Consider the following 144,179-nt stretch of genomic DNA (forward strand, 5'->3'; position numbering starts at 1 on the left):
CCACCCAAATTCTCCAGCAACACAGGAACACTCCCCTGAGCTTCAATATACAGGCAGCTCAAAATTATCCCAAAACCTTTGATGTCTCATAACCCATTACAGGTCACTCCACTGCACTCCAGAGAGAAGAAACCCAGCTCCACCCACCAGAACTCCAACACAAGCCTCCCTAACCAGGAAACCTTGACAAGCCACTGATAGAACCCCACCCAAAGTGAGGAAGCTCCATAATAAAGAGAACACCACAAATTACCAGAATATAAAAAGGCCACCCCAAACGCAGCAATATAACCAAGATGAAGAGACAGAGGAATACTCAGCAGGTAAAGGAACAGGAGAGTTGCCCACCAAACCAAACAAAAGAGGAAGAAGTAGGGAATCTACCTGAGAAGGAATTCCGAATATTGATAGTGAAAATGATCCAAAATCTTGAAATCAAAATGGAATCCCAGATAAATAGCCTAGAGACAAGGATTGAGAAGATGCAAAAAGGTTTAACAAGGACCTAGAAGAAATAAAAAAGAGTCAAAATATAATGAATAACGCAATAAATGAGATCAGAAACACTCTGGAGGCAACAAATAGTAGAATAACGGAGGCAGAAGATAGGATTAGTGAAATAGAAGATAGAATGGTGGAAATAAATGAATCAGAGAGGAAACAAGAAAAACGAATTAAAAGAAACGAGGACAATCTCAGAGACCTCCAGGACAATATGTAATGCTCCAACATTCGAATTATAGGAGTCCCAGAAGAAGAAGACAGAAAGAAAGATCATGAGAAAATCCTTGAGGAGATAATAGCTGAAAACTTCCCTAAAATGGGGAAGGAAATAATCACCCAAGTCCAAGAAACACAGAGAGTTCCAAATAGGATAAACCCAAGGCGAAACACCCCAAGACACATATTAATCAAATTAACAAAGATCAAACATAAAGAACAAATATTAAAAGCAGCAAGGGAAAAACAACAAATAACACACAAGGGGATTCCCATAAGGATAACAGCTGATCTTTCAATAGAAACTCTTCAGGCCAGGAGGGAATGGCAAGACATACTTAAAGTGATGAAAGACAATAACCTACAGCCCAGATTACTGTACCCAGCAAGGATCTCATTCAAATACGAAGGAGAAATCAAAAGCTTTACAGACAAGCAAAAGCTGAGATAATTCAGCACCACCAAACCAGCTCTCCAACAAATGCTAAAGGATATTCTCTAGACAGGAAACACGAAAAGGGTATATAAACCCGAACCCAAAACAATAAAGTAAATGGTAACGGGATCATACTTATCAATAATTACCTTAAACGTAAATGGGTTGAACGCCCCAACCAAAAGACAAAGACTGGCCGAATGGATACAAAAACAAGACCCCTCTATATGCTGCTTACAAGAGACCCACCTCAAAACAAGGGACACATACAGACTGAAAGTGAAAGGCTGGAAAAAGATATACCACGCAAATAGAGACCAAAAGAAAGCAGGAGTGGCAATACTCATCTCCGATAAAATAGACTTTAAAACAAAGGCTGTGAAAAGAGACAAGAAGGCCACTACATCATGATCAAAGGATCAACCCAAGAAGAAGATATAACAATTATAAATATATATGCACCCAATATCGGAGCACCGCAATATGTAAGACAAATGCTAATAAGTATGAAAGGGGAAATCAACAATAACACAATAATAGTGGGAGACTTTAATACCCCACTCACACCTATGGACAGATCAACTAAACAGAAAATTAACAAAGAAACGCAAACTTTAAATGATACATTAGATCAGTTAGACCTAATTGATATCTATAGGACATTTCACCCCAAAACAATGAATTTCACCTTTTTTTCAAGTGCTCATGGAACCTTCTCCAGGATAGATCACATCCTGGGCCATAAATCTAAACTTGATAAATTCAAAAAAACCGAAATCATTCCAAGCATCTTTTCTGACCATAATGCATTAAGATTAGATCTCAATTACAGGAGAAAAACTATTAAAAATTCCAACATATGGAGGTTGAACAACACACTTCTGAATAACCAACAAATCACAGAAGAAATCAAAAAAGAAATCAAAATATGCATAGAAACTAATGAAAATGAAAACACAACAACCCCAAACCTGTGGGACACTATAAAAGCAGTGCTAAGAGGAAAGTTCATAGCAATACAGGCATACCTCAAGAAACAAGAAAAAAGTCAAATAAATAACCTAACTCTACACCTAAAGCAACTAGAAAAGGAAGAGTTGGAGAACCCCAGAGTTAGTAGAAGGAAAGAAATCTTAAAAATTAGGGCAGAAATAAATGCAAAAGAAACAAAAGAGACCATAGCAAAAATCAACAAAGCCAAAAGCTGGTTCTTCGAAAGGATAAATAAAATTGACAAACCATTAGCCAGACTCATCAAGAAGCAAAGAGAGAAAAATCAAATCAATAAAATTAGAAATGAAAATGGAAAGATCACAACAGACAACACAGAAATACAAAGGATCATAAGAGACTACTATCAGCAGTTATATGCCAATAAAATAGACAACGTGGAAGAAATGGACAAATTCTTAGAAAAGTACAATTTTCCAAAACTGAACCAGGAAGAAATAGAAAATCTTAACAGACCCATCACAAGCACGGAAATTAAAACTGTAATCAGAAATCTTCCAGCAAACAAAAGCCCAGGTCCAGACGGCTTCACAGCTGAATTCTACCAAAAATTTCAAGAAGAGCTAACACCTATCCTACTCAAACTCTTCCAGAAAATTGCAGAGGAAGGTAAACTTCCAAACTCATTCTATGAGTCCACCATCACCCTAATACCAAAACCTGACAAAGATGTCACAAAAAAAGAAAACTACAGGCCAATATCACTGATGAACATAGATGCAAAAATCCTCAACAAAATTCAAGCAATCAGAATCCAACAACACATTAAAAAGATCATACACCATGACCAAGTGGGCTTTATCCCAGGGATGCAAGGATTCTTCAATATCCGCAAATCAATCAATGTAATTCACCACATTAACAAATTGAAAAATAAAAACCATATGATTATCTCAATAGATGCAGAGAAGGCCTTTGACAAAATTCAACATCCATTTATGATAAAAACTCTCCAGAAAGCAGGAATAGAAGGAACATACCTCAACATAATAAAAGCTATATATGACAAACCCACAGCAAACATTATCCTCAATGGTGAAAAATGGAAAGCATTTCCCCTAAAGTCAGGAACAAGACAAGGGTGCCCACTTTCACCGCTACTATTCAACATAGTTCTGGAAGTTTTGGCCACAGCAATCAGAGCAGAAAAAGAAATAAAAGGAATCCAAATTGGAAAAGAAGAAGTAAAACTCTCACTGTTTGCAGATGACATGATCCTCTACATGGAAAACCCTAAAGACTCCACCAGAAAATTACCAGAGCTAATCAATGAATATAGTAAAGTTGCAGGATATAAAATCAACACACAGAAATCCCTTGCATTCCTATACACGAATAATGAGAAAGTAAAAAAAGAAATTAAGGAAACAATTCCATTCACCATTGCCACAGAAAGAATAAAATACTTAGGTATATATCTACCTAAAGAAACTAAAGACCTATATATAGAAAACTATAAAACACTGATGAAAGAAATCAAAGAGGACACGAATAGATGGAGAAATATACCATGTTCATGGATCAGAAGAATCAATATAGTGAAAATGAGTATACTACCCAAAGCAATTTACAAATTCAATGCAATCCCTATCAAGCTACCAGCAATATTTTTCACAGAACTAGAACAAATAATTTCAAGATTTGTATGGAAATACAAAAAACCTCGAATAGCCAAAGCAATCTTGAGAAAGAAGAATGGAACTGGAGGAATCAACTTGCCTGACTTCAGGCTCTACTACAAAGCCACAGTCATCAAGACAGTATGGTACTGGCACAAAGACAGACATATAGATCAATGGAACAAAATAGAAAGCCCAGAGATAAATCCACACACATATGGACACCTTATCTTTGACAAAGGAGGCAAGAATATACAATGGAGTAAAGACAATCTCTTTAACAAGTGGTGCTGGGAAAACTGGTCAACCACTTGTAAAAGAATGAAACTAGATCACTTTCTAACACCGCACACAAAAATAAACTCAAAATGGATTAAAGATCTAAATGTAAGATCAGAAACTATAAAACTCCTAGAGGAGAACATAGGCAAAACACTCTCAGACATAAATCACAGCAGGATCCTCTATGATCCACCTCCCAGAATACTGGAAATAAAAGCAAAAATAAACAAATGGGATCTAATTAAAATTAAAAGCTTCTGCACAACAAAGGAAAATATAAGCAAGGTGAAAAGACAGCTTTCTGAATGGGAGAAAATAATAGCAAATGAAGCAACTGACAAACAACTAATCTCAAAAATATACAAGCAATTTATGCAGCTCAATTCCAGAAAAATAAACGACCCAATCAAAAAATGGGCCAAAGAACTAAATAGACATTTCTCCAAAGAAGACATATGGATGGCTAACAAACACATGAAAAGATGCTCAACATCACTCATTATTAGAGAAATGCAAATCAAAACCACAATGAGGTACCACTTCACACCAGTCAGAATGGCTGCGATCCAAAAATCTGCAAGCAATAAATGCTGGAGAGGGTGTGGAGAAAAGGGAACCCTCCCTACACTGTTGGTGGGAATGCAAACTAGTACAGCCACTATGGAGAACAGTGTGGCGATTCCTTAAAAAATTGCAAATAGAACTACCTTATGACCCAGCAATCCCACTCCTGGGCATACACACTGAGGAAACTAGAATTGAAAGAGACGCATGTACCCCAATGTTCATCGCAGCACTGTTTATAATAGCCAGGACATGGAAACAACCTAGATGTCCATCAGCAGATGAATGGATAAGAAAGCTGTGGTACATATACACAACGGAGTATTACTCAGCCGTTAAAAAGAATTCATTTGAATCAGTTCTGATGAGATGGATGAAACTGGAGCCAATTATACAGAGTGAAGTAAGCCAGAAAGAAAAACAGCAATACAGTATACTAACACATATATATGGAATTTAGAAAGATGGCAATGACGACCCTGTATGCAAGACAGCAAAAAAGACACAGATGTGTATAACGGACTTTTGGACTCAGAGGGAGAGGGAGAGGGTGGGATGATTTGGGAGAATGGCATTCTAACATGTATACTATCATGTAAGAATTGAATCGCCAGTCTATGTCTGACGCAGGATACAGCATGCTTGGGGCTGGTGCATGGGGATGACCCAGAGAGATGTTATGGGGAGGGAGGTGGAGGGGGGTTCATGTGTGGGAACGCATGTAAGAATTAAAGATTTTAAAATTAAAAAGAAAAGAAAGTAAGACCAAAATCTTTGTCATGATCTCTCTAGCCTCTCACAAAATGCTTGGCATACATACTAGGTAGTCAATAAATACATTCTGAACTGACAGAAGTTCACAGGTCAACAAAGAATATGTCAACAAAGAGCTTTTAAAATTCATTGAGTTTATTGTAGAGAGACACGAATGAGTTTTCCAGTTACTAAAGAATGTTCTTTAAAAAGGTAATTATTGCTATCATAAACATCCTTCACTCAACAGTAAGCTTTTTTAAGTCAGAAAAGAGTTTCTATTTTCATATTTCCAGAACTCTAAAAGTGACTGATACATAGCTGTTATCCAATAACTTTTTAATAACTTAATGTATATCAAAATTAGATACAATACTCTAGAATCTTCATGATATAAATTAATGTGACTTGATTTTTTAGACACTATTTGTATCTTACTCTGCTGCTGCTGCTGCTGCTAAGTTGCTTTAGTCGTGTCCGACTCTTCGCGACCCCATGGACTGCAGCCTACCAGGCTCCTCCGTCCATGGGATTTTCCAGGCAAGAGTACTAGAGTGGGTTGCCATTGCCTTCTCCAATCTTACTCTAGTTTATACCTAATATTCTGCCCAAACTATCCGTATTACTCTCACAAAATTCTCCTTAAAGCTATCATGAGTGTCATGGAGTAGCACCAGTTCTTCCAATTATCTAACAATAGATAGGTTTGTTGAGGTCTGAAAGCACTGACTTATTAAATTAATTAGTAGCACTTATTTCTGTCAGAAGTACTGCCATTATCAACATCTTTATTAAGATGGTCTCATTCCTTTTTGCTGAACCAAAACTTCTGTGACCTAGGTTACTCTTTCACAGAGCTTTAAGAACCAGCTAGCCTTACACTTATCTGTAATCCATCTGTTTCTCACTATTCTGATCCAAATGGGCCACTTTGATGAGATGCTCCACAGAATGGAGACTTGGTCTTTTATATGTTCCACTTAAAAATGGATGTTGGTATCACTAATTATTAGAGAAAACAAATCAAAACTACAATGATTTATCACCTTAAACTGGTCAGGATGGCCATCATCAAAAAATCTACAAAAATAAATGCTGGAGAGGGTGAAGAGAAAAGAGAACCCTCATCAACTTTTGGTTGGAATGTAAATTAGCACAGCCCCTAAGCAGAGTAGTATGAAGCTTCCTTAAAAAATTAAAAATAGAGTCACTATATGATCCAGTGATTCCACTCCTGGGCCTATCTCTGGAAAAAAAAAAACTATAATTGGAAAAGACACATGCACCCCAATGTATATTGTAGCACTATTTACATTAGTTAAGACTTGGAAGCAACCCAAGTATCCCTTGACAGAGGTATGGATAAAGAAGGTGTGGTACACATATACAATTAAATATTACTCAGCCATTAAAAAAAAAAGAAGGAAATAAAGTCATTTGCAGCAACATGGATGGACCTAGAGATTATCATACTGAGTGAAGTAAGCCAGAAAGAGAAAGATAAATATCAGATGAAATTGCTTATATGTGGGATCTAAAAAATTGATACAAATGGACTTATTTACAAAGCAGAAATAGACTCACAGACATAGAAAACAAATTTATGGTTACCAAAGGGTAAAGGGGTGGAGGTGCTTTCACATATTAGGAGCTCAATATATGAATTAATGAATGGATAGATGGATGGATGAAAAAATAACATTGTTCTAATACTGGTGGCTTTTTAATGATTAAACAGCATATATGGTAGATATTATTATACAGATATAAAAACCTCTGGAATAACACTTGGTATCATTACAATTGTATTCAAGAGGATTTTATATCTGTACATTAATATTTACCAAATGTGCCATTTTATCATTAAAACACCACCAGTAACAGAGCAATCTGTGATTTTATTCTGGGCTTCCTGATGGCTCACTCTAGCATCCTTCCATCCATCCATCCACCCATTCATCCATTCAAGTGAAGGAAAGAAATCCAGCCACATCCTTTCCTCCTAAAAGAGGACTACATGCAAGATCTATTTTTTTCTGTGGTTCTTCAGTTCAGTTCAGTCACTCAGTTGTGCCCAACCCTCAGCAACCCCATGGACTGCAGCTTTCCAGGCTCCTCCATCCATAGGATTTGCCAGGCAAGAGTACTGGAGTGGGGTGCCATCGCCCTCTCTGATTATAAGGAAAAGCTGAAACGTTACTTAGGTTTTATTTTCTATTTAAAAGTTATTTCAAAAAATATTAAGTAAATAATAGGAGGGTGGTAAATGGACAGGTCAAAACTTATAACTCTATAAGAATTATCTAAGTTTGAAAAACAGCAATTTTAAAATAATTGAAAGTTGACTATGCTCAAAAGAAGCATCAAGATTAGGCCAACCTATTTTACTATAACCAATTCATGCTGCTACTGCTGCTAAGTCGCTTCAGTCGTGTCCGACTCTGTGCGACCCCATAGACAGCAGCCCACCAGGCTCCCCCGTTCCTGGGATTCTCCAGCCAAGAACACTGTAGTGGGTTGCCATTTCCTTCTCCAATACATGAAAGTGAAACGTGAAAGTGAAGTTGCTCAGTCGTGTCCGACTCTTAGCGACCCCATGGACCACAGCCTACCAGGCTCCTTCGTTCACGGGATTTTCCAGGCAAGAGTACTGGAGCGGGGTGCCATTGCCTTCTCTTCACGGTTGTTATTAAAGCTTAAAAACATGAATAATTTGGTTCCATAACAGAGGATATAATATCTTCAGGCATATCTCAAAGTTAAAGTTTTATTCAATGTGTCATTATAAGCATTATCTTTTGCAAATCAAGCAAAAAAATAAAATATGTAACTTTTTAAATCATGTGTAATATTTACAGATTTTTCTCCCATTCAACTCTATATTTTACTCTGTAAAGAGAAAAATACCAAGACCCTGAAAAAACTTATAAATGCTTGTTAAAAGGCTTTCTAGAAATTTATTTGAGGCAGAAATATTAGGAACCATGTAAAAGAAAGTAAAACTGAGAGTAGATTCCATTCCTGATGCTACACTATAATAAGAATATGACAAAAGGCAGGTTCCGTTTAATAGGTACAAAGGTAAAAGTGGAGAATTAACTTCTGTAAGTCAGATTAGGTGAAGTTCTTATTTTGCCCACCCTCAGCTCCTTCAAATTCTGTGAATTTGTGAGTTTTTTTTTAATTTAGTAGAGGAAAATTAATAACATTAATTTAAAAAAATAAAATTCCTAAAACGAATTATTTCTCATGAATTTTTATTTGGGACATAAGCTTCCACTTTGAGACATCCTTTTCAGGGAAAAATTCAAAGTTATAAAGACTATGAATAAAAAGCAAATATAGACTATTAAATTATTCCAGATGCAAGTGCTTTGGCGCCAAAAGCCAAGAGGATTGTAGCGCTGTGCTTCAGTTGTTCAGTCATGCCTGATGCTTTGTGACCCCACAGACTATAGCCCACCAGGCTCTTCTGTCCATGGGATTCTCCAGGCAACAATACTTGAGTGGGTAGCCATTCCCTTCTCCAGGGGATATTCCCAACACAGGGATTGACCCTAGTCTCCTGAATTTCAGACGGATTCTTTTGGAGCCACCAAGGAAGCCCCAAGAGAATCATAATTCAGAAGCGAATAACACATACGTGCTTCAACACCTAAAATTTGTATAGTTTAATGTATGTAGTGAAACTTCAATAATTTAAACTCACTGAGAAAAATGATAGAAAGATACGTAGTATTTCTCTGATAATTAGCAAAGTTCAGCATCTTTTCACATACTTGTTGACCATCTATATGCCTTCTTTAGAAAAATATCTGTTCAGGTCTTCTGACTTTTTAAAATTGTGTTGTTTTTTATATTGAGTTATATGGGATGTTTATATATTTTAAATATTAACCCTATATTCATCATTATCATTTGCAAAGAGTTTTACCCATTAGGTAGGTAAGTAGTCTTTTCATTTCTGACAATGGTTTCTTTTGCTGGGCAAAAGTTTTTAAGCTTAATTAGGTCCCATTAGCTTATTTTTGTGTTTGCTTCTTTTGCCTTAGGAGGAAGAACCAAAAAAATATGTTGATACGATTTATGTCAGGGAATGTTCTACCTACATTCTCTTCTATGAAATTTAAGGCTTCAGGTCTTACATTTAGGTCTTTTATCAATTTTGAGTTTATTTTTGTATAAGGTATGAAACAATGTTCTAAACTCATCCTTTTACATGAGGCTGTCCAGTTTTTCCAGCTCTACTCATTGAAAAGACTGTCTTTTCTCCATTGTATACTCTTGTCTCCTTTGCCATAGATCAACTGACAATAAGTGTATGGATTTATTTCTAGGCTTTCTATTCTGTTCCATTGAGCTATGAATCTGCTCTCGTGCCAGTTCCACGTTGTTGTGATTACTGTAATTTTGTAGTAGAGTCTGAAGTTAGAGAGCATGATATCTCCAGCTCTCTTCTCTCTCAAAGTTGTTTTGACTATTTGACATCATTTTGCTTCCATACAAATTTCAGAATTATTTGTTCTAATTCTACGAAAAATGTCATTGGTATTTTGATAGGGATTGTATTGAATCTGTAGATTGCCTTTTGTAGTACAGTCATTGTATCATTAACTTTTTCATTCCATGAACTTGGTATATCATTCCATCTGTTTGTGTCATCTTCTATTTTTTTCATTAGTGTTTTATAGTTTTCTGACTACAAATCTTCTACCTTCTTAGCTAATTTATTACTATATATTTCATTTTTTGGATAATTGTAAATGGGTGTGTTCTTTTAATTTCTCATCTGGATTGTTCATTATAAGTGTATAGAAAGCAACATATTTCTGTGTATTAATATTTTATCCTGCAACTTTACCAAATTCCTTGATGAGCTTCAGTAGTTTTTTGCTGGCATCTTTAGAATTTTCTATTCTATGTTTAATACTATGTCACCTGCAATTTACTTCTTTCTTCCCAATTTAGATTCCTTTTATTTCTTTTTCTTCTCTTGATGCTGTGGTTAAGACTTCCAAAAATATTTTGAATAGAAGTGGTGAGAATGGGTATCCTTATCTTGTTCCTAATCTTGGAGGAAATAATTTCAGCCTTTCATCATTGAGTATGATGTTAGCTGTGTGATGGTCATAAATGGATGTTGAATTTTGGCAAAATTGACCTGTGAAGCTCCTTGATCCTGGTTGAACTTTTTTCATTACTGATTCAGTTTCATTGGGCTTCCCTGGTGGCACAAATGGTAGAGTCTGCTTGCAGTGTGGGAGACCCAGGTTCGATCCCTGGGTTGGGAAGATCCCCTGGAGAAGGAAATGGCAACCCACTCCAGTATCCTTGCCTGGAAAATTCCATGGACTGAGAAGTCTGACAGGCCACAGTCCATGGGGTCACGAAGAGTTGGACAAGACTGAGCAACTTAATTTTTTGTTTCTTTCTTTCAATTTCATTACTGGTTATTGGTCTGCTTAGGTTTTCTATTTCTTCCTGATTCAGTCTTGGAAGATTGTATGTTTCTACATATTTATCCTTTTCTTCCAATTTTACTCCAATTTGTTGGTGTATAATGGTTATAGTAATCTCTTAATTTTTAAATTTCTGTGATATCAGTGATAACATCTCCTCTTTCATTTCTGATTTTCTTTATGTGAACACTTTCTCTTTTTTTCTTAATGAGTTTGGCTAAAGATTTGTAAATTTTCTTTATCTTTTCAAAGAACTATCTCTTAGGTTCATTGATTTCTTTTTTTATTTTCTATCTTACAAAATATCACTCTATTATGTCCCTCCTTTTACCAACTTTGAGCTTGGTTTGACCTTTTTTAGTTTCTTTAGATGTAAAGTTAGATTGCTTATTTGAGATTTGCTTGTTCCCTTACCCTACTGCTCTCCACCCGGGTGCCCTTTCCCAATAAAATCTCTTGCTTTGTCAGCACATGCGTCTCCTCAGACAATTCATTTCCGAGTGTTAGACAAGAGCCTAGTTTCAGGCCCTGGAAGGGGTCCCCCTTCCTACAATAAATGGTGACTCTGGCGGGGACTCTTCTTTGCTGAGACTGACATCCTGACCACTCAGGGTACTCAGGGACCAGCTTGCCTGCCAATGGACCAGACCCAGGGACCGCAACTGGGACCGTTTGGTCCCTGGTCTCCTCCTGACACAGACAACTGGCCAGAGTGCCCCAACCGGTAAGGAACAAGAGACTTTATTGACCTCTCTCCCCTTCCCTCTCTCTTCCCTCTCCTTAACCTTTCCTATCCTTCCCTGTTTTTCTAGTCTCCCGGTCCTGGACGCAGGAATCTGGTCGAAGGGCCCTCAGCCTGAGCTGAGGATTGGAAACTGATCACCTCCTCTTGGCAGAGAACTCAAATTCTGGTTCTGGTCTTGTCTGATTTCTGGTAGGGCCGAGTTCCAGTCCTCCCTTCTCTGGAGGCCCAGGGAAAAGTCCCATAATGCCTGGGTATCTGTAGGTGGCAGGAGACGTCTGTAAGGCCACCTCTTTCGCCCCCCTTTCCTGCCTCCTCCCCCTTCTTCCTCCCTCCTGGCTTCCTTTCCTCCCTTGAAATCTTTGCTGTTAGTACTTGGATTCTTGTATTTAAGGGCTTCCCTGGTGGTGCAGAGGTTAAAGCATCTGCCTGCAATGTGGGAGACCTCAGTTCAATCCCTGGGTTGGGAAGATCCCCTGGAGAAGGAAATGGCAACCCACTCCAGTATTCTTGCCTGGAGAATCCCATGGATGGAGGAGCTTGGTGGGCTACACTCCATGGGTCGCAAAGAGCTGGACAAAAGTGGGCTACAGTCCACGGGTCGCAGAGTTGGACACGACTAAGCAACTTCACTTTCACTTTTACTTTGTTTTTTGAAGTAGGCTGGTATTGCTAGGTGGAGAAGGAAACGGCAAACCACTCCAGTCAGTATTCATGCCTGGAAAATCCCATGGACCGAGGAGCCTGGTAGGCTACAATCTATGGGGTCGCAAAGAGTCGGACATGACTGAGCAACTGCTTTTGTTACATCCCATACGTTTTGGGAAATTGTGTTTATATTTATATTTGTCTCAGGTAGTTTTTATTTTCTTTTTGATGTCTTCATTGACTCACTGGTTATTTAGTAGCATGTTGTTCAGTCTCCATATATTTGTGATCTTTCCAGTCTTATATTTGTAATAGATTTCTAGTTTCATATTGCTGTGGTTGGAAAACATGCTTGATATGATCTCCATCTTCTTAAATTTACTGAGACTTGATTTGTGCCCTAACACATTAGCTATTGTGGACAATGCTCCATGTACACTTGGAAAAAGTTTGTACTTTCTTTTTATTTTTTTTATTTTTTGGATGAAACATTCTGTAGGTATCTATTAAGTTCAGCTGATCTATTGTTTTATTTTAGACCACTGTTAACTTTTTAATTTTTCTGTCTGGATGATCTCTCTACTGATGTAAGAGAGGTATTAAAGTCCCCCGCTATTATTATATCACTGTCAATTTCTCCCTTTGTGTCTGATCATAATTTCTTTGTAGATTTAGAAGCTCTTTTATTGAGGGCATATATGTCAATGAGTCTTCTTGTATTGATCCCTTTATCATTATTTAAAGCCCTTATGTCTTTTTTACAGGGCTTCCCAGGTGGCTCAGATGGTAAAGAATCTGCCTGTAATTCAGGAGACCCGGGTTTGATCCCGGGGTTGGGAAGATCCACTGGAGAAGGGAATGGCAACCCACTCCAGTATTCTTGCCTGGAAATTCCATGGACAGAGGAGCCTGATGGGCTATAGTCCATGGGACCACAAAGGGCTGGACACAACTGAGCAACTAATAGACTTTTTAATAAAGTCTAATTTGTCTGACATGAGTATTGCTATCCCTCTTTCTTGTTGTTTCCATTCACATTACTATCTTTCTCCATCCCTTGACTTTCAGTCTCTCTCCTTTCTGAAGTACATATAGATGAGTTCTGTTTTTTTTTTAATCCAATTAGCCACCCTATGTTTTCTGATTAGAGGATTTAGTCTATTGACATTCAAAGTAATTATTGATAGGTATATACTTATTGCCATTTTAGTACTTACTTTCCCGTCGTCTTTAAAGTTCTTCTCTGTTCTCTTCATCTTATTTTTGTTTCTTCCCTTGTGAATTGATCAATTTCTTTCATGCTGTGCTTATGGTCCTTTCCCTCTGATTTTTGCCCAACTATCGTAGGTTTGTGATTTGTGGTTAACATGCGGTTCATAAATGTTGACTTATAATTATATTTACTTATTTAAATAGGTTTTCCTCTAAGTTCAAACTCATCCTACACTTATTCTTAGCCAAAAGGCTGAGAAGTGATCAAACTCATTCTAAAAGTTCTACGTTTTCATTCCTCTCCTCCACATTTTGGGGCTTTCATGTCATATTTTAAATCTTCATGCTTATTCTTTAACTGCTTATTATACTAATAAGCTTCTATAATTTTTTGCTTCTATAATTGTTGCTTCTATAATTTTTTGTCTTTTAATCTTCATATTAGTTTATTTAAGAGGTTGATCCTCAGTATTTATCATATGTTTACCTTTACTAGTGGGATTTTTAATTTCATCTAGTTTCTTCTTTTTATTGCCTTCTTTTTTCAACTTCAAGACCCATTACTTCTTTTAGATTTAGTATTGATGAGTTCTTTTAGATTTTACTTGTCTAAGAAGTTCCATTTTTCTCCTAAAATTCCAAATATACTCCTGGGGAGAGTAACCTATGTTGCAGGTTTTTCCCTTTCGGTAGTTTAAATATATTTATGCCACTCCTAACCTGCAAAATTTCTGTAAAGAAATTAGCTAATAGCCTTATAGGGAATCCCTTGTATATGATTGTTTCTTCTTGCTGACTTTAGAATTACATTTACCGTTAACTTTTATCATTTTAATTATATCTTGGTGTAGGTCCATTTGTGTTCATCTTGTCTAGAACCCTCTCCTTTTGTACCAGATTATCTGTTTCCTTCTTCAGGTTTGGGAAGATTTTGGTCATAATTTTATCAAACATATTTTTAATCCTCTCCTCTTTCTCTTCTTCTGGGGCATTTATAATGAGAATGTTGGTGTGCATGATACTATCTCAGCGATCCCTTAAACTTTTTATTAATTCTTTTTTCTTTTTGCTGTTTTGATTCAGTGGTTTCCATTTTCCTATATTCCAGATCACTTAGATGTTCTTCCTAGTCTGCTATTAATTCCTCCTAGTGTGTGTGAGTATGTGTGTGAGTGTGTGTGTGTGTGCATGTTTTAATTCCAATAATTGTATTCTTCTGATTTGACTGCTATTATCTTTTAATTTTCTAGTTTCTTGTCAAATTTTTTCACTATTTTCATCTATTTTTTCCTAATTCAGGTAGCATTCTTATTACTAAGGTTTTTGATTATCTGGTAAAATGTCTGTTTCTATTTCATTAGTTGTTTTTTCAGGGGTTTTCTCTTGTTCTTTCTACTAAAATAAATTCCTTTGTCTTATTATTTTGCTTAACCTTTCTGTCTATGAAAGGATGTGAAATAGTTATCTCTGGTGGTTTTGAATGGGTTTCCTTATGTGAGAGCATCCCTATATAGTCTGCATATGCCGATTACTTTGATGGGAGAGCTGGAATTGTTGTGAACACAAGTCACATCTTTCATCTGGGTATGCTACCAGCTATCACCTTGGTGAGAAGTGGGGCTAGAAATGGAAGGACTGGCGCTGGAGCCAGTTGCAAGCTGGGGCTAAACCCTCTCCTTAGTGGCTATCACCAGTTTATGAGGAGCAGGGGTAGGTCCCAAGTGGCATGACAGAATCCCAAAGGATCACGGCCGAGCGATTGTGTGTTTTCCCCTCTCCTAGCACCTGTATCCTCACCCAGAAGGGGAATAGTGCTGGAGCAAGAGGGTCTGGTGTGGATACTTGGTGCATGTCCGGGAACAGGCTGCAGAAATCTGACCTGGGTCAAAGATCTGGACTGCTTTTGATGCATTTCTTCTATAAGTGCCAGTAATGGCTGGGCCCAGACGGCAAAGAATCTGCCTGCAATGCAGGAGACCCAGATTCAATTCCTGGGGCAGGGAGAACCCCTGGGAATGGCTACTCATTCCAGTATTCTTGCCTGGAGAATTCCATGGACAGAGGAGCCTGGTAGACTATAGTCCTGGGTTGAAAGAGTCAGACATATGACTGAGCAGCTAACACTTTCACTTTCACCTCCCTTTTCACTTTTCCACTCTATTCAGATGCAGTTTGGGGTCTGTGTCACACAGCCAAACACTTGCCCCAGTATGGAGTTGTTTCGTGAAGCATCAGGCTGGACTGTTTGCTTGGTTCAGGCTGCAGCATTCACCAGGGCAATCACAGATCCAACCACTGGTGCAATTTTCAATACAACTTCTCTTCCCTGCTTTGGGAACAAAAAAACATGTATGTGCTTCTTATGAACAAGTTCAGGCTTCCCACAGCCCTCTTGTTAGTCTCACCAGCTTCCAAACAACAAAGGGAGCTTATATTCCGTGTGTTGGGCCGCAGAGCTTGGGCACTCAATATGTGGCTCGAACCACTCACTCTCCAGGAAAGATCTCCACCCATGTAATCTCCCTTTTCCTCTGAGTCCTCTCCCAGGAGCAAGGGTTCCAACATGATTGCTTCTCTTCCCTTCTTGCTCAAATCCACATGGATCTTCTTTTACAGCCTTTGTTGTATAGGAGTCTTTCTGTCAGTCTCCAGTTACTTTTTAGTGAGAATTGTTCCACATAAAGATTTATTTTCCATGTGTTCATGGAGAGAGGTGACTTTCACATTCTCCTACTCTGCCATCTTAATCTCTTCCAGAACATTCCATCTTCCCAGCTTCTAGAGGCTTTCTGAATTTCTTGGCACCTAGCACTCATCTTTCCACTCTAATACTCTAATATTTGTGTTTTAATTATGATATATCTTGGTGTGAATCTCTCTGTATTCATCTTATTTCAGACTTTCTATTATTCCTGTGCCTGGATATCTGTTTCTTTCTCCAGGTTAGGTAAGTTTTCAGCCATTATTTATTCAAATAATTTTTTTGCCCCCTTTTCCTCCCTCCTCTTCTATAATGCAAATGTTGATGCGCATCATGTTGTCCCAGAACTCTTGTAAACATCTTCATATTTTTAAATTCTTTTTTCTTTTTTGCTATTATGATTGGGTGATTTCCATTAGTCTGTTTTCTAGATCACATATCTGTTTTTGGTATCACATAATCTAATACTTATTCCCTCCCATGAATTTTTCATTTCCATTATAGTCTTCATCTCTGATTAGTTCTTTCTCATATTTTCTCTTTGTTGATATTCTCACTGTATTCCTTCATTCTTCTCCTCAATTTGATGAGCTTCTTTATGACCATTACTTTGAACTCTCAATCAGATAAATTATTTAGCTTCATTTCATCGGGGTTTTTTCTTTTTCTTTGAATGTACTCCTATGTTTCTTTATTTTGCTTGACTTTCTGTGTTTGTTTCTATGAAATAAGCAAAACACGGACCTCAGTCCAGTTCTGTTCAGACGCTCAGTCGTGTCTGACTCTTTGCGACCCCATGAATCACAGCATGCCAGGCCTCCCTGTCCGTCACCAACTGCTGGAGTCTACCTGAACCCATGTCCATCAAGTCGGTGATGCCATCCAACCATCTCATCCTCTGCCGTCCCCTTCTCCTCCTGCCCTCAATCTTTCCCAGCATCAGGGTATTTTCAAATGAGTTAGCTCTTTGCATCAGGTGGCCAAGTATTGGATTTCAGCTTCAAGTCAGTCCTTCCAATGAACACCCAGGACTGATCTCCTTTAGAATGGACTGGTTGAATCTCCTTGAAGTCCAAGGGACTCTCAAGAGTCTTCTCCAACACCACAGGTCAAAAACATCAATTCTCCAGTGCTCAGCTTTCTTCATAGTCTAACTCTCACATCCATACATGACCACTGGAAAAACCATAGCCTTGACTAGATGGACCTTTGTTAACAAAGTAATGTCTGCTTTTTAATATGCTGTCTAGGCTGGTCCTTCCAAGCAGTAAGCATCTTTTAATTTCATGGCTGCAATCATCGTCGAAAGTGATTTTGGAGCCCCCAAAAATAAAGTCAGCCACTGTTTCCACTGTTTTCCCCATCTATTTGCCATGAAGTGATGGGACCAGATGCCATGATCTTCATTTTCTGAATATTGAGCTTTAAGCCAACTTTTTCACTTTCCTCTTTCACTTTCATCAAGAGGCTCTTTAGTTCTTCTTCACTTTCTGCCATAAGAGTGGTGTCATTTGCATATCTGAGCTTATTGATATTTTCCCCAGCAATCTTGATTCTAGCTTGTGCTTCCTCCAGCCCAGTGTTTCTCATGATGTACTCTGCATATAAGTCAAATAAGCAGGGTGACAATATACAGCCTTGATGTACTCCTTTTCTTATTTGGAACCAGTCTGTTGTTCCATGTCCAGTTCTAATCAGTTCATCCTAAAGGAGATCAGTCCTGGGTGTTCATTGGAAGGACGGGTTTGAAGCTGAAATCAAATACTTTGGCCACCTGATACGAAGAGCTAACTCATTTGAAAAGACACTGATGCTGGGAAAGATTAAGGGCAGGAGGAGAAGGGGACGACAGAGGATGAGATGGTTGGATGGCATCACTGACTCGATGGACATGGGTTTGGGTAGCCTCTGGCAGTTGATGATGGACTGGGAGGCCTGGCATTCTGTGGTTCATGGGCTTGCGAAGAGTTGGACATGACTGAGTGACTGAACTGAACTGAATTTGCCTATGAAACATTGATCAACCAGGAAACAGTTCCAACACAAATGTTACTCTTAAAAAGATAAAATAACAAAATATCTGATGTCAATAATAAAATCTAAGGGTGCTTGTGAGTTTAGACTAAGTTTTAAACTGTTGTTTTAAAAATGTTTAAAGTCAGAACCCATTTTCTGCTCTACATTAATTTACATTTTGTCTTGCTACTTCTAACAATACAGTCATACTGTATATGATGTTATGATTAAAATAAGGACTTGTGATGTATTTTCTTTATTTTTAATAAAAAGAAATAATTACATAGAAATAAAATTATACTTAACTTAAACAGCTAAATTGAAACCACTACTTACCTGAGTCATTTAAACACTCATTTAAATAATGTGTTTTTAATAGTAACAGTTATATGCTTACTGAGAGAGTTTAATTAAGAAATACAGTGATGAAATTAGAAAGGTACTAAAGGAAGACATTTGGACATTTAGTTTCTTATCCCATTGACTATTTGCATTCACTTTATGTTTTGAAAATGCATTTAGGAACAATTTAATGAGCAATATAGCAATATCAGATGTACTTGAGAAGCTGATTATGAAGCAGATGGTTTTACAACCACACTTGTGTTTTGAAAGGTGTTATTCTATTATATAAGGTTTGCATTTATGACACATGCTTCTCATTTAGTATTGTGGATCGTGTCATCCTGTCAGAACATCTCACACATTTCTCTTCCTTTACATCTGTTCAGTAAGTAAGCTTACTGATTCTCTTAGCAGGAGGAATAAATTATACAATTACATTGTTGAGAGTATGGTACATTACACGGTCTAAATTTTCTCATTAACAGGATGACATCAATATAACTTATACTATAGGCAACCATGGAAAATCAACAAGATGTATAAACGCCAAGTTAGACTGCATTCCATTTATTAAATACCTGATCCATGTAACTTAACAAGATTTGATGTGAACATTTTATTCGTTAATGGTATCTTTCTGTTATATATGATATAGATTTGCTTAACCAAGCCCAAAGGGAAAATGCAGTCTGGAAGTAATTCTACATCAAGAGGCTATAATAATTATTCTGGGCATACCAAACTAATAATACAAATATTAGCCTCTACTTAGCTGTAATAGAAAATAAATGTGACTACAATAACAAGCATGGCTTTTTGAAGAAAGCAATTAAGGATTATGTCTTTTGACATGTAATAAATTTCAATTTTGTCACTTCTTCAGGATGTAATGAAATGTAAGATAAGTAGTTCAAGAAAAAGCCTGACTTGTCTATGAACTCATCCTTAAGTGTCCTGATACATTCGCAATGTTCTCTGCCTGATTTGTCAAGATAATCTAATTCTGGATTTGAGTGATCTGGTAGGATTTATCCTATTATCTTAACTTGGTATTGATATTGGTATTACTGTGAGGTGAGACCTTCATTCATTCAACTAGCATTTATTTACCACCTACTAAATTCTCTTGCCAAAGCCTTTGACTGTGTGGATCACAATAAACTGTGGAAAATTCTGAAAGAGATGGGAATACCAGACCACCTGACCTGCCTCTAAAGAAATCTGTATGCAGGTCAGGAAGCCACAGTTAGAACTGGACATGGAACAACAGACTGGTTCCAAATCGGGAAAGGAGTCTGTCAAGGCTGTATATTGTCACTCTGCTTGTTTAATTCATATGCAGAGTCCATCATGAGAAACGCTTAGCTGGATGAAGCACAAGCTGGAGTCAAGATTGACAGGAGAAATATCAATAACTTCAGATATGCAGATGACACCATTCTTATGGCAGAAAGTGAAGAACTAAAGAGCCTCTTGATGAAAGTGGAAGACGAGAGTGAAAAGCTGGCTTAAAACTCAACATTCAGAAAACTAAGATCATGGCATCCGGGCCCATCATTTCATGGCAAATAGATGGGGAAACAATGGAAACAGTGAGAGACTTTACTTTTCGGGGGCTCCAAAATCACTGTAGATGGTGACTGCAGCCATGAAATTAAAAGATGCTTGCTCCTGGGAAGAAAAGTTATGACCAACCTAGACAGCATATTAAAAAGCAGAGACATTATTTTACCAACAAAGGTCTGTCTAGTCAAAGCTGTGGTTTTTCCAGTAGTCATGTATAGATTTGAGAGTTGGACTATAAAGAAAGTTGAGTGCTGAAGAATTGAGCTTTTGAATTGAGCTTCTTTTGGAGAAGACTCTTAAGAGTCCTTTAGACTGCAAGGAGATCCAACCAGTCCATCCTAAAGAAAATCAGTCCTGAATATTCATTGGAAGGACTGATGCTGAAGCTGAAAGTCCAATACTTTGGCCCAGTTGATGTGAAGAACTGACTCATTTGAAAAGACCCTGATGCTGGGAAAGATTGAAGGTGGGAGGAGAAGGGGATGACAGAGGATGAGATGGTTGGATGGCATCACCAACTCAATGGATATGAGTTTGAGTAAGCTCCAGGAGTTGGTGATGGACAGGGAAGCCTGGCATGCTGCAGTCCATGGGGTCACAAAGAGTCAAATATGACTGAGTGACTGAACTGAACTGACTGAAATTCTCTTGTGTTAGCCCTTAAGAATACAAATATAAGTGCATACCCTCAGGGAGATCACAGTTCTGTTTTAAAGCAGAAGCAGAATGCAAATGATCATATTATGTGTGTGTGTGTGAATTACTATTATCATAAATAAATATTAAATTACAGTTAGTGATATTTATTCTGAGGTATTAAAGGAGTTTTACTCATGCCTGCAATTTATTTTGAAATGCACTAAAATAAGATGAATTAATGATGCAGAAAGGGATGGATGGATAGACAGATAGCTATATTGTAAAGCAAATACAATCAAATATTAATGATAGAATCTAAATGTGGATATACAGATATATACTGTAAAAATTCTTTTAATTTCTCTGTATGTTTGAAAACTTTTTATAATACAATTTTGGAAAGGAAAAGAAAGCAGTATGCTTAAACATGAAAGCATGGAGGAAGTGCAGTTATTGGTTACAGGTGGTTTAGAGTAAGAACATGAAAGCTGCCTGTTTTAAGATGAAAAATATGGTTAATAAAGGAAAGTCAAAGAATAGAGAAACCAGGACAAGGAAACGGAAGGTCCATCTACTTGAAATCTATACGGATACTGAAATGATAAAATGCTTTTTGTGTTTGTTGTACTGGGGTGTGACAGTGAACCAGTACTTAAGTCTTCAAGAAATGGGAGAGACAGGTCTGTGTGTAGCTAACAGAAAGAATAATGAGTGACACATTCTGAATGCAGGAGCTTCAGTGTTGAAGGCCTTCTGGAAAGAAGGAAAAGCAATATTCTGAATACAACAGAGAGAATAAAAATGGCCATTTATTTCTATTTCAGACTCAGAATCACAAGGGCCATAAGAGAAGAAAAAATGACCAGTACCTGAGAGACATAAATTTTTTAAAAAATGTAATAAGGCTACAATCAAATCTTGGTTAGAGCACGAAGGTAAAGGAAGTGCTTAATTAAGAGGTTGAAGATGTAGGATGTTTTCATAAGGACAAATCACAAGTTCCATAGGGTGATCTGTAAGAATCTAGGAAATGAAACTGGGAATACAGGTAAAAAGTAGAATCAGATAAGGTTAAGCATAAGCCATATGGGATAGAGTCCAGGGCTTCCTTTGGGGACTAGAATATACAAAAATCAAAGGAGTGGTGGGAATGGTCTTGGTGGTCTCAAGACTGAGTTGAAAAAGTTCCAAATGAAGGAAAAGAGTTGTAGGTATCTTTCTAAAAACATGCAGAAAGAGTAGATATTTAGTAGGCAGACAGATTAGGAAGGGATTTCTAAGCAGTGGGGACAGTTGAGCAAGATTCAGACATTTGTAAGTTTGATGTTTCAGGGATTTCAAACAGTTGAACATATGTAGTATATCACAAGCACAAAGGCAAGAGTTCTAAAAGTTAAAGCTGCTGAGAAAGGCAAGGTAATACCTGCTCTGTGGAAAGGGTTTCAAATGTATCCTGTAAATAGTGGGGAATTATTGAAAAATTGTACAGAAGGAAGTGACATTGACATGATAACATATCCTAGTTACAAAGATTACTCTGGATTCAGGATAGAACTTGGGTTGGATGGCATCACTCTAGAAACAGAAAGACCAGTTAGGAAACTGTTTCAAGGACAGGTGACACACGATTAATGCCTAAGCTAGAAATTGGCAGTAGGAATGGAGAAGCATGGAAAGAAATGAGACATGTTTAGGAAAAAGGACCAACAGTCTGTAGCAACTGAGGCAAAAAGTAAGATAAATCGAAAAATTCATGACAGTCTCAGGTTTCTGGGATGCTCATGGAGCCAATAACTATTCAGGACAGGAAGTAATGAAAGTTGAGGACATAATGGAAGTCGAGAGGGCTTGGAATAAGGGAAATATTAGATTGCTTTTGTAACATGAAGTTGAATACAAATGTGAACTTGTATAATGATAATTTGGGTTTTAGAATCAGGGAATGAGTACAGATTACTAAGTAGCTTTTATATATTGAACTAAAATTTGATCATTCCCTGCCTGTCTACTGCTAACCCAAACAGTACAGTCAAAGAATGCAAATTACTAGGAAGGAAGCATGGAAATCAAGAGAGGTTTACAAGATTAATACATTGTAAGACGTTCTCATTTGAAAAATAAAATGTAATATTCAAAATAGTTTAAATTGCAAATAGCTAGAAAAGAGTAGTTCCAATGTATTATCTCAATATTTCTGATTTAGTAATACTTTTAAGAACCATAACTATAACCATGAGTCTATTACCAATATGTACCTTGATATACATACGGATATACTTATGGAGTCAACAAAACTGGAAGAATAGTCTTCGCTTTCTTAGAATAGCTGCAGAGTTGAACTAACAAAACTTAACGTTATTTCAATACCTTTGTTTGCATTACCTTAAGAATTCACATGGCTCCCTTATTTTACAAGCAGTGATGACCTAATTTTTTGGCTCTGGCATCAGAGGGGTACTCTGCTGAAAACCTCAATGCTAAACCAATGAAGAATGGACTTAAACTCTAGTAAATGTACCAAATATGCCTGACCATAGGAAACTATTGCTTAAATAAAAAATTAAGAACCATTTCATAAATCCATTTTTATTTTTGGTATCATATTCTAATACATTTAGGATATAAAATTTCTCTGATCAGTGGATCCATGTAGAAATCATTTTTTCATTAAGAATATACAATCATACAACACTGAAATTGATTCCTACATTTTAAAATACTAATATTATGAGATTTTCTTGTGTTAAATAATAAAAGCTAAAATTTAAAGTTCTTTCACTTCTTGAAAACTGAAAAATAAAGTCACATTTATTCCAAAGGGAAATGCATTTCTTTAATTTGCTATGGAAGCTGTCTTGCAAAAATTCCTAATCACAAGGTAAAGTAAATAAAACTATAGCTTTGGGCTTCTTTTTTTGGCACAACAATATTACTATAGATGAATAAGGCATAATTCTGCCAAGTTCATGAGCCCATTTTTCCCATTTTTGTTTAGATACAGTATTCTATGCTGGATGGACATAAAATCATTTAATGCTAGAAAAGTGTCAAAATTCTAATCAAAGCTGACATTTTTTTAAACCACTTCTGTCAGTATTTGGATCTGATATACTATTAGCAGTAGACAGATTTAGCATTCCCACATAAAATACATTTCTTTTCAAACCTTTCCATGACTTTTAATCCTCTAGCTTTGTTCTGCCTGTTCAAACTTGATCTGTCTCCACTGGAAGAACATGGTTTATACTATTGCTCTTTTTGCCTCTATTGAATTTGCAACTGGGGTCAGGGGAATTTAATCATTAGTATTTCTTGTGTGTTAAGGACATATGCTAAATAAGACACAATCCTCTTTTGGTTACAAAAGATATAACAACACAAAGGCAACTTTAAGAATTCTAGTGGCTTCTTTCATTTTTAGCACTGCATTAGTGCTGTTGAAACTTAACGTTGAAAATAAAGAAGGATTTGTAACATGGCAGGCTGATGATGTTGTCAAGCAATTGTTATCCTTTCATCTAGGATTTCTGACAAGAGGTTATTATTCATGATTGTTTAATTTAAGTATTATTAGAATTGTCTTTTTATCATCCAAATAGTAAAAATTGGAGCAAGTCCATTTAATACTGAGCTCTATTCTGATAAATACATACACAGCATTTCAATCAGCATATAATCAAACATAATCAACCATCTCCTCAAAATCAGAAATAAATTAGGCCACCCCAGAATAAATTGAGGGCTGAGCACTTCAGCATTTTAAGGATTTTTTTCCCCCCACACCTTTGTAAGTCTTGTGCAACTGACTCAGTGAAAGTAACCCCCTGGATTCTCCAACTTTTTAAAAGCAATTATCTTGGATTCTTTTACTTTGCCTTTGATCTTGCCCTTCTCTTGATCCTAGCGCCTATGTGGCCTCTAATTTCTTTTCTTTACAGCCCATATTTTGCCCAGTCATCACTTCTAAAACTTCATAACAGAGCTTAGTTTCCTCTCTTGTACCTTTTCTGTGGTCTAAAACACAATATTTTCTCCCTCTCTAGGTCTTTCTACACTGGTCCCTCAAAGAGCCATGTAACTACAGACTCCCCCAGCAACCTGACTGGTTTGTGAATCCCCAGCTTAAGATAATCCATATCCCTCTGCCTACCTATCCTATTTTTCCCCCTAGGATTCTTATTCCTGTCACTTTGTTTTTCTCCTAGGGAAAAAAGAAAACTATTAAGGAGCAGTAACATTTCAATTTGCCTGAAGTGAGTCTATGAAAAGAGAGGAAGAAAGCAATTGAGTAGCCTTTACATAACTTCTGATAGCAACAGCAAATAATGGTATCTACCTCAACTTATATCCTGACCATCTGGTCACCAATCGGTCTTATGATTAAGACCCCAGTGAAGGCTTCCCTGGTGGTCCAGTGGTTAAGAATCCTCCTTGCAATGCAGGGGACTTCAGATCCAGGAAGATCCCACATGCCACCAGGCAACATAGCCCATGCCCCACAGCAACCAAGCCCACACTCTGAAACTACTGATGCCCACCCACTCTAGAGCCTGTGCTCACAACAAGAGAAGCCACAACAATGAAAAGCCCGCACACTACAACAAAGAGTAGCCCCACTCACCACCTAGATAAAGCCTGCGTGTAGCAAGGAAAACCCAGTTCAGTCAAAATCAAATAAATAAATAATATTTTAAAGAAAATGACCCCAATGAGGTAAATCTTTTTCCCCAAAATTGGTACTTATTTTCTAAAACAAGCACTTAAAAAAACTAAACAAAAAAACCCCCAGAAAATTCTTTAGTCAATTTTTTGAGCATGCTGGGAAATCAATTCATTTTTAAAATTGAAAAAATCTAACAAGTTTTTACCTCATCTATCCTATATGACTGTGCCCTAAGATGATCAAATAATTCAAAAGGAAGTTTCTTTTTATAGAAGTAAGAAAACTCCTAAATAAACTAACCATGAAATTAAAATACCACCATTTTGGAGCCATTAGGAAATTAACTGAACTAATCAATGATGGTAACAGCTACTTTATGTCACAGGAGTCAAATATCCTTGCCTTCTTATGGAGGTACACATTATTACAAATGAAGTATCTTTATTTTAAGAAAAGTAAAAATTCTATTTATCTTCCAGATCTAAATTCCAAATTATAAGGAATATGAGTTAGAGGACAGATTAAATGATACTATGATATTTAGATGTGATTTTCCTACTATAAAAAACACAATAAATTAATTTTAAAACTCAAAATATTCACAACATAAAATATGTCTTGATCTTGTTGTTCAGAAGAGGTATAATTAATACTGACTCTGAGAGCATAAAAGAACATCTTAAATTAGGTGTCTGTTCATTTGTTTACTTTCTTTCAGTGATTACAGTCCTGTGCTTCTATTGTTCAATGTACCAAAATTATATATGAATTATATATATAATTTAATATATTTCACACAGTTTTCTAGTTTTTTACACCTGAAAGTAATATCAGATCCTGTTAGTCTCTCAAGGCTGGAAGATGAACATTCCTCTCCCCACTTTTTTAACTTAATCTTTAATATTTTGAAAAAATACTTTGATGAATTGAAACTTTCAATGCCCTTCAGTTGTAGAACACAGTAAACAGCAGGAAAAATGATAATGTTCACTATAAAAATTTTGAGACTATCTTCACTGACATGATGGCTTCAGGGAGGAGAGCAAGCTAAGGTTGGTTCTCTGTTATCTTTTGTATTAGTATTAGTTTGTGTAGTTGGATGACATCACTGACTCAATGGACTTAAGTTTGAACAAACTCTGGGAGATAGTGGAAGACAGAGGAACCTGGAGTACCACAGTCCACAGTGTCACAAAGAGCTGGACGTGATTTAAGTGACTGAACAACAGATACTTCTAAGCAACAAGACATATTTTATGTTATGAACTTTTAAAACATCAAAATTACTGTATTTCTCCCTGTATATTAGCACTATAATCTTAGATTTTAACTCATGGCTTATCCCTTAAAAAATGTGGCATCCATTTAGAATATAACCGATGTTCTGCTTCCATCTTATTTTCTTCCATTTCTTTTCCATTTGCCTTATTGACTTTATAAATTTATCCTACAACAAATTGTGTATTTGTAAACTTCAAAACAGTTCCACTTGGTGTGTGATTTCAAACTGTTTTCATTTGTCTTACCTTGAACAGAGGCAAGGTTTACTTCCGTGTTACATTTCAAACCTCAGGGTCCGGGTCTCTCATATACATTTGCAGAGGCTTTCAGTCGTCCTGAGCCATCAGAGAAAGGGTTGCCTTGAAACGATGTATTGGATAGAGAGGTGAGACTGGCACAATCAAATTTTAATCGAAACCTAGTATTCCATAAGCTAAAGCTGGCTTTTGGTAATCAAGAAATATTTTTTTGTAACTCTGGCAGAGGCTCCTAGTTTCTCCAGCACATTCTCTTTTACCCCATGGTTCTTTCAACTCTTTCTCTCCTCTGCCCATGCACTTTTTTCAGCTTATGTGAGTAAGAAAACTAACATTAGATGTGTATGTCCTAAGATTTCTGAACTCTGCTTTGGCTGGTGGCTGTTATTTTTTTTTAATAAAAATTATTTTCATTTGTTTGTTATTTTAATACTTTCTCTACCCTTTATGCTCTGCTCTGAGTAGTTCTTGTCCTTTTGACTAGGAAGAGAAGAAGTTTTCAGGGTTCAGATGAAAGTATTATAGGAGATTGAAAAAGGAGGTAGATACTCATATTAATACTATGTAATTTTGATGGTTTATAATATCCCACCACACTGCATCGAGTTCTTTTGGATAGATATTGATAAGTAATGTATGGGAAGAAAAGTGACAAATGGATAGCTAAATCAAATGAAATTTCTTAAAAATGTGGTTACCATTATTATATCAGAGAAAATTAAGTTCACCCTCATGTTACAAAAAAAAAAAATCCAAATTTAAGTGGCTCAAACACACAAATTTTGTCTTATAATTCTTTTCACTAAAGGAATAGCCCTATCTTGGGCTATGCCAGTTCAATGAAGTAATCAAAGACCCAAACTCCTCTAAATTTTGACTTCATCATTATTTTATGTAGCCTTCATTTATATGTTTTTAAATATTGCTGGAGTTCCTGCCATTATGTCAACATTTCAGTAAAGGAGACAGAGAAATAGGCACATTCACTTCAACAAAAGCCGTACAAACCACCTTTCATTTATGACCGTTTGGTCACAAATTGATAAGGTGGCTAGCCTATCTGTAAAGGAAGCTTAACAGAATCTATACTCAGGTGACTGAATATATTTTTAGTTTTCTAAGCTTGAAACATCAGTAATTCTTTTACAATATCAGATGAGGAGAAGAAGTAACAGAATAAACTCTCAGTCTCCATCAGTTGTTATGGAATTATCAACATAGGATCCTGTACTCTGAAAGACAGACAAACTGGAAAGTTCAGCAATCAAAACTTTAAAGGATTAAAAAGGCAAGACCGACTAGAGACAAGGTATAGAGAAAGGCAATATTGAGTAAAAAGAGGTTGATGGCTTAAGAACTAATTCAATATATGCTGAACACCTCAAGGATCTACCATGATGTTTCATGGGACCAGATTTGGTCTTTTAAACAGGAGAAGCAGAAATATAAAGTCGGGCACACTACATTATCATTGATCAATTTATCTTTTAGATTAAGGAGAACATAATGATGGTAAGTAAAAAACTGCCACTGCTTCTTGCAAAAAGTCTGAGATGGACTTCTAAGGCGTTTGAGGTGGGGGAGAATTTGCTGTATATTTTATCTTACGGAATTAAGATAATCTATGCGGAGCATTACTAGAGCATTAACCTAGTTTTACAGGTGAGGATTCTGGGGAAAGTGAATGCAAGAGTTCTCAGGCACAAAGCTACTAAGTTTTAGTATTAGTACTAGACATATAGAGTCATTCTGACTCCTATTTCATAGACCTTAAATCTACTTAAATATTCTCTTGGCAGGATGTAATAAGTCATCAAATTTTAGCTTTTCAACCTTGAAAAAGTCTCAGCACAACAATTTAGAATTCTTATTTTCAGATCTATGTTAAAATTGATTCAGAAGGGTGGTCTAACTATTGTCATTTTATATTAGCTACATTGTATACTTTTATAAGGATTCATTTAATTTATTGCTCAATCTTTTTATTCATCTTCAACTATTTATCATAGTTGGATATTAAGAAAGTCTGACCTTGAATATTTCCAATTCAAAATATTTTTAATTTAACCAGGTATTCAGTTCAATTCTGCACCTGTTATATAACTAAGTAGTCTATGTTCAGTTCAGTTCAATTCAGTTCAGTCGCTCAGTCGTGTCCGACTCTTTGCAGCCCCATGAATCGCAGCACACCAGGCCTCCCTGCCCATCACCAACTCTCGGAGTTCACCCAAATTCATGTCCGTCGAGTTGGTGATGCCATCCAGCCATCTCATCCTCTGTTGTCCCCTTCTCCTCCTGCCCCCAATCCCTCCCAGCATCAGAGTCTTTGTTAGAAGCCTGAATATTCTGCTTGATGGTGGAGAATGAAATAGTGAAAAAAACAAAATATGGTACCTGCTGACTCTGAACTGAAGTTTAGTATGGAGACAGATATTAAACAAGCACACTAATTGCCATATAATTTTAAAACTTATTTCGATGAATAACATGGCCCAAATAAAACACATCATAAATAATTTCAACAAATATTTATTGAATGAATTTTAGGGCACAAACCGTATATGGTAACAGGACTGTGTGTGAAGTGAGACTGTAAAGTTAAGATATATCAAACTGTCAAGGACCTTAAATAAATAGCAGGGTAGATACTTATACAATGTATAACAAAATGTGCAGATAAAGTGAGCCATTAAGGTTGTAAAATGGAGGAAGGACATGATTTTACTTATGTTTTGGGAAGACATCTTTGACAATAGTGAAAGAATAACATGATTGGCTATAAAACAGAATCAGAAAGATCTGTTTATTGGCAACTGCAACTCTTCAGTTAAGAAATAATGAGGGCCTGAATCTAGATATTGAAATAAGAGGTATAGGAATGATTTTGAAAAATATTTCATGGGTACTTATGATTGAAATTGGTGATTAATAATTCTCTAAAATGTCAGGAGATTAGCAACCCACTCCAGTATTCTTGCCTGCAGAATTCCATGGACAGAGGAGCCTGGTGGACTACACAGTCCATGGGGTCACAAAGAGTCAGACATGACTGAGTGACTAACACTTTCACTTTCACTTCCAAAGTGTCAGGAATATGAGAGATGAACATTAACCATATGTTTCTTATTTGGATGACTAAGGTTATGCTAGTAAATAATACAACACAAAGAACAAGTATTGTAAAGGATTTAAGGAAAGACAAAATAGTTCCTGATATTGGAGACCTGTTCTGAAACACACAGGTAGGCCTCAGTGTTACTACAAGTCCTTATGATGGTAATAGTTAAACCATGATATTCTGCTCTTGGACATAAACAACCTCACCAAAGATGAACATCAAACACAAATAACTCTGTAACCATGACTACTGCTACTGCTAAGTCACTTCAGTCGTGTCTGACTCTGTGCGACCCCATAGACAGCAGCCCACCAGGCTCCCCCGTCCCTGGGATTCTCCAAGCAAGAACACTAGAGTGGGTTGCCATTTTCTTCTCCAATGCATGAAAGTGAAAAGTGAAGAAAGTGAAAAGTGAAGTCGCTCAGTCGTGTCTGACTCCTAGCAACCCCATGGACTGCAGCCTACCAGGCTCCTCTGTCCATGGGATTTTCCAGGCAAGAGTACTGGAGCGGGGTGCCATTGCCTTCTCCGGTAACCATGACTAAATAAGACAAAAAGACGGTTCTTGGGAAATCCACAAAATACCAAATATTTCCCTCCCTCAGCTAAAATAAGTGACTGTTACTCTTTTACCAATTACAGCTTTATTCTCGCTCTATCCAGCCCTCTGACACAAAAAATTTATTGAGATACTCAGTCATAGATTTGCTCTTTGTTTCTGACAGCACCCAGTCTAGAGCTAGCCTCTACTTCCTTAGGTCCTCTTCAAAATTACTCAAACTATATTAAAATCTTACAAGTTCTAACATACTTTTTGTGAGACATCCTCTTTCACTATGTTTTGCATTTTCCCTCACTGAAACCAGTAATAAGTTTAACTCATTTAACTGTAAGTGTATGTTGGTAGTCTTTGGCTTCATATCATTGCTAATATCAGACTATATAAACTTCTGGGTATGTAAGAGACAGTTGAAAATTCAGTCTTGGATTTCAGATAAAAGGAAAGACTGGATACATATATTGGAAAGTTATCAACTTTTATGCTAATATTTCTGAAACTCGTATATACAGTTCTAGTAGATTTGGTAAATGCACAGTGATCTACACTCCAATGAGACTGGAAAAGATTAGTTTAAACATGGTTGAGAGGTTCATTACTTCAGAACTATAGGATTTAGTTTACATTATGAATGTTACTTTACATTATAAATCGTATAGAAAATTCTAAATGTATTTGAATATGGACCATTTTTCTAGCTAGATCTAATGCTGCGAAATATTGTGTAGAACATTACTTGGGAAATGTTTCAAAAGAAAGGTGAAACATTGGGGGCAGATGATATTCCTCAAAGAGTAAACATACACCAAAAAAGGAAAAAAAAAGAATATAATCTGTTTCAAAACATAACCATTATTAAAATTTAATTTATGTAAATTTATTATGAAATAAACTATATTATCAACAAAGGTAACGGATACTCAAAACTCAACCTTTTCTATTTTTTTAATTACATCATACTATTATTTATGTTTTTTATCTTCTGTTTGACCTGTATGATGGACAGTGAAGATTTTAAAAGAGAATTAAAATGTTTCAATTTATAAGGTAATACATAATTTGTATAGAAACACACCTACTCCTTCTAAAAAGATACATATTAAATACAATAGAGTACTTACCTACTAGGGTGGAGGGTGGAAATAGGTGTGGAAGCTGCAACTCCAATACTTTGGCCACCTGATGCGAAGAGCTGACTCATTTGAAAAGACCTTGACGATGGGAAAGATTGAGGGCAGGAGGAGAAGGGGATGACAGAGGATGAGATGGTTGGATGGCATCACTGACCCGATGGACATGGGTTTGGGTAGACTCTGGAAGTTGGTGATGGACAGGGAGGCCTGGTGTGCTGCGATTCACGGGGTTGCAAAGAGTCGGACACGACTGAGCGACTGAACTGAAAGGAAATATATAACTCAAATAAGAAAGAAATTTTGTCCTAACCAATGATGAAAATGTATACAAACTGAGGAATATGACTAACCCAAATCTGAGATTACCCCAATTTCTGAGGGGAAAATTGCATTAGAGTTAAGTAGTGTAGAAAGAGGAGAGTGAAAAAGCTGGCTTGAAACTCAACATTAAGAAAACTAAAACCATGCAATGCAGTCCCATCACTTTGTGGCAAATACTACAGATCGGGAAAAAGTGGAAGCAGTGACAAATTTTTATTTTCTTAGGCTCCAAAATCACTGTGGACAGTGACTGCAGCCATGAAATTAAAAGATGCTTGTTCCTTGGAAAGAAAGCTATGACAAACCTAGACAGCATATTCAAAAGTAGAAACATACACATTACATATAAAATAGATAGCCAATGGGAATTTGCTGTATGACGTGAGGAGCTCAAACTTGGTGCTCTGTGACAACCTAAAGGGGTGGGAAAGGGTGAGAGGTGGGAGGGAGCTTCAAAAGGAAGGGGATATATGTATACCCATGGCTGATTCATGTTGATGTATGGCAAAACCCAACACAATCTTGTAAAGCAATTATCCTCCAATTAAAAATAAATAAAATGTTTTAAAAAGAAACAAAACAAGCAGAGAGTCATTTTACCAATGAAGGTTGGTATACTTAAAGTTATAGTTTTTCCAGTAGTCATGTACAGATGTGAGAGTTGGACCATAAAGAGGGCTGAATGCTGAAGAATTGTTTTGTTTTTTTTTTTAATTGCGGTGCTACAGAAGCCTCTTGGGAATCTCTTGGAAAGCAAGGAGATCAAACCAGTCAATCCCAAAGGACTGGAATATTCACTGGAGGGACTGATGCTGAGGTTGAAGCTCCCATACTTCGTCCACCTTATGTAAACACCCGACTCACTGGAAAAGACCCTGACCCTGGGAAAGATTGAGGGCAGGAGGAAAAGGATGTGACAGAGGATAAGATGGTTGGATGGCATCACTGACTCCACTGACATGAGTTTGAGCAAACTCCAGGAGATAGAGAAGGACAAAGAAGCCTGGTGTGCTGCAGGCCATGGGATTGCAAAGAGCTGGACACAACTTAGTGACTGAACAACAACAAAATACATGATTTGACAAACTCCCAAAAAGCATTTTCTGCCACTTACTGATTATGGAAGCATTTTCCCTGCAAAAAGTTGTTGAGATGCTTGAAGAAGTGGTAGTTGGTTGGCGAGAGGACAGTCCTGAGAATCTGGTGGATAAGGCAAAACTTTGAAACCCAATTCATTAAACTTTTAAAGAGCTGATTGGGCAACACACAGCTGGGTGTTGACATGAAGAACTGTGCCCTTTCTGTTTACCAATGTGTTGAAATTTTCAGTGCCTCTCATCCATCTGCTGAGCATACTTCTCAGATATAATGGTTTTGCCAGCATTCAGAAAGCTGTAGTGGATCAGACCAGCAGCAGACCACCAAACAGTTACCATGACCTTCTTTGGCGGCAAGTTTGGCTTTGGGAAGTGCTTTGGAACTTCTCATTCCAACCACTGAGCTGAGCTGGTCATCACTGGTTGTAGTATACAATCCACTTTTCATCTCATGTCACAATCCAATTGAGAAATGGTTCATTGTTGTTGTGTAGAATAAAAGATGACACTTCAAAGCAACGATTTTTTTGATTTGTGGTCAGGTCATGAGGCACCCACTTACCAAGCTTTTTTACCTTTCTAATTTACTTCAAATGCCAAATGACCTTAAACGTTGACATTGAGTTCTTCAGCAACATCTCGTATAGTTTAAGGGAATCAGCTTAGATAATGGCTCTCAATGATTGTCACCTTCCAAGGGCCAGCCTCTATGCTCCTCATCTTCAAAGCTCTTGTTTCCTTTGCAGAACTTCACCATCACCGGACTATACATTCATTAGTATTTCCTGGGCTAAATGCTTTGTTGATGTATGAGTTGTCTCTGCTGCTTCATGATCCACTTTGAACTTAAGTAAGAAAATTGTTCAAATTTACTTTTTGCCTAACATCATTTCTATATCCTAAAACAAACAGCAAGTAATAAGTCATTAGTAAAAAAACATAAAGTAAGACATGCACATTAAAGTGATGTATAACATAACCACATTTATTTAGAATGTATTTCAACATAAAATGGCAAATTTCAACAATACAAAAATCACAATTATTTTTGCACCAACATAAGATATTTTAAAAATTTAAAGAGTTTTAATTTCTATGTCTGCCCAATAATGTTTTTGGAAACTTTAATACTTTTTAAACTTAGCTTAAATTATTATAGTTTTTGTTGCATAATCTTTGAGCCTATCTTGGGCTAATTGGTAATAATTAAAATAAATAAATCATATATATGTTGATTTATAGTTTATAAAATAACTTAGCTCATTCATTAGTTGCTGAAAAATCAATAAACAATTAGGTGAATGGGAAAGAATAGCAGTCATAAATTATTAATGTAACTTATACATTCATATACGGTTGTTGAAAACTGCCACCATTGATTTTATGTCAAGATACTTGGATTGCCCTCATATTACCTCTTTGACCTCAGGCATATTTCTTATTCATAAGACATGCACCCTTCATATGCACCAAGCCTATCTTCCAAAGTCACTGTCAAGATCAATTTGGATAATGGAAAATAATAGCAGATTAAATTATTGAGAGGTAAATATTCAACTCTAGATGGTGTTTTCATTTAAACATCACAACAATCTTATGAGGATGATTATCATTCCCATTTTTATAAATAAAGAAATCTTGTCACAGAGAGCTTATATAATTTTCCCAAGGGCATATAGCTACCAAGAGACAGAATTAGAATTTGATATCAGTCTGATTCTACAGCCAAAGCTCTTAGGCAAAGTGCTAAACTGCTAAATGTCAACTGCATCCCTTCAGATTTTGTAAAACTTGACTACATAATATTAACTAGCTATTTCAAACTTTTCTAAGACCTAAAATTCTTACAACAGACACTTTTCTTTAAATTTCCCAGAGACATAAAGCAACAAATCTAACCAAAACACCCCATAAACATTGACATGCAATTTAGGCAAAAAATAAAAATTCTGTTAGACTGGAGGACTGACTTAGTAAATATTTTAGTCTAGTGACTTGCCAACTACTTGTCTCTTCAGTATGTTATGTATATAAAACATTGAATCAAATACATTCATTAGTGGCTCAGTTTGAGGATTTATTATTGCTTGGTAATTCACTTCAAGTTAAAAATTGATACCAGAGGGGTTAATCTTAGTCATTAAAATTATAAAATCTGAGGGATCCATCTCTTTTCCTTTCAAGTCAAAAATGCTATCATCATAAGCCATTCATTCAGATGGCTTTCTTTAAGATGTCAAGTATCTATTGTAATGTGAAATTTGGAGAACAACACTGCCATCCAGGGGATAGAGGGTTGAAAGTGCAGAGCCAGAATAACGGAGAAACTTAATGTAGTGGTTCTTACCTGGGATTGAAATACTCGGTTGTGTTGGAATCTGTTGTGAGGTGAATTAATAATAATAGTTCAAGTACTAAAGATTGTAAACAACATGCTTTCAAAAAATGACAGTTTTGTCAATAGTAAGTTCTCTTTATCCACTTATTCAAGTGAGAGAAAGGTGTAGCATTTCCCTTTATTTTTTATACCCCATAGTTGTCTTTTCTAAAAAAAAAAAAAAAGAGGCATAATTGACATACAAAAGCTGTAAATAATTAATATACACAACTTGATGACTTTGGAGAGACATATCCGGTGAGACCATCAACACAATCTATGCCATTAGCATATCCATCACCTCCAATAGTTTCCTCCTGCCCTTTTTATTATTTTTCTCATGATAAAAACACTGAAATGTTTTCAAGATTCATCCTCTTGGCAAATTTTATATGTATAATAATGTATTATTAACTGTAAGTAAGAACTATGCTACATAGTAAATACACAGTACCTATTTATTTTGTATAACTAAATCTTTGTGCCTTTTGACTAATACTTTCCCACTTTTCCCTCCCTCCAGCCTCTGGCAATCATGATTCTACTCTGCTTCTATGAGTCTGACAGTTTTAGATTCCTGATATAAATAGTATTATGTAGTTTGAACTTCCAGATGTTCAAGCTGTGTTTAGAAAAGACAGAGGAACCAGAGATTAAATTGCCAACATCCGTTGGATCATAGAAAAAGCAAGAGAGTTCCAGCAAAATATCTACTTCTACTTTATTTATTATGCCAAAGCCTTTGACAATGTGGATCACAACAAATGGTGGAAATTCTTCAAGAGATGGAAATATCAAATCACCTTGCCTGCCTCCTGAGAAATCTGTATGCAGGTCAAGAAGCAACAATTAGAACTAGACATGAAATAACAGACTGGTTCCAAATTGGGAAAGGAGTACATCAAGGCTGTATATTGTCACCCTGCTTATTTAACTTATATGCAGAGTACATCATGAAAAATGCTGGGCTGGATGAAGCACAAGCTGGAATCAAGATTGCTGGGAGAAATATCAATAACCTCAGATACACAAATGACATCACCCTTATGGCAGAAAGTGAAAAACAACTAAAAAGCCTCTTGATGAAAATGAAAGAGGAGAATGAAAAGTTTGCTAAAATTCAACATTCAAAAATCCAAGATCATGGCATCTGGTCCCATCAGTTCATGGCAAATAGATGGGCAAACAGTGGAAACAGTGTCAGACTTTATTTTGGGGGGCTCCAAAATCACTGCAGATGGTGATTGCAGCCATGAAATTAAAAAGACACTTCAGTCCAGTTCAGCTCAGTCGCTCAGTCGTGTCTGACTCTTTGCGACCCCATGAATCGCTGCATGCCAAGCCTCCCTGTCCATCACCAACTCCCGGAGTTCACTCAGACTCATGTTCATCGAGTCAGTGATGCCATCCAGCCATCTCATCCTCGGTCGTCCCCTTCTTCTCCTGCCCCCAATCCCTCCCAGCATCAAAGGCTTTTCCAATGAGTCAACTCTTCACATGAGGTGGCCAAAGTACTGGAGCTTCAGCTTTAGCATCATTCCTTCCAAAGAAATCCCAGGGCTGATCTCCTTCAGAATGGACTGGTTGGATCTCCTTGCAGTCCAAGGGACTCTCAAGAGTCTTCTCCAACACCACAGTTCAAAACCATCAATTCTTCGGCGCTCAGCCTTCTTCACAGCCCAACTCTCACATCCACACATGACTACTGGAAAAATCATAGCCTTGACTAGACAGACCTTAGTCAGCAAAGTAATGTCTCTGCTTTTGAATATGCTATGCTTACTCCTTGGAAAAAAAGTTATGACCAAGCTAGACAGCATATTAAAAAGCAGAGATATTACTTTGCTGACAAAGGTCTATCTGGTCAAAGCTATGGTTTTTCCCGTCATCATGTATGGATGTGAGAGTTGGACTATAAAGAGAGCTGAATACCAAAGAATTGATGCTTTTGAACTGTGGTGTTGGAGAAGACTCTTGAGAGTCCCTTGGACTGCAAGGACATCCAACCAGTCCATCCTAAAGGAAATCAGTCCTGAATATTCATTGGAAGGACTAATGTTGAAGGTAAAACTCCAATACTTTGGCCACCTGCTGTAAAGAACTGACTCCTTAGAAAAGACCCTGATTCTAGGAAAGATTGAAGGCAGGAAGAGAAGGGGACAACAGAGGATGAGTTGGTTGGATGACATCACCGACTCAACGGACATGAGTTTGAACAAGCTCCCAGACTTGGTGATGGACAGGGAAGCCTGGTGTGCTGCAGTCCATTGGGTCACAAAGAGTCGGACATGACTGAGTGACTGAACTGAAATGATGTAGTATTTGTCTTTCTGTGTCTGGCTTATTTCACTTAGTATGATGTCTTCCAGGTTCAACCATGTTATTGTAAATGGCAGAATTTCCTTCTTTTTAAAACTTGAGTAATATCTCTTGCTTGTGTGAATCACACTTTCGTTTTCCAGTAACCCACTGATGAACATTTAAGTTGCTTCCTTCTCTTGGCTACTGTGAATAATGCTGCAGTAAACATTGGCTGCATCAATTTACACTCCCACAATGTGCAAAGGTTCCTTTTTTTACACATCAATACCAATATTTGTTATCTTCTGTTTTTTGTTTATAGAAATCCTAATAGATGCAAGGTGATATCTCACTGTGATTTGGATTTGTGTTTCCTGGATGACTATTGATGTTGAACATATTTTCACATACATCCTGGTTATCTGTATGTCTTTTTTGGAGACATGTCTGTACAGGTCCTTTGCCCATTTTTTTTTTAACTTGGGCTGTTTTCCTTTTGGTATTGAGTCGTACAACTTTCAAATATTAACCCTTTGTCAGATGTATGGTCTGAAATTTTCCCATTTTGTGAGTTACCTATTAATTTTGATGATTTCCTTTGTTTTGTAGCTTTTCAGTTTGCTGTAATACTACTTATCTACACTTACCTGAACTCTTAGGTGTCATATCCAATATCATTACCAAGGCCAGTGTCAAGAAGCTTTTTCCTTATGTTTTGTTGGTTTAAGGAGTTTTGTGGTTTAAGGTCTTTTTTGCAGGTAGACATACAGTTTTCACACCATTTATTGTGAAAGTTTTAAAAGAGAGTTTTTCTTTTTTAAATCTTTTCCCCAGTGTATATTCTTGGCATTTTTGTAAAAAAAAAAAATCAATCGACTTTATATGTGTGGGCTTATTACTGGAACATTTATTCTGTTCCATTTGTGTATGTGTGTGTGTGCACACGTGCCTGCTTTTACCATACTGTTTCCATACTGTTGTGATTACTGTAGCTTTGTAGTATATTTTGAAAAGGATGGGTGATGCCTCCAGGTTTATTATTCCTGCTCAAAACTGTTTTGGTTATTTACGGTCTTTAATAAGTCCATATGCATTTTAGGATTATTTTTTCTATTTAAAAGCATTGAATTTGCTTTGGGTAGTATGGGCATTTTAGCAGTATTTATTTTTCCAGTCCATAGACACAGGATCATCTTTTCATTTATTTGCCCTGCTTTAATTTCTTTCATCAGTGTTTTATAGTTTTTAGTGTACAAGTTTCACACCTCCTTATTACATTTAGTTTAAATATCTTATTCTTTCTTCTGCTATTTTAAATGGGATTGTTTTCTTAATTTGCTTTTGGGATAGAACATTGTTAACTGTACAGAAACACAATTTTTATTTGTTGATTTTTATCCTGAAACTTTATAGAATGTGTATATTATTAGTTCACGTTTTGTGTGTGTGGAATTTTCAAGGTTTCTACACATAAGATCATGTCATCTGCAAACAGAAATCATTCTACTTCTTCTTTTTAAATTTTAAATTTTGATGCCCTTTATTTCCTTTTCTTGCCAAATTGCTCTGGCTAGGATTTCCAGTATTATGTTGCATAGGAGTAGTGGGAGTGGGCATCCTTGTCTCATTCTTGACATCACAGGAAAAGTTTTCAACCTTTTAGCTGTTAGCTGTGGGCTTGTTACACATGGATTTTATTATGCTGAGGTACATTTCTGCTATAGCTAATTTGCTGAGAGTTTTTATCATGAAAGGATGTTGAATTTCTCATTTTATTAATATATTGTTTTCTTGATACTATTTCATTTTATGTGTCTGCTCTCTTTTAGTTCACTGAGGTTAATATAAGATCATTATTTTGAATTCTCTGTCAGGAAAATTGCTAGTCACCATTCTCTTAGGGTCGGTTACTTGATCTTTATTTTGCTTCTTTGGCGGTATCATGTTTCCTTGATTTCCATTATCATAGTAGCCTCGCACTGTCCTCTAATAGACTTTTCAATCTGGCTTCACAGGAAAGTCATTCACCAGGCAAACTGCCCAGAGATCCTGGGTGGGACTACTGGCAGGGTCCACAGGAAGGATGGCTGGTGAGGGCTGTGCATGGGACACAGATGAGGAGGCCCACTGCTAGGGTCCACATACAGGCAGGCCTGATGCTAAGGTCCACACCTATACCTTTCCAAAGGCCACAATAAAATTAGAACATATGTGGGGGAAATGCTTTAAAGGGAAAAAAACACTATATGAGCAAAGCAAAAGAAACTGAAAAAGCACATGATGAATTTCATCAACCATTTCTACATATCAAAAAAAAAAAGCTAGACAAATACAAGAAAACTACCTGAGTATTATTATTCACTACAACAAACACAAAATGTCACTTCAAATGGTAAAATATTAAAGCTATTCCCATTAAAATCAGGAATAATCTAGAATATATTAGAAGCTCTAGCAAATGTAAGAAAAGAAATTTCTGTTAAGTCACCCAGTCTGTGGTATTTTGTTGTAGCCTGAGTAGACAAATACAGTGGAATCTGAGAAAGTCTTAAGAAACTTCAAGTTGGAAAACTTGAGTCCCCATTGTATATGTTTGGGAATCCTTACTTCCACTAAATGGAGCACTGTAATAAAGACAAAAGAGGTCTCATACCAGTTGCTTTTAATGGTAATACTATTGCTGTTTCATATCTCTGACAGCATTTACCTGATCCAGCTCAGTTCTTCAAGAATAAAACAAGTAGGCACTGCTTTCTAGAGAAACATGTAGCCTGATTAATACAAATATTAATACATTATTATTATTAGAGAACATATTCATTACTAGAATCACCTTTGTAAAGAACCAAAATTTTTGAGATTGCAGCATCAAAAGACAGAGATGATAGATAGGGAAGTGATACATCAGGGACAATGAAAAACTACTAGTCACTTTAAAAATGATATCTAAGTTTACTGAGAGGTTATCACATAAAATTAGCCATGTGGTGCTTAGCCATGAAATTAAAAGGTGCTTACTCCTTGAAAGAAAAGTTATGATCAACCTAGACAGCATATTAAAAAGCAGAGACATTACTTTGCCAACAAAGGTCCATCTAGTCAAGGCTATGGTTTTTCCAGTAGTCATGTATGGATGTGAGAGTTGGACTATAAAGAAAGCTGAATGTCAAAGAATTGATGCTTTTGAACTGTGGTGTTGGAGAAGACTCTTGAGAGTCCCTTGGACTGCAAGGAGATCCAACCAGTCCATTCTAAAGGAAATCAGTCCTGAATGTTGACTGGAAGGACTGATGCTGAAGCTGAAACTCCAATACTTTGGCCACCTGCTGCAAAGAACTGACTCATTTGAAAAGACCCTGCTGCTGGGAAAGATTGAGGGCAGGATAAGGGGACGACAGAGGATGAGATGGTTGGATGGCATCACCGACTCAATGGATGTGAGTTTGAGTAAACCCCAGGTATTGGTGATAGACAGGGAGGCCTGCTGTACTGCAGTCCATGGGGTCACAAAAAGTCGGACACGACTGAGTGACTGAACTAAACTGAACTGATCACATAAAAGAATAAACAATACATAAAAAATTTCAAAATAAAAATAGAAAACTGTAAGTAATAATTTTAAAGAATTATGGAATCATATTAAAAACACCTTTTTCCTGAATTAGAAGACAGATTTTCTATAAGTTCTATATTTATCTTTAAAATATCCTTTCCTATATATTTTATGACTAAAGTGCCTACTCCCAACTGGGGTGAAAAGCCCCTTCACTCCAGGAGATCAGTTTTGATAAGAAGAACTAGCTGAATAACAAGATAATTACAATTTCAGCATATGATTTATGAATACAAAAACTACCTTTATGCAACACTAGTTTCAAACAGGAAGTTGGGGTTAATCCACCTGTGCCCAAATCACACATTAAAGAATACCAATCCAAAGACAAGACTAAGTTGTAAACTGAATACAGACTCAGGAATCAAGAGCATAGACTCTACACAGCATCCTCTTTTGGGGCAGAAGCTCAGAAGTGGGCCTGGTTTAAATTTTCTTTCATTACAGTATTGAAATTCTTAATAAGTTTGTGAATTTGAGTTTTGTTAAGTGAAATCCAGTGGGACAATGGAACATATGTCAAGAGCTTAGTCTCAGATCAGTGTGGTCTTTCCTATCACATACTCCCATTCGGATTATCTGGCTTCCTACTTCCCAGACTCTGCCTAGCAATTGCTGCCATCTTGGTCCAGTACAGGCACCCCTCCCTGGGGCCTCAAACATGAGTCCCAGGCACCTGTGAAGGTGGGCACTAGCCCCAAGGCATCCCGGTTGCTTGAAGGAGCACCTCATTAAACACCAAATAAAAAGCACGACAGGTCAAAAGACACCACAGAAGAAAAGAAGAAACTTTCCCCCACTTTTTGAATTGGGGCAGGGGCAGGGGGGCGGGGAACGGGGTTGGGGAGTGGTGCCCTGCATTTTCATTTTGCCCTGGGCCTGTCAAATTATGTCACCAGCCCTGGGGTCTGTAGCAGTGGTGGGTTCCAGCTGGGCAACTCTTGGTAAGACACTTGGCTCCTCAAAAGTTAGTTTCCAAATCTGTAAAATAAGAATAATAGTTTCTATCTCTTTAGATTTGACTATTTTAGAGATAATTCACGTAAAGCGTTTGTCCCAGCACTGGACCCCTTATAAAGCTCAATACTACCAGGTGTTAACTATTAATAATGTTATTTAATTCCGACTCACTCCTTGGTTCTCTGCATGCACATTATACTTCAAAACAGCCATTTTCACAAGCAGCAGCAACGGTACATCATGGTTTTGCTTATATGTTCTCTATATAAATTTAAACCTTTCAGTGTGCAGAAAAATATGGCCATGCTTGAGTTATACAGCGAGGATAGGAAAAAAGGTGAATCTAACAAAAGTGCTTGTCAAAAGCGCAGAAATCTTCACAAAAGCTAGGTAAAAATTCGGGGCAAAACTGGTCGCTCAAGTGATCCCTTCATAAAGGCTTTCATTCCCATTGAGACAAGAGAAACAAGGTCATTACAAAGCTGAACCCATTTGGCAAAGGAATATAAGAAAATCAGCATCCTGAAAAACTTCTGAAGAAGGCAATAACTTGCAGAACACCCTCTCAACCACCGGCCTGCCTGGTTTCCATAGGAACACGCAAATCCGGTACGGCGCACTCTACGCAGGAAGTTGTTCTTCGTCATTTCCGCTCCTCTCCTCAAAGTCAGTGTACCTTTTACTTACGCGTCTGCTTGAGCAGACGACGGGTGCGTTTTGGGCCACTGAGGCCGCCGTTGGGGGCGTGACGACGCATCCGCTTTCCGGCAGCTACAGTTCACGTGCGGCAGCGGCGGATCTTCTGCTAAGAGCTGCCATGGCCGAGCCGGGGACTTTGAACCTCAATAATGAGGTGAGCACGGAGGTCTGGAAACGTGTGGGGCTGACTTTTAGGGGCCTCAGGACGGCTTTTCTGCGTGTTTTGGAAGGGTTTGGGACGAGGCGGGAAGTGCACCTAACTGCTCAGGCGAATTTTCTGGAACTCTGAGGACTGACAGCCGTAACTCCCCACCCCTACTCTTCCACCTCCTGGTTTCTAGGTGGCTGAAATGTCTTTGGCCGTCGGTTGTCTTGAATTTTTTTTCCATGGACCTTGGGAAGATCATTTAATTTCTCTATTCAGTAACCGTCTGTAAAACGAAGCTCGTGGTAGTACTTCCCTTGAGAGGTTGAGAGCGGTGGCTTTCCCTAGGAAATTGCTCATCTTAAATGAGACCGTATCATTTATAAGGATGAATGCTTCCTCAGTACCTCATTTCTTCTTTCAGCTTTTGTTCCATTTCTCTGCTACCATCTGCAGCAAAATTTTAATACTTGCTGCCCCCAAGTTTTCATCTCACCTCTCTTAAATCCAGTCTTTTCAGACATTTGTCTTCATCACCTCCACCCTTACGGGTTAATTTCACTAGCTTACCGTTTTTTGTCATTATCTCCTTTCTGGTTTCTGGTTCTATTCAAGAAATTCAAAAGTCATCGAAGCATTGAAGTAGGCTGGAAAGCGGGGGTTAGTTGAGAACTTTACAGCTCCAGCAAAGGAAGTTCTTCGTATATACTCAGTGGTTATGTGTCTGCTCTTTAGACATACTTTCTGTTTCTAAGCAACCTGTATTCAGGTAGGAAAGGGTAATCAGCATCCATCAATGATACAGAGTACTCACAGAAAAAAAAAGATACTTAGTGCAGAAAAGTTTACAAAGAAAGCAAAATGAAATGAGTGATATTTGGTCTTGATCTTCAAGGATCTTACACAAGATTGCATTTAGTGATTCAGTGAAGGGGAAAGAAGGCATTCTAGCCAGAGGGACACATAGGCGAAGAAATAATGTTTTTGCTGTAAAAAGAAAAAAAAGGGTAATATAAATATGGCAATGGTTGAGAAGTATGTTTTTATATGAAACATATTAAATTCTCTAAAAGTATGGGGCAGGGAGTTGAAGTGGGAAACATCTTGAGTTATACAGGAGTAAAGAACACATTACTGATGAGAACTTGTGAGATGAAGTAGGAAATAAAGCTAGTGTATTACTGTCTTCAGTTCAGTCGTTCAGTCGTGTCAGGCTCTGCAACCCCATGGACTGAAGCATGCCACGCTTCCCTGTCCATCACCAACTCCTGGAGTTGACTCAAATTCATGTCCATTGTGTCGGTGATGCCATCCAACCATCTCGTCCTCTGTCCTCACCTTCTACCACTTTCTGTCTTTCCCAGCATCAGGGTCTTTTCAGATGAATCAGTTCTTCACATTAGGTGGCCTAAGCATTTGGAGATTCAGCATAGCATCAGTCCTTCCAGTGAATATTCAGGACTGATTTCCTTTAGGATGGACTGGTTGGACCTTGAAGTCCAAGGGGCTCAGAGTCTTCTCCAGCACCACAGTTCAAAAGCATCAATTCTTCGGTGATCAGCTGTCTTTATAGTCCAACTCTTACATCCATACATGACTACTGGAAAAACCATAGCCTTGACTAGGTGGTCCTTTGTTAGCAATGTAATGTCTCTGCTTTTTAATATGCTGTCTAGCTTGGTCATAACTTTTCTTCCAAAGAGTAAGCGTCTTAATTTCATGGCTGCAGTCACCATCTGCAGTGATTTTGGAGCCCCCCCAAATAAAGTCAGCCACTGTTGCCATTGTTTCCCCATCTATTTGTCATGAAGTGATGAGACCAGATGCCATGATCTTAATTTTCTGAATGTTGAGCTTTAAGCCAACTTTTTCACTCTGCTTTTTCACTTTCATCAAAAGGCTCTTTAGTTCTTCGCTTTCTGCCGTAAGGGTGGTGTCATCTGCATGTCCGAGGTTGTTGATATTTCTCCCGGCAGTCTTGATTCCAGGTTGTGCTTCACCCAGCCCAGCATTTCTCATGATGTACTCTGCATAGAAGTTAAATAAGCAGGGTGACAATATACAGCCTTGACGTACCCCTTTCCCTATTTGGAACCAGTTTGTTGTTCCATGTCCAGTTCTAACTGTTGCTTGCTGACCTCCAGATTTCTCAGGAGGCAGATCAGGTGGTCCAATATTCCCCTCTTTAAGAATTTTCCACAGTTTGTTGTGATCCACACAGTCAAAGGCTTTGGTGTAGTCAATAAAGCAGAAGTAGATGTTTTTCTGGAACTCTCTTGCTTTTTCTATGATCCAGCGGATGTTGGCAGTTTGATCTCTGGTTCCTCGCCTAAATCCAGCTTGAACATCTGGATTCATGAACCATCAAGTTCATGGTTCATGTACTGTTAAAGCCCGGCTCGGAGAATTTTAAGCATTACTTTGCTAGCATGTGGGATGAGTGCAATTGTGCAGTAGTTTGAGCATTGCCTTTCTTTGGGATTGGAATGAAAGCTGACCTTTTCCAGTCCTGTGGCCACTGCTGAGCTTTCTAAATTTGCTGGCCTATTTCGTGCAGCACTTTCACAGCTTCATCTTTTAGGATTTGAAATAGCTCAGCTGGAATTCTGTCACCTCCACTAGCTTTGTTCGTAGTGAGGCTTCCTAAGGCCCACGTTACTGTCTTACTGCCAGGTTAATAAGTCTGGATTTCACTTGACAGTAGACAACAGGGTATATTGAAGAGAACTCTTGAAGGTATTTGATTTATATTAATAGCCATATGTTAAGCTCGTGCTAGTTACAGAAAGCATTTGGTGGTCTTTTTTCCCATTAGATTACAGGTGAGGTATAAAAGCCCATAATCGGAGTGATGTCCTTGGAAATTCACTGCAAATACTAGTGAGTTTCCCGTTCGATTTTGAGATTACTCTGAAGAGTGGTGACAGTCGTTTACTCTACTCTTCACTTAAGGTACTTTCTTTTTCCTTTTAGCTAGTTTACAGCCCTCTTCAGAACAGTTAAAATTTGACCTTTAGGATGTCATCACCAATTTCATCTCAGTATGAGCTAGGTGTCCATTCTTTATGCAACCAGGATGCTTCTATGCTGAAAGCATTTGTTTACCTGTTTCTCTCTTTTTGTGTGTGGGTCTATCGCCTGCACCATATGTGATCTATGAATGTTTGCTGGATGATTGATTGAACTAATCAAATTAGGAAGTTTATACATCCCATTGGAGAAGGCAATGGCACCCCACTCCAGTACTCTTGCCTGGAAAATCCCATGGACAGAAGAGCTTGGTGGGCTGCAGTCCATGGGGTCGCTAAGAGTCGGACGCGACTGAGCAACTTCACTTTCACTTTTCACTTTCATACATTGGAGAAGGAAATGGCAACCCACTCCAGCGTTCTTGCCTGGAGCATCCCAGGGACGGCGGAGCCTGGTGGGCTGCCATCTGTGGGGTCGCACAGAGTCGAACACGACTGAAGCAACTTAGCAGCAGCATACATCCCATACTGAAGTAAATCTTATATGTTGTAATATGAAAGTAGGGCAAAAAAGACAAAGTGGTGATGGTGGAAGAAAAGTGTTATAATTTAAAATTAATAGAATGGCTACAAAGGGAAAAACATATTGCTTACATAAAAATTCAAAAACCCAGGGGGAATAAATAAGACAACCAGTTAGAAGAAAAATACAGTAGATATGACAGATAAATGGCTAATGTCATTACTATAAAATAGCTTAATGGAAATGAAGAGAAATAATCTCATAGGAAATCGGTTAAAAGAAATGAATTAACTTCTTTAAGGGAGAAATATATAAATGAAAAAGAGTTCAAATTCACTGTTTTCTTTAATGTCTTTCCATTACTTTTTCCCCCTTTTAAAAAAATTTATTTATTTTGAATTGCAGGAGAATTGCTTTTCAGTGTTGTATTGGTTTCTTGTTGCCATACAACAACTCGAATCAGCCCCCTCCTTCTTGAGCCTCCCTCCCACCCCCATCCCACCCCTCTAGGTTTTCCTTCATCCCCGCTATCCTAATCCAAGTTATATCGCCCAGCAGAACTGCTGTCATTGCCTCCCAGCTACTTGACCCATCTTCAATCTCATCTCTGTAGTACAGATGGAGTGTGATCTTAAAAACATGCATAATCATGTGTTTTCTTGCTTAAAACTGATACGGTGGTTTCCTGTTGCTTTTGGTCAAGACTGCTGCTGCTGCTGCTAAGTCGCTTCAGTCGTGTCCGACTCTGTGCCACCTCACAGACGGCAGCCCACCAGGCTCCCCCGTCCCTGGGATTCTCCAGGCAAGAACGCTGGAGTGGGTTGCCATTTCCTTCTCCAATGCATGAAAGTGAAAAATGAAAGTAAAGTCACTCAGTCATGTCTGACTCTTAGCGACCCTATGGACTGCAGCCTACCAGGCTCCTCTGTCCATGGGATTTTCCAGGCAAGAGTACTGGAGTGGGGTGCCATTGCCTTCTCTGTTGGTCAAGACTAAAGAAGGCCAGTCTCTCCGCTATTATACCACACCCCTCACCTGCCTCAGGCACTGTACTTAAGCCACACTGGCTTTCCTCCCTGTCAGTCATAGCCCTACCATGTGCATAGATGGTATTCCTTTTATCCTTAGCTCCTTTTCCTCTCAGTACATTCTATACGTCTTTTGTTGCTTTATCAGGGAAATGGTTCTTGACTTCCATTTACTCCTTTTGTGAGCTTTTGTAGCACTATTTACTTCTTTTTAGCATTTGTAAGAATTGCTTAATATGAGGGACATGTGAACATGAGAGATTTCTTATGCCCTCAACCTGACTAAATTTTTGCTCACCATCATATCCTCAGTGCCTGTGTGTTTACTGAGTAACTTGAGACATTGTTTTTTTGATCCTTGATAACTGAATAATTAGCTCTTCTGTAACTGAGATTCAGGAAGATTTCAGGGATCATATAACTGCCTGAAATTATGTGCAGTTTGTTGTGCTTATGCCTGTCTCTGGAGGGGCAGAGGTTTTGTCGTATTTGCAAAAATTTGTAAATTTCTGGTATTATCTTTGAAATATTGATACTCATATCTGTGGTTAATTGATTGGAATCCCTTTTCCATAATTTTTAGTTACAGTCTTTTCTTTTAAAAACTTGCATGGACAGCTAATTTACAGTATATTTAATTTCAGAATGTCTTGTGAAAATAAAAGCCTGACTGCAGACACAACTATTATATTATGTGAACTTTAAATATGTTCAGCCCTAATTCTATTTTTTTTTCCCAGTTGTTTTCCAAGGCTGACAGCTGACAGTTACAGAACACTTCCTGACTCTAGGTTCTTAAAATACATGTAGTCTTCTGAAAGAATATAAGCTCCTACCTTTACTTTTTAAAAAAATAAAATCACTTTTTACTTAATCTTATGATTATTTATTGCATATTTTATCTTCAAAAGTACTCATGTGGACTTTGAAAAGAGAATATTTAACTGATTTATTATAGTAGCTTCCCTAATCTTTTAACATTGTTCCTTGTGTATGGGTAATAATAAGTACTATATACTTAGTCAGCAGATAAAAGTATGAATAGTTCAACTGGAATCACTTAATGTTTAAATGAGGGCGAGAAATCTGCTAAATGTTAACTTTTTTCTCCCTTTCCATTAGAACCAGAAAAGGGATGTATAATTGAAAACAATAGTGCCAAGGCTTTTAATGGATAAAGAATTTGTGAATCTAGAGCTGGATTTTCTCCAGTCATGTAGGCTGCAATGGTATATAAAAATGAGAATTAGAAGGTGAAACATTCTGATATGGTAAAGTACTTTAATTCCGCAGGAGAACCAAGGGCTTCTATATGAAACTGACATTATTTTATTTTTAATAGCAAATTATCAAGGAGTCTATTTAAAAATTGCTTTCCATGTCCTTTAAGATAGTAGGAACTAAAATGCCAGAGAACAAGCTGATTTGCAAAGGCTTATTGTCAAAAACTGATTTTGTATATGTTTTTGAAGTTGCAAAACTCCAGTTTTATAATTAAATATGTGATAACTTTTTAAATAATTCTTTACTGAAATACTAAACTAGGTTCGATATAAGAGAATCATTTTCTGTTCGGTTCTTTAACAGTTTTAGGAAATTATGCTAGGTGGCAGCATATACTCAATCATGATTAAGTTGTAGACAATCACCAAGCACTCTAGAATTTTTAAATTGTTGTTCTTCAGAAATAAAAGATATAATTCAGTAATAAGATATCATCCAATAGGTCAAATTATAAGTTCTTTGTATAACGCTGTAGTTAATGTTATTAACTATGAAATAGTTCAAATGTATGGAAAAATAATACAAAAAATATCCTTGTAATCTACTTCCTATATTTAGCAAATATCAATATGTTGCTATATCATAGTGCTTGATTCCACCTACCTTCCTTTCCACATTAGAAGTAAACATTACTCATTCTGTGTGTTTTCTCATATGTATTTTATAATTTTTGTAACATATACCCATATTCATAACCAGTGTATAGTATTGCACTTTACATGTGTGATATCATACTGTATAAATGCAGTATCATACTATGTATTATTCTAAAAGTTACTTTTTCACCTAACAGTATTTTCAGAGTTTATCCATAATACATATAGATCCCTGCGTTGATCTGAAATAGTTCATTGCTTATGCTTTGTTTATATCCAGCATTTTCTCTCTTATGCAACATTCTGTAAGAATGCCACATTGAGTAGTCTTGTGTGTAGCCTTCTTCTATAGCTGGAGGTATGTCTTCTGGACAGATTCCTGGAAGTGGGATTTTGTTAGATATTGCCAGTTTTCCCCAGAAGGAGTATACCAATTTGCATTCCGACCAGCAATGCATGAGTTCCTGCTCAAAGTCTCACAAGCAGAATGTGTTACATTCTTTTGTATTTGCTAGTCTGCCAGGAGAAAAATGAAAGTGAAAGTTGCTGAGATCATGTCGGACTCTTTGCTATGCCGTGGACTATATAATCCATGGAATTTTCCAGGTCAGAATACTGGAATGGGTAGCCTTTCCCTTCTCCAGGGGATCTTCCCAACTCAGGGATCAAACCCAGGTCTCCTGCATTGCTGGTGAATTCTTTACCAGCTGAACCATAAGGGAAGCCCAAGAATACTGGAGTGGGCAGCCTACCCCTTCTCCAGCAGATCTTCCTGACCCAGGAATTGAACCAGGGTCTCCTGCATTGCAGGTGGATTTTTTACCAACTGAGCTAGCCCTAAGTAATGAGTGGACTTCCCTAGTGGCTCAGATGGTAAAGCATCTGCCTACAATGCGGGAGACCCGGGTTCAATCCCTGGGTTGGGAAGATCTCCTGGAGAAGGAAATGGAAACCCACTCCAGTATTCTTGCCTGGAGAATCCCATGAACAGAGGAGCCTGGTGGGCTACAGTCCATGGGGTCTCAAAGAGTCGGACACGACTGAGCGACTTCACTTAAGTAATGAGTAAACAGAAGTTTTAATGTGTCTTACAAAACAGAGGAGTACTCAGATTTTTCTTGGCACTGCAAGCTTCTCCAGAGCAGCTGGATCTTTGAATAATTGTTTTCTAATAACCATGTGTTTGTGTTATAAATTAATTCATATATTATATAAACAAAGCATAAGCAATGTACTATTTTAGATCAATGTAAGACGTCTATATGTATTATGGATAAACTCTGAAAATACTGTTAGGTGAAAAGGTAACTTTTAGAATGATACATATTATGATACTGCATTTATACAGTATGATATGTGGGCTTCCCTGGTGGCTCAGACAGTTAAGCGTCTGCCTGCAATGAGGGAGACCTGGGTTTGATCCCTGGGTCAGGAAGATCCCCTTGAGAAGGAAATGGCAACCCACTCCAGTACTCTTGCCTGGAAAATCCCATGGACAGAAGAGCCTGGTAGGCTACAGCCCATGGGGGAGACAGCACATGGGGTCGCAAAGAGTCAGACATGACTGAGTGACTTCACTAATTCATATATGTAGCAAAGTTACTACATAACCAGAAGAGGTTGGCTAATTGACAGACTAGCAGATAGCCAACTAGGCATAATTTCAAAGTAACATTTACATTTACCACAGCAAGGGTTTTAGTTGCGTGATTCATTGTTGGGCTGTGATAAGATCTGTCCCCATAATTGAGTTATTCCTGTCCAAATTGGAGTTCCCAAGGCTCTGAGCTAGGGAACCTTTCTCTGAAATCTTCTTGATTCAGAAACTGCCAGCTTTTGCTCTTTGTGGTTCCCTTTCCTGTGTTTATATTGAGTCTTGCCCATATGTTCACATGGTCTTTTTCCGAGCAAGTATATTAGCTTTTCATTTGATTATCATCGTTTTTCTACTGTCTACATGCGGGTTGATCCAGGTTTCCATTACTGTGTTCAGATTTCACCAGGTTAACTGAGGGCATCTCTGAGCCCAGGTTTCAGGTGATACCTCACTTTCAGCGCATGTGTTTTGTGTGGATGTGGATGTTTGTGTGTCTTAGCTCTTCCTGTGCTCTTGCAGTTACTGAATGCATTCTTTTGCAGCTTAGAAGCACTCAGTGTGGGCTTACCAGTCTCGGTAATGATGAACTAGAGTTTTGTCCTTCGGTTTTTGACTTCACACTCTTTTACCTCTTTTTCATTGTGTCTCTTTCCTGTCAGCACATTTCATTATTATTCCTGTTTTGTCCTTTCTCACTTTATTTCTCTTTCCTTCTTTTCCTCCCAAACAGTATTATACTCTTTTCACATTTGCAACAATCACAGTTATTGCTTTTGGTTAAAGAATTCACCAAAATGTGTTGCCCTCAAGCAGTACATTGGCCTTCTGACAGTCCTGGGTGTTTAAGGACTGTTTGTTGATGTCTGGGATATCTGTCAACGAGCTTCATAATTCCTGGGTGACAAATGAATTGGCAGCCTTTTAAATTCTAAGTAAAGGGCTACTGGTAGCTGTTTGTCAGTTGTTTAAAAATAAATTTAAATGCTTGGAGAAAGGTAAGTGTTTGAGACAAAGAATGTGAGGAAAATAAAATAATAATTCCATTTTTATATAAAGTGAATATATGTATTTTTTTAATATACTAAACTTACCAAATAACTGAAAAAGTTAATAGGCTAAAAAAGCATTTTTTGGCATCGGCATGAAACTAAGTACATGAAGCATTCCCTTTGCTTTTCAGAATTCCCTTATGCAGTAATGACAAACATAGTGCTTCTTAAATTGGAGTTTTAAAATTGGAGTCTAGCTTTCCCATGATTGGAATGTAACTGAGGACCGGTTCTGCTTCCTGCAGTTTATTAGTTAACTTATAAACTGCAGGGTACAACAATTGGAAACATTTGTTAATATATTTTAATGCCTAATTTATCACTTGCTATTCATTTTATGAATGACTTGACTTTCAGAAATGGATCATAATCCACTGTTAGGCTGCTTTTGAAATGTAGCAGTTCATTTTTGTACTTAAACCTGATCTCAGTGGCTTTTTGTTTATGCAGGTTTTTTTTTTTTTCCTAAATAGATCTAACTTTGAAACAAATTCTAAAGAAGTTAACGTAGATAGTGGAAATCTGATTATATTCCATTAATATATTACTGTTTAGAAACAGTGAATGATCACGGGAGTATTGCTCCTTTTCTGTTCATTTACTTAACAAATATTTATTGAACACGTGTTATATGTCATCTGCTATGCTAACTGTTAAGATACAATGTTGAATGAAACCAGATATTTTACTTTCATGGAATTTATAGCCTAGTGGGAGAAAGGCACATTAAGCATTATCAGATTAAAGGTAAAATATTAAAATAGGGTCATGATAATTCTATAAGCACTTTTTGACCCTCTGAGGGAGGCCAGGAGACACTTTACTGATAAATGACAATTAGGCCAAATCAGATAAGATGTTAACAAGCTAACAAGAGGAGAAAGGGTACTGCTAACAGAGAAGACAGCAGATGTACAGATTGGTGGTAGTTGTAAGCCCGGTGAGAATGGACTGAAAGATGGCGCTTGTGGCCATCCTAAGAACAGTTGATACCACTGAACTGAAGAGAGTTAAGTAAAGGTGCTACATCAGATCTAAGTGTTAAAAAATGTATTCTGAATGAGTTGTGGACAACTGATTGGAGAAGGACAAAGATGGATATTGATAAACTAGTTGGCAGTAACTCAGCCAAGAGAGCCAAGAAAGTCAGGATAGAAGGAAAAATGGAACAATTTGGGAGATAAATAGGAAATAAAAGTATTAGGACTTAGTAATAGATTCATTGTGAGGGATTTAGGAAAGAAAGTTAAGTTCATAATTGAAAAGGTTGTTCTGTCCTCTTAAATATGAAAGACCAAAAAAGAATTCCAGTTGAGAGTGAATAGCATGAGTTCAGTGTGAGTTGGAGATGTTTTTAAGCATACTTGAAATGTTAAGCAGTTACACATTTAGGTCTGGAGCTAAACTGGAGATCTCAGCTGATTGTAGAAATTAGGTGGCAAATTAAAACTGTATATACACATATGATCACTTAGGGATAAAAAATATATCTTGAAAGGAAGAGCTGGCCTAATCAGTTCAAGACTGATTAGATGTGGATGTGTCTTCAAAGAGGACGAAGATGAAGTGGCTAGAGAGAAAGAAGGAAAACCAAAATAAGTATTCTGGTATACAAGAAAAGGGGAGTATTTTAAGAAGGAGAAATTATTCATCAGTATCAAATGCTGCTGAGATTTCAAACAAAATAAGTCTGAAAAATTCCTGTTGGCTTCAGGAACTTTTAGAAGTCATTGGTGTCTTTGTGACAGCATTTAGTAGACTAGTGGAAATGGAAATTAAACTGGAATTATATGGCATGCATAAATAGAGTGATCTGTTTGAACATCTCTAAAAAACCTGACTCTGGGGCAGTTGAAGAGAGAGGATGCTTCCTGTAAACTTTGTAGTGAGGTTGTTTTGTTTCTGTTTTTGATGAAAATGACTCAAGCATGATCAAAAATCGGTGTGGACAAGGGGTGGGGACGGATGTGGGGGATGAATTGGAAAATTGGAATTGACATAGATAAACTACCATGTGTAAAATAGATAGCTTGTGGAGACCTGTTGTGTAGCACAGGGAGCTCAGCTCAGTGCTCTGTGATGAAGCAGATGGGTGGAATGTGGGGAGGGAGCTCCAGAAGGAAAGGGAAATATATATGTATACACACATGTAACTGACTCACTTTGTTGTACACTACTGACAGCATTGTAAAGCAACTGTACCCCAATTTTTTAAAAATGCGTGAGAAACATCCATTTAAGAGATTGACAGTGCTAGAGTAAATGCATAGTTTGCAGTGAGCATTCTAGGAAGGCAGAAAAGGATGGGATCCAAAATACAGTTAGAAGATTAGCCTCAGAAAAGTTTAGTGATATTTCTTATATTGTGACTTTATTAAGTGCTTCCCAGGTGGCTCAGTGGTAAAGAATCTGCCTGCCAGTGCAGAAGCCACAGGAGACATGAGCTTAATCCCTGGGTTGGAAATTGGAGGAGGAAATGACAACCCACTCCAGTATTATTGTCTGGAAAATCCCATGAACAGAGGAGCCTGGCGGGCTTATAGCCTTTGGGTCACAAAGAGTTGGATATCATTGAGCATGCACATGACTTTATTAATAGAGGGGATGGGTGATGCAAGGAAATTTACATTCATGATAGTAGAAAGATGATGGCTCCCATCTGATGTTTATTTTCTTCATGAAATTGAGAGGGAGAGGAAGAGAAAGGTTAGATGTTTTAGGAAAGCAGGCACACATTTAAAGTAATGATTGCAAAGTGAATGGACCAAAGTGTGTATTTATGTATGATAAGAAGTGTAAGGACTCATTCAAGATTAGTTATGATGGATATCTAGTAGATAGACTATCTCAAATGTTCATGGCTCTTGAGGTACTGTGGTAAAGAACTCAGAATATTGTTTTTATCCAGGTACACTAACCAGAGGGATGGGTATAATATGTTGGCAAGTGTTGGTTATGTACCTGAACTAGATAAGAGAAGGAAAATTGAAAAGGACTAATCATTTGAGGAAAAGTATAGGGCTTCCTTGGTGGTGCAGAGGTTAAAGCGTCTGCCTGCAATGCGGGCTACCTGGGTTCGATCCCTGGGTCGGGAAGTTCCCCTGGAGAAGGAAATGGCAACCCACTCCAGTACTCTTGCCTGGAGAATCCCAAGGACGGAGGAGCCTGGTGGGCTACAGTTCATGGGGTCGCAAAGAGTCGGACACGACTGAGCGACTTCACTTTATAGGGGTCAGTGAACTGGTGGTTCCAGTGAAATCGTAACACCTTTGTGGTGGCTGGGGTTGAACATGCAAGCTGAAAGAAGTTTTGATCTCAGTGTATAGAATTTGAATTGATGGTTTCAGGAATGGAATAGTCATGGACAATGACAGGGACTACAGTGAGACCATGAAAGTGGGTGGCTGTGATGGAACAAATTAAGTCATTAGAAAAGAGGAAATCAAGGAATGAGGCTCTAATATTGGGTAGATTAGTCAAGTGGACATCTGCATCACCCAGAATAATGGCAAAACTTATGGTGGAGAGAAACTGTGGGTTGGTCGCCCATATTGTCAATGCATAAGGGGATGAATGATATTAATGAAGGGTAAAAAAGTAACAGCTAAATACAAGAGCCTTGTTAAAACAGAATGATGTTGCTACTGTTATTTTGGCAAGAAGAATTTGAGAATTATACATGCCAGACACTCTTGCTTGCAAGGCACAGAAAACATTATGTAACTATTGCAAGGGCCCTGCCCTTCAAGAGAGTATAGAAAAAGACCACTTTATGAGCAATTAGTGACAGTACAGTGGTAGGTGCTGCCTACAGGTATAGTGGGAACTCCAGGGATAGAATGACTATCCTACTGAAGAAGTCTTTGAAGATTTCACAGGAATGATTATATCCAAACTGAATTTCATGTAGTTCTTAAAGTGGAGAATGGGATGAAGGACACTACAGGAGGAATTATATATGTATGCCTCTTAACAGTGATGGAGAAAACACGAACTCAAAATGGCAGCATCCCGTTGCACTAATAGCATGCAGTTGTTTATCGGTAGAATATTTCTCTCTCTTGGCCAACAGTTATTTGTTTCTTTTGGTTTTTTTAATTCTTAGAGCTCAGCATTGTTCTCTAATGGGGTAATTTAAAGTGTCTGTGTGTGCCTGCATGGTACCTGCCCTTGTGTTTTTCAAGTTATGCTTAAAATGATTTGTTAAATATAAATGAAAGGGATGTGCTCAAAATAAGTAAAATCACTTTCATGCATTTGCTTTTGTTAATACAAATGCTCATTCAGTAAATTAAATTCCTACAGTTTATAGGTGAAACTTTGTTTTAAACCACAAGGATTTAGAGATAAATATGATGATCTCTGATCTCAGTGAGTTCACAGTTTATTATGTGCCAAACCCAACAAGATACAAGTGTAATTTAAAACACTAGCCACTGGGAATGCTGTGTTTTGTTCTGTGTTTTAAATCATGAGATGTTTCTCATAAGTCCTCATACACTTGTTTAGAATGTTGATTTATTTCTTATTCCTTCACTGTTATGGAAGAAGTTAGATTTCATCAAGCTGTAAATAGAGTTAAACGAAACTCGGCCTGAGTGGCAGGCATATTCTGTATTATTAGTATTCACTGTAAGGTATATTCCTTCTTGAATTAAGACTCTCTCTAATTTTGGCTTTATTCCTTGAAGGTTGTGAAGATGAGAAAAGAAGTGAAGAGAATCCGAGTTTTGGTTATCCGAAAACTTGTCAGGAGTGTTGGCAGACTGAAGTCAAAAAAGTTAGTCATTCAACGTTATGGTCCTGTGACTAATAAAATGTCAAAAGTTGTTTTTGTTCAGTATTTACAAAATTTGAGGGTGGGGCCTGGAGGAGTAATTAAACTTCTTACTCTTATGGCACTTTATGTGTAGACAGATCTTGAGTGAGGTAAACTGTGCTGTGTCAGCATGTGCTCACATAGTGCAGACCACATTCACTTAAGATGTATGAGAAATTCTGTTTTCAAAACTCTTCTTTTGGCTTTGTCAAACTGAAAAGTCTTTGAAGTTATTTATATATTTTATGTTATTAGAAGTTATTCTTTTAAGATGTTTTTCATATAGGCTAGCAAATCAAGTGATACTCTGAATCAATTATGAAGATTTTATATGACCGTATTCCTTGAATTGCTGATTAATTTGAAATCTTTAGTACCTTTTGGAAGTATTTGTCAAAACACTGTGTTCCATTTAAGTTTTTTGAAAAAATAATGTTTTATATTTTTGTTCTCACTAGTATGAGAACAAAAGTATGTTATTTATACTTCTTATGCTTTAAAGCATGAATACTTACAAAGTCTTCAAACATGTTTTATTTCTGGTTAATTTCTTGTTTTTGTGTGTACGCTTCATAAGGTAGCTCTCCTCTGATACAATTATATATTTAATTTCTTTAGGTATTTAATTCCAGAAAACAAATTTTCATTTAATTATATCCAAGCTTATTGCTTACATGAAATGCAATGTGCTGTTAATTGACTGGAAAGTGTTATTCGGCTTTCCTATTAAGGAATTAGAAGACAAGCTATCAGTGATAATAGTCATTAATATAATGCCAAAATCTTGGGTTTGTTGATGGAGTTGGAGTATGCGTTGAATGGGGGAAAGGGCAGTGCAGGATGACAGAATGCTTGTTATTTAGAGATTATTAAGCTTTTCCAAAAGAAATGGAGAGACTTTTTATTATGATGCTAGTCTAAAATAAATGCTTTTTCTGGCTACATATTATAATGTGTCTTTTGCAGGGGTACCGAAGATGCACTGTTAAAAAACCAAAGACGAGCACAACGATTGCTCGAAGAAATTCATGCCATGAAGGTAAGAACTTACGTGGAGTTGTGCATGTGTGTCTTTCCATGTCTCCTGTCAGCTGCATCTTGTGTATGTGTGTTTGGTGTTACTTATTGAATATAACTGTGAGTTGGCTAAGGCTTGTTTGTGTGGATCTGTTTGGTGAAGAATGTAGCACTACGTTTAGAAAATTAGATTTGTTTACATTATTTTATGTTGTTTACTGAAGTTGTTAAAGTACTAGATTAACTTGAGTCAAAACTGCCAGATTAAACTCATCTATATTTAATAATGCTTCATGCCTAAGGTTTCAATTTTTGCTAAAAGTTTAGGCATGAAGTCTAAGTTAAGTTCCTGTTGTTTGGTAATGTGGATGGTGATATTGGTGGCTGACATCATGCTTTGCCTTTTGCCAGCTCTATAAATTTTTGTGTGGTGGCATCACCATTTTATTCAGCTCTGTAGTAACTTGAAATAAAATTAGTATTGGGCCAAAATGATCCGTATTTTCGTTTCTTTCAGCCAGACTCTTCGCTAGCATAATTTTTAGGTCTTCTCACTGTTCTTTGTGGAAACTTTCATTTACCAAATGACATACTATTAAATGTCTGGAAGACTGTTTTATTGAAGAACTTAAAAACAACATTTGGTACCAGCAATTACTTTAATTGCAGGGTCATTTTGCATGTATGTTTGACTGTTACATTTTGGTAGAACTTCTAAGTTTTGAGAGATAAAAGAGCAAGAGAAATCTCTAACAATATTTTAATTGAGTTAGATTATCAAAATTTCTCACTGTTTTTTCCTTTTGAAAGGATGATAAAGTGTCCTTTAAGACAAAGTTACCATAGTTAATCTGAATAGAAACAGATGTAGGACGTGATTCTTTGGTGTGAGGTATGGTTTTTGTGGCTTTTTTCCCTTAATTTGTATTATTTTTTACAGGACCATAAAACTCATGGAATCTATTTGATATGTCATAAGTTTTAATATTCTTACTGTCCAGCCATTCATTCAAAATACTCTATATTTGACTCTTAATTATTATTTGTATCACTTTGTTTTATACGTTATTTAGACTTTTTTTTCCATAAAATTCCTATGAGAAATGAAATCTTTAGAGATTTTTGAGGATAACACTAAGGTAAGAAGTTAGGATTTGTGCTGTTGTCTTTCACTTTCTCTTAACCAAGCTCCTTACTAAATTACATTCCTTACCTAAATTTTCCCTGTAATTTCTTCTGAATAGTCATTTTTGTAGTCCTAAATTATTCGGAGGCTTTGAGCTACTATGTGGAAAGGATGGATTATATACAGTAAGCCTCTGTGCATTGTATCAGGAGTTTAGAAACAAAAGATATTCATTAATCTTTAAAATACATCCCTTCCATAACTCAATAATGAATTTAATTTAATTAGAAACAAAGTTTCTAATTTGATCTATATGTGAAACTTGTTCTCTGTAATTCTTAAACCTCACCAGCCGTAGAAAATCAGACTCACTGATAAAGTTCATAGATTTACAAGATTACTGTCATGATTATAGTTTTTGTTTCTGTTTTCCCTTGTGTTTATAAAAGACCACTGTGGAATTGTTGCTTCAGAGAAAGCTAAAATTCATTGCCTGATATAGTCCTTGAGTCATAAAATTAATAGTATATATATTTCTTGAGTCAATGTCAGTGGTTAGGGTAGTTTAATTTGGATACTCTACCTTCAACTTTCACAGTGCTGTTTAAAAACTGGATTAAATCTAAATATAAAAACTAGAAAAAAAGTATATGTTTGCTTTCCTTACATGTCAAATTTCATTCTTCAGTTATGGCTCTTTTACAAAATTGGTCTACTTTTCTTTCTAAAAGAAGCAAATACATAAAGCATTTTTAAATTGAAAGATCATTTGTAATTTCTTAAGGGAATGTTTTATCATGTACATGGGAGTATCAAAGAAACAGTCATGAAACAGAAAGCTCACAGTCTCAATTAAATTGGAAGAAAAAGCCTTTTCTTACTCATTTTTCCAGATGAATTTTTTCCTCGGCTCATATACCACTACATTTTTATGGTCTTGTCCTATACTTGCTTTCTATGATAATAGGGTATTTTGTTGCAAGAGGACTTCCTTAAGAAGAAAACCTGAGGTATTTTTAGAAATAAGAGTTTGTTTTTTTCTGGTCAAGGAAAAAAATTGCCTGGTCTTTATGATACTATAAAATGATAGATTCCAGTTTTATAGCCTATAATGTATGAATGTGAAAGAAATCTTGCTGCCTTTTCTAATAGTATTCACACTTTTAACTTTGATTCTGGTGTATATACACTGGCTTCTGAAACAGTTCTTTCTGTTTGGATATTAAGGTAGCTTTTTGACTTAGATCTCTAGGTTGTTAAGCTAGAGAAGGAGATAGTAAAATTAAACCATAAAATGAAATTAATAAAAATGTACAAGTCTTTTTTCTCAATAATAAGGGTTAAATAACTAGCTTTTATTCTTTACTATGTACCGGGCACTGTATTGTGTGTTTTATATTCATGACCTCATGAGGTAGATATTATCTCCATCTTACAGAGTAGGAAACAGGCTTAGAGAAGTTCAGCAGCTTGTTCTCGGTCAAATAGCTGTTAGGTAATGATCTAGTTGTAACTAACTATAAAGTTGATAGTGTTAGCCATTTCTCTGTACTCCTTCATTAAAATGAGAACTTCTGAAATATATGTAGACTCTATCTCCTAAAGACTGGATGAGTTAGTCGCTCAGTCGTGTCCGACTCGTTGCAACCCCATAAACTGTAGCCCACCAGGCTCTTGTGTCATGGGATTTCCCAGGGGAGAATACTGGAGTGAGTTGCCATTTCCTCCTCTAGGGGATCTTCCTGACCCAGGGATCGAACCTGAGTCTCCTGCATTGGTAGGCAGATTCTTTACCATGCCATCTGAGCCACCAGTAAAGAGGTAATGTAATAAACATGAAGCTTTCTCTCTAAGGAAAAAAAGGTCCAAAGATGTGTGCTAAGTTTTCAGATTCTTTATTTCCTCACAGCTAAATATACCCAGTTAACTTTTTTTCCTCACTTCTCTGAGGCCATTAATTTTCTTTATGCTAAATATTCATATACAATGGTAATTTACATGTGAGATCTTGCTCTGTCTGCTACTCTTCTCTGTGTTAAAACTCTTTCACCTTTTGTTCCATTCTTTTTCTATTTTTGCATGTTTCAATCTCTTATTAAAAGCATCCTTTGTGCTTTATCAGCTGTTAGGATTCCTTTGTCTTGTGCTCCATCATGGCCTGTTTCTAAGTTATATACAACATACCCAGATTTCCAACTACACATTAAACTCCATCATCTACCTTTCCCTGAGTTTCTTCCTGAGAAGAAAAGTGAACAGATGGCAAGACAGCTGTTTTAATTCTTCCTCTCTGATTTGTAAAAATATACCTTTTTTGCAATTTTTTTCCTTTTGTTTGTTTTCCCTCTAACTTTTTGGAAAATATTTCAAAACTAAAGGAAAATTGTAATGTTACGGTGTAATAATAATAATACATTGTATCACATACATGTTTATCCCTTACTGGCAATGGTGAGTTCCAAACACTTGGTTTAGATGTTGTCTGACAGATTCCTCCCTTTTAAAGGCTCCTTTTTCTATTTTAGCATTTGTTAACTCATCTGTAAGATGGTAATTTTGAGACTATGTGAATATCCTGTGGTCTTTTCACCCAGTGACTGATGTTCTGTGACTGAATCAGTTAACAGTTTTTATTGTTTCTGTGCTGGGATTTTTTTTTTTTTTTTTTGTCTCATAAGATTTTAATCCATTGAAAGGATTTTCTTTTTTTGGAGGCGGGGCTGGGGGGCATCATGCTGCTGCTATTGCTGCTGCTAAGTCACTTCAGTCGTGTCTGACTCTGTGCGACCCCATAGACAGCAGCCCACGAGGCTCCCCCATCTCTGGGATTCTCCAGGCAAGAACACTGGAGTGGGTTGCCATTTCCTTCTCCAATGCATGAAAGAGAAAGTGAAGATGCTCAGTCTTGTCCGACTCTTAGCGACCCCGTGAAATGCAGCCAACCAGACTCCTCCATCCATGGGATTTTCCAGGCAAGAGCACTGGAGTGGGGTGCCATTGCCTCTCCTTTTAGCATCATAGGATAGGGATAATAGCCATTTTTGCTTTTGGAGAGGAAAAGATGGTTGTTTTTGTTGTTCTTCATCTGCTGAGTAATTTGAGGGGTTTTTTGGTTTGTTTTGTTCTTGGCTGCGCTGTGCAGCCTGCTGCAGTACCTTTATTTCCTTATCAGGGGTCGAACCCATGGCCCCTGCAGTGGAAGCATGGAGTCCTAAGCACTGGACTGCCAGGGAAGTATCATATGCTGGCTAATTTTGAATTGTACTCTGAACTTTACGAAGATTAAACAATAGGGTTTGCTTATTCTTCTCCAGTGAATGGTGGCTTTTTCAGTTAGCTTTTGGAGTAGGCTTTTATTTCAAACTGGCTCAGCTGGTAAAGATTCTGCCTGCCATGCAAGAGACCTGGGTTCGATCCCTGGGTTGCACCCCTGGAGAAGGGAAAGGCTACCCTTTCCAGTATTCTGGCCTGGAGAATTCCATGAACTGTATAACCCATGGGGTCACAGAGTGGACATGACTGAGCGACTTTCACTTTCACTTGAATTTCAAACAGTGTTTCTTGGATAGCACCTTTAGCTTCAGTTCAGATCTTGTGCCTTTTGGTGAGATGAACTGAATCTGTTTCTTTGTTGAGTTGTTCAAGTTTCAGAACCCCTTGTATGGTTCTGTCTCTTCTGGGTTTCCCCTACTCTCTCAGCGGGTAATGTACCCAGGCTTCACTGTTCCATGTGGTCCTTGGCCACTGCTCCTGAACCATGAAAAATGCAGTTAGTTTTAGGTTACATTCTGAAGAGACAGTGACTTATTTGTACAGCTTTCCATGTATATTCCTAGTGCACTTTGACACTGCATCAGGGTCTGCCTTCTTTCATTTACCCTGCTTTACCTTCAGAGAAGGTTTTTTGTAGTGTGCCCAGTTTTCATTTTTGCCTTATTTTGTTTTTTGAAGGAAAGGTTAATCATGTTATCTGCTATTACCTTGGTCTGTCATTCCCAGAAATGGAAGTAGCCAAAGTTCAAAGTAATTGTAAATTGCTAAAGAAGACTGAGCACCCCACAAACCTGTAAGTTTAGATTTTAGAGAGAGAGAATAAATAGACTGAGAAAGTGCAGATAGGGAAGGAGAAAGAGAGCCAAGAGAGTATGGAATCTAGGAAACCAAGTGAAGAAACTGTTCCAAGAGAATGGAGTGATGAACTAAGTGTTTATATCGATACTTTGTTCTTGTTTTCAAAATTAGCAATATTATTTGTAAAGTGTAAACTCACCTATTAGATCATAATCATTAATGAATTTTTCAAGTTGTCTCAACTCTAGAGTCTAGAATACCTTGCAGAATTGTGCTGATAGAACCAGAAGGGGTTTTGTTCTTGCTCATGTCATCCTAAGCATGCCTTGTATTCTTCCCCTTCCCTGTCTTGTTTCTTTTTGTAAAATGATATTAAAAGTATTTTAAAGTATTTTTGTGTTTTAAATAAGAGCAGTTATAGCAAATAAAAATGGTATTCATTCACTGCTTTTTAAACTCCTTGCTTTTATTTGAAAACAAAAAGGTACAGGTCCTTGTTGGTAAAATTGATGAAGTACTATTACCACTTTCTGAGTCATTATATACACTTAGTTTTAAATGTTTCCACATTCATATTTTCTTCCTTTATGTTTGAAACCTAGAAGCTGCAAACACTGGTCCAAGTATGAAAGAGGCATAATGTTTCTGTTTCTTGTTTGGTTTCCGTACTCAAGCATAACCCACGTTATGGTCTTCTATAGTTACAGGTTCAGCACTATGACCTGTAAGTCTCTTATAAATCTGTACTTTTTATTTAGATTACTTTTCTCTAATGCATTGTAGACATCAAGTAATAAATAATTTTTTAAACCTTTAGAAAGATCCTCAATAAAAAGATCCTCAATAAAAATTGTCAACTTAGTCTGTTTTTGTTTGTTAGTTTTAATGTTAATTATCAGAAACCAAAGACTGAATAGGCTTTTCATTTTATAGCCAGCTTAACCAGCACTCTTAAGACCATTTAACTTCTAATTCAGTTTTGTTTTTTTTAAGGGAGAACTTTTGTTGCTTCTGAAGGCAGAGCAGGATGCCCTGATTTAATATCCTTCTGCACTCAGCTTGTGACATTTGAAATGATAAACAGGAAGTCATAGTGGTATTTTAAAAGGGCAAGGGACCAGTATATAACGCTCTCCTCACACTCACACAACATCATTTAGTAACAGATCATCACATTGGAATTCCATTTTGCTTTCTTGGCATGTGGATCCTGCAGCTTTAAGCCAGTATTTTGAATAGTTCATATTCCTGAAATCCTTAGCAGTGTTGCATTTTTTAATATGTAGGAGTCACGGTTTTCATTATAAGCTGCTTTGATATTAAAGATGTTATGTCAAGTCTGTGGTGGCTTTAAAGTATTTTTGTGTTTTAAATAAGAGCAGTTATAGCAAATAAAAATGGTATTCATTCACTGCTTTTTAAACTCCTTGCTTTTATTTGAAAACAAAAAGGTACAGGTCCTTGTTGGTAAAATTGATGAAGTACTATTACCACTTTCTGAGTCATTATATACACTTAGTTTTAAAATGAAAAACTGACTTTGGAATTGCTTCAGTCCAGTTAAGCCTAGTTCAAAGGCTTCTTAGTGTGTAAACAGGATTTAGGGGTAGGAAGGAAGGAGTATCATATGAGGTTTTTTTTCCCAGAATGTATATTGTTGTTTTTTCTGTTTTGTTTTGATTTGATTTTTTAAGTTTTGTAATTTTGGAAATTTAAACTTACAACCTTGGCATGACGTTCCAACTAACTGTGAAAGTACCCAAAGCCCCTTTCAACTATTAATTTTTAAAAATTTGGACAACCAATACTACTGCCCTAATTCCAGTATGGAATAATGCAGTGATTGAGAAAAGGAGCAAATAGTGCAGCATATTTTGTTGGAAATACCCAGTGGGAGACAAAGGGCCCCAGAGAAAAGCAGCAATAAGGATAGTAAATAACTTTGCTTTTAATGAGGTTTTCTTTCTATTCATCTGGGATATCACCTGAATTTTGGGTTAAATGGAGACAGATTATTTTTAAACATTTAAATTTCTTACTTTGAACATATATTTTATGTTGCTAGATTTCTCTTGTAATGGAAGCTCTCTCTGTATTTTTTTTCTATGTTAGAATACCTCGTGTTAATGGTTTGCTGTTCAATTAGTATTTTGTGACAAGAGAAACTTTGTTTTTCTTGCCTGTGAAGAATTTTATTTTTTTCTCTACCTGCCACTAAATTATGTAAACTATGTAGTCTTCCCAGAAATGAAAAGAATCCCGAGTAGTGACTAATTCAATTAAAAAAAAATTTTTTTTAGCAATTTGCATTGAAAATGTATAGTTCTCTTTTATTCTCCCCTTCTGTAAAAACTAAACTCTTTACAAGGCATTTTAATTTTATATATGAGTGAGGTTGAGAGAGAAATTCTCACTTTTTAAAATTCTTGATTTTCGTTGAAACTCGGTATATTAAAATATAGTAGAACTTATGAATTTTGGTTGTAGTGAATCAATAACTATAGTTTTCTTCTGTTAATCACAATCTGAGATAGCATCCTAGTTTATTAATAATCATATATCTTTAAGACCCATGAAATTTGCAACCAGAAAATAAGAAAGTATAAAGAAAAAAAACAATTAGGAATTTACGGTACAGCTGTTATAAATTCCATATTATATACTCAGGTTGGTTAAATGTATTTTAAATTAGAGCCTATTACATATGTAGATTAATAGATTTCTGCTGTCAGGGAGCACATTGTTCTCTGGGGAAAAAGCATGTTAATCTCTATAATATATGCCATACCCTGTTACAGTCAAAGAGTTGTAAGAACCTAGAGAAAGGATCAATTTATTCAATTACTTTTAGGACTTAGGGAAGATCTTACAGAATGGGTGGCACTGAGTTGGAACCTGAAGAATAAATATGATTCTGTTTTCAAAAAGGTAGACTAGATACATAGAGCATAAGAACAAAGCATACAGATCTGCACGTACCTCCAAGTTATGATAGGGTCTTTGAAAATTATGGAAGAGCAAAAGATTACTTTTAGCTAGTAATTAGTTGAGGAATGTTTCTTGGGAAAACTTAATTTAAAAATTACTGATTTTTCAAATTGATGTGATTTCCTTGATAGTAGTTAATTGAATCCCAATTAGACAGCAAGGATAGTGTTTCATGTAACAACTTCACATCCAAGATTTACATATTATTTATAGCACTGCGAAGCTCAATTTCAGATATAAGGATACTGCTCATAAATAGCTTAATAATTTTAGTTATTAATTATTTAACACTTGCTCTATGTCACATTTTTTGCTACAGTCTACATGTATTATTTGTAATCTTCTTATAAACTCATAAAGGTTCCTGTTTAACCCCATTTTAATGAGATGAAAACTGGGTATTTAAGTGTTAATTGCTTTGCCCAGGGTTTTTCAGTCTATATCTATCTATATCAGTAACCTGTGTTCTTAACACTCTACTAACCTAACCTCTCTTAACTTAAGAATTAAGTACACAGTTTTTTTATCAAGATTGATAAAGGTATGATAAATGTGCATTTGCATTGTGTTTTTAATAGAAAAGTAAAAATACTGGTGAAATACTGTATCATCATTGCTCCTTTGAGTTGAAAAATAGTATTCATTTTTAATTTGGTACAATTAGAATAGTTGGGACTTCCTGAAGATACAGAATATCTTGTTATCCATAAAGGCTTTTGTGTATAAATTTAATATTTAGAAATAATGCCTGGACGCTAAATACCAAAATAATCAATTCCCTTGGGATTATGTACTGATAACAGTGATTATATTTCAAAAAAGTTTTATTCCTTACTCAGTTTGGCACTATTGTGGCTCAGCTGGTAAAGAATAGGCTTGCAATGCAGAAGACCTGGGTTCAATCCCTGGGTTGCAAAGATACCCTGGAGAAGGGAAAGGCTACCCACTCCAGTATTCTGGCCTGGAGAATTCATGGACTGTAGTAGTAGTCCATAGTCCATGGGGTTGCAAAGAGTCAGACATGACTGAGCAACTTTCACTGTCACTTTAAAAACATACTTGAATGTAACATCCTATTGATACAGGTTCCTTAAGCTATTAACACTTAGAAATATAATTAAGAAATGAGTATGTATTTTATCATATATGCCCTTGGAAAAGTTTACTTCAAATTTGAAGGTTCTAGAGAAAATACTTTGAAGGAATTCGAACTTATAATAACAAATAATGTGACTTTTAGAGACTTTGAAAGATTGTTCCTTATGCTTTCAGTTAAAGATTGCTCTCTTTCTTAACACATGCCTATAACCCTTTTAGAACATCCCTATATCTTAGTCTTAATTCTAAAATTACAAGGAAAGACTGCCTCAGGCACTTACAATTTCCGTAACAATTTCCCACCTTTTGATGCATTTTCTAGTTGCTACACTGTGGGGAATATTTGCTATGAGCGTATATAATTATTCATTAAATTTGAGGTTTTGTTTGTTTCTTTGTTTCCCTAACTCTTTGTTGTTGGGTTAAGAAATCTAAAGTTGCACAGGTATGTAGATTTAAAAAATTCAGGAGTAAAGTGCATTTAATATATTCATACCAAGCTATAATTTTTTCCTCTTTTTGACATACATACTAAATAATAAAAAAAATAATACCTATATATTATCTCACCTTCTCTAATTGTTCTTATTCTCAACATGTTATTCTAAATATGGTGTTTAAGTATTTTGTTTACTCCCTATAAATATGCCACGAAATAATGCCCATTTAAACAAATGTTTGGATTCTACTCAAAAATGGTTAACTTTTATCCCCAAAGCCAGCCATTTTGTTAGAAAAGAATCTCTAGAATGAAAAAATCTGTTTACTCTGACTTATTTTAGAATGCAGAATTGTTCTGTGTAGAGTCTCTGGGTTGATATAATTACTCTTATCTCATTTTCTCTGCCTGCCTCTTTGAACGTGACAGAAGTGAGTCATTTTATGTGCCAAGAACAGTTTAGATCAGGGGAAAGGAGGATAGAAATGTCCTATTCTGTTTTCTAAAAAGTGTTTCTATTGTGAGAGATAAGGTGGTTTTAGAGTTTCATTTGACTAAATTATTTGATGATGTTTATGCTTAGTTACTATTTTTAAGTGAAATGCAAATGTTTGGACTGTCAAATTGTACAAGTTGTTTTTAGCACACTGAAATTGTAATTATTTTTCATATATAATTATTTTCATGTCTAACTATTTTCATATCTTGATGAAAATAATTTATAGTCGAAAGATGAATTCTGTTTTTAAAATACAAAACCAACTTTAAACATGAATGAAAGTCACGTTGGCAGTATAATAGTCCTTCATCTGCTCACATCCCAAGACCCTCAGTAGATGCCTAAAATGGCGGATGGTATCCAATCCTATGGACTTCCCTGTTGGCTAGTATGGTAAAGAATCTGCCTGCAATGCAGGAGACCCAGATTTGATCCCTGTGTTGGGGAGATCCCCTGGAGATGGGAACAGCTATCCATTCCAGTAATCTGGCTTGGAAAATTTCGTGGACAGAGGAGCCTGGCAGGCTGCAGTCCATGGTGTTGCAAAGAGTTGGGCATGACTGAGTGACTGACAGTTTCAAACCAATCCTATAAATATTGTGTGTTTTCCTAAATGTAAATACCTGCAGTAAAGTTTAGTTTACAGATTAGGCACAGTAAGAGATTAATAGTAACTAATAATAAAATGGCACAATTTTAAAGTAGACTGTGATAAAAGTTATGTGAATGTTGACCTCTCTCCTTTATCAACCTCTTCAACTCTGCCAAAAATGTGGCAGAGGCTTCTTGATTGGCAAATGCAGCTTTCCAGTAATTTTTACATTTTTTCAATCCAAACCTGTTACTGAATCTGTGTAATCGTCCCTTACTTGCAGTAAAGCGAGTGTCACCTGTTGCAGTAAGTCTTCCTGTAGGCTCTGTGCTTTCTGGTGCAGCCCACAGCCATCACTTGAAATGTGTTTTGTGTTCCTGTTGTCCATCCACAAATTTAATGCCTTTTCCATTTTAACTAGGCACTTATCCATGATTTTTGCAGTTTGAGGCTCAGCAGCAAAACTAGCTTGAATTTCTTTTTTTTTTTTTTCCATCATAATTTCATGGATGGAAAATTTGTTCTTACTGTGGATCTTACCAACCTCAATACAGGATTTATTATTATTATTATCAAGAACTTGCACGTTTTCACTTAAAGAAAGCACTTTACTGCTTCTCTTTAGCATATCCAAATTGCCAGTGTCACTGCTCCGAGGCTCTGTGATACCTCAGCAGTCAGTCAGATAGGAAATGGCTTCTGAATGACTAATGAGCATGAAACCTGGACAAATGGATGACGGATGTACCAGGCAGGACAGATCAAAATGGCACAAGATTTCATCACCCTTCTCAGAGTGATGGCTCATGATTTAAAATTTATGAATTGTTTATTTCTGGAATTTTTTATTTTTGAGCTGCCATTTACTGTGGGTAACTGAAACCGCAGAAACCAAAGCCACAGGTAAGGGGCGAGTACTGTACTATTTGTTGATCTTTAGTAATGCTTTGAACTGGCTGCCAGCAAAAACCTGAAATTGGTAAAATTTTCTAATAGTCAACCTACTTTGTTTTGTTATATCATTCTCATAATAAGCAACCTAAGTTAGCTTTTCCTGTTGTCTGCCAGACCAGATCTAATTCCTTGTGGGTATTAAAAGGTTTTTATCAGGTGGTCTCTCTCTTCCTGATCATTTTTGTCTGCATATTACAGTCAGCGTTGTATCTCCTCCACATACTTTGTACATTGTCCTGTTTTTAAGTTTCATGGGCTTTATTTGATAACAGGACAGAATTCACCACCTCTTACCTGCTCTTTACAAAACTAGAGTGAATCATTTTCACAGCCTTCACCATCCTCTATAACAGTGGTTTTACTGGGCGAGGCAGGGGATAAATGCACAAAGATTCATGCCTGGGATGCATATCATAATGGATGGGAGGTTTGGCCAATTTGAGAAAGGTCCCCAGTAATTTGAGTATCTTTTTATTTTCCCACCATTGAGAGCTACAACACTGAGGAGAAATTGCCCTGCTTCTTCATCTTCATATGTATAGTTCTTAAGTGATAGTTTTTAACAGTCTATATTTTAGTACATCTTCCCTTGTGTTATGTCAGGTCATTTACATATTATTTTAAAAACTCTACTCTTTCTGGTTATTTGTATTTTTAAACAGCGCCTGATATTCTGCACAATAGTAACGTTTCAGATATTAATGTGAACATCTATTATAAACAGATATTTGAAGAGATAATAGCAAAGCACCATTAAATTTTTCTAATCAAAATGAAGGTAGATCTCTATCAAAGTTGTTTGGTAACGTTTTGTTTCTTTTTCTTATTTTCCGTCTAATGCTAATGTTTGAGATTTTATTATTGAAGAATTTTCGATTTAAGAATTTTAATTTCAAAAGTTGAACTAAAATCAACAGTAAGTTGGTAACTTTTAAAATGTGGAAAGGTGTAATTCTAACAGTGAAGAAGAATAAAGCCATTTGCATTATTTCTTGAAATTTTTAACAGGTTGGATTGATACTGTTTTTGTACCATTAACTAATTTGTGTCCTTGGGTCTGTTTCTTCACCTTAAAATTTGAAATAATTCCTGTCTGAACTATTTGCTGTAGGGATTAAATAAAATATGCCACATCAATGTTCCTAGTACTATACTAGGAACATTTAATTTTTCAAGATTTTGAATGTCTGTAGTCTTTTACTCCATATAATTTGCATGGATGAAATATTATTTGAGATAGCCATTGTCTTCAATACCATTTTTTTAAAGGTAGGCCAAAACTATTCAGTGACAGAGTTCCTGAACCAGAGGTCTTTTGGAGACGTAGCATACCACACAGTCCATCATCATTGTCGATGTTGCCTTATGACTTTAGATTAGTGCAGAAATCATTCTTATTCTTTGACTTTGTACTGTAGAATCCAAAAAATGAAAGTTTTACCTAGTATGGTTAGAACTGTGCTTTGTCTGAAGAGTTTGCACATTTTTATAATGACTTCAGAACCATCCAGATGGCCAAAGTACTTTACTTCAGCTCAACAAAAATGTACTAGGTCTGTACTTTGTATGCCAAATACTGTGCTAATTTACAGGTATATAGAAATCAGTATGGCATTTGCCCTTGAGAAGCTTGTCGTCTGATGAGAGACATGGACATGTAAACAGTTTCAGTGCAGTGTATTGAATACAATAGACTAGAATGCAGTACATCTACTGGTAGATGTATTGGAGGAGCACCACTTAGTACTGCTTTGAGGACTCAAGAAAAACTGCCTGTAATATGAAACTGACTCTTAAAAAGTGACTGACTGTAACTTCACAGGTTACAGAATGGAGACTTGAATTTATATGGCATTATTGTGCTTTATTATTTGAATTTATAAAGGAAGTACTTGTAGGATCAAGAGTTATAAAGTTTTTAGAGTATTTTACTAGTTTGCCTAAATGAAGTTATGTTATCTGTGATAATGATGTAGATTCACATCTCAGTGTAGTCATGGATAAAGATTCATGGGGTTTTTGTTTTTAACTTAGAAAATTAAAAAATAACAAATGTGAATGAAAGACATAGTTATAAGTGTACTCTCTTGTAGTTCATTCAGCTCCTGAGCAAGAGCAGTGTTTACTAGCAGCTCTGGTATATATTATACCCAATACTGAGATAACAGATACTTAGTTTAACAATTTATAATGCCTAATAGGTAAAAATAACTTCAGTATCTATTCTGTTAACAAGTATTTCTGAACACTTACTAAATGACATGCCCTTTTCTAGGCACTTAAAATAACACCTGATGCTCCTCAAGTAAGAGGAGTGCTGAGGTCTGCTCATTAGATTTAGCAGTGTGGAGATTAGTGAAAACAAAAGAGATTGATGGGGATATTTGTGTTGAAAGTCTGCTTGAAGTGGCTTTAGGAGAAAAAGAGCATTTGGAGATAGCAAAAATTGGCAAGTATTATGATTAGGGTGGCTATATGACTAGATTTCCCTGGTGTTGTGGTAATCATCACTTGTCCCAGCATTATTTTTAATAGAGCCTCATTTCACTCTCAAATGGGTACTGGTTTAAACAACTAATCATATGGTCAGTGTGGTTATAATTCTTTGCTGTCATTATTCTTCCAAATTTGACCAGTAGTATCCTTTCTAAGCTGCCTTTTATGAGTTTTTGAGAGAACCCAATTTTCTTTCCTGGCGTAACAAAATGTTGCATGGATTATACTTTTTTCTGCCTTAGATTCTAATCAGCCATGTCTCTAAGAAGCCTTGCTTCATTTCAGTGACACTCAGAAACAAAGAGTTGAAACATTAATAGATCTTGATTGGGGAGAGAGAGAGTGAGAAAGCTAGGTGACTGGTTAGAGAATGGCATTTTGCAATAAAAAATTTTAAAGCACACAGCAAAGATACTGGGGTGGGAGAATAGGAAACTTATTCAGGGAATTCTGTGTAAAGCTGAATGAATGCATATAAGACTTATGGAAAAAGAGTATTATAGTGTTAGAAAGAGGCACCGAGACCAGATAATGAAAGGATTTCAACACCAGAATAAAGGTTTCAGGCTTCTTTCTGTATTCAAGACAGTGACATAATGGTCCTTGGAATTACTGGTTGTGGAGGCAGGAAACTCAGTTACGTTATTATAACCCACACAATCCATAATGAAGTTCTGATTCTGTGGGTAAAATAATGGTAATCCAAAGGAGGGAACTAAATTCAACAGACACCACAGCAGAGTAGTGGAAAGGGGGATGGGGAGCATAGCAGAGGCATGACGAGGAGACCCGCAGCATCAGATGACTCTGAGCTGTCTAACCTGAGTAGCAGAGGCTGGAGATGCCATTAAATGCCATAGATAACACAAGAATAGGTGAAGGACAAAGACAGAGGTGTTTTATTTGGAAAAATCCCTTGGCGATATGATGACAGAGTATAACCTTATTGAAGTTCCATCTGGTACTGTATTTAGGAGACAGTAGAACAGTATTTAGGAAATAGGGTTTTTGTTGTCACTGAAGGGTAACCATAATGACATTCCCATCTGTGGAAAAGCATGAATTTGGATGTCAATAGCTCTCTCACGAGTTATTTCAGATTCTTTATTTCAGAGAAATGCATTTATTGCTTCATTTCCAAATAGACAAAAAATATGTCCAAGAATCCAGACTTTTCTTGGCATCTTGTAAGTCCCTGGTATTAGAGATTAACCCTTCATAATCTAAGATATCATGTTCCAGTTTTAATCATATTTTGGAAAGTACAAACATGTTTTATATTTTATTACATTAGAAGCCCAACCTTAATGAGAGTCTCTTGGAATTAAAAGCATCAGCTTGATTAATGCCTTCAAGTTCTTTTTGTCTTAGTGTCCCTCTCCACAGCCTGATATAGAATAGTTTGGTTGCAAACATACTTTCCCCACTCAGCCAGAGACAACGTTAACACTAGTTTTATGTTTAGTTATGAGTTGGTATATTCATTTGTTCAAACGAAAGCCTTTGGAGAGAAAAAAAGACAAGGAGATAGCCAGATAATCAAAATTTGAGATTAGCTAATTCCCACTGAGTTTGCTCTTTTGAGTATAAGCAAAGCCGTAGCATCTGGCACTGTGGAATAAGGAACTGAAATATTCTGCTGGGTCTGGTTATTAGTGAATGGCTATCTTTAATGTGGGAAACTTGAGCAATGTTAGTTTAAATTAATGAGTTTCTTAAACTTTATTGGCTTCTCATTTTCTCTTTTTAAAACTGAATGGTTGAGGGTCCCCAAGGTTGAATGATTGACTGGAAGGATTCACAGGACTCAGGAAAAACAAACAAAACAACTTTTATACTCAGAATAACAGTTTATTTATACTCAAGGATACAGATTAAAATCAGCAAAAGGAAGAGGCCCATGAGGGAAGTCTAGGAAAAATCAGGCATAAGCCTGTAGATGCCCTCAGCCAGTATAGTGTGGTTGCATGGACACACTCCTAGCAGAAATGTATGACAACACTTGCAAAGTGTTGCCTACCAGGGAAGCTCACTTGAGCCTTGGTGTCAGGAGTTTTATTGGGAGCCAGTCACATAGACATGAATCACCTGCATGACTCCTCTCTAGTATGCAGACTCCAACTCCCCAGAGTGAAGACATAGTCATCATAAATCACATTACTAGGGTAAACTACCTGATCAACTTGGTAAGCCTGTGGCCCAAGGGCTCAGAACTTAATTCCTAGGAACTGGCCAAAGGCCAGTCCTGAAGAAGTTAGGCCTTCTCAGGAATGTGCAGTGGGAGCAGCCCAGGCCTGCTGACTTAACCCTTTCCTGCACAGGTGGAGAATTATGTGATAGCTGAAGTCCCTTATAATTCTGATGTTTTATAAACAGAGTAGTAACTCATATGTTGTAAAGTAGTTAATGCTTTATTTCATCTTTAAGAAAGCTTAGATAATCATAGCTAATTGAAACTTGAAATAAAAGAAACAAGTTATGCTGATGCTAGAAAACAAAGCTGAATTGAATGTCGAAAAACAAAAAAATGTGTGTCTTATACAAGTCAAAACAAACCCTGCTCACTAATGAATAAGCTTACAAGTCAGAAGATGAACATTAAGGAAATTAAGGAAGGGAACATTAAGGGAATCTATGGAGGAAAAATTACTTAGGCCCAGTTTCAGAAGCTTAAGTTCATTTAGCATTTGATTAGCAAATTATTGATATTTTTTAATGTCTCAAGCACTTATGGTAAATTTAGACATCTTTTTTTAGTGAAAAATTTTTGTAGCATTTTTGTACAGTTGTGTAAAATTGCTCAAGTTTTACTTGTCTAGTATAATGTTAGTCTCTCACTCATTTTAAACTTGTTTAGTGAAGTATTCAGTATTTAACACCTGTTACATAGTTCCGATATCTTCATTTTCCCATTGTTTTCTCCATGGTTTTCTAATTGAGAATAGTTTTGCATTTTAATATTGTCATTCGTTTTCCCTTTTAATGCGCTTAGGTCATATTTAAAATTTCTTTGATTTAAAAGTGTTCAACATTTTCTTTTCATAAGTTGAAATATACCTAGGCATTTTTTTTACCCCAGAGTCCATAATGTATGACTTTGGTATAAAATTTGCAAATTACCATCTGTAATAATGCATCTTGTTCTGCATTTAAAGTTGCAGAATTTTTTGAAATGGTTAAATTCAACTTAAAATAGAGAAAGCTCTAAAATTTAAGAAAAATACTTTTATCTGAAAAAAGATACTAGAATTAGTTTTATATAAAAGAAAGCTAAGTGTTCCTGTCTTAGTCATTTTACTTATCATTAACCCCAAATACTATAAATGGCATAGTGTAAAATTATCATATAAGCACTGAAATGATGTCTTTTCTCTCACATTTTTACTGGTATTTTCTTAACCATGTTGAGGGCTTCCCTGGTGGCTCAGACATTGATGAATCCACCTGCAATGCATGAGACCTGAGTTTGATCCCTATATCAGAAAGATCTCCTGGAAAAGGGAATGGCACAGTCTTCTTGCCTGGAGAATTCTATGGACAGAGGAGCCTGGTGGACTACAGTTCATGGGTTGCAAAGAGTTGGACACGATTGAGTGACTAACACTATGTTTAAGTCCAGTGCATGAGGGGATCATACAACCTTTCTACACTGAGTATGTATAATGTTTTTGGAATAGGAACAGAGCTGTTGTGTAAAAGTGTCTTTTCCTGGGTCTAGAAATGAATCTTAATTTTTGAGTTGGTATGAAGTCTTTTCTTTTATGGCACCTACCTGGCTTATTAGCTAGTGTGGTTTCCTGGCCATTCACGATATATCTATATGTTTCAGTGAGTTCTTAAGTAGTATTTAGCCTTTTCCTGCTATACCTAAAAATTAAGGTAGTGTAGAATACTTTTGAGCAGTAATGTTCTACTTTGAAACAAATACTCTAGTGGGTCCTTGTAGTTTTTTCTAGTATTTGTCTTTTCTTTGTTTTTCTAAAGAAAAAGCCCACATTGGCATCTAAAAATTCTTTGGAAATTCTGAATTTGACTTTTCTGTTGATAAGAGACTTTACTGACCTTTCACTGAGGAATAAGCATTTTAAATTTCTTCACCCTGGTCCACTTCTGTTGAATAAATGTGTCATTGTACTAGGATCAGATACTCAAAGATGAGTAAGAAACCATTCTCACCCTTGAAAAACTTATACTCTAGGCTCTTCATTCCATTTTCCCATCAAGAAAATGAAAGACAAGATTAACATAAGCATAAATTATTCCCCAAATTTTTTATGTAGTTCCTCGGACCTTTTGACCAGATGGCTTACTGCCTAACCATGTTCAAGCTAGCTTCTTCCCATGTACTTGAAGTGCAAGTGTTCCCAAGATGCTGGTTAGATTATACGTCAATTTCTGAATAGCTAGCCTGAAAGCTGAAATTGTTGAAACTCTTTCATGACCAAGCCTCTAAATACCACTTGTCTTTTAGAGTTCTCTACTTTTTACCTAAATGAGGGCTTTTTGGAGTTTTATGTACAAAGCTTGCAATCTTACATGCTTTTCAAACTCTTATGGGAAGCCATTCATTTATAATGAAGAAAGTAGCTGAATTGTCAGGTGAGGTACTACAGCCACAACTTCCCATCCCATTTACTGCAGTAAAATATTCCCATCATCCAAGGCATTCTTTGAAAACTATGGATTAATTCAGATCTTGTATTAAAAAAAAAAAATTATACTATTCCCTGTAGCTTATATTACTGATCTGTTAGACCCTAGTGAATTTTGCTATAGCAACTGGCTTTCATAATCAATTTGAAGGATAATTTATTCTTACAATATGAGTAAATTGAGTTTTGTGGCTAGATTATAATCTATCATTAGAACTACTAAATCCAAACCAAGAATAATGAAAATGGTTTCTTAAGACTTCTTCCTTTAAAAGTGTATTAGATATACTGAGTCAGAATGGATACAGATTTAGAATTTGGAGCAACAATTCGAAAGTCTTGGCAGTTTACCATGAATTTCACAAGAAGACTGCATAGCTGACTCTTAGAAGAATTGAGAAAGGCTGTCAGTTAGATTTCATCTTATCTTCTAAAGGAATACTAACATTTGAGGTGCTGCTCTCCATTTGGAATAACATATCAAAGAGTCTTTTCTGAAAGGCAGTTCCTGATCTTTTCTGAATAAAACTATTGGAAAGAAAAATAACTTCATAGTTTATATTTTATTACCAAATGAACTGCTTGATTTATTAAATTCCTCAGTGTCTAATTAGGATAGTTCTGAACCAAAATTCTAGTTATGGCATAGCATTTCTATTTATACAGTGTTACTTAAGCACCATTTAAAAATTTTGTATGATGTCATAGGAGATATGGTTATATTTAAAATTAAGTTAAAAATGAATTGAACCAAAACACTGAATTATGCTATTGTTGATGTTCATTGACTAAGTTGTGTCCAACTCTTTGCGACCCATGAACTGCAGAACACCAGGCTTCCTTGTTCTTCACTATCTCCAGGCGTTTGCTCAAAATGTGCATTGAGTCAGCGTTGCCATGCATTGGTCACTTAAGAAGGCTTTCTTACATCTCCTTGCTGTTCTCTGGAACTCTGCATTCAGTTGGGTATATCTTTTCTCCTTTGCCTTTCACTTCTCTTATCTCTCAGTGGTTATCTCAGGCAACCACTTTGACTTCTTGAATTTCTTTTTTCTTGGGGATGATTTTGGCCATCACCTCCTGTTCAATGTTATGAACCTCCGTCCATAGTTCTTCATACACTCTGTCTACCAGATCTAGTCCCTTGAATCTATACATTACCTCCACTGTATAAGCGTAAGCAATTTAAGTCATACCTGAATGAGCTTGTGGTTTTCCCTGCTTTCTTCAATTTGAGCCTGAATTTTACAATAAGGAGCTGATGATCTTAGCCACAGTTGGCTCCAGGTCTTGTTTTTCCTGACGGCATAGAGCTTCTCCATCTTCGATTGGACAGAATAGAATCAGTCTGATTTTGGTACTGACGATTCCTTAGTGGAATGCATATCAAACTTAAACTCTGAAAAAAGCTTGTAGAAGGATATATAATAAAATTATAATTATGTCAACACTGCCAGTAATTTTATTTACTTTTCTTTGTTTTTCTGTGTTTCTTAGTTTTCTAAAATGAAAGATTAATCCTTTCCAGAGTAGAAAAATATTTGTGGTTTAGATTTTTTTATATCAAGGATTAAAATTAAGTATTTCTCTGTAAATATGGGCTTTTCTTTATAAATTGATAGAATTTCCAGTGTCCTGAAATATCATTAAAATAAGTAATCATTTCTTTAAATAACAGTCCTTGAAAGCAAAACACAGGAAGAAATTCAACTCATAATACAATGACAGTTTAAAGTTAGGCTCATAACTAAAATTAGTTTACTCTTTTACAGGAGTTGAAACCTGATGTAGTAACTAAATCTGCTCTTGGTGAAGATATCAACTTTGAAAAAATCTGCAAAAAGGTAATTTTGCAGTAAGTTAAATTTCTTTTGGGAATAGTTCCATATTTATATTCTTGACCTCATTTTTTCTTTTAACTTTTTTTCCTTGAATAAACCAGTTACTATTAGTGTATGATGATTTTTCCCTATTTGAGCTCTACTGTCGCTACCAAAAAATTTTTATGATAACTAATGAATTTTACTTTATTCTTATATCACACCTCCAGAGACCTTAAAAGGTATGTTGAAGTTAATGTGGCATTTGTGTGCTAGATTGCAATTAGTCTGTTAATCTTATTATTTAGAACAAAGATTTTTTATTTTTTCCAAATACTAGTTTTTATAAATATTTAATCTCTACATTTATCCTATGGAAATTATTTCTACCCCCTTTTTATAAGTAAGGAAATTGAAGCTCAGGAAGTAAGAAGTGAGCTAAGTAAGAGTACACCACTGTTAGGTTCACAGTTACTCACATGGACTTTTACACAGATCTTCTGCCCCTTGCGTTTGCTACACTTGCTTCTTGCTTTTCCCTCTTTTTCATTTCTGCCCACTCTGCTGAAGCCTACATAACAGTTCCACCAGGGAACAGTTTTGAATTAACTGACTTTTGTAATGATTGATTTTCTGTTTTCACTTTTATTCACGTTTGCTGTAATCTGTATTATTTCTTCCACTTGCATTTGTGTGTTCTTGCTCTTTCCTCTGGTTTCTTAATTTAGAAGCTTAAATTACTAATTTAGACATTTTTTTTCTTCGAATATAAATATTTAATGCAATAAAATTCCCTCTAAGCACTGCTTTAGCTACATCTTATAAATATGATATATTGTATTTTATTTTCTTTGATTTTAAAATGTTTTAAATTTCCCTTAAAACTTCACCTTTAACCTATGGTTTAATTAGATGGATATTGTTTAATTTCTGAACAGTTAGAGGGTTTGAAGTACCTTTTTGTTTTCTTTATGATCCATGAGCATAGTTTTCATGATTGTTATTCTTTTAACTTTAGTATTTATGTTATTTGTTCAGAGTATGGCTTATCTTGGTGAATATTTCATGTGCACTTGAAAACAATATTATTATATTGAGATCAGTGTCCTGTAAATGTCATTTAAGTCAAACTGATTGATGGTGTTGTACAGATGATTTACAGCTTTACTGACTTTCTGCCTGCTTGTTTTATTGATTACTAGGAGAGATGTGTTGGAATCTACAACTATAAATGGCAGTTTTCCTATTACAGCTTTAAGAAAAAAAATACTCTTAACTCCACATTTATGTACACTAGTACTCATTTCTCTGCAATTAATTGATATTAGACATTAGAATTTTAAAATATTTTGTCGTAAGAAGGCCAGAAAATGAAAGCTTGTTGTATGTTTGAGGAAAGGGAACATTTGTTTTTGTTGTTATGGTCCTTGTCAGGAAAGCAACACCAAAAAGTCAGGAGCATGATTTTACAGCTTCTTTATTTTGATTCTACCTGATTCTACAGTAAATATTCTTACTTCATAGCATTCATTTATAGAGAGGAAAAAAATTTAGTTCTATAATACTTTTTTACTTGGTGTATATGTTTCTGACAAAAATAATGACATGTTAAAATAGAATAGTGGTAATTGTATAAAAATATGGTAGAATGTATTTGTTTTCTCTTGAGAGTTTAAAAAAATAATAATTTAAGGTTTTTACCAGAATAAATTTTTCTCATTTTCTTGTTGTTGCACCCTAAGAGTATCCCAGTAATTAATCTATGATGGGAATAAAAACCAATTTTTTTTGTTGCCTAATATTATGTTTCCATTTAAATTTCAGCACTGAAGCTTGACAGTATTTTTTAATTGGAACTTGAAAATATCCAAAATAATATATCTTTGTCTTTTTTTCTTTGAACTTTTCAATCTGATTATTTTCACTTGGAAGGTTACTGTTAGTTAATGTATATGTAGTGTTTGTAAAATCAGATTTCTTTAGTGCATCTTATTTCATTTACAACCTTTTGTTTAACCTTCCAGTGTGTGAAATGTCATCCTAAAAAAATGGGTCTGTATTCGCTTATCATTTATATTTTCTAAATAGTAAATTCATTTGCATATCACTAGATTTATAGTTATGAGATGTATCATAAACACCTAGAAAGTTTGGATCAAACTGGAATGTTGTCAAGCAAAAAGAAAAAATTCATTACATTTCTGCCCTTTCAGTACCTTCCTCCAAATGAAAGGAAGGAAAGGGAGGTAGAGAAGAACAAAGGAAGACAGTTCTGTTTTATAGGTCTTGATGGAACCCTTGAGGATTTAGAGCCAAGGGAAATTACCTTGCTTAAGAATGGTTTCAGATTCCTCCTGAGCTATTTGATTTCAACTATTTTGTTACTGTTTTATTTCATTTATGATATTCTTCCCATTGAATTAATGTTCTTCTGTGTCAAATATGTTAATAAGTTAGCTGAGTGTCATGGAGAGAAGACTGATTGGTTTGCCACAGGAAGGGAAGTTAATTAAAGATGACCAAAGAGGTAGTATAAGGCTATTACATAGAGCTTATACATTTGAAGCTGTCTGACCATCAGAATAGAGCAGAACAAGCTGATTTGTGTAACTCCTGAGAGCTTGCTTAGTTCTTCCATATACATTAGTATCTCAGTTGATCTTACAACATTAATTTCAAGTGTAAACATTCATGTGTATACATGCATGTGTGTACATGTGTGTAGTAATACTAGTAGTATCTTCATTTTCCAAATTCAGAAATGGTTAGAAAGATTAAGTAGCCAGTTAATATTTGTATGAGAGTTTTAAAACTATAGAGTTTGGGCACTAGAACTGTGACATTTCCAGACAATTATTGCCAGAATTTCAAGGACTTCTCAAATCCAAATGTCTGTTATAGGCAGAACAGTTGGCCAGGCACTATGGAAAAAAGGAAAGGAATAGAACATAGTTATTTTAAAGGATAAGAGGAAGCAAATTAATATTTGCTAACACCTACTAGTAGCTGGCTTGTTAGATACTTTATATACATTAGCTTTCTCATTAAGATGATAATAATCTCATTTAACAGATGAGACAGTGGGCCCAGAAAGGTCAAAATATACCTGTGGTCAATCAGTAGGAAATGTTAGATCCAAGGTTTAGATCTAACCAAAGTCTCTGCCTGCAAAATGAAATTTGAGGACAAAAGGATATAATAAGTCTCTCTCTATAAAAGCATTTTGGAATCATGGGATTTTAAGAGTTTAATGAATACAGAAAAATCTCCTGTTCTTCTAAATGTGGACTCTAAACCCTTTACTTGTCACAATTCTTCTGATTCAACTAAAACGACTGTTTCTTTTTATATTTCTAAATGTTTTTAATAAATACAAATATGAATGTGTTGACTTCTTTCTTTTTTTTATTTTTTGAATGTTGAGTATTTTTAATATAAATATTTATTTTAATTGGAGGTTAATTACTTTACAATATTGTATTGGTTTTGGCATACATCAACATGAATCTGCAACAGGTATACATGTGTTCCCCATCCTGAACCCCCCACCCTCCTCCCTCCCCGTACCATCCCTCTGGGTCGTCTCAGTGCACCAGCCCCAAGCATCCAATATCATGCATCGAACCTTGACTGGCGATTCGTTTCATATATGATGTTATACATGTTTCAATGCCATTCTCCCAAATCATCCCACCCTCTCCCTCTCCCACAGAGTCCAAAAGACTGTTCTATACATCTGTGTCTGTTTTGCTGTCTCGCATACAGGGTTATCGTTACCATCTTTTTAAATTCCATATATATGCATTAGTATACTGTATTGGTGTTTTTTCTTTCTGGCTTACTTCACTCTGTATAATCGGCTCCAGTTTCATCTACCTGATTAGAACTGATTCAAATGTATTCTTTTTAATGGCTGCGTAATACTCCATTGTGTATATATACCACAGCTTTCTTATCCATTCATCTGCTGATGGACATCTAGGTTGTTTCCATGTCCTGGCTATTATAAACAGTGCTGCGATGAACATTGCAGTACATGTGTCTCTTTCAATTCTGGTTTCCTCGGTGTGTATGCCCAGTAGTGCGATTGTTCTGTTTCCAGTTTTTTAAGGAATCTCCACACTGTTCTCCATAGTGGCTGTACTAGTTTGCATTCCCACCAACAGTATAAGAGGGTTCCCTTTTCTCCACACCCTCTCCAGCATTTACTGCTTGCAGACTTTTGGATCGCAGCCATTCTGACTGGCGTGAAATGGTACCTCATTGTGGTTTTGATTTGCATTTCTCTGATAATGAGTGATGTTGAGCATCTTTTCATGTGTTTGTTAGCCACCTGTATGTCTTCTTTGGAGAAATGTTTATTTAGTTCCTTGGCCTATTTTTTGATTGGGTTGTTTATTTTTCTGGAATTGAGCTGCAGGAGTTGCTTATATATTTTTGAGATTAGTTGTTTGTCAGTTGCTTCATTTGCTGTTATTTTCTCCCATTCAGAAGGCTGTCTTTTCACCTTGCTTATAGTTTCCTTTGTTGTGCAGAAGCTTTTAAGTTCAATTAGGTTCCATGGAATCAATAAAATTAGAAATGAAAATGGAGAGATCACAACAGATAACACAGAAATATAAAGGATCATAAGAGACTACCATCAGCAATTATGTGACAATAAAATGGACAACGTGGAAGAAATGGACAAATTCTTAGAAAAGTACAACTTTCCAAAACTGAACCAGGAAGAAATAGAAAATCTTAACAGACCCATCACAAGCACAGAAATTGAAACTGTAATCAGAAATCTTCCAGCAAACAAAAGCCCGGATCCAGACGGCTTCACAGCTGAATTCTACCAAAAATTTCAAGAAGAGCTAACACCCATCCTACTCAAACTCTTCCAGAAAATTGCAGAGAAAGGTAAACTTCCAAACTCATCCTATGAAGCCACCATCACCCTAATACCAAAACAAGACAAAGATGCCACCAAAAAAAAAAAAAAAACTACAGGCCAATATCACTGATGAACATAGATGCAAAAATCCTTAACAAAATTCTGACAATCAGAATCCAACAACACATTGAAAAGATCATACACCATGACCAAGTGGGCTTTATCCCAGGGATGCAAGGATTCTTCAGTATCCACAAATCAATCAATGTAATACACTACATTAACAAATTGAAAAATAAAAACCATATGATTATCTCAATAGATGCAGAGAAAGCCTTTGACAAAATTCAACATCCATTTATGATAAAAACTCCAGAAAGCAGGAATAGAAAGAACATACCTAAACATAATAAAAGCTATATATGACAAACCCACAGCAAACATTATCCTCAATGGTGAAAAACTGAAAGCATTTCCCCTAAAGTCAGGAACAAGACAGGGGTGCCCACTTTCACCATTACTGTTCAACATAGTTTTGGAAGTTTGGGCCACAGCAATCAGAGCAGAAAAAGAAATAAAAGGAATCCAAATTGGAAAAGAAGAAGTAAAACTCTCACTGTTTACATATAACATGATCTTCTACATAGAAAACCCTAAAGACTCCACCAGAAAATTACTAGAGCTAATCAATGAATATAGTAAAATTGCAGGATATAAAATCAACACATGGAAATCCCTTGCATTACTATACACTAATAATAAGAAAATAGAGAAATTAAGGAAACAATTCCATTCACCATTGCAACAGAAAGAATAAAATACTAAGTAATATATCTACCTAAAGAAACTAAAGACCTATATATAGAAAACTATAAAACACTGATGAAAGAAATCAAAGGACACTAATAGATGGAGAAATATAGCATGTTCATGGATCAGAAGAATCAATATAGTGAAAATGAGTATACTACCCAAAGCAGTCTACAGATTCAATGCAATGCCTATCAAGCTACCAATGGTATTTTTCACAGAGCTAGAACAAATAATTTCACAATTTGTATGGAAATACAAAAAACCTCGAATAGCCAAAGCAATCTTGAGAAAGAAGAATGGAACTGGAGGAATCAACCTGCCTGACCTCAGGCTCTACTACAAAGCCACAGTCATCAAGACAGTAAGGTACTGGCACAAAAACAGAAATATAGATCAATGGAACAAAATAGAAAGCCCAGAGATAAATCCACACACATATGGACACCTTATCTTTGACAAAGGAGGCAAGAATATACAATGGATTAAAGACAATCTCTTTAATAAGTGGCGCTGGGAAAACTGGTCAACCACTTGTAAAAGAATGAAACTAGATCACTTTCTAACACCATATACAAAAATAAACTCAGAATGGATTAAAGATCTAAATGTAAGACCAGAAACTATAAAACCCCTAGAGGAGAACATAGGCAAAACACTCTCTGGCATACATCACAGCAGGATCCTCTCTGACTTCTATCTTTAGGTAAAACCTAGAATTGAAGTCGAGTTAATGTTAAAAGTACTGCTGCTAGCTTTCTACCTGTATGAGTTCCTTTAGTCAATTTGATTTCTATTTTTAACTGACGGAAGACTGCTTTACTATGATGTTTCGGTTTCTGCCATAAGCAGCACATTACAATCTATTCATGCTGCTTCTGGCAGAAACCAACACATCATTGTGTATATATAACCCTCCCTCTTGAGCCTCCCTCCACTCACTCCAACCCATCCCTCTAGGTCATCACAGACCACCAGGCTGAGCTCCCTGTATTTATAACAATTTCCCATTAACTATTTTACACACGATAGATGATACACATGATAGTATCAATATATATACAAGACAACAAGTGTGGACACAAGTCTATTCTGTACTAGGTTTTTCAGTACCATTTTTCTAGATTGCATGTATGTGTGTTAATATATGATTCTTGTTTTTCTCTTTCTGGCTTACTTTACTCCGTATAAGAGGCTCTAAGTTCATCCACCTCCTCACTACAACTGACTCAAATTTGTTCCCTTTATGGCTGAGGAATGTTTCATTGTATTTATGGTACCACATCTTCTTTATCCATTCATCTGTCGATGGATGTCTAGTTTGCTTCCATGTCCTGCTGCCGCTGCTGCTAAGTCGCTTCAGTCGTGTCTGACTCTGTGCAACCCCATAGACGGCAGCCCACCAGGCTCCCCCGTCCCTGGGATTCTCCAGGCAAGAACACTGGAGTGGGTTGCCATTTCCTTCTCCATGTCCTAGCTATTATAAATATTGTTGCAGTGAACATTGGGGTACATGTGTCTTTTAGAATTGTGTTTTTCTCAGGGTATATGCCCAGTAGTGGTATTGCTGGGACATATGGTAGATTTATTTATAGTTTTTTTAAGGAATGTCCATACTGTTTCCCATAATGCAGAAGGATTCCCTTTTCTCCACACTGTCTCCAGCATTGATTGTAGATTTTTTGGTGATGACCAATCTGACTGGTGTGAGGTGATGCCTCATTGTAGTTTTGATTTGCATTTCACTAATAATAAGTGATATAGAGCATCTTTTCATGTGTTTATTAGCCACCTCTATATTTTGTTTGTGGAGACATGTCTGTTTAGGTCTTCTGCCCATTTTTGATTGGGTTGTTAATTTTTCTGATATTGAGCTGTATGAGCTGCTTATATATTTTGGAGACTAATCCTTTGTCATTGCTTCATTTGCAGTTATTTTCTCCCATTCTGAGTTGTCTTTTCCTCTTGTTTATGGCTTTCTTTGCTGTGCAAAAGCTTTGAAGTTTTATTAGGTCCCATTTGTTTATTTTTATTTCCATTAATCAAGGAGGTGGGTCAGAGAAAATATTGCTGTGATTTATGTCACAGAGTACTGCCTGTGTTTTCCTCTAAGAGCGTTATAGTTTCTAGTTGTAACATTTAAGTCTTTAATCCATTTTGAGTTTATTTTTGTGTGTGTTGTTAGGAAGTGTTCTAATTTTATTCTTTTACATGTATCTGACCAGTTTTCCCAGCACCACTTTTTGAAGAGGTTTTCTTTTTTCCATTGTATATTTTTGCCTCCTTTGTCAAAAATAAGGTGCTCATGTATACATGAGTTTATCCCTGGGATTTCTGTCTTATTTCATTGGTGTATATTTCTGTTTTTGTGCCAGTACCATACTGTCTTGGAGGACTGTAACTTTGTAGTATAGTCTGAAGTCAGGGAAGTTGATACCTCCAGCTTGGTTTTTCTTTCTCATGATTGCTTAGGCTATTTGTCGTCTTTTGTGTTTCCATATAAATTGTGAAATGTTTAGTTCTAGTTCTCTGAAAAATGCCATTGATAATTTGATAGGAATTGCATAGATTTGTAGATTGCTTTGGGTAGTACAGTCATTTTGACAATATTGATTCTTCCAATCCAAGAATATGGTGGATTTCTCCATCTGTTTGTGTAGTTATTGGTTTCCTTTATCAGTGTCTTATAATTTTCTGCATGTAGGTCTTTTGTTTCTTTAGGTAATTTTATTCCTAGATATTTTATTCTTTTTGTTGGAAAGGTGAATGAGATTGTTTCCTTAATTTCTCTTTCTGATTTTTCATTGTTAGTGTATAGAAATGCGAGGGATTTCTCTGTGTTGATTTTATATGCTATGACTTTACTAAATTCATTGATTAGCTCTAGTAGTTATTTTGCAGTATTTTTAGGGTTTTCTGTGTGTAGTATCATGTCATCTGCAAACAGTGAGAGTTTTACTTGTTTTCCAGTCTGGATTCCTTTTTCTTCTTTAATTGCTGTGGCTAGTGGCAACCCACTCCAGTACTCTTGCCTGGAAAATCCCATGGACAGAGGAGGCTGGTAGGCTGTAGTCCATGGGGTCTCTAAGAGTCAGATATGACTGAGTGTCTTCATTTTCACTTTTCACTTTCATTGGAGAAGGAAATGGCAACCCACTCCAGTGTTCTTGCCTGGAGAATCCCAGGGACAGGGAAGCCTGGTGGGCTGCCGTCTGTGGGGTCTCACAGAGTCAGGCACGACTGAAGCGACTTAACAGTAGCAGCAGGACTTCGAAAGCTATACTGAATAATAGTGGTAAGTGTTCCTGATCTTAGAGGAAAAGCTTTTAGTTTTTCACTGTTGAGAATAATGTTTGCTGTGGGTTTCTTGTATATGGCCTTTATTATGTTGAGGTAAAAATTCCTCCTGCAAATTTTCTGGAGAGGTTTTTATTATTATTATTATTATAAATGGGTGCTGAATTTTGTCAGAAGCTTTCTCTGCATCTATTGAGATGATTATATGGTTTTTATTTTTCAGTTTGTTAATATGATGTATCACTTTGATTTATTTGCATATATTGAAGAATCCTTGCATCCCTTGGGTAAACCCCACTTGATAATGGTGTTTGTTCCTTTCGATGTGTTGTTGGATTCTGTCCGTTAGAACTTTGCTGAGGATTTTTGCATCTATGTTCATCAGTGATATCAGCCTGTAATTTTCCTTTTCTGTGATATCGTTGTCTGGTTTTGATATCAGGATGGTGATGGCCTCATAGACTGAGTTTGGGAGTTTTCCTCCCTCTGCAATTTTTTAGAACAGTTTGAGCAGAGATAGGTGTTAGTTCTTCTCTAAGGCAACAACATTTCAAAGGAATGAACATTGCATGTAAGAGAGCTGTTCCACTTTTAGACTCTCGTTTATATTTACATGTACATTCTCAAAATTCTTTTCAAAATTGAGCACCAAATGTTTTGTGTTCACAGAAATACCCATATGCCAAAATAAAATTTTTCCATTCAAAGATGAGGTGTTTTCCCTTTTTTATTTAATTTATTTGAAATGGAAGAAACTGGAGGTGTGTGAAAACCACAGTTTCCTGAGAATGCTCCAAGGCAAACACTATGTCAACTTCAAATAAGGAAAGTTGTGGTTTCCTGCATATCTCCCAATATTGTGATGACTGTTTCTTGCAGGTGTGGAAGAGAGATTAACAAATCTCTATTTGTTAATAGAGAGTGAAGCTTTTAAGCTTCAAAATATTTTTATTTAAATTTAAGATGTTTGACTATATTTTAATTCTTCTATAAACCTCCACAACATTTTCAGTCTCTCTTCTGAAGTTTATCACGTTCTGCTTTGGATTAGTTGTTTGTGCATTTGTTGTAAACTTTTAAATTAGTGAAAGATTCTGAACCTCAAGAGATTATATTTGTATCCTTATGTGTAAGATTTCACCTTCACATAATAAAGCATACTAATATATCAGTCATTCAGTTGAGTCACATCTGACTCTTTGAGACCCCATGGACTGCAGCACACTAGGCCTCCCTGTCCATCAGCAACACCCAGAGCTTGCTCAAACTTATGTCCATCAAGTCTGTGATGCCATCCAAACATCTCATCCTCTGTCGTCCCCTTCTCCTCCCACCTTCAGTCTTTCCCAGCATCAGGTGGCCTCCCTATTGGAGTTTCAGCTTCAACATCAGACCTTCCGATGAATATTCAGGACTGATTTCCTTTAGGAAGGACTGGTTGGTTCTCTTTTGCAGTCCATGGGACTCTCAAATCTTTGCCAGCACCATAGTTCAAAAGCATCAATTCTTTGGTGCTTAGTTTTCTTTATAGTCCAACTCTCACATCCATACATGATGACTGGAAAAACCATAGCTTTGATTAGATGGACCTTTGTTGGCAAACTAATGTCTCTGCTTTTTAATATGCTGTCTAGGTTGGTCATAGCTTTTCTTTCAAGGAGCAAGCATCTTTTAATTTCATGGCTGCAGTCACCATCTGCAGTGATTGTGGAGCCCAAGAAAATAAAGTCTGTCACAATTTTCATTGTTTACCCATCTACTTGCTATGAAGTAATGGGACCGGATGCCCTGATCTTACTTTTTTGAATATTGAGTTTTAAGCCAGCTTTTTCACTCTCCTCTTTCACTTTCATCAAGAGGCTCTTTAGTTCCTCTTCACTTTCTGCTATAAGGGTGGTATCATCTGTATATCAGAGGTTATTGATATTTCTCCAAGCAATCTTGATTCCAGCTTGTCCTTTATCCAGCCTGGCATTTTGCATGATGTACTCATCATATAAGTTAAATGAGCAGGGTGACAATTTACAGCTTTGTCATACTCCTTTCCCAGTTTGGAACCAGTCTGTTGTTCCATCTCCAGTTCTAACTGTTGCTTCTTAACCTGCATACAGATTTCTCAGGAGGCAGGGGTAAGGTAGTCTGGTATTCCCATCTCTTGAAGAATTTTCCACAGTTTGTTGTGGTCTGTAATTAAAAGACACTTACTCCTTGGAAGAAAAGTTATGACCAACCTAGATAGCATATTCAAAAGCAGAGACATTACTTTGTCGACTAAGGTCCATCTAGTCAAGGCTATGGTTTTTCCTGTGGTCATGTATGGATGTGAGAGTTGGACTGTGAAGAAGGCTGTGCGCCGAAGAATTGATGCTTTTGAACTGTGATGTTGGAGAAGACTCTTGAGAGTCCCTTGGACTGCAAGGAGATCCAACCAGTCCATTCTGAAGGAGATCAGCCCTGGGTGTTCTTTGGAAGGACTGATGCTAAAGCTGAAACTCCAATACTTTGGCCACCTCATGTGAAGAGTTGACTGGAAAAGACTCTGATGCTGGGAGGGATTGGGGGCAGGAGGAGAAGGGGACAACAGAGGATGAGATGGCTGGATGGCATCACCGACTTGATGGACGTGAGTCTGAGTGAACTCCGGGAGTTGGTGATGGACAGGGAGGCCTGGCGTACTGCAATTCATGGGGTCGCAAAGAGTCAGACATGACTGAGCAACTGAACTGAACTGAATTGAACTGATACAGCCAAAGGCTTTATCATAGTCAACAAAGCGGAAGTAGATGTTTTTCTGGAATTCTTTTGCTTTTTCAATGATCCAGTAGATGTTGGCAATTTGATCTCTGGTTCCTCTGCCTTTTCTACATCTAGCTTGAACATCTGGAGTTCACGGTTCACATACAGTTGAAGCCTGGCTTGGAGAATTTTGAGCATTACTTTGCTCTAGTGTGTGTGTTTTGTTAGCTGTATATATATATATATTATATATATGTATATATATATATATCTGTAAATTTAAAGACGGAGAAGTTAAGTGAGGAAGGAAAAGGGATGTGAAAGAAGTAAGGAAGTTAAAGAATTGGAAGTCCCTTATTTCAGGGACTGTTGTACGTATTCTTGTGAGTTCCTACACTTAACCTCAGTGCCTTAAGGAAAATGTAGATATCTCTTATTGCAGCACATACCCCAAACACTGCCAAAGGTATGAACTTAGCCCACTTGATTAATAAGCCTCTTTTTGTTTTTATGTTTATATTTAATTTCTTTGCAAAAAGATTTGAGGGTGGCTTGGAATTGAGTCACAAAATGAAGGAAAGTTATTTGAAATAGTTGAGAAGAAAGCTTGTTGAGAATACCAGATTGAATTTAGAAACCTGACTTTGAGTTCTCACTTGTTCCTAACTGGCCAAGTGGTCTTGAAATCAAGTCAATACTGTTAATTTAATTGTTGATAAAATCTGTGATCTCTATTCTGTTTACTTCTTTAATCTCTTGTTAAAATTTGAACTTAAAAAATTAAATGAATTATTTCTAATTACTTTCTTAAGAATAAAGTTAAAGAAAGGTTTAAAGTGTTAAATTTGACAATTTTTTACTTAGAGAATTTTATAAATTTATTTAAATGTTTGCTGTAATATATAAAATTTGATATTTTTAACTAAGACTTTATCCAAATCAAACATTTTAAGAACTGCTGGCATACATTGGGGATACTGGGTGTTCAATTTCAGACCACCTCAGTAAAGCAAATAACCACAATAAAACAATACACAAATTTTTGGTTTCCCAGTGCATGTAAAAGTCATGTTTGCACTACTGTAGACTATGAAATGTATAATAGCATTATGTCTAAAAAAATGTGCATACCTTTATTTTAAAATACTTCATTGCTGAAAAGTACTAGCCATCATCTGAGTCTGCAGCAAGTTTATTCTTTTTGCTGGTGGAGGGTCTTACCTTGAAATTTATGACTGCTGACTGATCAGGGTGGTGGTTGCTGAATTTTGGTACTTTAATAATGTTCTCCCTTCATTTTTTTTTTTTTTTTTTCTGAAAGAGTTTGACAAGGATTGGCATTAGAGAAACCATTAGAGAAACCCATTCGTCTCCTTATGTTTTTTTAAGCAGAATTGTATTCCTACCAATGGAGTAGTGTTTATCCTAGCTACTGTTAAGGACATGGACACTGCTTCATAGTACTGGACACTGCTATAGTATGGACACTGCCTCAACAAGCCAGCTTCCTCTGTCCATGAAATTCTGCAGGCAAGAACACTGGAGTGGGTTGCCATTCCCTTCTCCAGGGGATCTTCCTGACCCAGGGATTGAACCTGGGTCTCCCACATTGCATTCTTTACCGTCTGAGCCACCAGGGCTTGTCATCGCACACTAGCTGTCAAACTAGGAAGCACAAAGAATGAGAATTCGTTATATATCTTTATTTTAAAGTAATTACTCATCAACAGTGTACTTCAGAAGAATAATAAAAATTTTATTTGCTGATATCATTAACTGTTTTCTTTAAAAACTCAAATTGCATATAATCACAAAACCTAAAGCTGTGATATACATAATTCTACTTATTGTTATGTAATCATACCTGATTAGTAACTACTTATTAGTTTTATAGACCTTATTAGTTTTATAGACTTATTAGTTTTATAGTTTTATAGTAACTACTTATTAGTTTTATAGCTTGTCAACTCAAGCCTTAATGTTTTTGTTTGAATTCACTGCTTACATTTGGGTGCATACACAAGATACTGTACAACTCCAATTGTAACAACTAGTATGAATGCCAACCCTAGGATTATGGAATACAATGACTCTTTTTTTACTCAATCTCACTTCTTATTAACCTGGTATTCTTCCCAAATAAGTCCACTGCAAAGGTTGCAGCATAGAAATACAGTGAAACAGAATGATATGTAACTAATAAGAATAACTCTTCATTTGTTAGAAGTCATATGTAATTGTACAATTTTAAATCATATTCTAGGGCTCTTTTTTTTTTTTAAATAAAATTTACTGAAATTGGATCACTAAGTTAGATTACTCTGAGAGATCTTCCAGAGCACAGAAGTAGCACTGCTAAGTAAATTCAAAGATAAAGTGATTCTTGTCAAGGCAGTGTTACTTAGTATCTACACTTGATATGCACGTATTACCACTGTTCTTTTCAACTTTTTCTGACTAACTGGAAAGATGCAGCTAGCTCTGGAAAGAAAAACACCCAGGTCATTAAAACTCTTTGCAAGTTGTCAAAACAGAGATTTGGTAACAGTAATAAATATAGCTTTGAACAATTATACATGAATACATTAGTCAAAATCTATTTTGGATTCCCAGAACTTCTTATCTAAAACATGTGAAATTAATTCACATGATAAAAATAGTTACTTTTCTAGTTTTTCTGCTTTACAGATACAGTTGTTCATATATCATCAGGAATTTTCTTTGAAGTGATTTGAATTTTTAGTAGCTACCCAGGGAAAATGCAGTTTGCACCCCATTCCAGTACTCTGGCCTGGAAAATACCATGGATGCGAAGAGTCCGACATGACTGAGCGACTTCACTTTCGCTTTTCAGGAAATGGCAACCCACTCCAGTGTTCTTGCCTGGGGAATCCCAGGGACAAGGGAGCCTGGTGGGCTGCCGTCTTTTGGGTCGCACAGATCGGACACGACTGAAGCGACTTAGCAGCAGCAGCAGGGAAAATAAACTGAAAGAAACAGTTAAAGAAAAAACAGATGCCGTTGGAATGTATTCTTTTCCCTTGTAACCTAAAGAAAGATCCTTGTGGTGTGTATAACCTTTGCCAGGACTAGCTGTCTGTTTGTTGTCATTGTCATTGTTTTCACGTATAAGTGTTTTTGCATAGAATTAGTCCTGAGGATTAAGAATAGTGCCTCTGCACTGCGCACCAAATTGTTTCTACTAAGCCAGAATATCTTATTATATCACAGTTCAGGAAGCACATTTACTGCATTTAGGGCTATAACCCATTTCCTCAATTTGGCAGCAGAACTGTCAGGGCAGTGTTTCTGTTTTAAATTCAAGTTTTAGACATCATGAGCTTGCTTAAAAAAAAAAATTTTTTTTCTGTTTTCATCAGTTTTTGATTGATCCCCACTGAAGATTCTTCTTGCATGTAATATAGAGCAACATTAACTCATTCCATAAAGGACCATATTGTAAATATTTTAGGCTTTCTAGGCCTTAGAATCTTTGTCACAACTATTGAACAATACAACGGTGACATAATGCAGCCATAGATGAATGAATTTGGTTTTATGTTCCAGTAAAACTTTATTTTTAAAAGCAGATAGCAGGTGAGAAACTGGCACATGAGTTAGTTTGCCAGCCACTGATTTTGAAAATCAAATACTTCTACAGATATGTGTGTGTGTGTGTGTGAGAGAGAGAGAGAGAGAGAGAGAAATGGCAGTTCTCTGTTGGTCATCCCCCACCTTCAGTTACAGTTGACTCTTATGGAATTCACCCCCACATCAATATGTTTATATTAATACATTTTAAGCACTAGCTATTGACTTCCTGCTGTGGTTTACAAGGATTTAGATCTCTTTCCTCCTTCAGCCTCTGGGTCATATATGTACCCTCTTTATCTCTTCTGTCTTCCTAATATGCTTGGGTCAGATTTAGATGAGGTGAACATTTAGTGATTGTTATTTTGGCTATGAGTCATTTAGTGAATGTTTATTACTTTTGTTTTTCAGTATAATATTTCTACTTATAGTTTGTAATTTTTATGTTTATTTTGTTGATTGTCTGTGTACTCTATGTAAAACCAAATTCCTCATTGGTTTCTGAAATCGTCTCAAGATATTTAATAACACTAGGTATTCTGAATATAAATCTAAATTCCCTGTCACCATCCTGGGCATTTGGATTTCCTGTTTCTCATATCCATGCCTTCCTCACTCTTTTTGTTTCCTTCCTCATTTAGTGGAGCCAGTAGCTTCTTCCAGCTTGGCTTGTGGGAGACTACATCCCGCCTTTACTTCAGTGTTATTCACTTTCTGTCTCCTGTGTCTCTGTATCCAAGTGTCTTCCTTATAAGGACACTGGTCATAATAGATTTAAAGCCCATCCTAAACCAGTATGCTGTCCTCTTAATTATATCTGCAATGCCCTTGTTCCTATTTCAAACTAGGATCATGTTTTCAGTTTCTTGTTAGGTATAAAATTTGAGGGTAATACCATTTGACCCAAGATAAAAAAGGTAATTAGGCAACAAGTGATCCTAGCACAGGATTTGCACCAGGTCTAAAGTTGTTTTCTGAGTGATTTTTACCTAGATAAATTCTCCAAACAGAATAGGTTTCAAGCGATTATCTTGCTTTCCCTTAGGTACTCATCTGTGTTAATTACTGAGAGGAAAATAGCCTTATTGGGCTATTAACAATAAGGGTAAATATAAAGATGTTTAAAATTTATAGCTATGCTTTCACATACTAGTGGAATTTTTACGTGCTTCAGGGAGTGTTTATTGAATACCAGCTATTATCAGTTATTGTTTTAGGCATTAGGTCTACAGGAATGTGGAAGACAAAGTCCCTGCCTCTTATGATGTGACGTAAATGGTGATGAAAAGTGTTGTGTTAATTCAGATAACATTTGAGCAGAGACCTGAATACAATGAAATGATCAGCCAAGTAGAGAAGAACTTGAAAAGGGATAGCTTAAGCATCAGAAGGCAGTAAAGCTTTCAAAAGAACCCATAAGGAAGTAGCATGATCTGGTTACATTTAAACTTCACTGTGACTGCTATATGGAAAATAGTCTGTGGAAGAACAAAAGCCAGTGGAGAATGACCAGTTATGGGCTTACTGCGTTGGTCCAGGTGAGAGGTGTTAGTGATTTGGTCAAAGGAAATAAGCAGAAATGGTGATTAGTGACTGGTTCTGGATAGATTTTGCAGACGAAATCACAGCATTTGCTGAAGGATTTATCGTGAGCTGTGAAGAAAGGAGAAACGTAATGGAAGAATCATGAGTTTTAGCCCTTAACCACCAGAAAAATTAAACTTATATCTAATAAGATGGAAAAAGGTTTAAAGTTTCAGGAGAAAATCACAGAATTTTCTTTTAACATGTCAAGTAGGTAGTTGGATATATGAGTCCGGAGATCAAGTTAGAGCTTGAGGTAGAAATTTGGAAGTTTCAACCACAGATGATATTTATTTAAAGTAGTCTGAACTATGAATTTTCTCAGTGAATAAATACTATGTATGTGTGTGTCTGTGTGTGTATGTGTATACACACACAGACACACACATATATATCATTATATGTATATAATCCCATTCGGTCATCATCAAACATCTACAAAGTATTGTCTATAAGCCAGGCACTGGTGAAAGGTTCTGAGAATGAAATAGTGGTATTAGTCATTCAACATAAAAATATATAGTATTTGATAACTTTAGGTCTCTGGTAAATGGAACTTTAGGCGTTATATTAGTCATGGATTGTATCACCCAGCTGAGTACTAATATGGTACTTGATTCTTTCACGTTAGTTTAGTATTCTATACTAGATTTTCAAACTCTTTGACTGCAGGATCTATATTACACTTTTTAATATATCACACGTGATGCCTACCACAATTCTGGGACAATATTAATTACTCAAAGAATATTTGTTAATTGATTACATAATTTTAACTGTCAAGAACAGTAGTATTTTTTTCAGCATGTTATCTTTAGAATGCATTATACAGGTAAGTTACCTAGTTAGAATATTAACAAATTTCTGTTCCCTGACTCTTAACTTTCAAAAATTATAATGAGTTGCATTTTATTCACTTCTTAGTAGTGTTAGTTTTTATTCCCATGTGTTTATTATCTCAATTTGCAGCCTGATTCGACTGCTGCTGAAAGAGCAGTTGCTAGACTAGCAGTGCACCCTCTTCTGAAGAAAAAAATTGATGTGCTAAAAGGTATGAATTAAATGACTTAAGCCATTTTCAGTAAATAATTTGAATAAATGGCCATTCATTTATTTACTTTTATGATTTTTTTTAACTTTTGAGGATCTTTTACATTATAAATGTCCTTTCAAATGCTTCCAAATGTAGGAAACTACCTGAAAATTTTTTATATCTAAAAAATTCTGCATTTTTTCTAAATTCCTAAATTTTATAAATTCTTAAAATACATAATACTCATAGTAATATTAAATACAACTGACTTTCTAAATATTTTGCTATGTTTAGTCACTCAGTTGTGTCCAACTCTCCGACCCCATGGACTGTAGCCTGCCAGGTTCCTCTATCCATGGAGATTCTCAAGGCAAGAATCCTGAAGTAGGTTGCCATGCCCTCCTCCAGAGGATCTTCCCAACCCAGGGATCAAACCCATGTCTCCCACATTGCAGGCAAATTTATTTTACCATCTGAGCCACCACGGAAGCCCTTTCTAAATATTGATGTAATTCATATTATTAATTACCTTGCCATTTAGTCACATAATTTTATTTATGTTTATATATTATAAAATATAATGAAAGAACTAAATGCTTCTGACACAGATTAGAAGATAATTATTTTTATGCCTGAAAGCACAATTTATAATACCCTGCAATTGTATTAATACATTATTGCTATAGAAATTAAAATTGCCATTTTATTCATTTATATTCAGTGAAGTTTTTACTGTTCTTAATATCATACATGAAAGAATAAATTTAATTTTAGAGATTTAAAATGGATACCTCTGAGCATTTCATAAATGTTCTGGTTTTCTAAAAGTTTAATAGAGTTCTTTGTGAATTTACACCTATTATATATATGTTATTTAAATTCCAATCATTCTGTTAAGTATTTCCAAATAATTTAAGAAATACGGTACTAAAACAGTGATTTTTTTTTATTATTTGTTTCAGTGCTGAAACAAGTCATGTGCTGTTTCTCTTGCAGCTGCTGTCAAATCCTTTAAAGATGCAAGACAAAATGTTGTTGAAGTTAAGTCATCAAACAGTGCTTCAGAAGAAAATCATTCCAAGGACACTTTGTGTTCAAATGATGATGCCAGTAAGTTACAGCATGAAGGAACTATTATCCATGAACAAAAAGAGAAGGAAGCCAAAATATTGGCAAAGAAACCAATAAATAATTCAAAAGAAAAAATAGCCAAGATGGATCATGGACCCAAAGCAATGGACATCCCAAATTCTCTATCAAAGCCTTCCGAAAAAGATTCTGCAGCTCCCTCAGCATCCCAGAAGACACCTTCTGACCCCAAAATGAAAGCATTAAGTAAAACCAAAAAAATGAAAGAGTCCAGTAGCTCACTTGATGTTGACAGTGATGGAGAAGAATTATATGAAGAACAGAAGGAATATTTTGATGATAGCACAGAAGAAAGGTTTTACAAACAGTCTTCCATGTCTGAGGATAGTGATAGTGGTGATGACTTCTTCATTGGGAAAGTCAAACGGGCACGAAAGAAGGAAAGTAGTTGTCGTTTCTCAGATAAGGAACAAAACCCCCCCAAAAAATTGTTACTTGAAGAAGATAAACTTGAAACCCATCAAAATTTACAAAATGATAAAAACAAGCCACGTACAGAGGCAAGGAGGTTTGAATCAGTGTTTTTCCAGTCTTTATCTGGATCTAAAAGCCTTGAGAGGTAAGAATATTTTTTTCATTCTGAAATAATTATTAATTCTTAATTTGTGAAAGGTATGAAATATCTACACATCCTGACATTGAAATGGCTGTCTCTCATACATAATTCTAGTTTGAACACAATTTGTCTTTAGACTTGGCCCTCTCCAACTTTATATTGGAGTAATATTTACAAATATACGTTATGATAATGCCAAATTCTTCCAGCCTCATCAGAAAATGGGATAATATAGATAAATAATTTATCTAATATAATGTCTAGCTAATTTAAGTGTATTCCTTCACTATCAAAGTTTTGAAACTTTTGAGTTAACTTTTGGTGAAAACTTTTGAAAATGTCTCATGTATTTCACTTTGTAAACAGAACTTTCTGAAAAGACTGTGGTGAATTTTGTTTTGTTTTGTTTTTTCTCTTGTTGACCTAGACAATTATTGTAAAACAATTATTTTATACATTTTCCTGTTTCAGTATATAAGGCTGCTTGCTTGCCCTAACACCAAGTGTCTCCAGACTGCTTTCTATTTGGTTGTGCTTATACTTGGTGGTCATCCTTATCCCTTCTGTAATCACTGCTTTTTCCAGCTGTTTTGTTGTAAATCAATAGGTTTAATTTCATTTGTAATTCTAATGTTAGGCGGTATCTTTACATTTTAGAATAAATATCATGGTTAGCTATCTTCTTCAGTAAACAACTTTTTCTATAATAAATAGGTTAGGCATAATTTTTAATAAAACAGAAAAAAGTGATGTTGAAATTTTCCCAGAAAGTAAGAGTATGGAAAAGATAGATAAGCCATCTTTGAAGCCGTGAAAATTATTAAATTAGTCCTTGTAGCTCCCAACTCTGCCTTCAAAAGATTTATTTTTTTTCCTCACTTGAAAATTACATACCACTATCCCTTTCTTTTCCCCAAAATTGTTAACTTAATTTTTGTTACATGTGATTCATTGCTCCAATAAGAAGATTTTTGAACTTCTTTGTCTAGATAGTTCTCAAGCATCCGAGGTAACCAAGACAGAATATTTTATAGCCAGAAGTCACGATAAGGATGTTGAGAGGAAGATTCCTACATACTTCTATAGTGATACTCTGCTCAGTCGTGTCTGACTCTGCAACCCCACAGACTGTAGCCCACCAGCGTCCCCTGTCCATGGGCTTCTCCAGGCAAGAATACTAAAAGGGGCTGCTGATCCCTACTCCAGAGGATCTTCCCCACCCAAGGATCACACCCATTTCTCTTGCGTCTCCTGCATTGGCAGGTGGATTCTTCACCACCTTTACTAGTGCCACCTAGGAAGTCCATAGTGATATTGGGATCTAACAGACCTTTGATGTAGCTAGAACATGGGGTTTTCATAATTTTTTAATTGTTTCTAGTGGGGGAGGTAAAGGAGCATGATAGTTTTTAAAGTGAGTTTTATCAACATTTTTATGTTGTCTTCTTAAAGTCAGAGGATTTATTTCAATATTAAATATCCTAATGGTGTTTTTCTTCTTTTAGAAATCACAGAGAACAGGTTCCAAGAGGCAAAACTCTGGGTATGTACTAATAACTACCTGACTTTCACATACAGTTGAGCAGTTCCTTTCCGAAGAGGAAAGAAGAAAAACTCTGGTTGCTGACTTGTTATTTAGTCATGAAGTCGTATCTGAGACCTTTGTGTCTGAGTCTTTTGTAACCCCGTGGACTGTAGCCTGCCAGGCTCCTCTGTCCATAGGATTTCCCAGGCAAGAATACTGGAGTGGGTTGCCGTTTCCTTCTCCAAGGGATCTTCCCAAGCCAGGGATTGAACCTGTGTCTCCTGATTCTTAACCACTGAGCCACCAGGGAAGCCTGGTTGCTTGGTAGTCTGAATAAGTTCTGTGCCCACAGAAATGAAAATAGAGCATCTTGTAATTATCAGTATAATTTTTTGTTTTGTTTTATTTTATGTGGGTTTTTAACTCTCTCTGTTCTGCCGGTAGGAAAGATACAGACACAACGTATCAGTAATATTGAGTCTGATTTCAGTTCAGTTCACTCAATCAGTCATCTGACTCTTTGCGGCCCCATGGACTGCAGCACCCCAGGCCTCCCTGTCCATCAGCAATTTCCCGGAGTTTACTCAAACTCATGTCTATTGAGTTGGTGATGCCATCCAACCATCTCATCCTCTGTCATCCCCTTCTTCCACCTTCAGTCTTTCCCAGCATCAGGGTCTTTTCTAATGAGTCAGTTCTTTGCATCAGGTGGCCAAAGTATTGGAGTTTCACCTTCAGCAACAGTCCTTCCAATGAATATTCAAGACTGATTTCCTTTAGGATGGATTGGATCTCCTTGCAGTCCAAGGGACTCTCAAGAGTCTTTGCCAACACCACAGTTCAAAAGCGTTAATTCTTCAGCACTCAGCTTTCTTTATAGTCCAACTCTCACAAGCATCCATGACAACTGGAAGAACCATCGCTTTGAATAGGTTGACCTTTATTGGCAGGGTAATGTCTCTGCTTTTTAATATGCTCTCTGGGTTAGTCATAGCTTTTCTTCCAAGGAGGAAGTGAAGTGAAGTGAAGTCACTCAGTCGTGTCCGAGTCTTTGCGACCCCATGGACTGTAGCCCACCAGGTTCCTCCACCCATGGGATTCTCCAGGCAAGAGTACTGGAGTGGGTTGCCGTTTCCTTCTCCAGGGGATCTTTCCAACCCAGGGAACAAACCCAGGTCTCCCACATTGTAGGCAGACGCTTTTGCAAGTGTCTTTTAATTTCATAGCTGCAGTTACCATCTGCAGTGATTTTGGATCGCCCAAAATAAAGTCTCTCACTGTATCCATTGTTTCCCCATCTATTTCCCATGAAGTGATGGGACCAGATGCCATGATCTTAGTTTTCTGAATGTTGAGCTTTAAGCCAACTTTTTCACTCTCCTTTTTCACTTTCATCAAGAGGCTCTTTAGTTCTTCTTCACTTTCTGCCATAAGGGTGGTGTCATCTGCATATCTGAGGTTGTTGATATTTCTCCCAGCAATCTTGATTCCAGCTTGTGCTTCATCCAGCCTAGCATGTCACATGATGTACTCTGCATATGAGTTGAAATAGCAGGGTGACAGTATACAGCCTTGACATACTCCTTTCGCAATTTGTAATTAGTCTGTTGTTCCATGTCCAGTTCTAACTGTTACTTCTTGACCTGCATACAGATTTCCCAGGAGGCAGACAAGGTGATCTGGTATTCCCATCTCTTTCAGAATTTTCCACAGTTTGTTGTAATCCACACAGTCAGGCTTTAGTGTAGTCAATAAAGCAGATGTTTTTCTGGAATTCATTGGTTTTTTCATGATCCGACGGATGTTGGCAGTTTGATCTCTGGTTCCTCTGCCTTTTCTAAAACCAGCTTGAACATCTGGAAGTTCATAGTTCACATACTGTTGAAACCTGGCTTGGAGAATTTTGAGCATTATTTTGCTAGCGTGTGAGATGAGTGCAATTGTGCAGTAATTTGAACATTCTTTGGCATTGCCTTTCTTTGGGATCAGAATGAAAACTGACCTTTTCCAGTCCTGTGGCCACTGCTGAGTTTTCTAAATTTGCTGACATATTGAGTGCAGCACTTTCACAGCATCATCTTTTAGGATTTGAAATAGCTCAGTTGGAATTCCACCACCTCCGCTAGCTTTGTTCGTAGTGATGTTTCCTAAGGCCCACTTGACTTCGCATTCCAGGATGTCTGGCTCTCGGTGAATGATCACACCATTGTGGTTATCTGGGTCATGAAGATCCTTTTTGTACAGTTCTTCTGTGTATTCTTGCCACCTCTTCTTAAAATCTTCTGCTTTTGTTAGGTCCATACTGTTTCTGTCCTTTATTGTGCCCATCTTTGCATGAAATGTTCCCTTGGTATCTCTAATTTTCTTGAAGACATCTCTAGCCTTTTCCATTCTGTTGTTTTCCTCTATTTCTTTGCATGGGTCACTGAGGAAGGTTTTCATATCTCTCCGTGCTGTTCTTTGGAACTCTGCATTCAAATGGGTATATCTTTCCTTCTCTCCTTTGCCTTCTGCTTCTCTTCTTTGCATTTTTGAGAGAGCCATACCTTTACTCTTATCTCTGCTCCAGGGCTACATCTCTGTAGGTCTTTACTACTTAAAATCTTTCTCCATCTTATCTCTCACAGTTTGGAGTCCAAAGGCTTTTCTAAACCTTAAATGCCCAGTAATCTGTACCCTGTTTTCCCTTTTGTATCTGCCTGTGAATTGGCCAGTTTTTTCCTGAACTCTTCTCTTTTTCTTTTTAGTACTTTGCCAAAGAGCCATCAATACACTAATCTTTTTATTCTTTCCAGACACTTACCTTGTGCTGCAATCCATAAGCATGTAGCTTGCTTCCCAAGTTTTAACTAGCAACAGTTTTACCTTTTCCTAACACATAGGATACTCACTTGTAATACATAGGATACTCACTTGTAGCCTTAGATATCGTTTCCTTACCACCTACTACAGAACTGTAAAATCCATGCCACATTTTTATGTTATTTTAATGACTGTATAAAGTCATTGGTAAATACGTGGCCTTATATTCACAAATACAGAATAGCTGCAAATTTAAAAATTCCCACATCTTCCTAATAAGAAGACCCAAGTAGAACGTGTTGTTTTTACTTAGCTTATAAATTTATGATATTTAATTTATCCATTTATTTTCACATGCAAGTATGCTTTACATAGTTTTTAAAATACATGTCAGTTTAGAAATACTATCTTATTCAAATTTTAGGTTACATGAAATGGTTTCATTTAACATTTTAATTCTTCATTCTATCACTAGAGGCACTCTTGGAGTATTATAACAGATTTCTAGAGCACGTGTGATTTGTACAAGATATGGGATGTTTTGAATCTGTGTGCAGTGATCTTTGGAAATGTTATCCCAATTCTACACTTGTTTCAATAACATTATGACATTTGCTTTTTAAGATCTTTAAAAGGCTTCTTGACAATGATGGCTAACTGGCAGTGGAGAAATTATGCATCCCTAGGACTGATTAATAAATTGGTATTAAATTTTTTGCCTTGTCTTTCTGATCCTATAAATATGCATTGATTCAGTCCTTCCAGGCCTGTATGTCTCCCAGTACTTTGTTCAAAATAAGATAATAGAAGTTTCTCATAATGAAAGAGGTGAGCTAGATTACAAATTGCCACCCTCCTATTTGGTGGATAACTTTATGGTCAGAAAGAACAATGTCTTAAATTTGAGTAGATATTGCAGTCACAAATTTTTTGTTCAGTAACAGAAGGGAGTGGAATCAATTAATAGCCCTTTAAATAGCTCACCCATCAACACTGTTGAATTCAATATTTTAGTTAAAACATGTGAGTTTTCTGGCTGCATTGCTCCACACACAGATATCATATGCCAATGAATCATATTCCTTTAAAAATACAAAATACTCTCCTTTTAAAATTTTGTTTCCTTATGTGTTGTCTGGACTGTGTTTCCTTTTTTAATGTCAATGTAAAAAGAACAGCATATACTAGGAGGCATGCAACAAACATCTATTGACAACAGAAAGCGTGTGTCCCAAGATTCACTGGCCATATGTGTATTTCAACTTCAAAGTTCCCAGTAGGGCTTCGATTTTTTAACAGTTTGAGGTATTCTACCTAAGTAAAACTAAATTTCTTCCTTAAATACTGGTTTGAGAAGATAAAATGTTTTTGTCTCGTATGCTATTTATGTATAGACTTAGTTTTCATTAATTTTGTTTTCTCCTGCAGATTTTCAGCACATTGAACCTCAGATCAAGAGTCAGTTTAATAAGAAAGCACAAAGAGGATTTGAAAATACAAAACAGAAATCACAGCTGCCTCTTCATCCTTCATGGGAAGCCAGCCGGCGGCGAAAAGAACAGCAATCCAAAATTGCTGTGTTTCAGGGGAAAAAAATTACCTTTGATGATTGAACAGTACTATATTTTTGTCAACTTCTCTGTCTAAATTTGATTTTCTTCTTATTTTTTAAACTAGCTCATTATTAAAATATATATTTAAGTAAGTCTCTGAATGGGTTATAGACATGAGTTGGTTTTGTCTTTATTTTTTTAAGTGTGTTCGTGTTACGTTTAAGCTTCTGTAGATCAAGTACATACTTAATTTTGAATATGTCTTGACTGTTGTCCCTCTATAAAAGAATTTGGAGATGATAGCTATCCCAGATTTTCTCATTTGGTTTTTTCATGAAGTATATTTCACTATGTCAGCTCTGTGTTTCTTTACTTTGAAAATAAATGTTGAGTGATATTTGAAATAATAATGCAAAAATATGAGGAAAGTGTAGCTATTTAAAACAGACTATTTTTACTGGAAGTTACTCCTGTTAGCAAAACTAAGATGATAACTTTTATTATGGGTATACAGATAATAAGGTATATAAGTAAATATTAGTTTTTATTATAGTTTTAATTATTTGTGATTTTTTAGTTTTTGACTGTTTAAAATAGTTTCAGGGAAATTTTTGGATTTTACGTTTAGTCATTTGGGCAGCATTCATGTTCAAATGTTGCAACCAACCAAAAAAATGGTTTTACTGCATATAAAATTTCTGTCAAATCATAAATATGTAACATACTAGACCTGTGTTCTTTATAGAAACAGTTTTTGAGGAATCATAGGTTTGGAATTTACAAGAGCAAATTCTGAAGGAGATATGATTACAGAAGCATTTTCACTGATAGCTAAGCAGAGGTTATAACTCACTGAAGAAGGGACTGCTTAATATTTCATAGTATTGTTATTTAAAAGGAAAACAGAATTTTAAAAATCCCTTCAAATGTTTCACTTCTTGCTACTGGGAGAAATTAAAGTTCTTGGTTAACTAAGTAATGCTAGCTAAATTCTATTTTTTTCTATGCATTGATCCTATTAATGATGATAAAAAGCTTTCTGGTGGTAGAAATTCAGGAATTCTGGAAAGTCATTTTTATCTTTTTCAAAGGCTTAAGAGTTTAGATAACTAAAGCAGTAGAATTCAAGAGGTTATATGGAAAGAAAATTATTTTTGCTGTGTTAAATGCAAAATTTGTTTTTTAAGTTTGTTTACAGTTACATACAAAATTATGTCAAATTAATTTGAATTGAAAGTTTAATTATGAAAAACTACTCCAAGAAAGTTGAAAAATAATGTTTCTATCCCTACCCAGATTTAGCCAAGCCATGAGGTTGAGAGCACTATTTGTCAACCCAGCACTTCTAACCCTAACTTCAAGGAGTTAGGGTTTGACTACAAAGGTAGAAGAAAGAGGCCACACAAGACTACTCACTTCTGACACCAACTGCAGGTTTGGAGATTGCAGGGGAGGGCTCCCCAAATACTGGCAGATTCAAAAATTTGCTTGCAGAACTCACTGAAACCTGTTATATTCCTAGTTACAGTTCATTATACAGTTCAGCGACTGAACAACAACAGATAGTTGATTACAAGTAAAGAGTACAGATTATAACCAGCCAAGGGAAGAGATGCATAGGGCAAAGTCTGTGAGGCTTCTAAAAGCAAAGTTTCTATTGTCCTCCAGTTGCATTACCATCCTTGCATCAATATGCGCAGTGTTGCCAATCTGAAAAGCTCACTGGAGTTTTAGTGTCCAGAATTTTTATTATATCTTTCATATATAGACATGGTCAGTTGATTGCCCATGTGATGGTTTCAGATGCATTGATAATATCATATGACCCGAAGACTCATCCTAAATGAGGTCTTTTTTAGTGCAGCCAACCCCTGCTCTAAACAAGGACACTCCTATCAGGTATGATATAGAGTGCCTCATGAAGCTGAAGGCAAAGGCAGTTTCTCTCTTTGGGCAAGGCCAGATTCTTTACTACACAGCATCCGTCACCCAAATTCCCCCACTATTAACATTTTTCTGTATCTACTTTATCTTTGGCTTGCATACTCCCTTCTCTCCTCCTTTTTTCCTTCCTTTTCTCCTCTCTCTCCTTCCTTTTTTATAATCTTTATTGCTTCATCTCTCTTTTCCTCATTTTATCCGTCTCTCTCCATCTGCTCTCTTCCTCTTACCTTTTTATCACTTCTTCTTTTTCTCTACCCTGTTTATAGCCTTTCTCTAAAAACAAAGTAATTCTCTGTTCTTTTGTATTACCACAGTTCAGTTATCAAAAATTAGGATTTTGCCAATTGTCCCAGTGTCTTTTTACAAGCAACGGAAAAATCCAGCATCAAGCCTTACATCCAGTTGTCACCTTACATTCAGTTATCTCTCTTTGGTTGGAAACAGTACCTCAGTCTGTCTTAGGATTTCATGACATTGACCTTTTTCAAAAGTGCAGATCAGTTATTTTGCAGTATCCTTTTATTTGGGCTTGTCTAATATTCACATTTTCATATTCAAGTTATGCACTTTTGGCAGGAATGTTGCAGAAAGAATGTTGCATTTGTCCTGTTGCATCATATCTGAGGTTAGGTGATGATGTTGATATGGCTGGGCCTTTACTGGTGATGTTAACTCTGCTTATTTGTTTTAAGTGGTATTGATACGGTTTTTCCACTGCAGGATTACTATTTTCTCTTTGTCATGAATAATTATCTTGTGGGGAGATACTTTGAGACTGTGTGAAACTGTCTTGAAACCTTCATGCACTAGTTTTAACATTCATTCATAATTCTTATCTGAAATAATTAATGCTATAGTAGTTTAAATTATTATTTTTTTTATTTCACTGTTTTTTTACACTTATTAGATGGCTTTTTAGAATAAGGGAGAATCTTACATTTTCTTCTATTAATTGAGCTTTTAAATGTATTTCAGTATTATCTCATGGGTACTTCTCTTTTCTCCTTTTCTATTATTTTTTTTATTAATTGGCTATTTTTTATTCATTTTATCAATTATTGGATTATACGATTTATTATAGTATACATCTCAAGTAGTATTTATACCACTTTACTTACGGGCCAAACACCTTACTGTAGTAAATGTCACATTTCTCCCCAAGCTTTTGTACTATTGTTTATATACATTTTGCTTCTACATTTAACCCTGTAGTGCATTGTTATTCATTTTACTAAAATTTCTGTGTATCATGTTTATGTTTTTCTCTCCTTCCTGGAACATTAATAGCTGTATTAATGACCTTGTCTGCAGTGATTCTTTTGGGGCAGTTTGTACCAACAAGGTATATTTGGCATTGTCTAGAGATTTTGAGTGTCACATCTGGAAATGATGTTGCATCTAGTGGATATAGGCCTGGGATGCTGCTAAATATTCTGTTATATATGCAAGAAATAATTATCACACCCAGAATTTCAGCAATACCAAGTATAAAATCTTGGTCTGGGGCTCATTTGGTGCCACTGCCGAGGCATTACTATTCTAAGAATTCTGCCTAATTCTTTGTCTGTTAGGAGATTTTTCTGTTGTGTCCGGTGAAAGCAGACTGTACCTGACCTGTGTTAGGATGTTTCCACTAATTCTTGTTTAGTGACTTTTTTCCCCTGACCCTATTAGATTCTTCATATACTTTATGCATATCAGTCTGATATGATTGATTTCAAGGAATCATTGTATAGACCTCCAGAGCACTTACTCCTCTCTGTGCATCTCTTTCCTCTTTTTTTTGCCTCACAAATTCTAGTCACATAAACCTACCTAAACTTTGAACTGTCTCCTAAGTAAAGCTATTGGGCTATTTTGATGTCCCTTCCTATTGCAGTATAATTTGGAAACTCTTCAATCAGTGAGCTGTGCACTTGTAGCACTCATTTGTGTTTTCTCTCAGGTATTAGTATCCTGTACTGCTCTTTGTCCATTGCCTGAAACCTTTGTTTCGAATCTGTTTTGTCCGGTTTTCTAGTTTAATATAGAAAAATAAATCTAATTCCTGTTATTTTGTAATGGTAAGAAATAGAAGTTCTTTATATCGATGCTTGGTGTATCCTTACTTTGGTTAGTGGAAGCCCCTTCAAGTTGTTTCCTGTGGTTTTTTTTGGCATGTAAGTCCTTTCTGTAGTAGTGAGGAAGGTGGTTTCTTAGTTTCCACAATATATTTATTTTCTCAGCCCCAGAGTACACAGAAGTTCATTTCAAAATTGCTGGTTGATACCTCTGTAAAACACAAGTTTATTAACGAAACTAATTTATGTTTGAGGTTCTTTTTTCTTTACCCTGAGGGCATATGGTTTCAAAACTAAGTTTGCAAGTTATCTGGGATATTGTTAGCAAAAATGGCTGACTAAGGACATCCAAGAATTACCTTTCTCCTTTAAAAGCAGTGGAGAAAGCTGTCCATAGTGTCAGAATTGATGTTTTCAGAACTGCAAAATTAACCAAAAGCTTACTAAGGGTTGTTATTTATTAAAAATGGCTGAAACTTGATAGAGTATCTTTGTGACATTTTAATTTGCTCTATTCTCATCCCCCATTCCCCAAGTCCATGGTGTCTTGAAAATCAGCAGCCCACAATCATGATGAAAACCTGCAGCCTGACAGATACTGGAGGAGCCAGAAAAAGATTGGAACTTTTTCAAAGACACATTCCCTAAGAATTATCTTTATTTGACCAGTAATGTAGTACACTGGAAGACCCCATGGCAATTCTGTCTTTATCTAACTTGGCTAAGAGCTTGCCCAATGTGAAAAGCCTTTTTCCTGAGATCACTTTTTGAAATCAGTTAGAGGCAATTGTTTAACATCACAGCTTCCCAAGGCAGTGAATAAGTTGGTGAAGACAGAAGTTAATCAAACAGCTTAAAAGGAAGTCTGGAAAATTCACTGTCCTTAGGAACTTTGAAAAGTTTTGACATATTTCCTGGAATTAAGAAAGCCATGTGAATGACAGGATTATGTGCACGTTCAGGAAAGTGTTGAGAAGGCCCTAAACCCTCACTTCTGGTTGACTTTGGGAGCTCTACATAAGCGGGAAGTGATGACTAGTGTGGAATTGTCAACTTCCTGGCCAGGTGTTGAAGGTGTACCCCAACACACATACGGGCTCTCAACAAAGTTAGTCAAGTATCAGTTCCAGGCATTAAGGGAATCTTCGTCCAGTTATTAGCATACCAGTAAGCAAATGAAGCAGAGACTTTAGTGGCCATATACAACAAAGAATACAGATTTCACAAAAATAGTTAAGAAAAGTCAGTAGACAAACAGCAACAAAAAATAGCAACAACAAACCCTAAGGAGAAGAGAATATCTGATTTCTAGAGTTGCAACATATATTATTATTTAAAATGTCTAGTTTTCAACAGAATGTTGTAACACATGCACAACGTATGGCTCATATACAAGGAGAAAAAACGATCTATAGAAACTGTCCCAAATAGACCCAAACTTTGAATTTATTTGAGGAAAACTTCAAATAGGCTATTTTAAGTGTGTTCAAAGAACAAAAGGAAACAATATCTAAAAGTCTAAGAGAAAGTTTGAGGACTATTCTTATCAAATAGAGAATATCAGTAATGAGATAGAAATTACAAAGAAGAAAGAAAAAAGTTTATGAATTGAAAACTACATTATTTAAACAAATGTCAGCAGAAGGGTTCGACAGTACATATGAGCAGTTAGGAAGGGTTGACTGAAGCTCACAATTGATCAATTGAGATTATCCAGTTAGAGGAACAGAGGGAAAATAAATAATGAAAGTTAATAGACTCTTGAAGACCCATGGGGATACTATCAAGTATGTTAATATAGGCATAATAAGAGTCAAATACGACCCCACATTTCCAATCATAGTTGTGTACCCCCAAGAGAATTGAAAACATATTTAAAGGGAAAAAAAATTGAATGCAAATGTTCATGAGAGCATTATTCATAATAGAGAAAAAGAGGAAAGAACCCAAATATCCATCCCCTGATGACTGGATAAATGGTATATACATGCAGTGGCATATTACTGAGCCATTAAAAAAGAATGAAGTATTGATACATATTGTGACATGGATGAATTAGAGTTCTGTTCTGTTTATTTGAAATGTCTAGAATAGGTAAATCCATTGAGATCAAAAGTAGATGAGTGGCTGAGAAGGGCTGAGGGGGAGAGGAATAGGGAGTGCCTGTTAATGGATGTGACAGTTCTTCAAGGACTGGATGTGTTCTGAAATTGGATATTGTAGTGTTGGTTCCACAACTTTGTGAATATACAAAAATCCACTGAATTGTGTGCTTTATAAGGATACATATTACTGTATGTGAATTATATCTCATTTTTTTAATAATAAAATTTTACCTGGGTTAGTGTATTTTTTTCCCCCAGTCTTCTTCCTTCCATATAGTACTTCATTTGAAATGCATTTTAGTTCAGATACTTCTGATTGTATTTTATTTTAAGGATTATTTTCTATATCCTTGGTAATTGTATTTACTTTTTTCTTTATGTATGTGAAATGTTAATATTGTTCTGTATGTTAAAGCTCCATAAAACAATATACTCAGAGAAGTGGCAGCTCCACTCTTCAAATTGTTTATTTCCTTTTCACCCCAACCCCTCCCTCCCCATGTAGATAATCAGCCTCATTTGTCCTGTGTTTTTATTTGCAGATTAACAAATATGTATTTTTTTTATTTCCCCTTTCTTACATAAAAATTAACATTTTCTGAATGCTTTTATAATCCTTGCTTTCTTCATTTAAAACTGTTGGGTTGGTCCAAAAGTTCATTTGTTTTTTTTCCATAAGATGGCTCTAGTTAGTGCTTAGTTGTCTTTAACATTGTTCAGAACAATTTTGTTAGATTCTATTGTGACAGCTGTCATATCAGCATGCATTAAAAACCTAACAAAATTGGTGAATTTTTGTATAGCCATTTTAATATTGAAGATGCGGGGAAAGCAACATTTTTGGCATATTATGCTTTATTATTTCAAGAAAGGTAAAAACAACTAATGGTTGACAAAGTTTCATTCTGGACATTTTTCACTGAACAATCCTCCATGGTCTTCGGGTAGACCAGTTGAAGTGATAGCGATCAAATAGAGACATTAATTGAGAATAATCAATATTTTACCACACAGGAGATAGCCAACATACCCAGAATATCCAACTCAAGTGTTGAAAATAATTTGCACCAACTTGGCCAAGTTAATCTCTTTGACGTTTGGGTTCCACATAAGTGAAAAAACCTTCTTGACTATATTTCTGCATGCAATTCCCTACTTCAAAGTAATGAAAATGTTTTGTTTTTAAAACAAATTGTGATAAGCGATTAAAAGTGAATACTGTATAATATTGTAGAACAGAAGGGATCTTGGGGCAAGCAGAATGAACCATCAACCACACCACAGGCCAAACTTTATACAAAGAAGGTGATGTTGTGTATATGGTGTGATTGGAAGGGAGTCCTCTTATGAGCATCTTCTGGAAAATCAAATGATTATTTCCAACAAGTATTGCTCCCAGTTAGACCAACTGAAAGCACTCAGTGAATAGTGTCTGGAATTAGTCAACAGAAAATGCATAATCAGCTTACCATAAGACTGCATATTTCTTTGATGACCAGATAAAAACTGTTAAAGCCCAGCTGGAAAGTTCGGATTCATCTACCATTTTCACCAGACATTGCACCTTCACATGTCCAGTTATTTCAGTCTTTACAAAATTCTCTTAATGCAAAAAGCTTCAGTTTCCTAGAAGACTGAAAAGACACCTGGAACAGTTGTTTGCTCAAAAAGAGAGAAAGTTTTGGGATGATGAATGACAAAGTTGCCTGAAAAATGCCAGAAAGTAGTGGAACAACATAGTGAATGTGTTGTTCAATCAAGTTCTTGGTGCAAATGAAAAATGTGTCTTATTTTTAGTTAAAAACCAAAGGCCAACCCAACATATTCTGGAAATCACTACAGATCTGTCCATAGAGGTCTTCCTTCTTTAAAACTAATGACTATCACAGAATAGAAATGGACATAGATACAGAGAACAAGCTAGTGGTTACCAAGGGGAGAGAGGTGTGGGAGGGGCAAGATAGGTGAAGGGGATTAAGAGGTTCAAACTGCTAGGTACAAAAAAGTATCGATGTAGTTCACAGCACCTGGAACATGGCCAGGTGTGTTAGAGGGGCTGTATCCACTGTTGCTTGCTCTGAAGACAGACAGAATCACAGCCTGAGGAAAGCTAGTGGTTTCTAGAAGCCTTCTGTTGACATCCAGGAAGAAAATGGGAATCTCAGGCCTACTACTTGAAAAAACTGAATTCTGCTAACAACCTGAATGAGCCATGGAAAGGATCCTACCCGAGTGCCTCTAAAGAGGAACACAGCCCTGCTGGCTGTCTGATTTTAGCCCATTGAGATGCATGTCAGACTTTAGAACTATTTGATGTTTATTTTTGTTTAAGCCATTACAGAATAGAAACAGCATCACACATCATTGAGTAGATCTATTTATTCACTCACTTATCTATGAGCCTTGGAGAAGGAAATAGCAACCCACTCCAGTGTTCTTGCCTGGAGAATCCCATGGACAGAGGAGTCTGGCAGGCTCCAGTCCATGGGGTCGCAAGAGTTGGACACGACTTAGCAACTAAACCACCACCACCACCATATATGAGCCTTTGGTTATTTTTCATATTTCACAACTGCAAATGATGTTTCAAATAAAATATGAACCAACAATGTATATTTTCATATTGTTGCAGGTGTGTCTTTGAAGTAAGTTCCTAGAAGTAATAGTGTTACATTAGAAGGTAAATGTGTATGTAGTTTTTTAAAAAATAGCCCCATACGTTGTCAGTTGTCTCGATTTTTGTCATTCATGTTTCCATCATTTGTCTGTCACTTATTTGATGTATTCAGATGTACTCGTTCCTCTTTACTATTATTTTAATTTTTATATATACATTTGGGATCATAGAAAATCTTACTCTGCTACTTTCTTTCTACTTTGATATCAATTTTGCTGTCCATGTTTTCTTTGTGTTTCCATTTGTCTGAAACACCTTTGACTATCCTTTGATTTTTAGTCTTTCTGAATCATTCTGTTTCAGAGATGTCTCTTGAAAAGAGTTGAGCCTTTATGAGCCAGCTTGAAAATCTTTCCGTATAATCAAATTAAACCCTTTCACAGTTGTTAATAAGATGAATATGATTGCTTTCAACTCTTTCAGATTATCTTATGCTATTTTTGTTCAGTCGTGTCCAACTCTGCAATCCCATGAACTGCAGCACTCTAGACTTCCCTGTCCTTCACTGTGTCCCTGGAGTTTGCTCATTTTCAAGTCCATTGAGTCATTGATGCCGTCCAACCATCTCATCCTCTCAGGCAATAATTATATTCATTTTTTTCCTCTCCATAATGTATGCTATATTTAGAAAAGCCAGTATTTCCATTTTGGTAGTTATCTTTGTGCTTCTACCTTTATTTAATGCCTTTAGTCCTTTTTTTTTTTAATTCACAATCTTTATTATCCATTTTCAGTGACATCCCTTAAGTTTCACTTGTTGCCTAAACCACAGCTAATGGGTTTATTCTACTTTCCTCCTTCCATCTGCATTCTCTTCCAGTTTTTAGTTTTGTTATTTTTACTTCATTAGGAGATACAACACATAACATAGAGCATTATTATATAACATATTATTGTACTCATCCCCACCTTTGTTTTAGGCTTAGATTTGCAAATAAGTATGTTAAAGCTAAATTGCTGAAGTTTTCTCAGTCATCTTTTGTTGGATAAAGTTCGTTTTCTAGTAGATTCCTCAAAAAGAACTCAGGGAAAAAACTATTTGAGCTCTTGATGCTTCAGTGTTTTTCTGTAGTTTTCATACTAGAAATTTGTTTTCTGTGGTTTTCATAGTTAAACATGACTGGGTCTTGGGTGTGTGGCTTTCTCAGTGATCCTGCCCCTTTTGCTTGTGACAGTTAAACAGGCATTGTATCTGTGGTGGAGTTTCTTGTTCCTTCCCAAGTTAGGAGATCTGGGTGAAGCCTTGACCCTTCCCAGGGATAGAGTTGTTTCTTGTTTTTCATATTTTTCTTTTTACCCTTCCCCAAGCCACAGCAAGTCTTTGTACCTGTGTTCTGGCTAACAGTGTTTCGTGACCTTATTGTGGCTTAAGGCTTTTTTTCTCAGTAAGGAAGAAGGATCCTTGTAGGTATTTGTGTCCTTGCTCCAGCAGTAATCTCTCCTCTTTCAGGCCTGCACCATCAAGAACAGTTTTTGCTCTGTCCCCGATCTTTCTCCTGAGTGCCCAGTGTAGGCCCATGGAATTCCCATACCCTTTAGGGTTCTTGACATCTCTAAATAATTATCCTACATTTTCCTCTAGTACTTTTATGGGTTTTTGTTTACCTTTCAACCTTAATATTTCTGGAATTTACCCTGATGGGCAAACTGCTAAATAATCAAACCAGTTAGTTACAGTGAATTTGTGTTTCTCAGCCTCTCCTGAAGTTAGGTTGGGGACATGTGACAAGAATTAATTAGTGGAATATGAGTAAAAATTATATAGACTACTTCTAGGTCTGCCCCATGAAATAAATCATCATCTATCTTCTACCCTTCTTTTGACCCTCAGGTGTCAAGTCCTGGGGGGACAGTAGAGGACCCTGTTTTTAAGATGAAGAAATAACCATCAATGTGGGAACCACAATAACTGTGGAAATCATACTTACCACCTTTCCCTCCACTTAAGCCAAATTGACTTAAGTTAGCCTCTATCAAACACCTTTGTGTAAAACCAGTGAGAATTTTTTTTATAGTACAAGTGTTACTCTGATACAGAAATTGTTGCTAGAAAAAGAATGTTCCTCTGACAAAAATCCAAAATATACTTAGCATTGTTCCACCATACAGTCAAGATGGAAACTAATATCCAAGGCTATAAAACAGATTTGTGCATACAGTGACAAAACTTTTTTTTAAATGGTCATTTGCAATTGCTTAAAAGGTGGATGACATGTTTATTGACCTCATAGTACTAAGGAGAGAGGCTGGAGAATGGAATGCTGGTATTGAGTGTTGATTGTTACTCTGGACTTAACAGGGTGATGGGGGAAAAAATGGGATTTAGGAAAAATCTGTTAGTTCGAAAGCAGAAAAAAAAAGATTAAAAAGCCATGACTTCTAGTCCCAAATAATAAGAGATAATGGACAAATGTCCACTGAGACTTCTGGGTCTACAGAGACCTAAGTAAAGATGTGGCATTTCCTCCTAAGCATGATAGATTTAAGCCATGTTGGCAAATGGAAATAAGGCAGGCTTGAGAATTATATTTAGGAAAGAACTTTGAAGGATACTATTAGCATATGTAAATGAATAGATAACCTCTCCTTCAAAATAGTAGTTTGCTTTTTTGTAATGCCAACAAAATTGGAAGTCTGGATTTCAGTAACCTTTGAACTTTCTGTCATTACGAGTGTTTGGGGGATCCCAAAGTTGCTTAGAGAAGAGATGAGTTGCAAAAACTAAAGGCTCCCAGGAAAGTCAATATCCCCATCATTTATTTCAAATGTAATAATGGACCGAACAATCTCCAGAAAGGTAGATTCAAAGCTGTGAAGAACACCGTATAAGTAGTTCCTTCTAGATAGAAAAGCTGCTGTCAGGAAAGTGACCCACTACTGGAAAGAAGGATCTCAAAATGCCTACCAGAAGGATATAACCAGTGCCTTCTGTGTGTCTCCCATGTTCGTTTTACCAGATGGCAATTTATATCACAAACCTCCTGTCCATGCTTTATTGTGGTAAATTGGGTCTGGTGGCAATAGAGAGATTTCTGTAACTGTTGTTAGTGCAAGTGTCACTGGAACCTCAAGTGGCCATATCCAGAACTGGTGGAAAGAACCACACATCATTCAGAGATCTTGGCCTTTGAGCTGACTGCGATAACTGAATGGAATTTTGAGTTTTCTCTCTTGGGGAAGGAGGGAGTGTGCTTTATGAGGTAGGGCACCTGGTAACCAGAAGGACATACTATGTTAGAAACTGGCTAAGAAGTGTTCATTTAATCTATTTCTTCTTTTAGTTAGATACCTGTCTAAATTACACTTCCCAGCCTCCTTGAAGTTGGCAAAAGCTGGCCAGAAGAATGTAGGTACATGATTTTCACCTGCCCCACATTTCTCTGTTTTCCAGCTAGATGTTAAACATCTTGGACAGCCTTACAAGATAGATTTACAAGATGGTGAAATTTCTATTAATATCAGCCAGGGTTCCTGCTTGATTGCATGGAACAGATCCCTATAACCCTATCCAGCCACCGATTGAACTTCACATGAGCAAGAGATAAGTAAATATTTGGTTATGTCACTGAGATTTAGAGTGTTAGCTGTTACTGCAGCTAAGAATTATTGTAAAACATATGTGTGGTTGGTATCTTACTATTCTAGTTTTTCCAAAATGCATATTGTTTTAATGCCTTTTTTGAATAGTTGGGTTGTCTGTCCTTCTATACTGATTTGAAATGTCACTGTATATTAATATTCACTCCATTGTTCATAGACTCACTCCCTTTTCTGCTCATCTGTCTCTGACCAAATGCGACATTTTAAATTATTATAGCCTTGTAATTTATTGACTTTCCTGGTGGCTCAGACGGTAAAGCATCTGCCTACAATGCGGGAGACCTGGGTTCGATCCCTGGGTCGGGAAGATCCTCTGGAGAAGGAAATGGCAACCCACTCCAGTACTCTTGCCTGGAAAATGCCATAAATGGAAGAGCCTGGTAGGCTACAGTCCATGAGGTCACAAGGAGTCGGACACGACTGAGTGACTTCAAGTAGCTGTTTTTACTTAAGGTTTTTTTTTTTTCCTCAGAATTTTCTTAGCAAGACTTATATCTTTTCTCTAGCAACAGATTTTAAAATCAGCTTGCAGGTTTTATTTCAAAAAATTGTTTTGGGATGTTAATTTTGATTCATTTTAGAAATTTGTTGTAACCTGGAAGGTATTTGTATTTCAAATGTGTTCTCATTGTTCTGTAGAAATGATGGGTCTCTTTCCATGGATGGGCCTAAAATGTAGAACTACAGAAGAAATGATAAGAACAGGAGCAAGCTCAGTAGTCTTAAATATGACATCATTGTGCAGAAATTAAGTAGCCTTAAGTTGGAAACTGGAATGTTGTTTGTACTTTGAACATGTGTTTTTCCTCAAGGGAAAACTGGTTGTGAAAGAAAGTCATTCTCCATGCTGTTTTCAGGATATAATTAAAAGGATGTTTTTCAGTAAAGACAGCCAAAACTTAGAGGATCAGTGAATGGCGAAGTGTTATTTGTGTTTATTTTTAAACCAAACATGATATGAATATTCTTTGTTTAGCTTAGCTCTCTTATGGACAGAATCACATACACCAGCAATAACCAATTTAGCTCATCTGAAATAAGTGTGAACTAGTTCTGATTATTTTTTAAATTGTAGATACCACCTGTGATAAAGGAGAAATTTATAAGCCCTGTCAATTTTTTAAGGTCTGTATGTGCTATGTATACAATCTGAAAGTTCTTGTCCTTCTTCTTTCTAATCATCATCTTTATTGGTTTGAATTCCTACTCTGCTTTTCTTTCTTTTCTTTAATCTGTCCTTTTCTAAACAAAGCACTTAAAAATCTAAGAATAGAAGTTTAACTGTCAGCATGAAAATGGGTATCCTACACTAATAATCCAAGTACTGCATTTCAGACTCTTTTGTTGACCATGATGGATACTCTATTTCTTCTAAGGGATTCCTGCCTACGGTAGTAGATGTAATAGTCATCTGAGTTAAATTCACCCATTCCAGTCCATTTTAGTTCGCTGATTCCTAGAATGTCGAAATTCACTCTTGCCATCTGCGGTTTGACCACTTCCAATTTACCTTAATTCATGGACCTGGCATTCCAGGTTCCTATGCAGTATTGCTCTTTACAACATTAGACCTTGCTTCTATCACCAATCACATCCACAGCTGGGTATTGTTTTTGCTTTGGCTTTATCCCTTCATTCTTTCTGTAGTTATTTCTCCACTGATCTCCAGTAGCATATTGGGCACCTACTAACCCGGGGAGTTCCTCTTTCAGTATCCTATCATTTTGCCTTTTCATACTGTTCATGGGGTTCTCAAGGCAAGAAAACTGAAGTGGTTTGCCATTTCCTTCTCCAGTGGACCACATTCTGACCACATTCTGTCAGACCTCTCCATCATGACCCTCGCATCCTGGGTAGCCCCACATGGCATTGCTTAGTTTCATTGAGTTAGACAAGGCTGTGGTCCGTGTGATCAGATTGGCTAGTTTTCCGTGATTATGGTTTGAGTGTGTCTGCCCTCTGATGCCCTCTCGCAACACCTAACATCTTACTTGGGAACACTGAAGAAGCTGAAGTTGAACGGTTCTATGAAGACCTACAAGACCTTTTAGAACTAACACCCAAAAGACATGTCCTTTTCATTATAGGGGACTGGAATGCAAAAGTAGGAAGTCAACAAACACGTGGAGTAACAGGCAAATTTGGCCTTGGAGTACGGGATGAAGCAGGGCAAAGTCTACTAGAGTTTTGCCAAGAGAACGCACTGGTCATAGCAAATACCCTCTTCCAGCAACACAAGAGAAGACTCTACACATGGACATCACCAGATGGTCAACACCAAAATCAGATTGATTATATTCTTTGCAGCCAAAGTTGGAGAAGCTATATACAGTCAGCAAAATGAGACCAGGAGCTGACTGTGGCTCAGATCATGAACTCCTTATTGCCAAATTCAGACTTACATTGAAGAAAGTAGGGAAAACCACTAGGCCATTCAGGTATGACCTAAATCCAATCCCTTATGATTATACAGTGGAAGTGAGAAATAGATTTAAGGGACTAGATCTGATAGCATGCCTGATGAACTATGGACGGAGGTTCATGACATTGTGCAGGAGACAGGGATCAAGACCATCCCCATGGAAAAGAAATGCAAAAAAGCAAAATGGCTGTCTGGGAAGGCTTCACAAATATCTATGAAAAGAAGAGAAGCAAAAAGGAAAGATATAAGCATCTGAATGCAGAGTTCCAAAAAATAGCAAGGAGAGATAAGAAAGCCTTCCTCAGCAATCAATGCAAAGAAATAGAGGAAAACAACGGAATGGGAAAGACTAGAGATCTCTTCAAGAAAATGAGAGATACCAAGGGAACATTTCATGCAAAGATGGGCTCAATAAAGGACAGAAATGGTATGGACCTAACAGAAGCAGAAGATATTAAGAAGAGGTGGCAAGAATACACAGGAAAACTATACAAAAAAGATCTTCACGACCAAGATAATCATGATGGTGTGATGACTCACCTAGAGCCAGACATCCTGGAATGTGAAGTCAAGTGGACATTAGAAAGCATCACTACGAACAAAGCTAGTGGAGGTGATGGAATTCCAATTGAGCTATTTCAAATCCTGAAAGATGATGCTGTGAAAGTGCTGCACTCAATATGCCAGCAAAAATGGAAAACTCAGCAGTGGCCACAGGACTGGAAAAGATCAGTTTTCATTCCAATCCCAAAGAAAGGCAATGCCAAAGTTGCTCAAACTACCGCACAATTGCACTCATCTCACATGCTAGTAAAGTAATATTCAAAATTCTCCAAACCAGGCTTCAGCAATATGTGAACTATGAACTTCCTGATGTTCAAGCTGGTTTTAGAAAAGGCAGAGGAACTAGAGATCAAATTGCCAACATCTGCTGGATCATCAAGAAAGCAAGAGAGTTCCAGAAAAACATCTATTTCTGCTTTATTGACTATGCCAAAGCCTTTGTGTGGATTACAATAAACTGGAAGATTCTTCAAGAGATGGGCATAGCAGACCACCTGACCTGCCTCTTGAGAAACCTGTATGCAGGTCAGAAAGCAACAGTAAGAACTGGACATGAAACAACAGACTGGTTCCAAATAGGAAAAGGAGTACGTCAAGGCTGTATATTGTCACCCTGCTTATTTAACTTCTATGCAGAGTACATCATGAGAAACGGTGGGCTGAAAGAAACACAAGCTGGAATCAAGATTGCCAGGAGAAATATCAATAACCTCAGATATGCAGATGACACCAACCTTATGGCAGACAGTGAAGAGAAACTAAAAAGCCTCTTGATGAAAGTGAAAGAGGAGAGTGCAAAAGTTGGCTTAAAGCTCAACATTCGGAAAACGAAGATCATGGCATCCGGCCCCATCACTTCATGGGAAATAGATGGGGAAACAGTGGAAACACTGTCAGACTTTATTTTGGGGGGCTCCAAAATCACTGCAGATGGTGACTGCAGCCATGAAATGAAAAGATGCTTACTCCTTGGAAGGAAAGTTATGACCAACCTAGATAAAATATTGCAAAGCAGAGACATTACTTTGCCAACAATGGTCCATCTAGTCAAGGCTATGGATTTTCCAATGGTCATGTATGGATGTGAGAGCTGGACTGTGAAGAAAGCTGAGTGCTAAAGAATTGATGCTTTTGAACTGTGATGTTGGAGAAGACTCTTGAGAGTCCCTTGGACTGCAAGGAGATCCAACCAGTCCATTCTGAAGGAGATCAGCCCTGGGTGTTCTTTGGAAGGACTGATGCTAAAGCTGAAACTCCAATACTTTGGCCACCTCATGTGAAGAGTTGACTGGAAAAGACTCTGATGCTGGGAGGGATTGGGGGCAGGAGGAGAAGGGGACAACAGAGGATGAGATGGCTGGATGGCATCACCGACTTGATGGACGTGAGTCTGAGTGAACTCCAGGAGTTGGTGATGGACAGGGAGGCCTGGCATGCTGCAGTTCATAGGGTTGCAAAGAGTTGGACACGACTGAGCGACTGAACTGACTGACTGACTGACACTAATAATCAGTGTTGCATTTAGTGGAGAAATATTGGAAGTTAGAAACATAACAAGGATGGCTCTCATTATACTATTAATACATTTTCACTTAACATTGTTTTAAAAGTTGAAGCCAGTGCGGTTAGAAATGGAAAGGAAGAAATAAAATTAACATCGGTTCTACCTCTGCCTCATTTACAGTGTATTTCCCATTCATATTATTCCAATTTTACTGTGGTTACAGTAAGGATGTTTCTTGTTTGTTTTTTATCCTCACCTTCATGTAAGGTATCCAAATTCCCTCACCCCTTTCTCCAGGAGGACCCACAAGTGTCCAGGACTGTTGAATGAGAGGTTGTGTGTGTGCTTAGTAACTCAGGTGTATCCAGCTCTTTGCAACCCTATGGACTGTAGCCCTCTGCCCATGGGATTCTCCAGACAAGAATACTGGAGTAGGTTTCCATTCCCCTCTCCAGGGAATTTTCCCAGCACAATGATTGAACCTGGGTCTCCTATATTGGCAGGCATATTCTTTACCTGCTGAGCCACCGGGGAAGCCTCAATGACAAGTTACCTGTAGGTAAAAAATCAGAAAACCTCTCATGCTGCTTCCCAAAACTCTGAAAATGCTTGTCCTTCCTCTTTCTAACCATCTTCCTTTTCAGTTTGAATTCCTAGTCTACTTTTCTCTTTCTCGCAGTTCCTGTTTTATTTGAGGCCAGAGAAAACAACCCTACAAGTATGGCTAGAAGAACTCATCAGGGACTTTAGGAGTGAGGTTTTTTTGAATGTTTGTTCCTAAGTGAGTATGAACTGGGAGTAAAGAAATGACCAACTGAGGCTAAGTGAGAAAGAAAAGGTGAGAAAAACCCTGAAAACAACAAAATAAATACTGCATGGATTGCATACATATAGGGTTCCTTCGTAGGCACTCAGTAAATAATAACTATTAGTTCTTGAGAAACTCATCTGACTTCCAATGAATCATTTATAAACATTGTCAATCTTTTAGTCACTGTGCTGACAACATTTTAGGGAGAAGGTGTCCTTTAATTCACTGAACATGGGATCTGGAGCTGTGTCCTGCTTGTTGTAGGATATCATGGTTAGGAATGCAATGTGGGCAAAGTATTTCCCCAAAAGGAAATCAAGGTGCTAATATCTCTTAAATAGTAGAAAGACATGGTGTTAGCCAAGAAAGATTAGCTGTCCTCTACAAGTCTAGTAAGAGAGCATGAATATATGTGAATTTGTTAATAAAAAGAAACGAAACACCTTAGGAGAGAAGTAAACTCCCCATGTGTACCCCAGGGAAGTACTTGACTCCTGGAGAGACAAGAGGAGTAAGGGGAATAGTCAGTTGTCTAGTTTGGCTAGAGAAGAGACTGCAGAAAAGTGGTAGATATGAAACTGATGAAGTGGAGAATTAAGGCTAAAAGAAGGCCTTGAATGTCATTTAAGGTTCTTAAAATTTAATTTACAGGAAATTGAGAAACTCAATTGGAAATTGAAAAATCTGAGGATGGAGAAAGCTATGTACTTGTGTAGAGATTTGAAGCATGTAATATAACCACCTTGCCAATTATCCTTAGCTTTTTTGTATTTCCAGTAACTAACCTCTTTGAAAATGTTCTAAGTCAAAGTTTTCCCATGATATTTCAAATCAACAGATCATTTGTGTAAGGTTAAAATTATCTTTAACAATAATGGGAGAAAAATATACACACACATGGGAAAAACTGCTCCAAAAACAACGTTTTGGCTTTTCTTGTGAAAGAGCACAGTACCTTGAATGTCTTTTATAAGGTTCCAGAACTATCTCAAATTACTAAAAGGAGGGGAAATAAAGATCAGTTATTAAATTTCATATTAAATGTTATTTAATTTAGTAAAGTGCATTAATGAAATAAACAGTTCAGTTCAAATTAAAAAGCATGTATAACATTATGGAATACTCAGCAGTTCTTTTTTTTTTTAGAAAATTGCCTAATATGGAAATTTGATAATGAATCTAGCAGTGATCATCAATGACTGCTAAAATGAGTAGGTAAGAATCTGTTGGGGATTTCTGTAGTGGATATATCAGATTGACAATGCTGAGCCCACTAATCATTTTTAACATTACAAAAAGATAGATGGTAGAGACATCCTGGGCTTCCTCGTATGATAGAGTTATGAAGGATGCACCACCATCTATCATGTCTTGTTGCTCCCCCAAAACAGACCTAACCCACATCTGGTCAAGTCTCCAGATTTGATGTTTTATTGGAAATGCAAGGAACAGAAGAATGTATTCATAATAAATGACACCACCAGGATCCAGTCTTCAAAATCTAGAATGTGGAAAATTCTACAAGATAGTAGGTGTTCTATTAAAAAAAAAAAAAAATCACACACTTTAATAGTAAGACAAAAAATGATAAAAGGGAAATATATAGATTTTAAAGAGATTTAACGTATATGCAGAGTACATCGTCAGAAATGCTGGGCTGGAAGAAGCACAAGCTGGAATCAAGATTGCTGGGAGAAATATCAATAACCTCAGATACGCAGATGACACCACCCTTATGGCAGAAAATGAAGAGAAACTAAAAAGCCTCTTGATGAAAGTGAAAGAGGAGAGTGAAAAAGTTGGCTTAAAGCTCAACATTGAGAAAACGAAGATCATGGCATCCGGTCCCATCACTTCATGAGAAATAGATGGGGAAACAGTGGAAACACTGTCAGACTTTATTTTGGGGGGCTCCAAAATCACTGGAGATGGTGACTGCAGCCGTGAAATTAAAAGACACTTACTCCTTGGAAGGAAAGTTATGACCAACCTAGATAGCATATTGAAAAGCAGAGATTACTTTGCCAACAAAGGTCCGTCTAGTCAAGTCTATGGTTTTTCCAGTGGTCATGTATGGATGCGAGAGTTGGACTGTGAAGAAAGCTGAGCGCTGAAGAATTGATGCTTTTGAGCTGTGGTGTTGGAGAAGACTCTTGAGAGTCCCTTGGACTGCAAGGAAATCCAACCAGTCCATTCTGAAGATCAGTCCTGGGTGTTCTTTGGAAGGAATGATGCTAAAGCTGAAACTCCAGTACTTTGGCCACATCGTGCAAAGAGTTGACTCATTGGAAAAGACTCTGATGCTGGGAGGGATTGGGGCAGGAGGAGAAGGAGACAACAGAGGATGAGATGGCTGGATGGCATCACGGACTCGCTGGACGTGAGTCTGAGTGAACTCCGGGAGTTGGTGATGGACAGGGAGGCCTGGCGTGTTGCGATTCATGGGGTCACAAAGAGTTGGACACAAATGAGCGACTGAACTGAACTGAAAACACATAATAATTAAGTCAGTGTGTCCTTGTTTGATCCTGAATCAAACAAATCAACTTTAAAAAAAAAATTTAAGACAATTGGTGAAATTTGACTGCTAATTTGATGCTATTAAGGAAGTGTTACCTTAATTTTACTGCAGTGAAAGGAACATTATTTATTGATGACAACCAACTTTAAATAACTTCATAATGGAAGTATTGAATGAAAATCTAGAATATTCTGATAAGGCAAACTCTTAACCCTAAGATGTTTTTCTAAGCACATTCAAATGAGACTACTGTTTGAGGTTAAAACTCTTATTGGCCTCTTGATCATCAAAAGAGAAAAAAAACACAGAGGACCACCTGCTGCTAAATTGTGGAATCCTGTAGACTCTAATCCTATAGTTTCTAATACCCAGAAGTATTCCTTTTAGAAAATTGGGGAGCAAGGGGTGGAAAATAAGGCTTTGTATGCTTAGCTCCTGATAAGTCTTCTCAAACTCTGAAAGAGTAACAGGATAACTCCCTGTGGACAAAAAGTCATCTCTGGTCAGCCTGAGCCTTGGAGAAAATCTTGACATTGTAGGTCACTTTCTGGAGAACTAGTTGCCTAAATTAGTGAAGAAGTTGCACCATGTATGTGTTTTCCATCCCATTCCTCTTCGTCCCCTCAGATCTCTCATCTGCAAAGCAAATTTAACCCAGTTGCTGATGCTCTTGGACTCAGGCGCAGAAACGTCAGGGATGAGTTGCACCACTCTTGCCTCACCCCAGCATCAACCATGTGTAAATTTTTCTATATAATGGATTAAAAAGAATGGTGAAAACACTAAGATAATACTGCAAGGGAGAGGGGGTACAGCTGATTACTGTTACTCTCACCCAACCCTCTCATTACAGCCGCAGTTCTTCCAGAACACTAATATTTTGCTGTGTTTTTTTTCTGAGGTTTTCATTCCCCACTTTTTCTGCCATTGAATTGTACCCACTCTAGAGGGGCTGTGACTACTTAGAATGTATGTTTGATTAATGAACTAATAATAATGAACAGTGCCTGAAACAGCGAACACTGGGTGACACCAAAGTAATCATCTTTTACACTAACACCTTTCCTTGAGCAGGTGAGGAAAGCAGGAAATCGGTGGCTTCCAGTGTCGCTATGTCCTACTACTGTCAAAAATGAAAACTGCCAGCCACAAGCCTACGTCTAGTTTACCTGCAAGAGCTCCTTAAAGGTAAATTGTTTGTGGATTAATTATTGTTCTCCCAAAACACTTGCTTACAGTTTGGGGCCTGTTTGTCTTCTTAGGCTACTAGCTGCAAGTTAATCTGGTACACATTTAAAGAAGGATTACTATGATAGCAATGTTTCTCTTCATATAAATAATTTGTATCTTGAGCCAGATGTGTCCCCTGGGTGCACATATGCTCATGAGTATTTCTAAGAAATGCAAATCAAAACATAGGCGAATCAAAACAGAGTTATTCTTTCTGTGCCTGTTCCGCATCCTTGGAAGTGGTTGGTAATGATGACAAAAGTTAGAATCTGTTCCGGTATGATAGTTTCTTTTTAAAATATCAGCTAGATTTTTATCCATTATAGACAAGTTTCAAGTCGTGTGAGCTTGATAAACAGTTTGTTAATATAAAAGGCAATTAAGCAAAATCACCAACCATACACATGGCTTTAAGATCTTAATCTAAGTGAAATTCGTATCATTTATTTATATGTAACAACAAATGACCACTGTAGACACTTGAAATCATTTATTCAAGGCATTTTTACATAATCTTGCAATCATAGTATAGGCATATAATAAAAGAATGTGAGAGTCTAAAGAAGATTATAAAGCCAGTGTCTGGGCATTTAAAATAAGAGCTCTTCAAAAAAAAGTTAAAAATGTTTTACAACTAGTATTCCTGAAAAATTTGGAAGAAACTAAAACTTCATTAAAAACATTACAATACCAAATCACATGTTACGTAGTTCATAGCAAGCAGTTATATATTAAATGTTTATATCCTGTGAGCTAAGACAACACATTTTACATTCAAGTTGAAATAATTCAGCACCATTTTGATTAGAAGGATAAATGACATGCTTTAAGCATTCAGAAGTGGCCCAAGACTTTCGGTAGCTGGGAATGAAGTGTGGCTATTGACTGTGATATATAGAAAAGGGTAGTTTTACTTATTAGTTATACTGTTAGTATCAAAACAAGTTATTTTTAAAACAAAATGTCTTCTGATCAGAAGTTCAGTATTTTAACATAATTTGGTAAAGAGAAATTCTTAGTACCATGATTTTAATGAACTGCATTTCCACTACAGTCTGAATATTGAGAAGATTATGAGTGTGATGATCTCCTATGAGGTCAAGGAGAAAAAAGAAAACAGCTGTTCTTCATTATTAAAAATAATATCTAATAATTAGCAATTGTGAATGTCATTATGTAAAAATATAAAGATTTCCTGGAAATAGGAAAGTTATGTGAGACTGAATCCTAGCCTTAGAAGGCAAGACATCTTTAATACAAACTGTGGTCTGAATAATTATGAGGCCACTGATATGGCATGTGGAAGACTCAATAAGTTATCTTCCTATTTTTTCACAGTCTGTGTTTTAAAACCAGTCTCTTTTCAGTACTCAGAATTCTTTGTTTCATTTCTATTTCCTATTTAAAAGATTTTTTAATTTAGAGTTTGGTAAGGCTGGATTATGTTTTTTATTAATGGACACATTTTACCAACTAATCATTATCTGTGAGTTTTGGTGGTTATTCAGAGAAGAGATTCTTTGAGGTTCAAAAATACTGAGCGTTAAATCAATATTTGTGAGTTATTTGAGAGTGTTTAGGAGTGATTAGGTGTGGGGAGGAATATTTAAGGAATAAGTGAGACTCTTAACCTTTTAATTGAATTTTTTTCCCCAAATCAATGAAATAGTACGTGTTATATTTAAAAGGCAGAGATTTCAGGGATTGGAAAGATAGTTTTAATTATTAGTAACACATACATGTATATATGTATTCATTTTAAACTTATTTTTTAATAAAATATGGTCATGAAAAACAATAGTGCTTTAAATAGAAATTTTTTAGACATGTACTTATAATGTTAAAAATGAGATAGTTGAACCTAATGAGTAATAATGACATTTTGAATACTTAATGAGGTTAGGGACAGCCTTTTTCATATCCTAATGCCTAGCATGTTAGTCCCTAGCATATTTTAGGCCCTAAAATGATGGATTTACAGGCAGATGGAAGGCCAGTGGAATGATAGTAAACAATCTCATATGTATCCAAAGGCCATGATATTAGCTAGCTTTTAGTATAAGGGTAAGAATCTTGATGAAATGATAGGTCGTAAATCTGTAGATGCCAGTCTGGCTCAGTATTATACTGACAGTAGTTTTTGTTTTTTAAAAAAGCAAGTATATTAAAATATCTCTATTAGAAAAGATTATAATTTTAAAGGATCGTTCTACAATCTTAAAACTAAAAGCGATCGAAGGCAAAGAGGTACATCAAAGAAGCTATTCCATAGCTCAGATACTAGCTCAATGGAAATTCTGGGTCTCTATCAAGCTGTCTGTATTGTCTCATGGTAAGTGTGCCTGGCAGATGAGGCTCCTGCAGCCCGCTCTATCTCCCCTGACGACTGCCCACCTCTAGCCCTTCTTACAGTGCAAAGCGCTCGGTGAGTGAAGAATGGTTGGTAGTTGGTGCTAACTTTACAACTGTATGACACAATATAGGGATGCCACTCATTTTAAAATTCTACCTAATGTGTCTTGGCACTGGAAATACCTTGCTTGGGATTTTAATACTGGTTAAGAGAGGAAAACTTCTGCTTCAGCACCACTAACTTTAAAAGTGTAATTTGATCTCTTTCTACATCTTTTGAATCTAGGAAAAAAAGAAATTCTCCAAATTCTGATGTGGCACATGGTTTCACAGTTTAAAATAAAATCACAGCTGTCTCATTATGCAACACAGTCCTTGGTTTTGCAGAAAGCTGTTCTTTTTTTGTCCCCCTTATTCACCAATGTCTCAAGCATGTAATGCTATGTGCTTTGCTAGTTTGTATTATATTTCAGATACACACACAAAAAACACATATGACTGATTCCTGGATGACCTAGAATGTTTGTGTATTCATATACATTATGTCATCTATTCTGGATAATTTAAAAAATGTTAGTCTTACTCTTTTTAAAGCTGATCATTTAAAAAAGTGTAGAAAAGTTGAAAATCCTGTTTCTCACTAATATTTCTAAATATTTTAGAGACAGTTGTGGCCTGGGGGACTTTTTTGTATGATTTTTATGTCAGCAAGGGAATTTTTTTGGCTAATAGTTAAAGATACTAAAATGCATACTATCTTTGAATGTATCACATCTATTATCAGAATGACTTCCCACTGATACAGTTGTCCTATGTCTAGCAGATCCCCAGAACAGTAATTTTAAGAATGTCACTGAAAAGGTCTCTGCCCATAGTAAAATTAAAGAATAGAGGGGCACATCAACAAATGTCAGACACAAGTTGGGCAGCTCAATTACTTAATTCATTCCAAAACAAAAGCTGACTTAAGTCAGAATGAACTTGTACACTTGACAGAAAGAAAGGAGTTTATCTACTAATTTTTAAAATGTAAACAAATTTTATATAGGGATGTAACTATCTGAATACATATATTGCCATTTCTCTGCTATATAGTAACATCTTGACACCAATGGTAACCTGTTTGTTCCTCCCTCAGTACCAAATGTGTCCATATCTATTTAAACAGTAGGAACTTCATTTCTAAAGTGATCTATGCTAGGACATATATAAGCCAGTTATTATTAAGGTTCACTAAAGTTTTAGAACTTTAGAAAAGTCTCAGTTTAAAATAATTTTGACTCACTCATTGAATTTTCTTTTCGTTTTGCACTATAATTTCAGAAGAAGCATAAGAAATCTGGATTTCTCTGAAAGAGCCAAGTGTGCAATTACAGAATTGAAACACTGTGTTAATTCACAAAGTAATGTGAATAATAATAAAAATTTCCCAAATAATGCCGATTGAAATGTTCAAAATCCAGTTATGTGCTTTGTTATAAAATAGTCCAAACAAAAATTCTTTTGTTGTTTTCTGTTCTCTCTTTCAAAATACATAAATCCTACTGAAGTTAATCTATTTTTTTCCACTTCAGAACACCAGGCACTGATATATCCTTTGGGAGTTTTGGCTTGCTTTCTAATACCTAGATTAAGGAAACAAAATAAAACAAGTTATTAACCTGATAATACTCTGAATGAGTATAGTAGACAAGTTTAAAGTCACCTTTAAAAAAATTATATATATATATGACAATTTCCCTCCACCTATGCAACAGTCACCTTCTGAAATTATCCATTAATACATTATTTAATACATGATTTGAAGATGGTGACTATGTCAATAGGAGAAAATTTATGCCTGATACCTACAAACTTGATGTTTAGAGTTAAAAGAAACACCCTCTGAAACATGTAAGAATAAAGCAGGGCTTACAGGACCACCAGCCCTGGCCAAGTGAGTTCACTCTATGCAGCTAGTGTGGCAGGCCCACCAAGAAGCAGGTTCATGACCTTCATACTGTCCTGCACTGGTTGTTTCCCAGCAAGGTTCTGAATATAGAATGTTAACACTAATAGGGCAAGACTGGGTCAAAGCCAGTAAATCAAATACTGTATTTATACTGTGATCACCGATCCATATGTACATGAGATAAGAATCACTTAGTCCAGATTATAAACCATCAGTTTCCAAATAATTTCTGTGAATTTATTCCCAAGTAGTTTCTGTGAAAAAATAATTTAATGATGGTATCTTAGAACTGAACTGGGCCAGAGTCACCTGGATCATTCATTGCGTTTACAGTAAGGGAAATGAGAGAGAGGGGATACACCCAAGGCACACATTTTCTTACTGGGTGTTTTTACACACCAGTACCTAGTGGCTCAGATGGTAAAGAATCTTCCTGCAATACAGGAGACCCAGGTTCAATATCTAGTTCAGGAAGATCCCCTGGAGAAGGAAATGGCAACCTACTCCAGTATTTTTGCCTGGGAAATCCCATGGACAGGGGAGCCTGGAGGGCTATAGTCCACAGGGTCACAAAGAGTCAGACACGACTGAAGTGATGAACACAAACACACAGAACACACTCAGATATTTGATTAGCATGAAAAACAACCAGTGAACTAAAAGATATGTCTTTAAGAGTTTTGTGGGGTTTTTTTATTACAATAACATTACCAAGGGAATCACACACACACTGCTGCTTACAGAGTCGCTGAGCGACCATGTGGCTTTAGGCAAGATACACACGTTGCTCAGGAAACCTCAGAGACTCCCCATGGTCACCAGGATGAAGCTGAGACTTTTCAGCTTGCTCTTCAGTGCTCACTTTGATCTCGTCCCAACCTTTCCATTCTTCTTGCCCATGAAATTTATGCCTTAGCCAGGCTAACTTGCTTTTCCAAACATGCCCTGCAATTTCTTCTTGCCATGTAGTTGCGGGTGATGTTGACTCCTCCTAGCATGGCCCTCCTTAACTCTCTCCAGTGCAGTCCTCCTCAGCCCTCAAGGCCCAATTAAAGTGCTGTCCTAAAGCCACAGCCAGAGAAAATTTCTCCTTCCTCTGAACTCTGATCCCTATCAAGGGAGGTGGAACTGAGAGTCAAAATATAAGAGGCGAGCATCATTCTCCTAAAGGTGGGGGTTTAAGTCGAGGTTTTTGTACTTCTCCCATTATTTTCCACTCATAGATATGTATGAGATTGTTATTTAATTACAAATCACTACCTATGAGTCCTTTAACTTGCATATTTTCATCTCATCCGTATTGGTCATTAAAGTTTTTCATCAGCCACTCTTATAATTCATAGTCAATGACAACTGGCTAAAATGAAAAAAGGGAAAGAAACTCTCTGCTGGAACAGAGTAACAGTTGTTATTTGCTCTAAATGTCTATCAGTATCCAACCCAATGGATTCTGCTGATGATAAACAAGAAAGTCACTTTCTATACAGCAATAGAATCACCTCTCTGACTTTTTCCTCATAGGAGGTCAGCAGTTGTACCTGAGGGTCACTTAGCTTATCATCGCAGAGGTGTTCCTGTTTCTAATGCATTTTATTTTAGCACAACCCCCCCATGGAATTTAAGCATTGTATCAAAAAGTGCCAGTAAATAAATAATGAGTGAATAAATTATGGAATTATAAAAATTAAGAGAAATTAATAATTTTACATTGTTATATTCCTTTTCTGGGGATTTTCAGTTATACTGTGATCAGTTCCACACAGTGTGGGCCATAAACCCAGCCAGGTTTTCTGTATTTCAGGCATGTTCAGAAGAAGAACTTATTTGATAATCTTTTAGTCCTACACCTTTGTTTCTCATAGACTACATATGTCTCTAATGCTATGATCACACGTAAAAAACACAGGCTTTGCTCCTTTATGGAAATAAGGAAAAGGCTCCTCTCCAAGGTGAATGTAGCCCAGTCCACAGTGCACAGCATGGGCTGCTTTAAGCTCCACCGTTCTCCTGGCTATTAGCCCCCGAGTAGTCGACAAAATATGCACAACCAGATAGGTTCATGTGGAGTTCGGAAAGCCCACAAACTACAGGTTCGTGTGCAGTAATCATTGCCCTGGTTTGTGTAACGGAAAAATTTCTATTAAGTTTCCAGTGTGGTTCTGTTAGACACCTTTCTACTAACTAGTGCCTCTCTCACATCACAGCAAACCTGGCTTGTGTTCAGTATCACTCTAATGGTATTTTATTGTTGGGAAGGTATCCCTCCCAGGTGGCATATGAGTTAGAATCTATAACCCAGCATCACTAGGGCAGGCAGTGCCACAGGTCAGGGTGGGACAGAGACACAAGAAGGCAAAACTGCCCAACTTTCTTCCATTACTCTCATCAAAGCACCATGTCTATCATAACTGCTGGGGTTCCTTCTAAAATGTCATCCAAAGAAGGGCTTTAGGACTAGAAAAATTATGAAGGCATCTCCTCACAGCCCTTCTTTTGCAAGGTATTTCCTTATTTCTTGTGTTTATAGAACTCAAATATGTGGAATCTTGATTTCTACAGAGCAGCTGGTCTGACCTCTTCAGTTGTGTACTCTAAGGCAGTGACTTTCAAAATGTATTTTGAAGAATTCTAGGAATTTTTTCAGGACTCCTTCATGGACTATGAGGAAGAGGCCAGAAACCCAACTCTTTGGGCCCCCACAAGGTCACCCACACTGTATATTTTACAGATTCAGCTGCCACACAGGCTTTGTGGGTAAATACATGTGTTCTGTGTCTTGTCTTAAAAGCTAAGTTTCAGGGTGATTAAAAACCTGAGCATATCTCCTCCTCCATTCTCTTGTTGTTTTTGTTTAGTCCCTAAGTTGTATACATCTCTTTTGTAATCCTGTGGCCTATATAGCTCACCAGGCTCCTCTGTCCATTGGATCTCCCAGTCAAGAATACTGGAATGGGTTGCCATTTCCTTCTCCAGGGGATCTTCCAGGGATCAAATCTGTGACTCTGTTTTCTAGCATTATCAAAAAAGGATCAGCTCCAATTATATGATAGTGCAGACTATCATTTTCTACCTTTGACCTATTTTACAAGGAAGCTGCAGTAGTAGTGAAAACAGATGTATGTGTAGAATGCCTGTCAATGAATTAAAACTTATCGTCAAGAGAATTACTTAGCTAGGCAAATGGGACTCACGGTGAAATTGTGCAGCCCGAGGCATATGCGTGATGTCCTGTGTAGCGAATTTCACAGCGGACGACATTATTGGAATAGTCTGACTCAGGCACCAAATAGCTGGGATTCACACTGACCTAGGCAAAACAAACATCATCCGTGTTTCAGATTTCATCAGCAGTGTTTACTGGTTAATTTTTTTCCTCTTTCCAGGATGGAGGCTAAAATAGAGGCAGCATAATTCAACTAAATCAGGCAAGGAAGAGGGTGTAAGTTAGGCATGTGGTCAAGTCTGGAGTTTTTGAAGGAGGCTGGATCTTTTTCCATAAAGTTCTTTCAAATAAGAATTTTTAAAATATATCTAGGTTAGTTTAGAAGTAGTTCTAGAAGATGTATAATTGCTTGCAGGACCATGAATATTTAACATTTGACTCCAGAGAATAAGCCCACTGAGTTGCAATTGAAATACATTATGGGTATATATTCAAAGTTCTCTACCTTGAGAATATAGTTTCCAGGTTTGACATCAGTGATATCAATCCATTGGCAGTCTATGTCTGCATTATAGGTATCATAGCAGCCAGGACTCAAGCCCTGAAACAAATAAAATTCAAAAATTAAAAGGATGGTATATGGTTAGAGTGTGCTAAAGAATATGCTTATTATTTGCAAATTAAATTTTAATTTAGTACTTACAAGAGTTTGACATAAAACTATACTTATATTGCATCTCCTTTGAGAAGTATATATTACTCAGCCTTATAGCACCTCCAGCTAAAAAAAATACAGGACTAATATAAGTAGTAGTACATCTCGCTTAAAAGTGTAATAAATCACTAGTGATAAATACAATCTTAAGTGACAAAATAGGCCTCCACCAAAATCCTTGAATATCACCAGTTCAGGAATAAAGGCCACATAATAATCAATTTAGCTCAAATGTCGTCCTATCAGTGGAACTCTCTCCAATTTCTGTTCTTGGAAATGACCTTGCTATACACTGAAAGCCCATGATACTCAATTTGTGTATACATTTTATGCTATTTATCGTTCTATTCTCTATATTAAAATCATCCTATATAAGAATGAATCTACTAGAGATTGTAAGCTCCCTAAGGATGGAGTCTTATTGCATTTTTGAATAGTTAACACTTATGAAGTATGTATTATGTGCCAGGAGCAATTTTAAGCATGTTTTATATATATATATATATATATAAATTTAATTCTCACAACTACACAAGGGAGAAGGTAGTATTAACGCATTTTATGAATGAAGAAACTAAGGCTGTATAAGGTCAAATAGCTCATCCAAGAATAAATAGCTGGTAAGTGGCTGAGCTGGTTTTGAGTTTAGGCATTTGGGGTCCGAGGTCCCTGTTTGTAACCACCACGCTATAATCTTTCTCACATCATCACTGAATATTTTGTTGTTGTGTTAAAGGGATGAATGCCACGTCAACTCTACTTGCTCAGATACTCACTTCAGTAGTAAATGAGTGCCTTCTAGTGGCTGAGAGGAGAAAAACACCACAAAGATATGGTTCTTGCCCTCCAGCAAGTTAGTCTGGAGAAATTTGCTCAAATTGGAATCCATAGGTATATTCTTGATTCCACTGGTTCTTTATCAGAAGTTTTCACTGTTGTATTTTCATTCTAATACTAATCAAAGTAAATTTAAAAGAACAGGCTGCAGTCATTTAAACTCAATATTGTTTGGTGCTTAAGATCACCTTGGCCACCAGAGAGGGCAGAATCCTCTGGAGCATGCTGGACCAGTGCTGGTTTGCCTGGGCCTCGATTTGGGAAGAACGGAGGGGCTCTGTGTTCTCATACAGTACACAACAGTACAGACAGGCCAGACTCAGAAAGGACCTGTGCCACGGCAATGAGAACTGGTTTCCCACGCGGGTCCATGCCAACCTGTAATCATTCGTTAACCTTATGCTGCGCAGTCAATGTATTGTGAAGAATTTTCAGTTTCTGGTTTCCAGCACATAATTCTTATTCTGGCACAGAGTATACACTCAGTGTTAGCTATTATCGTTGCTACTTCTCCTACTAGTACCACCTTCATGGCACTGTAAGGGATTCCCCAAATTAGATGCCTATTTAAGACTGGTTTAAATAATGCTTATCTTACCTTCAAGTGAACAAGAGCACTTTAAAGAATGCTGACATTGGCACTCTACCTTACTCAGATGGCAGAATTTAAGTATAAGTTTTGATTATTTGAACTGGCAAACAAAAAAAGGGGGGGGGTTTTCAGGGCAGTAAGCAAACAGGCATTTCCTCTATTCAAACTTTAAAAACTTAAAAAATGTAGAACCACAGCCAAGACTATATAAATTAACTATTTGGTTTTAGCCAAACGTAACTATTGCAAAGAGATCCAACCAGTCCATTCTAAAGGAGATCAGTCCTGGGTGTTCTTTGGAAGGAATGATGCTAAAACTGAAACTCCAGTACTTTGGCTACTTCATGCGAAGAGTTGACTCATTGGAAAAGACTCTGATGCTGGGAAGGATTGGGGGCAGGAGGAGAAGGGGACGACAGAGGATGAGATGGCTGGATGGCATCACCAACTCGATGGATGTGAGTTTGAGTGAACTCCGGGAATTAGTGATGGACAGGGAAGCCTGGCGTGCTGCGATTCATGGGGTCGCAAAGAGTCGGACACAACTGAGCGACTGAACTGAACTGAACTGAACTATTACATAAATGAATGAGGTTAATGTAATCTCTAGCTTCATATATATTTAATACGCAAATTCTTTGCAACCCCATGGATTATACAGTCCATGGAATTCTCCAGGCCAGAATACTGAAATGGGTAGCCTTTCCCTTCTGCAGGGGATCTTCTCAACTCACAGATCGAACCCAGATCTCTCACACTGCATGTGGATTCTTTACCCAGCTGAGGGAAGGGAAGCCCAAGAATTTATATGAGAGTATAAATATAAAGAAGTCATATCTAGTTTCATATTTGGATACATTTTAAAGGGCCATAATATAACTAAGTCAACACTGGGGCTTTGTGAAGAAAATTTTTCCCTTTAAAGGAAGCCCATGTTCAAGAGACAACCAGTGTAGTGAAAAACACCAATACATTAGTCATTTGTAGTGTAAGATCTAGTGAATAGTGGTTAAATAGGATATAAAATGGAGGATAATGAATAAGAAAGCTACCACATAAAATGAAGTAGGGTCACCAGCCAAGGAGTTGGGGGAGTCACATGCTGCCTATAGTCTTAGACTCAAATATCTGAGCATTGAGCTGTTCAGAGCGCCTCTTCCAAGTGAGGAGAGTAAACTCAAGGTGCCCTGCATTGGCAGGTGCTGTGGGACTTAGGGGCCACCGGGTGAAAAGGGGATCTTCACACAAACATACGTGTAACGTGAGGCTACGTCTTCTTTTCCTTAGATTAAGCGCTGCCCCAGGGTGAGAGGAACGGAACCTTTCGCCTTCCAATTGCTATGATGTTTTAAGCCCAGAGAAAGAAGGAATGATAATATTTAGGTCACCAGAAAGCTTCCTGCCACAGCCCTGGAATTTGCTTCCCAAGATGCCAGCTGCTGATCCTCTGTGCCCTGAGTTACGTATATTCACTACTCCCTGCCAAGATTTCCGCTGGAGTAAAATTATAATGTCCTTTTACAAATTAGGGTTTCTTATGGAAATACTGGCACGGCTTTTAACTGACACACATTTTCCCATTATAAGACATACAAACTGCTTAGGACAGCACTATTTTTAAAAATCCATCCACAGGACATCTGACATCAATTATACCGTAGGTTTAAATATATACGCATGGAGAAAGAAACTGTCCTTCTGCTCCTCTCTGCATGATTAAAAGAGACATTTTTTAAAGTGCTTTTTAAGAAACTTATTTCTGTCCTTTTGCTAACCCCAACCACCATTCTATTTTTAGCTCAGATGGAGAGAGAGTTTTGCAGGTGACAAAACATCTCTCTTCTATAGTTACTTACCAGTTGAGTTAAAGAATACAGGATGAGTGCAAAAATGGGAAACTCTTCTGATCTTTTCAGATAATAGACTATTGCTCTTCATTGTGGAACATAGCAAGTATACACCGTGACCTTCTGTGTTGATGGAATACTTTTTAAAAGTAATTTGGATCATCAAGCCGTCACTTTCCTTTTCCCAATAATTTACCGTTTGGACTAGATGACCCCCTGAGTAAAACAGTTTTTCACAAAGATGGCAGGAGGAAAGCAAACAGGTGGCTGCTTTCTCTCTGAAGCGTGTGGGCTCCTGGTTCCAGGTCGCCGTCCTACCTGTGTGTGGGCAGTGCATGCAAACCGCCTGTGGTAGCCGTAGTCACACGACGTGTCCTCAAGACAGAAGCTCGCCTTGTGGCCCTCAGCCACTCTCCTCTGGGTGCTGGCATCAAGCAGGTCATAGTGGCTGAATTCATCCATGCTGTGGTAATGTCTGATGTCCCACACGACACAGAAACAGCAGTCAGTAACATACAGAGACAGCAGTGAGGATTCTAGATGACCCCCCCACACACACTGCTTCTCACATTTGTTTTTGCATCAAAATTGGGATCAAGTTGAGCTTCTTAAAGCTCGATCCATGCTAGATTTTTTTTTCCAGGACAAAAATCTATCAAAATGGTAAGGCTTTAGCTTTGGTATGTGGGAAAAAAGACTTATTTTGAGTATTCTGCTTTTTTATTTCACCCTGTTTTATCTTAGAAGATTAAATAGAGATAGTAAATTATCTTTGTTTAAGTGAAACTTGTCATATGTTCTCTAGTATATCTCCTTTGGCTGCTACTACTGATGTTTCATTCCAAAAGAGAAGAGCAGTTTTCTCTTGGGAGGTTTCTGTGAAATTTTTAAAAATTGTATTCTCACACATTTAATCCATACTAAAATGCAAAGGAGAAATAAAAGCATGTTTTATCCACCATTCTTATTTAACTAGTATAAACTTTTCATAAATCTACTTCAGCAGCAAAGTAGTTGCTCACTTTTTTTTTTCATTTCATTTAAGTGAAGGTGCTGAACTGTTCATTTTCTCACATAAGAGAACAAAAAGTAATGGCTCAAACTGTAGAAATTTTAAGACCATAAAACAGGATTTCCTGGCAATGAACACCTAAGCAAGTTACCAAGTCATACTGTAGAATTGGTGGTGGTGGTGTAGTTGCTAAGACATGTCCAACTCTTTGAGACCCCATGGACTGCAACCCACCAGGCTCCTCTGTCCATGGGATTTCCCAAGCAAGAATACTGGAGTGGGTTGCCATTTCTTTCTCCAGGGACTCTTAACAACCCAGGGATTGAGCCCAAGTCTCCTGCATTGCAGGTAGATTCTTTACCACTGACCACCAGGAAAGCCCTACCTGTAGTACACTGGGACAAAATTCTAGTGAAGCTAACTGATGTAATCTTATCGATAGTTTTAATAAGCTGGGCTTAAAAGAGTTTTCAGTTTAAAAGATAACAATATATAGTAACAGATGTATTGTCCTAAAGATGGATTTCCTTGATTATGTCAAATTATATAGAGAAATTCTAAGTATAAATAACAGCAATTTTCTTCCTTTGTGTAAGAATTTATCATATCAAGAATCACCTGTAATTTAGAAAATGAACTTACAGTTGCCAGGAGAAGAAGGGATAGTTAGTGAGTTGGGGATGGTCATGTACACACTGCTATATTTAAAATGGATGACCAGCAAGGACCTATTGTATAGCACATGGAACTCTGCTCAATAGTATGTGGCGGCCTGGATAGGAGGGGTTTTGGGGGGAGAACAGATATATGTATATGTATGGCTGAGTCCCTTCGCTATTTTACCTGAAACTGTCACAACATTGTTAATCGGCTATACCCTACTACAAAATAAAAAGTTCAAAACAAAAAGTTAACTCTTAAAAAACATAAAAAGAATCACCTGTAAAGTGAAAAAGCAACTCAAAAGTACCCCAGAGTCCCATCCACTTACTGGTGACAACTGTGCCATTCCCAGGAATATCTTGGTCGACTTGGTAGGAAATCAGATGTCCCTTGGTTTTTCACTCTCTGGGGAAATCTTAGCAGCACCCTGTGATCATAATCTCTGACATCTGCCCTGTATGCTGAGCTGTGATTTTACAAAGAGAAACATTATGATTTTCACAGAATACGAACTAAACTAATATAACTACAAGCAAAACCTTCCAAGAGTTCACTGCCCTCTTCTCCCAACGAGGTTACCAGTTCCAAAAGACTAGAGCATTTTGCATACATATTTTCCTCACCCAGTTAAAGAAGATGTAAATTGGGGAAATAACCCTGAAAGAGTATACCCAGATAAGACAAATAATTTAGTAACTTTAAAACAATGGCATTACTGTACGACTACCATAGGGAATGCAATGGTGTGTGATGCAAGACTCTAGTAGAATGTAAATGATGAGCTTGGATTTCTTTTCTTCTTTTAGCCTGACAGTTATAAAGGAAGTGAAAGAAATTGACACAATAAATAAACATTTCTGTCTTGTAAAATATTTTGTGTGAATATATATTCAAATTCTCTTGATAACCTTATTTTTACATTTAAAGAAATTGTGTGTCTTATCAAAACATCTTTTACTCCCTCTGCTGGTTTCCCAGCAGCAAACTCAGGGAATTTCATTCCCCAAACTGCTAAGATTTTATTTTAGTACTAATGCAAAAGCAAAGCTCTTGCTCCTGATCTTATTCTGGCTAAAGTAATGCCAAAACAACTAAGTTAATTGTGACTTCAAACAAAAGAAGAAAACAACGACATCCAACGGAGGGGTGACACACTGGCCAAGTGGCCCCCAATGTTTTGAGGGGGTTTTAACAAGCTCTTCCATTACAGTATTTTTTCCACGGTATAGTAGTTTAATAGAACGTCATTGGAAACAGTTGGCTCCAAAGTTTAAGGATCTTGGAAAAAGAATAGGAGATCTCCACTCTCCAGGCTAAGGGTTTGCTTAATCTCCCTGATTTATGCCACGGTTTGAAAGTCAGAACCGACAGAAATCTTCCATATTTTAATTTTCCACCCAGGTCAGCATGCCCGAGAGATCACGTTCCACTTCCTAACCCTTGTCTGCATAGAACAAGAGTGGTCAGGATCAAGCACCTGAGGAGCCCCCTGGAACCAAGACGGGGGAGCTAGGCCGAGGAGATCCCAGCTGGTACCTGGCCAAGCAGTTTTCCTCCGCAGCGCATCTCAGGTTGTACATGGCCATCTTTTGCACGTATGTGGAAGCCTGGATGTAGTAGGGATCGGGCACCAGGTCCGGAAGACCTAAACGTCAGCAGGGGATGGGCAAAGCAGTGAGACAATTTAGCGGCCCCCACCCTGGCTCCGGGTCCCTCCAAGTGCCTTACTCCTCACCCTTAAGTCAACTGGGCTGCGGTGTTGGGCTGCGGGTAGCAGAAGAATGGGGACGCCCGGGGCTGCAAAGTAAAGTGGAAACGAAGCAGGAGGGGCCAGGCGCGCGCGGTTTGCACCAAATTCCAGGGCTGCCTCGGCCGGCGCAGGGGGAGGGATGGGATCTGCACGGACCAAGGCCTGCCGCGCCCAGGCAGCCACGTCGGGGAGACGCGGAGCTGGGGTGACGGTGCGCGGGTGTTAGCGGAGGCTGGGGGTGCTTACCATACTGGAAGTAGCCCGTGCCGTATCCGGGCCGGTACCTGCTCCCAGGCCTGGGCCTTTCGTACGTGTCGTAATAGTTGTAATAGGGGTTGTCGTCGGTGTACTTATAGGGGTTGTACGGGTCGTCGCCCACCATGCCGTCCACGTCCACGCGGTTAGGCGGTCGCAGGTTACTGAGCGTCGGGACCTCTCCCGGTGCCGTCTGGTTATCAGCGCGCGAGGTCCCAGCCTCGTTGGCCCCAGACGTCGAGTAGCCAGCTTGGAACCAGTGGCGGGCGACGGGCCTGGGGCGGCCGGCTGCGGCTGCAGAGGGGCCGGCCGTCCGCACTCGCGCCGCCGCGGTGCGGTTGTTGCGGAGCAGCAGGATTGGTGTGCGCATCTGCGGGGCTGTGGCGTTGGCGGCCCCCGGGGCGGTGGCGCCGGGGTCCCGTCGCCGTTGCGGCTGGTACTGCGAGCCCAGGCTCAGCAGGCTGAACACCTGCCCGTTGTTCTCCCATTGGATCTTCTGGCGCCAGGCGCCGGGAGCCGCCGCCTGTTCGCGAGGGGGCTGCCGGTGGCTGGCGGCCGGCGGGGCGCAGCGCACGAGTGCGCAGAGCTGCAGCGACCCGAGGAGTGCGGTCCAGGCGAAGCGCATTGCTCCCTTTCCTGGACTGTCCCCACTCCGGGAAGACGTAGCTCGGAGGGGGGGAAAAAAAAAAAAACGGGGCTCAAGTCACGTGAGGGAGGGAGAACTCTTCAACCGAGGAGGCGGGCTGGGCGCCCGGGTATCTCAGTCCCTACCAAGCAATGCCTAGGGTGGGCTGCAGACCCTCTGCCGTAAAGGCGGCTGGTGAGACGTGGCACTCTCCTCTCTTCTCTTTCTCAGTCCTTCTGGAAGGCGACGGGGAGCGGCGTGGCGGCCCCGGCGAACGGGCAGTGTCTGGAGTGAAGGAAGGAGGAGAGATTTTTAAACTTTCTGGCACATTTGCAAAGTTACACAAGCCGTTCTGGCCCGGCCGCCCCTCTGCTATTTGTTCACGTAATGTGATTGGAAACGTGCAAGGCGGACAGCTCCTCGCCGCTGCCCCTCCCTCCCCTCCCCTCCCCTCTCCTCCCCTCCCCGGCTTGTCCTCCTCCCCCCAGACACGTTGCACAGGGAGCGTTAAGGGGAAAGAACAAAACGGAACACACATCCTGAGACACACTCGGCTTAATCTGGGGCGAACATGCAGGAATTTCAAAAGACTCAGACAGGCAAAGGCAGCCAGGCCGTGGGGCGACGCCAAAATATGCATGAAGAAAAATGCTATTAGGTCACCAGCCCTGGAGAGGCGGGAAGTTGGGAGGTGGAGAGGGTGCTGGGGGCGAGAGTCGGGAAAAGGGGGATGGGGTGGGCGGAGGAAAGGTTGTGACTAATTTATCCATAAGGAGTTAACCAGACACATTTCCCAATGCACACCCCTTGCTTTTATGGGAAGCGCCTTCAGCAAATAAACCCCAAGATATCAAATTTTGTTTTTCTGTGTGTAGGTAATATGAGAAATGGATTACAAATTTATTTCCTACAGTGAATATTTTAATAACCAAAAGTAAAATTTTACAGGGAGCAAAGCCAGCTAACACTGAAGTGATGAATAAACCTGTCTCTTTCAAAATGCCGGCCTGATTTGTACTTTGGAAGTGAAGAACCATCTTTCATTTCCACAGTGTTTCTCAGGAAGTTTCAGCAAAGGGGACTAGAGCAAATTCTGCCTCAGAGAGCACTCAGAAGGCAATTTCAAATAAGCATTTCATCTGCTTCTTTCTCTTTGTAGGTCTAATAAGGAGGTTTGAATAAAAAAAAAAAAAAAGCTTAACCATTTGTTAAATGTTGAAAAGTCAGTGAAGAATCCTGTGGTGTTTAATTGATCTTCCAAGCTAAACAAAGTGGTTGCTGAAGAAACAGTCTTGGGCTTCAGATTTGGGTGAAGACAAAGGAATGAGGGTGGCCAGGGGAGAATTAGTAGGAGGATGTGAGGAGGAGGTAGGTAACACTGACTGGAAAGAGATGTTTAGTGGACCAGTGGCTCATATGCCACTCAGGGTTTGGGCATTGCTCGAAGCATTTCAAAGGAAAAATCAAAATTAACGGCTTGATTTAAACTAGACTTGGAACCAGGTTTTATTAACCTTTTCGCTGGTTTCATCATTATTTGGGCCATTGTCAAGGTATACTTCAATATTCACCTATCACTCTTGGTCTCTACCTCTTGATGTTTAACCACCACATTTTGGTTGTGTCATGAACCTCTGCTGATTTGACTTCCCAACATCCACTTCACTTTTTTTCTGGTTAGAACAACTGTGTTTTCCTTTTAGAAACTTCCCCTACACAGTTGCATTGATGATACCAGTGCAGAACTTCAAGTTCACCACGTCAAGCGGTGGACATGAGATTCAAGCTTGGCTCATCAAACCATCCCTGTAGAATTCACCTCTTGAGCAGAAGTACACAAAGGTCAGAAATGTTGGAGCCCACTCTTCCTGCTAGTAAAGAAAGTTCCTGTGAGTTCTTGCTACCCAGATTCCCCTTAAGCTGTTTTAGGCCAGTGTCTTCAAAGACCTGATTCTTCAGCTTTTCCTTTCATTTTTCCACTGCATTCCTTTGTGGCTGAGTGTGGTCAGTCAGTTCCTATTGTTTTCTACCCAAGAGCCCTGACTGACACTAAGGCAAAGGTAGGATGGTTCTCTTAGCTAATCAGATCTAGTGATTCTGAATCCAAGGTGATTGATTTGACTGTTACTCAGTCAAGCTAGATTTGCTATAACCCTGACCACACACCATCCTTGATCACAAACAGGTGTCAGGTGGAAACTTTCTGATATTGCCAAATGTCTTACTTATATGATGAAGATAAAAGTTCAAGGGCAAATCCCATGGATGGCAGGTCAGCCATGCTATCCCTCTGTATGAAGTTTAGAGGCATCTCTGTCCATCATTTTATGAACTTACTGCAAAACTTAAAACTATTCAATTCCCCAAACCCACTAAGAGAAGGAATAAAAAGAAGAAACAGGTGTATATAATTTGGATGGACAGGCCAAATTATAGGAGAAGCAGGAAGGGAGAGAGTGTAATTATCTGTCATCAGAAGAATGCTCTGTATTCACCCAGGACGAGCTCATTCCCCAGGAAAGAAGCCCACAACCACGAGGGTTTGACCACACAGTGCTGAGGGAAGAACTCTGCCGTAGAGTTCAGACTGTCAGAGTGGCAGACCAGAGT

General features: G+C 37.1%; 2 protein-coding genes across 3 annotated transcripts; one reads left to right on the plus strand and one right to left on the minus strand.

The window, feature by feature from the left end:
• SRFBP1 (serum response factor binding protein 1) lies at window positions 43,127-105,082 on the plus strand. Its single transcript, XM_005682717.3, has 8 exons — window positions 43,127-43,246; window positions 56,975-57,063; window positions 58,069-58,141; window positions 78,807-78,878; window positions 96,721-96,802; window positions 97,781-98,492; window positions 99,995-100,032; window positions 104,245-105,082. Exons 1-8 carry the CDS (start codon window positions 43,211-43,213, stop codon window positions 104,427-104,429), a joined length of 1,287 nt encoding a protein of 428 aa, XP_005682774.1. The 5' UTR covers window positions 43,127-43,210; the 3' UTR covers window positions 104,430-105,082.
• LOX (lysyl oxidase) lies at window positions 126,283-142,156 on the minus strand. 2 transcript variants are annotated; one of them, XM_005682716.3, is made up of 8 exons: window positions 142,106-142,156; window positions 140,936-141,854; window positions 140,476-140,584; window positions 139,268-139,405; window positions 137,583-137,739; window positions 133,779-133,874; window positions 133,302-133,417; window positions 126,283-129,784 (listed from the first exon to the last, which is right to left on the minus strand). In XM_005682716.3, exons 2-8 carry the CDS (start codon window positions 141,567-141,569, stop codon window positions 129,778-129,780), a joined length of 1,257 nt encoding a protein of 418 aa, XP_005682773.2. In that variant the 5' UTR covers window positions 141,570-141,854; window positions 142,106-142,156; the 3' UTR covers window positions 126,283-129,777. The 2 variants fall into 2 exon arrangements, with proteins under 2 accessions (XP_005682773.2, XP_013820824.1); XM_013965370.2 differs by lacking the exons at window positions 126,283-129,784; window positions 142,106-142,156 and having other exon boundaries at window positions 133,298-133,417; window positions 140,936-141,942.

Source organism: Capra hircus, chromosome 7 (genome assembly GCF_001704415.2).
Source record: "Capra hircus breed San Clemente chromosome 7, ASM170441v1, whole genome shotgun sequence".
In the NCBI taxonomy this organism is placed as follows: Eukaryota; Metazoa; Chordata; class Mammalia; order Artiodactyla; family Bovidae; genus Capra; species Capra hircus.

What these genes read in the sequence shown, in the direction of transcription:
- SRFBP1 (XM_005682717.3), top strand. Translation starts at nt 43,211, where the DNA reads ATGGCCGAGCCGGGGACTTTGAACCTCAATAATGAG. An exon ending in CTTTGAACCTCAATAATGAG is followed by an intron (nt 43,247 to 56,974) that starts GTGAGCACGGAG and finishes TATTCCTTGAAG; the next exon opens with GTTGTGAAGATGAGAAAAGA. An exon ending in AAAAATTGATGTGCTAAAAG is followed by an intron (nt 96,803 to 97,780) that starts GTATGAATTAAA and finishes TTTCTCTTGCAG; the next exon opens with CTGCTGTCAAATCCTTTAAA.
- LOX (XM_005682716.3), bottom strand. Translation starts at nt 141,569, where the DNA reads ATGCGCTTCGCCTGGACCGCACTCCTCGGGTCGCTGCAGCTCTGCGCA. An exon ending in CATGCACTGCCCACACACAG is followed by an intron (nt 133,875 to 137,582) that starts GTAGGACGGCGA and finishes TATTTGTTTCAG; the next exon opens with GGCTTGAGTCCTGGCTGCTA. An exon ending in CTGGAAACTATATTCTCAAG is followed by an intron (nt 133,418 to 133,778) that starts GTAGAGAACTTT and finishes TGTTTTGCCTAG; the next exon opens with GTCAGTGTGAATCCCAGCTA.